At 42.6% G+C, this 138,420-nt stretch overlaps 2 protein-coding genes and 1 pseudogene across 2 annotated transcripts in view; all 3 read left to right on the top strand.

Moving 5' to 3' along the window:
* The first annotated feature begins 29,964 nt into the window (after positions 1–29,964).
* LOC140359046 (vesicle-associated membrane protein 3 pseudogene) lies at positions 29,965–30,258 on the top strand (annotated as a pseudogene).
* A 26,949-nt stretch (positions 30,259–57,207) lies between these two features.
* LOC140359043 (protein SSUH2 homolog) lies at positions 57,208–120,326 on the top strand. The gene is made up of 12 exons (XM_072443917.1): positions 57,208–57,764; positions 59,267–59,328; positions 59,388–59,466; positions 59,559–59,685; positions 117,083–117,143; positions 117,222–117,340; positions 117,409–117,468; positions 117,739–117,848; positions 118,859–118,951; positions 119,050–119,182; positions 119,284–119,391; positions 120,170–120,326. Exons 1-12 carry the CDS (start codon positions 57,748–57,750, stop codon positions 120,311–120,313), a joined length of 1,113 nt encoding a protein of 370 aa, XP_072300018.1. The 5' UTR covers positions 57,208–57,747; the 3' UTR covers positions 120,314–120,326.
* Positions 120,327–129,365: 9,039 nt separating this feature from the next.
* gata5 (GATA binding protein 5) overlaps positions 129,366–138,420 on the top strand; it is a 40,995-nt gene continuing 31,940 nt past the window's right edge. The window contains exons 1-2 of the mRNA XM_072443918.1: positions 129,366–129,910; positions 135,075–135,244. Of these exons, the coding sequence (XP_072300019.1) occupies positions 129,379–129,910; positions 135,075–135,244 (702 nt within the window). The 5' untranslated portion in view covers positions 129,366–129,378. The remainder of the gene's footprint in view (positions 129,911–135,074; positions 135,245–138,420) is intronic.

Below are 138,420 nucleotides of genomic sequence, written 5' to 3' on the forward strand. Positions count from 1 at the left end.
GCTGGTGAACTGACATTTGCACAAGTCGCACACAAAGTGCTTCACAACAGGAAGGACAAGAACAAATCACAAAGACGTCGCTAAACAGTTTAAGACATTAAAGTGCAAATGTCATTTATTTCATGTCGAGAGCTAATACAGCCTAAACCAGGGAATAAACACAAGCAAGAAATGAGAAGTATCCCTCCTCCCTCCATCTCCCCCCTCCCCCCTCCCCCCTCCTCGCCTCCCTCCCTCCCCCCTCCCCCCTCCTCGCCTCCCTCCCTCCCTCCTCGCCCCTCCCCCTCCCCCCTCCTCGCCTCCCTCCCTCCCTCCCCCATCCCCCTCCTCTCCCCCCTCCCTCCTCGCCCCTCCCCCTCCCCCCTCCTCGCCTCCCTCCCTCCCTCCCCCCTCCCCCTCCTCTCCTCCCTCCCTCCTGCCCCCCTCCCTCCCCCTTGTGGTGAAGGTCGCCCGTTGCAGTGGGTGAGCTCTTGTTTCGCTGAGTCGACTCAAACCTCAGCGTCTTTCTTCGGCTCGACCAATTACTGACGTCCATAAAACAAACCGGAAAAGACACATGTCCCCTCCGCCGCCTCCCCCCTTTCCTCTTTCACCCCTTTCTCTTTCTTCCATTCACCCTTTCCCCCTTCTCTCTTCTACACCTCTAACTCGCCCTCTCTCTCTCCTCCCCTCTTCCCTCACTAGTCCTCTATTCTCCCCTTCCTCTTTCTGCTTCTTTCTCTCTCTTTTCTTTCACACCTTTCTTTCTCCTCTTCCCCCCCTCCCTTTATCCCTCTTTCCTCCCTCTTTCCTCCCCTCTTCTCCCCCGTCAGTCCCTCGTTCTCTGTTGATTTATCTTGTTTGTTCTTGAGGTGTTTGAAGGTCCTTTCTTTCTCATGTCGTGGCCAAAACTGGGTCCTCTCAATTCTCACTTGCTGAATGTGGTTCTATTACAGTGAGACTAGAACCTTTACACAGTGCTGAATGTGGTTCTATTACAGTGAGACTAGAACCTTTACACAGTTTGCTGAATGTGGTTCTATTACAGTGAGACTAGAACCTTTACAGTTTGCTGAATGTTGTTCTATTACAGTGAGACTAGAACCTTTACAGTTTGCTGAATGTGGTTCTATTACAGTGAGACTAGAACCTTTACAGTTTGCTGAATGTGGTTCTATTACAGTGAGACTAGAACCTTTACAGTTTGCTGAATGTGGTTCTATTACAGTGAGACTAGAACCTTTACAGTTTGCTGAATGTGGTTCTATTACAGTGAGACTAGAACCTTTACACAGTTTGCTGAATGTGGTTCTATTACAGTGAGACTAGAACCTTTACAGTTTGCTGAATGTTGTTCTATTACAGTGAGACTAGAACCTTTACAGTTTGCTGAATGTGGTTCTATTACAGTGAGACTAGAACCTTTACAGTTTGCTGAATGTGGTTCTATTACAGTGAGACTAGAACCTTTACAGTTTGCTGAATGTGGTTCTATTACAGTGAGACTAGAACCTTTACAGTTTGCTGAATGTGGTTCTATTACAGTGAGACTAGAACCTTTACACAGTTTGCTGAATGTGGTTCTATTACAGTGAGACTAGAACCTTTACACAGTTTGCTGAATGTGGTTCTATTACAGTGAGACTAGAACCTTTACACAGTTTGCTGAATGTGGTTCTATTACAGTGAGACTAGAACCTTTACACAGTTTGCTGAATGTGGTTCTATTACAGTGAGACTAGAACCTTTACAGTTTGCTGAATGTGGTTCTATTACAGTGAGACTAGAACCTTTACACAGTTTGCTGAATGTGGTTCTATTACAGTGAGACTAGAACCTTTACAGTTTGCTGAATGTGGTTCTATTACAGTGAGACTAGAACCTTTACAGTTTGCTGAATGTGGTTCTATTACAGTGAGACTAGAACCTTTACAGTTTGCTGAATGTTGTTCTATTACAGTGAGACTAGAACCTTTACACAGTTTGCTGAATGTGGTTCTATTACAGTGAGACTAGAACCTTTACACAGTTTGCTGAATGTGGTTCTATTACAGTGAGACTAGAACCTTTACACAGTTTGCTGAATGTGGTTCTATTACAGTGAGACTAGAACCTTTACACAGTTTGCTGAATGTGGTTCTATTACAGTGAGACTAGAACCTTTACAGTTTGCTGAATGTGGTTCTATTACAGTGAGACTAGAACCTTTACACAGTTTGCTGAATGTGGTTCTATTACAGTGAGACTAGAACCTTTACAGTTTGCTGAATGTGGTTCTATTACAGTGAGACTAGAACCTTTACAGTTTGCTGAATGTGGTTCTATTACAGTGAGAATAGAACCTTTACAGTTTGCTGAATGTGGTTCTATTACAGTGAGACTAGAACCTTTACACAGTTTGCTGAATGTGGTTCTATTACAGTGAGACTAGAACCTTTACAGTTTGCTGAATGTGGTTCTATTACAGTGAGACTAGAACCTTTACACAGTTTGCTGAATGTGGTTCTATTACAGTGAGACTAGAACCTTTACACAGTTTGCTGAATGTGGTTCTATTACAGTGAGACTAGAACCTTTACACAGTTTGCTGAATGTGGTTCTATTACAGTGAGACTAGAACCTTTACAGTTTGCTGAATGTGGTTCTATTACAGTGAGACTAGAACCTTTACAGTTTGCTGAATGTGGTTCTATTACAGTGAGACTAGAACCTTTACAGTTTGCTGAATGTGGTTCTATTACAGTGAGACTAGAACCTTTACACAGTTTGCTGAATGTGGTTCTATTACAGTGAGACTAGAACCTTTACAGTTTGCTGAATGTGGTTCTATTACAGTGAGACTAGAACCTTTACACAGTTTGCTGAATGTGGTTCTATTACAGTGAGACTAGAACCTTTACAGTTTGCTGAATGTGGTTCTATTACAGTGAGACTAGAACCTTTACAGTTTGCTGAATGTGGTTCTATTACAGTGAGACTAGAACCTTTACACAGTTTGCTGAATGTGGTTCTATTACAGTGAGACTAGAACCTTTACAGTTTGCTGAATGTGGTTCTATTACAGTGAGACTAGAACCTTTACAGTTTGCTGAATGTGGTTCTATTACAGTGAGACTAGAACCTTTACACAGTTTGCTGAATGTGGTTCTATTACAGTGAGACTAGAACCTTTACACAGTTTGCTGAATGTGGTTCTATTACAGTGAGACTAGAACCTTTACACAGTTTGCTGAATGTGGTTCTATTACAGTGAGACTAGAACCTTTACAGTTTGCTGAATGTGGTTCTATTACAGTGAGACTAGAACCTTTACACAGTTTGCTGAATGTGGTTATATTACAGTGAGACTAGAACCTTTACAGTTTGCTGAATGTGGTTCTATTACAGTGAGACTAGAACCTTTACAGTTTGCTGAATGTGGTTCTATTACAGTGAGACTAGAACCTTTACACAGTTTGCTGAATGTGGTTCTATTACAGTGAGACTAGAACCTTTACAGTTTGCTGAATGTGGTTCTATTACAGTGAGACTAGAACCTTTACACAGTTTGCTGAATGTGGTTCTATTACAGTGAGACTAGAACCTTTACACAGTTTGCTGAATGTGGTTCTATTACAGTGAGACTAGAACCTTTACACAGTTTGCTGAATGTGGTTCTATTACAGTGAGACTAGAACCTTTACACAGTTTGCTGAATGTGGTTCTATTACAGTGAGACTAGAACCTTTACACAGTTTGCTGAATGTGGTTCTATTACAGTGAGACTAGAACCTTTACACAGTTTGCTGAATGTGGTTCTATTACAGTGAGACTAGAACCTTTACACAGTTTGCTGAATGTGGTTCTATTACAGTGAGACTAGAACCTTTACACAGTTTGCTGAATGTGGTTCTATTACAGTGAGACTAGAACCTTTACACAGTTTGCTGAATGTGGTTCTATTACAGTGAGACTAGAACCTTTACACAGTTTGCTGAATGTGGTTCTATTACAGTGAGACTAGAACCTTTACAGTTTGCTGAATGTGGTTCTATTACAGTGAGACTAGAACCTTTACACAGTTTGCTGAATGTGGTTCTATTACAGTGAGACTAGAACCTTTACACAGTTTGCTGAATGTGGTTCTATTACAGTGAGACTAGAACCTTTACAGTTTGCTGAATGTGGTTCTATTACAGTGAGACTAGAACCTTTACAGTTTGCTGAATGTGGTTATATTACAGTGAGACTAGAACCTTTACACAGTTTGCTGAATGTGGTTCTATTACAGTGAGACTAGAACCTTTACAGTTTGCTGAATGTGGTTCTATTACAGTGAGACTAGAACCTTTACACAGTTTGCTGAATGTTGTTCTATTACAGTGAGACTAGAACCTTTACAGTTTGCTGAATGTGGTTCTATTACAGTGAGACTAGAACCTTTACACAGTTTGCTGAATGTTGTTCTATTACAGTGAGACTAGAACCTTTACAGTTTGCTGAATGTGGTTCTATTACAGTGAGACTAGAACCTTTACACAGTTTGCTGAATGTGGTTCTATTACAGTGAGACTAGAACCTTTACAGTTTGCTGAATGTGGTTCTATTACAGTGAGACTAGAACCTTTACACAGTTTGCTGAATGTGGTTCTATTACAGTGAGACTAGAACCTTTACAGTTTGCTGAATGTGGTTCTATTACAGTGAGACTAGAACCTTTACAGTTTGCTGAATGTGGTTCTATTACAGTGAGACTAGAACCTTTACAGTTTGCTGAATGTGGTTCTATTACAGTGAGACTAGAACCTTTACAGTTTGCTGAATGTGGTTCTATTACAGTGAGACTAGAACCTTTACACAGTTTGCTGATTGTTGTTCTATTACAGTGAGACTAGAACCTTTACAGTTTGCTGAATGTGGTTCTATTACAGTGAGACTAGAACCTTTACACAGTTTGCTGAATGTGGTTCTATTACAGTGAGACTAGAACCTTTACAGTTTGCTGAATGTGGTTCTATTACAGTGAGACTAGAACCTTTACAGTTTGCTGAATGTGGTTCTATTACAGTGAGACTAGAACCTTTACAGTTTGCTGAATGTTGTTCTATTACAGTGAGACTAGAACCTTTACAGTTTGCTGAATGTGGTTCTATTACAGTGAGACTAGAACCTTTACAGTTTGCTGAATGTTGTTCTATTACAGTGAGACTAGAACCTTTACACAGTTTGCTGAATGTGGTTCTATTACAGTGAGACTAGAACCTTTACAGTTTGCTTAATGTGGTTCTATTACAGTGAGACTAGAACCTTTACAGTTTGCTGAATGTGGTTCTATTACAGTGAGACTAGAACCTTTACAGTTTGCTGAATGTTGTTCTATTACAGTGAGACTAGAACCTTTACAGTTTGCTGAATGTGGTTCTATTACAGTGAGACTAGAACCTTTACAGTTTGCTGAATGTGGTTCTATTACAGTGAGACTAGAACCTTTACACAGTTTGCTGAATGTGGTTCTATTACAGTGAGACTAGAACCTTTACAGTTTGCTGAATGTGGTTCTATTACAGTGAGACTAGAACCTTTACAGTTTGCTGAATGTGGCTCTATTACAGTGAGACTAGAACCTTTACACAGTTTGCTGAATGTGGTTCTATTACAGTGAGACTAGAACCTTTACAGTTTGCTGAATGTGGTTCTATTACAGTGAGACTAGAACCTTTACAGTTTGCTGAATGTGGTTCTATTACAGTGAGACTAGAACCTTTACAGTTTGCTGAATGTGGTTATATTACAGTGAGACTAGAACCTTTACAGTTTGCTGAATGTGGTTCTATTACAGTGAGACTAGAACCTTTACAGTTTGCTGAATGTGGTTCTATTACAGTGAGACTAGAACCTTTACACAGTTTGCTGAATGTGGTTATATTACAGTGAGACTAGAACCTTTACAGTTTGCTGAATGTGGTTCTATTACAGTGAGACTAGAACCTTTACACAGTTTGCTGAATGTGGTTCTATTACAGTGAGACTAGAACCTTTACACAGTTTGCTGAATGTGGTTCTATTACAGTGAGACTAGAACCTTTACACAGTTTGCTGAATGTGGTTCTATTACAGTGAGACTAGAACCTTTACACAGTTTGCTGAATGTGGTTCTATTACAGTGAGACTAGAACCTTTACAGTTTGCTGAATGTGGTTCTATTACAGTGAGACTAGAACCTTTACACAGTTTGCTGAATGTGGTTCTATTACAGTGAGACTAGAACCTTTACACAGTTTGCTGAATGTGGTTCTATTACAGTGAGACTAGAACCTTTACAGTTTGCTGAATGTGGTTCTATTACAGTGAGACTAGAACCTGAGGACAGGGACAGGTCGGTGTTTTCTTCAGGCTCAAACATAAAGTAACAGAACCTCAGATTGAAACACGTCTTTATTCAGAATAAATTCATTTATATTGTAATCATTGTTAAGGCTCTAAGGTTCAGCTCTAAGGTTCATCTTTAGAGGTCCAGCTCTAAGGTTCAGCTCTAAGGTCCATCTTTAGAGGTCCAGCTCTAAGGTTCAGCTCTAAGGTCCATCTTTAGAGGTCCAGCTCTAAGGTCCAGCTCTAAGGTCCAGCTCTAAGGTCCATCTTTAGAGGTCCAGCTCTAAGGTCCAGCTCTAAGGTCCATCTTTAGAGGTCCAGCTCTAAGGTTCAGCTCTGAGGTTCAGCTCTGAGGTTCAGCTCTAAGGTTCAGCTCTGAGGTTCAGCTCTGAGGTTCAGCTCTAAGGTTCAGCTCTGATGTTCAGCTCTGAGGTCCAGCTCTAAGGTTCAGCTCTGAGGTTCAGCTCTAAGGTCCATCTTTAGAGGTCCAGCTCTAAGGTTCAGCTCTGAGGTTCAGCTCTAAGGTTCAGCTCTAAGGTTCAGCTCTGAGGTTCAGCTCTGAGGTTCAGCTCTGATGTCCAGCTCTAAGGTTCAGCTCTGATGTCCAGCTCTGAGGTCCAGCTCTAAGGTTCAGCTCTAAGGTTCAGCTCTGAGGTTCAGCTCTGAGGTCCAGCTCTAAGGTTCACCTCTGAGGTTCAGCTCTAAGGTTCAGCTCTGAGGTTCAGCTCTAAGGTTCAGCTCTGAGGTTCAGCTCTAAGGTCCATCTTTAGAGGTCCAGCTCTAAGGTCCAGTTCTAAGGTCCAGCTCTAAGGTTCAGCTCTAAGGTTCAGCTCTAAGGTTCAGCTCTAAGGTCCAGCTCTAAGGTCAAAATCTAAGGTCAAGCTCTAGGGTTCAGCTCTAAGGTTCAGCTCTAAGGTCCAGCTCTAAGGTTCAGCTCTAAGGTTCAGCTCTAAGGTTCAGATCTAAAGTTCAGCTCTAAGGTTCAGCTCTAAGGTTCAGCTCTAAGATCAAGCTCTAAGTTCCAGATCTAAGGTCCAGATCTAAGGTCCAGCTCTAAGGTTCAGCTCTAAGGTCCAGCTCTAGGGTTCAGCTCTAAGGTTCAGCTCTGAGGTTCAGCTCTAAGGTTCAGCTCTAAGGTTCAGCTCTAAGATTCAGCTCTAAGATTCAGCTCTAAGGTTCAGCTCTAAGGTCCAGCTCTAAGGTCCATCTTTAGAGGTCCAGCTCTAAGGTTCAACTCTAAGGTTCAGCTCTAAGGTTCAGCTCTAAGGTCCAGCTCCAAGGTTCAGCTCTAAGGTCCATCTTTAGAGGTCCAGCTCTAAGGTTCAGCTCTAAGGTCCATCTTTAGAGGTCCAGCTCTAAGGTTCAGCTCTAAGGTTCAGCTCTGAGGTTCAGCTCTGAGGTTCAGCTCTAAGGTTCAGCTCTAAGGTTCAGCTCTGAGGTTCAGCTCTGAGGTTCAGCTCTGAGGTCCAGCTCTTAAGTTCAGCTCTGAGGTCCAGCTCTAAGGTCCAGCTCTAAGGTTCACCTCTGAGGTTCAGCTCTAAGGTCCAGCTCCAAGGTTCAGCTCTAAGGTGCATCTTTAGAGGTCCAGCTCTAAGGTTCAGCTCTAAGGTCCATCTTTAGAGGTCCAGCTCTAAGGTTCAGCTCTAAGGTTCAGCTCTAAGGTTCAGCTCTGAGGTTCAGCTCTGAGGTCCAGCTCTAAAGTTAAGCTCTGAGGTCCAGCTCTAAGGTTCAGCTCTAAGGTTCAGCTCAAAGGTTCAGCTCTAAGGTCCATCTTTAGAGGTCCAGCTCCAAGGTCCAGCTCTAAGGTCCAGCTCTAAGGTTCAGCTCTAAGGTCCAGCTCTAAGGTCCAGCTCTAAGGTTCAGCTCTAAGGTCCAGCTCTAAGGTTCAGCTCTAAGGTTCACCTCTGAGGTCCAGCTCTAAGGTTCAGCTCTAAGGTTCACCTCTGAGGTCCAGCTCCAAGGTTCAGCTCTAAGGTCCATCTTTAGAGGTCCAGCTCTAAGGTTCAGCTCTAAGGTTCAGCTCTAAGGTTCAGCTCTAAGGTCCAGCTCTAAGGTTCAGCTCTAAGGTTCACCTCTGAGGTCCAGCTCTAAGGTTCACCTCTGAGATTCAGCTCTAAGGTTCAGCTCTGAGGTTCAGCTCTGAGGTCCAGCTCTAAGGTCCAGCTCTAAGGTTCAGCTCTAAGGTTAACCTCTGAGGTTCAGCTTTAAGGTTCAGCTCTGAGGTTCAGCTCTGAGGTCCAGCTCTAAGGTTCACCTCTGAGGTTCAGCTCTAAGGTCCATCTTTAGAGGTCCAGCTCTAAGGTCCAGTTCTAAAGTTCAGCTCTAAGGTTCAGCTCTGAGGTTCAGCTCTAAGGTTCAGCTCTAAGGTCCAGCTCTAAGGTCCAGCTCTAAGGTCAAAATCTAAGGTCAAGCTCTAGGGTTCAGCTCTAAGGTCCAGCTCTAAGGTTCAGCTCTGAGGTCCAGCTCTAAGGTTCAGCTCTAAGGTTCAGCTCTAAGGTTCAGCTCTGAGGTTCAGCTCTAAGGTTCAGCTCTAAGGTTCAGCTCTAAGATCAAGCTCTAAGGTTCAGCTCTAAGTTCCAGATCTAAGGTCCAGATCTAAGGTCCAGCTCTAAGGTTCACCTCTAAGGTCCAGCTCTAAGGTTCAGCTCTGAGGTTCAGCTCTAAGGTTCAGCTCTAAGGTTCAGCTCTAAGGTTCAGCTCTAAGATTCAGCTCTAAGGTTCAGCTCTAAGGTCCAGCTCTAAGGTCCATCTTTAGAGGTCCAGCTCTAAGGTTCAGCTCTAAGGTCCAGCTCTAAGGTTCAGCTCTAAGGTCCATCTTTAGAGGTCCAGCTCTAAGGTTCAGCTCTAAGGTTCAGCTCTAAGGTTCAGCTCTGAGGTTCAGCTCTAAGGTTCAGCTCTAAGGTTCAGCTCTAAGATTCAGCTCTAAGGTTCAGCTCTAAGGTTCAGCTCTGAGGTTCAGCTCTGAGGTTCAGCTCTAAGGTTCAGCTCTAATGTTCAGCTCTGAGGTTCAGCTCTGAGGTTCAGCTCTGAGGTTCAGCTCTAAGGTTCAGCTCTAAGGTTCAGCTCTGAGGTTCAGCTCTAAGGTTCAGCTCTAAGGTTCAGCTCTGAGGTTCAGCTCTAAGGTTCAGCTCTAAGGTCCATCTTTAGAGGTCCAGCTCTAAGGTTCAGCTCTAAGGTTCAGCTCTAAGGTCCAGCTCTAAGGTCCAGCTCTAAGGTCCAGCTCTAAGGTCCATCTTTAGAGGTCCAGCTCTAAGGTTCAGCTCTGAGGTTCAGCTCTAAGGTTCAGCTCTAAGGTTCAGCTCTGAGGTTCAGCTCTGAGGTTCAGCTCTGATGTCCAGCTCTAAGGTTCAGCTCTGATGTCCAGCTCTGAGGTCCAGCTCTAAGGTCCATCTTTAGAGGTCCAGCTCTAAGGTCCAGCTCTAAGGTCCAGCTCTAAGGTTCAGCTCTAAGGTCCAGCTCTAAGGTCCAGCTCTATGGTCCAGCTCTAAGGTTCAGCTCTGAGGTTCAGCTCTAAGATCCATCTTTAGAGGTCCAGCTCTAAGGTTCAGCTCTAAGGTTCAGCTCTAAGGTTCAGCTCTAAGGTCCAGCTCTAAGGTTCAGCTCTAAGGTTCACCTCTGAGGTCCAGCTCTAAGGTTCACCTCTGAGGTTCAGCTCTAAGGTTCAGCTCTGAGGTTCAGCTCTGAGGTCCAGCTCTAAGGTCCAGCTCTAAGGTTCAGCTCTAAGGTTAACCTCTGAGGTTCAGCTCTAAGGTTCAGCTCTGAGGTTCAGCTCTGAGGTCCAGCTCTAAGGTTCACCTCTGAGGTTCAGCTCTAAGGTCCATCTTTAGAGGTCCAGCTCTAAGGTCCAGTTCTAAAGTTCAGCTCTAAGGTTCAGCTCTGAGGTTCAGCTCTGAGGTCCAGCTCTAAGGTTCAGCTCTAAGGTTCAGCTCTGAGGTTCAGCTCTAAGGTTCAGCTCTGAGGTTCAGCTCTAAGGTCCATCTTTAGAGGTCCAGCTCTAAGGTCCAGTTCTAAGGTCCAGCTCTAAGGTTCAGCTCTAAGGTTCAGCTCTAAGGTTCAGCTCTAAGGTCCAGCTCTAAGGTCCAGCTCTAAGGTCAAAATCTAAGGTCAAGCTCTAGGGTTCAGCTCTAAGGTTCAGCTCTAAGGTCCAGCTCTAAGGTTCAGCTCTAAGGTCCAGCTCTAAGGTTCAGCTCTAAGGTTCAGCTCTGAGGTTCAGCTCTAAGGTTCAGCTCTAAGGTTCAGCTCTAAGATCAAGCTCTAAGGTTCAGCTCTAAGTTCCAGATCTAAGGTCCAGATCTAAGGTCCAGCTCTAAGGTTCACCTCTAAGGTCCAGCTCTAGGGTTCAGCTCTGAGGTTCAGCTCTAAGGTTCAGCTCTAAGGTTCAGCTCTAAGGTTCAGCTCTAAGATTCAGCTCTAAGGTCCAGCTCTAAGGTCCATCTTTAGAGGTCCAGCTCTAAGGTTCAGCTCTAAGGTTCAGCTCTAAGGTTCAGCTCTAAGGTCCAGCTCTAAGGTTCAGCTCTAAGGTCCATCTTTAAAGGTCCAGCTCTAAGGTTCAGCTCTAAGGTTCAGCTCTAAGGTTCAGCTCTAAGGTTCAGCTCTGAGGTTCAGCTCTAAGGTTCAGCTCTAAGGTTCAGCTCTAAGATTCAGCTCTAAGGTTCAGCTCTAAGGTTCAGCTCTGAGGTTCAGCTCTAAGGTTCAGCTCTAATGTTCAGCTCTGAGGTTCAGCTCTGAGGTTCAGCTCTAAGGTTCAGCTCTAAGGTTCAGCTCTGAGGTTCAGCTCTAAGGTTCAGCTCTAAGGTTCAGCTCTGAGGTTCAGCTCTAAGGTTCAGCTCTGAGGTTCAGCTCTAAGGTTCAGCTCTAAGGTTCAGCTCTAAGGTTCAGCTCTGAGGTTCAGCTCTAAGGTTCAGCTCTGAGGTCCAGCTCTAAGGTTCAGCTCTAAGGTTCAGCTCTGAGGTTCAGCTCTGAGGTCCAGCTCTAAGGTCCAGCTCTAAGGTTCAGCTCTAAGGTTCAGCTCTAGGGTTCACCTCTGAGGTTCAGCTCTGACGTCCAGCTCTAAAGTTAAGCTCTGAGGTCCAGCTCTAAGGTTCAGCTCTAAGGTTCACCTCTGAGGTTCAGCTCTAAGGTTCAGCTCTGAGGTTCAGCTCTGACGTCCAGCTCTAAAGTTAAGCTCTAAGGTTCAGCTCTGAGGTTCACCTCTGAGGTCCAGCTCTAAAGTTAAGCTCTGAGGTCCAGCTCTAAGGTTCAGCTCTAAGGTTCAGCTCTAAGGTTCAGCTCTAAGGTCCATCTTTAGAGGTCCAGCTCTAAGGTCCAGTTCTAAGGTCCAGCTCTAAGGTTCAGCTCTAAGGTTCAGCTCTAAGGTTCAGCTCTAAGGTCCAGCTCTAAGGTCAAAATCTAAGGTCAAGCTCTAGGGTTCAGCTCTAAGGTTCAGCTCTAAGGTCCAGCTCTAAGGTTCAGCTCTAAGGTTCAGCTCTAAGGTTCAGATCAAAAGTTCAGCTCTAAGGTTCAGCTCTAAGGTTCAGCTCTAAGATCAAGCTCTAAGGTTCAGCTCTAAGTTCCAGATCTAAGGTCCAGATCTAAGGTCCAGCTCTAAGGTTCAGCTCTAAGGTCCAGCTCTAGGGTTCAGCTCTAAGGTTCAGCTCTGAGGTTCAGCTCTAAGGTTCAGCTCTAAGGTTCAGCTCTAAGGTTCAGCTCTAAGGTTCAGCTCTAAGGTCCAGCTCTAAGGTCCATCTTTAGAGGTCCAGCTCTAAGGTCCAGCTCTAAGGTTCAGCTCTAAGGTTCAGCTCTAAGGTTCAGCTCTAAGGTCCAGCTCTAAGGTTCAGCTCTAAGGTCCATCTTTAGAGGTCCAGCTCTAAGGTTCAGCTCTAAGGTCCAACTTTAGAGGTCCAGCTCTAAGGTTCAGCTCTAAGGTTCAGCTCTAAGGTTCAGCTCTAAGGTTCAGCTCTGAGGTTCAGCTCTAAGGTTCAGCTCTAAGGTTCAGCTCTGAGGTTCAGCTCTGAGGTTCAGCTCTAAGATTCAGCTCTAAGGTTCAGCTCTAAGGTCCAGCTCTAAGGTCCATCTTTAGAGGTCCAGCTCTAAGGTTCAGCTCTAAGGTTCAGCTCTAAGGTTCAGCTCTAAGGTCCAGCTCCAAGGTTCAGCTCTAAGGTCCATCTTTAGAGGTCCAGCTCTAAGGTCCAGCTCTAAGGTTCACCTCTGAGGTTCAGCTCTAAGGTCCAGCTCCAAGGTTCAGCTCTAAGGTCCATCTTTAGAGGTCCAGCTCTAAGGTTCAGCTCTAAGGTCCATCTTTAGAGGTCCAGCTCTAAGGTTCAGCTCTAAGGTTCAGCTCTAAGGTTCAGCTCTGAGGTTCAGCTCTGAGGTCCAGCTCTAAAGTTAAGCTCTGAGGTCCAGCTCTAAGGTTCAGCTCTAAGGTTCAGCTCAAAGGTTCAGCTCTAAGGTCCATCTTTAGAGGTCCAGCTCCAAGGTCCAGCTCTAAGGTCCAGCTCTAAGGTTCAGCTCTAAGGTCCAGCTCTAAGGTCCAGCTCTAAGGTTCAGCTCTAAGGTCCAGCTCTAAGGTTCAGCTCTAAGGTTCACCTCTGAGGTCCAGCTCTAAGGTTCAGCTCTAAGGTTCACCTCTGAGGTCCAGCTCCAAGGTTCAGCTCTAAGGTCCATCTTTAGAGGTCCAGCTCTAAGGTTCAGCTCTAAGGTTCAGCTCTAAGGTTCAGCTCTAAGGTTCAGCTCTAAGGTTCACCTCTGAGGTCCAGCTCTAAGGTTCACCTCTGAGGTTCAGCTCTAAGGTTCAGCTCTGAGGTTCAGCTCTGAGGTCCAGCTCTAAGGTCCAGCTCTAAGGTTCAGCTCTAAGGTTAACCTCTGAGGTTCAGCTTTAAGGTTCAGCTCTGAGGTTCAGCTCTGAGGTCCAGCTCTAAGGTTCACCTCTGAGGTTCAGCTCTAAGGTCCATCTTTAGAGGTCCAGCTCTAAGGTCCAGTTCTAAAGTTCAGCTCTAAGGTTCAGCTCTGAGGTTCAGCTCTAAGGTTCAGCTCTAAGGTCCAGCTCTAAGGTCCAGCTCTAAGGTCAAAATCTAAGGTCAAGCTCTAGGGTTCAGCTCTAAGGTTCAGCTCTAAGGTCCAGCTCTAAGGTTCAGCTCTGAGGTCCAGCTCTAAGGTTCAGCTCTAAGGTTCAGCTCTAAGGTTCAGCTCTAAGGTTCAGCTCTGAGGTTCAGCTCTAAGGTTCAGCTCTAAGGTTCAGCTCTAAGATCAAGCTCTAAGGTTCAGCTCTAAGGTCCAGATCTAAGGTCCAGATCTAAGGTCCAGCTCTAAGGTTCACCTCTAAGGTCCAGCTCTAAGGTTCAGCTCTGAGGTTCAGCTCTAAGGTTCAGCTCTAAGGTTCAGCTCTAAGGTTCAGCTCTAAGGTTCAGCTCTAAGGTTCAGCTCTAAGGTCCAGCTCTAAGGTCCATCTTTAGAGGTCCAGCTCTAAGGTTCAGCTCTAAGGTCCAGCTCTAAGGTTCAGCTCTAAGGTCCATCTTTAGAGGTCCAGCTCTAAGGTTCAGCTCTAAGGTTCAGCTCTAAGGTTCAGCTCTAAGGTTCAGCTCTAAGGTTCAGCTCTGAGGTTCAGCTCTGAGGTTCAGCTCTAAGGTTCAGCTCTAATGTTCAGCTCTAAGGTCCATCTTTAGAGGTCCAGCTCTAAGGTTCAGCTCTAAGGTTCAGCTCTAAGGTTCAGCTCTAAGGTTCAGCTCTAAGGTTCAGCTCTGAGGTTCAGCTCTGAGGTTCAGCTCTAAGGTCCAGCTCTAAGGTTCAGCTCTAAGGTCCAGCTCTAAGGTTCAGCTCTAAGGTCCATCTTTAGAGGTTCAGCTCTAAGGTTCAGCTCTAAGGTTCAGCTCTAAGATTCAGCTCTAAGGTTCAGCTCTAAGGTTCAGCTCTGAGGTTCAGCTCTGAGGTTCAGCTCTAAGGTTCAGCTCTAAGGTTCAGCTCTGAGGTTCAGCTCTAAGGTTCAGCTCTAAGGTTCAGCTCTGAGGTTCAGCTCTAAGGTTCAGCTCTAAGGTTCAGCTCTGAGGTTCAGCTCTAAGGTTCAGCTCTAAGGTCCATCTTTAGAGGTCCAGCTCTAAGGTTCAGCTCTAAGGTTCAGCTCTAAGGTTCAGCTCTAAGGTCCAGCTCTAAGGTCCAGCTCTAAGGTCCAACTCTAAGGTCCATCTTTAGAGGTCCAGCTCTAAGGTTCAGCTCTGAGGTTCAGCTCTAAGGTTCAGCTCTAAGGTTCAGCTCTGAGGTTCAGCTCTGAGGTTCAGCTCTGATGTCCAGCTCTAAGGTTCAGCTCTGATGTCCAGCTCTGAGGTCCAGCTCTAAGGTCCATCTTTAGAGGTCCAGCTCTAAGGTCCAGCTCTAAGGTCCAGCTCTAAGGTTCAGCTCTAAGGTCCAGCTCTAAGGTCCAGCTCTATGGTCCAGCTCTAAGGTTGAGCTCTAAGGTTCAGCTCTAAGATCCATCTTTAGAGGTCCAGCTCTAAGGTTCAGCTCTAAGGTTCAGCTCTAAGGTCCAGCTCTGAGGTTCAGCTCTGAGGTCCAGCTCTAAGGTTCACCTCTGAGGTTCAGCTCTAAGGTCCATCTTTAGAGGTCCAGCTCTAAGGTCCAGTTCTAAAGTTCAGCTCTAAGGTTCAGCTCTGAGGTTCAGCTCTAAGGTTCAGCTCTAAGGTCCAGCTCTAAGGTCCAGCTCTAAGGTCAAAATCTAAGGTCAAGCTCTAGGGTTCAGCTCTAAGGTTCAGCTCTAAGGTCCAGCTCTAAGGTTCAGCTCTGAGGTCCAGCTCTAAGGTTCAGCTCTAAGGTTCAGCTCTAAGGTTCAGCTCTGAGGTTCAGCTCTAAGGTTCAGCTCTAAGGTTCAGCTCTAAGATCAAGCTCTAAGGTTCAGCTCTAAGTTCCAGATCTAAGGTCCAGATCTAAGGTCCAGCTCTAAGGTTCACCTCTAAGGTCCAGCTCTAAGGTTCAGCTCTGAGGTTCAGCTCTAAGGTTCAGCTCTAAGGTTCAGCTCTAAGGTTCAGCTCTAAGATTCAGCTCTAAGGTCCAGCTCTAAGGTTCAGCTCTAAGGTCCAGCTCTAAGGTTCAGCTCTAAGGTCCAGCTCTAAGGTTCAGCTCTAAGGTTCAGCTCTGAGGTTCAGCTCTAAGGTTCAGCTCTAAGGTTCAGCTCTAAGATCAAGCTCTAAGGTTCAGCTCTAAGTTCCAGATCTAAGGTCCAGATCTAAGGTCCAGCTCTAAGGTTCACCTCTAAGGTCCAGCTCTAGGGTTCAGCTCTGAGGTTCAGCTCTAAGGTTCAGCTCTAAGGTTCAGCTCTAAGGTTCAGCTCTAAGATTCAGCTCTAAGGTCCAGCTCTAAGGTCCATCTTTAGAGGTCCAGCTCTAAGGTTCAGCTCTAAGGTTCAGCTCTAAGGTTCAGCTCTAAGGTCCAGCTCTGAGGTCCAGCTCCAAGGTTCAGCTCTAAGGTCCATCTTTAGAGGTCCAGCTCTAAGGTTCAGCTCTAAGGTTCAGCTCTAAGGTCCAGCTCTAAGGTCCAGCTCTAAGGTTCAGCTCTAAGGTTCACCTCTGAGGTCCAGCTCTAAGGTTCACCTCTGAGGTTCAGCTCTAAGGTTCAGCTCTGAGGTTCAGCTCTGAGGTCCAGCTCTAAGGTCCAGCTCTAAGGTTCAGCTCTAAGGTTAACCTCTGAGGTTCAGCTTTAAGGTTCAGCTCTGAGGTTCAGCTCTGAGGTCCAGCTCTAAGGTTCACCTCTGAGGTTCAGCTCTAAGGTCCATCTTTAGAGGTCCAGCTCTAAGGTCCAGTTCTAAAGTTCAGCTCTAAGGTTCAGCTCTGAGGTTCAGCTCTAAGGTTCAGCTCTAAGGTCCAGCTCTAAGGTCCAGCTCTAAGGTCAAAATCTAAGGTCAAGCTCTAGGGTTCAGCTCTAAGGTTCAGCTCTAAGGTCCAGCTCTAAGGTTCAGCTCTGAGGTCCAGCTCTAAGGTTCAGCTCTAAGGTTCAGCTCTAAGGTTCAGCTCTGAGGTTCAGCTCTAAGGTTCAGCTCTAAGGTTCAGCTCTAAGATCAAGCTCTAAGGTTCAGCTCTAAGTTCCAGATCTAAGGTCCAGATCTAAGGTCCAGCTCTAAGGTTCACCTCTAAGGTCCAGCTCTAAGGTTCAGCTCTGAGGTTCAGCTCTAAGGTTCAGCTCTAAGGTTCAGCTCTAAGGTTCAGCTCTAAGATTCAGCTCTAAGGTTTAGCTCTAAGGTCCAGCTCTAAGGTCCTTCTTTAGAGGTCCAGCTCTAAGGTTCAGCTCTAAGGTCCAGCTCTAAGGTTCAGCTCTAAGGTCCATCTTTAGAGGTCCAGCTCTAAGGTTCAGCTCTAAGGTTCAGCTCTAAGGTTCAGCTCTGAGGTTCAGCTCTAAGGTTCAGCTCTAAGGTTCAGCTCTAAGATTCAGCTCTAAGGTTCAGCTCTAAGGTTCAGCTCTGAGGTTCAGCTCTGAGGTTCAGCTCTAAGGTTCAGCTCTGAGGTTCAGCTCTGAGGTTCAGCTCTGAGGTTCAGCTCTAAGGTTCAGCTCTAAGGTTCAGCTCTGAGGTTCAGCTCTAAGGTTCAGCTCTAAGGTTCAGCTCTGAGGTTCAGCTCTAAGGTTCAGCTCTAAGGTCCATCTTTAGAGGTCCAGCTCTAAGGTTCAGCTCTAAGGTTCAGCTCTAAGGTTCAGCTCTAAGGTCCAGCTCTAAGGTCCAGCTCTAAGGTCCAGCTCTAAGGTCCATCTTTAGAGGTCCAGCTCTAAGGTTCAGCTCTGAGGTTCAGCTCTAAGGTTCAGCTCTGATGTCCAGCTCTGAGGTCCAGCTCTAAGGTTCAGCTCTAAGGTCCATCTTTAGAGGTCCAGCTCTAAGGTCCAGCTCTAAGGTCCAGCTCTAAGGTTCAGCTCTAAGGTCCAGCTCTAAGGTCCAGCTCTATGGTCCAGCTCTAAGGTTCAGCTCTAAGGTTCAGCTCTAAGATCCATCTTTAGAGGTCCAGCTCTAAGGTTCAGCTCTAAGGTTCAGCTCTAAGGTTCAGCTCTAAGGTCCAGCTCTAAGGTTCAGCTCTAAGGTTCACCTCTGAGGTCCAGCTCTAAGGTTCACCTCTGAGGTTCAGCTCTAAGGTTCAGCTCTGAGGTTCAGCTCTGAGGTCCAGCTCTAAGGTCCAGCTCTAAGGTTCAGCTCTAAGGTTAACCTCTGAGGTTCAGCTCTAAGGTTCAGCTCTGAGGTTCAGCTCTGAGGTCCAGCTCTAAGGTTCACCTCTGAGGTTCAGCTCTAAGGTTCAGCTCTGAGGTTCAGCTCTAAGGTCCATCTTTAGAGGTCCAGCTCTAAGGTCCAGTTCTAAAGTTCAGCTCTGAGGTTCAGCTCTGAGGTCCAGCTCTAAGGTTCAGCTCTAAGGTTCAGCTCTGAGGTTCAGCTCTAAGGTTCAGCTCTGAGGTTCAGCTCTAAGGTCCATCTTTAGAGGTCCAGCTCTAAGGTCCAGTTCTAAGGTTCAGCTCTAAGGTTCAGCTCTAAGGTTCAGCTCTAAGGTCCAGCTCTAAGGTCCAGCTCTAAGGTCAAAATCTAAGGTCAAGCTCTAGGGTTCAGCTCTAAGGTTCAGCTCTAAGGTCCAGCTCTAAGGTTCAGCTCTAAGGTCCAGCTCTAAGGTTCAGCTCTAAGGTTCAGCTCTGAGGTTCAGCTCTAAGGTTCAGCTCTAAGGTTCAGCTCTAAGATCAAGCTCTAAGGTTCAGCTCTAAGTTCCAGATCTAAGGTCCAGATCTAAGGTCCAGCTCTAAGGTTCACCTCTAAGGTCCAGCTCTAGGGTTCAGCTCTGAGGTTCAGCTCTAAGGTTCAGCTCTAAGGTTCAGCTCTAAGGTTCAGCTCTAAGATTCAGCTCTAAGGTCCAGCTCTAAGGTCCATCTTTAGAGGTCCAGCTCTAAGGTTCAGCTCTAAGGTTCAGCTCTAAGGTTCAGCTCTAAGGTCCAGCTCTAAGGTTCAGCTCTAAGGTCCATCTTTAAAGGTCCAGCTCTAAGGTTCAGCTCTAAGGTTCAGCTCTAAGGTTCAGCTCTGAGGTTCAGCTCTAAGGTTCAGCTCTAAGGTTCAGCTCTAAGATTCAGCTCTAAGGTTCAGCTCTAAGGTTCAGCTCTGAGGTTCAGCTCTGAGGTTCAGCTCTAAGGTTCAGCTCTAATGTTCAGCTCTGAGGTTCAGCTCTGAGGTTCAGCTCTAAGGTTCAGCTCTAAGGTTCAGCTCTGAGGTTCAGCTCTAAGGTTCAGCTCTAAGGTTCAGCTCTGAGGTTCAGCTCTAAGGTTCAGCTCTGAGGTTCAGCTCTAAGGTTCAGCTCTAAGGTTCAGCTCTAAGGTTCAGCTCTGAGGTTCAGCTCTGAGGTTCAGCTCTGATGTCCAGCTCTAAGGTTCAGCTCTGATGTCCAGCTCTGAGGTCCAGCTCTAAGGTTCAGCTCTAAGGTTCAGCTCTGAGGTCCAGCTCTAAGGTTCAGCTCTAAGGTTCAGCTCTGAGGTTCAGCTCTGAGGTCCAGCTCTAAGGTCCAGCTCTAAGGTTCAGCTCTAAGGTTCAGCTCTAGGGTTCACCTCTGAGGTTCAGCTCTGAGGTTCAGCTCTGACGTCCAGCTCTAAAGTTAAGCTCTAAGGTTCAGCTCTGAGGTTCACCTCTGAGGTCCAGCTCTAAAGTTAAGCTCTGAGGTCCAGCTCTAAGGTTCAGCTCTAAGGTTCACCTCTGAGGTTCAGCTCTAAGGTTCAGCTCTGAGGTTCAGCTCTGACGTCCAGCTCTAAAGTTAAGCTCTAAGGTTCAGCTCTGAGGTTCACCTCTGAGGTCCAGCTCTAAAGTTAAGCTCTGAGGTCCAGCTCTAAGGTTCAGCTCTAAGGTTCAGCTCTAAGGTTCAGCTCTGAGGTTCAGCTCTGAGGTCCATCTTTAGAGGTCCAGCTCTAAGGTCCAGTTCTAAGGTCCAGCTCTAAGGTTCAGCTCTAAGGTTCAGCTCTAAGGTTCAGATCTAAAGTTCAGCTCTAAGGTTCAGCTCTAAGGTTCAGCTCTAAGATCAAGCTCTAAGGTTCAGCTCTAAGTTCCAGATCTAAGGTCCAGATCTAAGGTCCAGCTCTAAGGTTCAGCTCTAAGGTCCAGCTCTAGGGTTCAGCTCTAAGGTTCAGCTCTAAGGTTCAGCTCTAAGGTTCAGCTCTAAGGTTCAGCTCTAAGGTTCAGCTCTAAGGTCCAGCTCTAAGGTCCAGCTCTAAGGTCCATCTTTAGAGGTCCAGCTCTAAGGTTCAGCTCTAAGGTTCAGCTCTAAGGTTCAGCTCTAAGGTCCAGCTCTAAGGTTCAGCTCTAAGGTCCATCTTTAGAGGTCCAGCTCTAAGGTTCAGCTCTAAGGTCCATCTTTAGAGGTCCAGCTCTAAGGTTCAGCTCTAAGGTTCAGCTCTAAGGTTCAGCTCTAAGGTTCAGCTCTGAGGTTCAGCTCTAAGGTTCAGCTCTAAGGTTCAGCTCTGAGGTTCAGCTCTGAGGTTCAGCTCTAAGATTCAGCTCTAAGGTTCAGCTCTAAGGTCCAGCTCTAAGGTCCATCTTTAGAGGTCCAGCTCTAAGGTTCAGCTCTAAGGTTCAGCTCTAAGGTTCAGCTCTAAGGTCCAGCTCCAAGGTTCAGCTCTAAGGTCCATCTTTAGAGGTCCAGCTCTAAGGTTCAGCTCTAAGGTCCATCTTTAGAGGTCCAGCTCTAAGGTTCAGCTCTAAGGTTCAGCTCTAAGGTTCAGCTCTGAGGTTCAGCTCTAAGGTTCAGCTCTAAGGTTCAGCTCTGAGGTTCAGCTCTGAGGTTCAGCTCTGAGGTCCAGCTCTTAAGTTCAGCTCTGAGGTCCAGCTCTAAGGTCCAGCTCTAAGGTTCACCTCTGAGGTTCAGCTCTAAGGTTCAGCTCTAAGGTCCATCTTTAGAGGTCCAGCTCTAAGGTTCAGCTCTAAGGTCCATCTTTAGAGGTCCAGCTCTAAGGTTCAGCTCTAAGGTTCAGCTCTAAGGTTCAGCTCTGAGGTTCAGCTCTGAGGTCCAGCTCTAAAGTTAAGCTCTGAGGTCCAGCTCTAAGGTTCAGCTCAAAGGTTCAGCTCTAAGGTCCATCTTTAGAGGTCCAGCTCCAAGGTCCAGCTCTAAGGTCCAGCTCTAAGGTTCAGCTCTAAGGTCCAGCTCTAAGGTCCAGCTCTAATGTTCAGCTCTAAGGTCCAGCTCTAAGGTTCAGCTCTAAGGTTCACCTCTGAGGTCCAGCTCTAAGGTTCAGCTCTAAGGTTCACCTCTGAGGTCCAGCTCCAAGGTTCAGCTCTAAGGTCCATCTTTAGAGGTCCAGCTCTAAGGTTCAGCTCTAAGGTTCAGCTCTAAGGTTCAGCTCTAAGGTCCAGCTCTAAGGTTCAGCTCTAAGGTTCACCTCTGAGGTCCAGCTCTAAGGTTCACCTCTGAGGTTCAGCTCTAAGGTTCAGCTCTGAGGTTCAGCTCTGAGGTCCAGCTCTAAGGTCCAGCTCTAAGGTTCAGCTCTAAGGTTAACCTCTGAGGTTCAGCTTTAAGGTTCAGCTCTGAGGTTCAGCTCTGAGGTCCAGCTCTAAGGTTCACCTCTGAGGTTCAGCTCTAAGGTCCATCTTTAGAGGTCCAGCTCTAAGGTCCAGTTCTAAAGTTCAGCTCGAAGGTTCAGCTCTGAGGTTCAGCTCTAAGGTTCAGCTCTAAGGTCCAGCTCTAAGGTCCAGCTCTAAGGTCAAAATCTAAGGTCAAGCTCTAGGGTTCAGCTCTAAGGTTCAGCTCTAAGGTCCAGCTCTAAGGTTCAGCTCTGAGGTCCAGCTCTAAGGTTCAGCTCTAAGGTTCAGCTCTAAGGTTCAGCTCTGAGGTTCAGCTCTAAGGTTCAGCTCTAAGGTTCAGCTCTAAGATCAAGCTCTAAGGTTCAGCTCTAAGTTCCAGATCTAAGGTCCAGATCTAAGGTCCAGCTCTAAGGTTCACCTCTAAGGTCCAGCTCTAAGGTTCAGCTCTGAGGTTCAACTCTAAGGTTCAGCTCTAAGGTTCAGCTCTAAGGTTCAGCTCTAAGATTCAGCTCTAAGGTTCAGCTCTAAGGTCCAGCTCTAAGGTCCATCTTTAGAGGTCCAGCTCTAAGGTTCAGCTCTAAGGTCCAGCTCTAAGGTTCAGCTCTAAGGTCCATCTTTAGAGGTCCAGCTCTAAGGTTCAGCTCTAAGGTTCAGCTCTAAGGTTCAGCTCTGAGGTTCAGCTCTAAGGTTCAGCTCTAAGGTTCAGCTCTAAGATTCAGCTCTAAGGTTCAGCTCTGAGGTTCAGCTCTAAGGTTCAGCTCTAATGTTCAGCTCTGAGGTTCAGCTCTGAGGTTCAGCTCTGAGGTTCAGCTCTAAGGTTCAGCTCTAAGGTTCAGCTCTGAGGTTCAGCTCTAAGGTTCAGCTCTAAGGTTCAGCTCTGAGGTTCAGCTCTAAGGTCCATCTTTAGAGGTCCAGCTCTAAGGTTCAGCTCTAAGGTTCAGCTCTAAGGTTCAGCTCTAAGGTCCAGCTCTAAGGTCTAGCTCTAAGGTCCAGCTCTAAGGTCCATCTTTAGAGGTCCAGCTCTAAGGTTCAGCTCTGAGGTTCAGCTCTGAGGTTCAGCTCTGATGTCCAGCTCTAAGGTTCAGCTCTGATGTCCAGCTCTGAGGTCCAGCTCTAAGGTCCATCTTTAGAGGTCCAGCTCTAAGGTCCAGCTCTAAGGTCCAGCTCTAAGGTTCAGCTCTAAGGTCCAGCTCTAAGGTCCAGCTCTATGGTCCAGCTCTAAGGTTCAGCTCTAAGGTTCAGCTCTAAGATCCATCTTTGGAGGTCCAGCTCTAAGGTTCAGCTCTAAGGTTCAGCTCTAAGGTTCAGCTCTAAGGTCCAGCTCTAAGGTTCAGCTCTAAGGTTCACCTCTGAGGTCCAGCTCTAAGGTTCACCTCTGAGGTTCAGCTCTAAGGTTCAGCTCTGAGGTTCAGCTCTGAGGTCCAGCTCTAAGGTCCAGCTCTAAGGTTCAGCTCTAAGGTTAACCTCTGAGGTTCAGCTCTAAGGTTCAGCTCTGAGGTTCAGCTCTGAGGTCCAGCTCTAAGGTTCACCTCTGAGGTTCAGCTCTAAGGTCCATCTTTAGAGGTCCAGCTCTAAGGTCCAGTTCTAAAGTTCAGCTCTAAGGTTCAGCTCTAAGGTTCAGCTCTGAGGTTCAGCTCTAAGGTTCAGCTCTGAGGTTCAGCTCTAAGGTCCATCTTTAGAGGTCCAGCTCTAAGGTCCAGTTCTAAGGTCCAGCTCTAAGGTTCAGCTCTAAGGTTCAGCTCTAAGGTCCAGCTCTAAGGTCCAGCTCTAAGGTCAAAATCTAAGGTCAAGCTCTAGGGTTCAGCTCTAAGGTTCAGCTCTAAGGTCCAGCTCTAAGGTTCAGCTCTAAGGTTCACCTCTGAGGTCCAGCTCTAAGGTTCACCTCTGAGGTTCAGCTCTAAGGTTCAGCTCTGAGGTTCAGCTCTGAGGTCCAGCTCTAAGGTCCAGCTCTAAGGTTCAGCTCTAAGGTTAACCTCTGAGGTTCAGCTTTAAGGTTCAGCTCTGAGGTTCAGCTCTGAGGTCCAGCTCTAAGGTTCACCTCTGAGGTTCAGCTCTAAGGTCCATCTTTAGAGGTCCAGCTCTAAGGTCCAGTTCTAAAGTTCAGCTCTAAGGTTCAGCTCTGAGGTTCAGCTCTAAGGTTCAGCTCTAAGGTCCAGCTCTAAGGTCCAGCTCTAAGGTCAAAATCTAAGGTCAAGCTCTAGGGTTCAGCTCTAAGGTTCAGCTCTAAGGTCCAGCTCTAAGGTTCAGCTCTGAGGTCCAGCTCTAAGGTTCAGCTCTAAGGTTCAGCTCTAAGGTTCAGCTCTGAGGTTCAGCTCTAAGGTTCAGCTCTAAGGTTCAGCTCTAAGATCAAGCTCTAAGGTTCAGCTCTAAGTTCCAGATCTAAGGTCCAGATCTAAGGTCCAGCTCTAAGGTTCACCTCTAAGGTCCAGCTCTAGGGTTCAGCTCTGAGGTTCAGCTCTAAGGTTCAGCTCTAAGGTTCAGCTCTAAGGTTCAGCTCTAAGATTCAGCTCTAAGATTCAGCTCTAAGGTCCATCTTTAGAGGTCCAGCTCTAAGGTTCAGCTCTAAGGTTCAGCTCTAAGGTTCAGCTCTAAGGTCCAGCTCTAAGGTTCAGCTCTAAGGTCCATCTTTAAAGGTCCAGCTCTAAGGTTCAGCTCTGAGGTTCAGCTCTGAGGTTCAGCTCTAAGGTTCAGCTCTAAGGTTCAGCTCTAAGATTCAGCTCTAAGGTTCAGCTCTAAGGTTCAGCTCTGAGGTTCAGCTCTGAGGTTCAGCTCTAAGGTTCAGCTCTAAGGTTCAGCTCTGAGGTTCAGCTCTAAGGTTCAGCTCTAAGGTTCAGCTCTGAGGTTCAGCTCTAAGGTTCAGCTCTGAGGTTCAGCTCTAAGGTTCAGCTCTGATGTCCAGCTCTGAGGTCCAGCTCTAAGGTTCAGCTCTAAGGTTCAGCTCTGAGGTCCAGCTCTAAGGTTCAGCTCTGAGGTTCAGCTCTGAGGTCCAGCTCTGAGGTCCAGCTCTAAGGTCCAGCTCTAAGGTTCAGCTCTAAGGTTCAGCTCTGAGGTTCAGCTCTGAGGTTCAGCTCTGACGTCCAGCTCTAAAGTTAAGCTCTAAGGTCCATCTTTAGAGGTCCAGCTCTAAGGTCCAGTTCTAAGGTCCAGCTCTAAGGTTCAGCTCTAAGGTTCAGCTCTAAGGTTCAGCTCTAAGGTCCAGCTCTAAGGTCAAAATCTAAGGTCAAGCTCTAGGGTTCAGCTCTAAGGTTCAGCTCTAAGGTCCAGCTCTAAGGTTCAGCTCTAAGGTTCAGCTCTAAGGTTCAGATCTAAAGTTCAGCTCTAAGGTTCAGCTCTAAGGTTCAGCTCTAAGATCAAGCTCTAAGGTTCAGCTCTAAGTTCCAGATCTAAGGTCCAGATCTAAGGTCCAGCTCTAAGGTTCAGCTCTAAGGTCCAGCTCTAGGGTTCAGCTCTAAGGTTCAGCTCTGAGGTTCAGCTCTAAGGTTCAGCTCTAAGGTTCAGCTCTAAGGTTCAGCTCTAAGGTTCAGCTCTAAGGTCCATCTTTAGAGGTCCAGCTCTAAGGTTCAGCTCTAAGGTTCAGCTCTAAGGTTCAGCTCTAAGGTCCAGCTCTAAGGTTCAGCTCTAAGGTCCATCTTTAGAGGTCCAGCTCTAAGGTTCAGCTCTAAGGTCCATCTTTAGAGGTCCAGCTCTAAGGTTCAGCTCTAAGGTTCAGCTCTAAGGTTCAGCTCTAAGGTTCAGCTCTAAGGTTCAGCTCTGAGGTTCAGCTCTAAGGTTCAGCTCTAAGGTTCAGCTCTAAGGTTCAGCTCTAAGGTTCAGCTCTGAGGTTCAGCTCTGAGGTCCAGCTCTAAAGTTAAGCTCTGAGGTCCAGCTCTAAGGTTCAGCTCTAAGGTTCAGCTCTGAGGTTCAGCTCAAAGGTTCAGCTCTAAGGTCCATCTTTAGAGGTCCAGCTCTAAGGTCCAGCTCTAAGGTCCAGCTCTAAGGTTCAGCTCTAAGGTCCAGCTCTAAGGTCCAGCTCTATGGTCCAGCTCTAAGGTTCAGCTCTAAGGTTCAGCTCTAAGATCCATCTTTAGAGGTCCAGCTCTAAGGTTCAGCTCTAAGGTTCAGCTCTAAGGTCCAGCTCTAAGGTTCAGCTCTAAGGTTCACCTCTGAGGTCCAGCTCTAAGGTTCACCTCTGAGGTTCAGCTCTAAGGTTCAGCTCTGAGGTTCAGCTCTGAGGTCCAGCTCTAAGGTCCAGCTCTAAGGTTCAGCTCTAAGGTTAACCTCTGAGGTTCAGCTCTAAGGTTCAGCTCTGAGGTTCAGCTCTGAGGTCCAGCTCTAAGGTTCACCTCTGAGGTTCAGCTCTAAGGTCCATCTTTAGAGGTCCAGCTCTAAGGTCCAGTTCTAAAGTTCAGCTCTAAGGTTCAGCTCTGAGGTTCAGTTCTGAGGTCCAGCTCTAAGGTTCAGCTCTAAGGTTCAGCTCTGAGGTTCAGCTCTAAGGTTCAGCTCTGAGGTTCAGCTCTAAGGTCCATCTTTAGAGGTCCAGCTCTAAGGTCCAGTTCTAAGGTCCAGCTCTAAGGTTCAGCTCTAAGGTTCAGCTCTAAGGTTCAGCTCTAAGGTCCAGCTCTAAGGTCCAGCTCTAAGGTCAAAATCTAAGGTCAAGCTCTAGGGTTCAGCTCTAAGGTTCAGCTCTAAGGTCCAGCTCTAAGGTTCAGCTCTAAGCTCCAGCTCTAAGGTTCAGCTCTAAGGTTCAGCTCTAAGGTTCAGCTCTGAGGTTCAGCTCTAAGGTTCAGCTCTAAGGTTCAGCTCTAAGATCAAGCTCTAAGGTTCAGCTCTAAGTTCCAGATCTAAGGTCCAGATCTAAGGTCCAGCTCTAAGGTTCACCTCTAAGGTCCAGCTCTAAGGTTCAGCTCTGAGGTTCAGCTCTAAGGTTCAGCTCTAAGGTTCAGCTCTAAGGTTCAGCTCTAAGATTCAGCTCTAAGGTTCAGCTCTAAGGTCCAGCTCTAAGGTCCATCTTTAGAGGTCCAGCTCTAAGGTTCAGCTCTAAGGTTCAGCTCTAAGGTTCAGCTCTGAGGTTCAGCTCTAAGGTTCAGCTCTAAGGTTCAGCTCTAAGATTCAGCTCTAAGGTTCAGCTCTAAGGTTCAGCTCTGAGGTTCAGCTCTGAGACTCAGCTCTAAGGTTCAGCTCTAATGTTCAGCTCTGAGGTTCAGCTCTGAGGTTCAGCTCTGAGGTTCATCTCTAAGGTTCAGCTCTAAGGTTCAGCTCTGAGGTTCAGCTCTAAGGTTCAGCTCTAAGGTTCAGCTCTGAGGTTCAGCTCTAAGGTTCAGCTCTAAGGTCCATCTTTAGAGGTCCAGCTCTAAGGTTCAGCTCTAAGGTTCAGCTCTAAGGTTCAGCTCTAAGGTTCAGCTCTGAGGTTCAGCTCTGAGGTTCAGCTCTAAGGTCCAGCTCTAAGGTCCAGCTCTAAGGTCCATCTTTAGAGGTCCAGCTCTAAGGTCCAGCTCTAAGGTCCAGCTCTAAGGTCCATCTTTAGAGGTCCAGCTCTAAGGTCCAGCTCTAAGGTTCAGCTCTGATGTTCAGCTCTGAGGTCCAGCTCTAAGGTTCAGCTCTGAGGTTCAGCTCTGAGGTCCAGCTCTTAAGTTCAGCTCTGAGGTCCAGCTCTAAGGTTCAGCTCTAAGGTTCAGCTCTGAGGTTCAGCTCTGAGGTCCAGCTCTTAAGTTCAGCTCTGAGGTCCAGCTCTAAGGTCCAGCTCTAAGGTTCACCTCTGAGGTTCAGCTCTAAGGTTCAGCTCTAAGGTTCAGCTCTGAGGTTCAGCTCTGAGGTCCAGCTCTAAAGTTAAGCTCTGAGGTCCAGCTCTAAGGTTCAGCTCTAAGGTTCAGCTCTGAGGTTCAGCTCAAAGGTTCAGCTCTAAGGTCCATCTTTAGAGGTCCAGCTCTAAGGTCCAGCTCTAAGGTCCAGCTCTAAGGTTCAGCTCTAAGGTCCAGCTCTAAGGTCCAGCTCTATGGTCCAGCTCTAAGGTTCAGCTCTAAGGTTCAGCTCTAAGATCCATCTTTAGAGGTCCAGCTCTAAGGTTCAGCTCTAAGGTTCAGCTCTAAGGTTCAGCTCTAAGGTCCAGCTCTAAGGTTCAGCTCTAAGGTTCACCTCTGAGGTCCAGCTCTAAGGTTCACCTCTGAGGTTCAGCTCTAAGGTTCAGCTCTGAGGTTCAGCTCTGAGGTCCAGCTCTAAGGTCCAGCTCTAAGGTTCAGCTCTAAGGTTAACCTCTGAGGTTCAGCTCTAAGGTTCAGCTCTGAGGTTCAGCTCTGAGGTCCAGCTCTAAGGTTCACCTCTGAGGTTCAGCTCTAAGGTCCATCTTTAGAGGTCCAGCTCTAAGGTCCAGTTCTAAAGTTCAGCTCTAAGGTTCAGCTCTGAGGTTCAGCTCTGAGGTCCAGCTCTAAGGTTCAGCTCTAAGGTTCAGCTCTGAGGTTCAGCTCTAAGGTTCAGCTCTGAGGTTCAGCTCTAAGGTCCATCTTTAGAGGTCCAGCTCTAAGGTCCAGTTCTAAGGTCCAGCTCTAAGGTTCAGCTCTAAGGTTCAGCTCTAAGGTTCAGCTCTAAGGTCCAGCTCTAAGGTCCAGCTCTAAGGTCAAAATCTAAGGTCAAGCTCTAGGGTTCAGCTCTAAGGTTCAGCTCTAAGGTCCAGCTCTAAGGTTCAGCTCTAAGGTCCAGCTCTAAGGTTCAGCTCTAAGTTCCAAATCTAAGGTTCAGCTCTAAGGTCCAGCTCTAAGGTCCATCTTTAGAGGTCCAGCTCTAAGGTTCAGCTCTAAGGTTCAGCTCTAAGGTTCAGCTCTAAGGTCCAGCTCTAAGGTTCAGCTCTAAGGTCCATCTTTAGAGGTCCAGCTCTAAGGTTCAGCTCTAAGGTTCAGCTCTAAGGTTCAGCTCTAAGGTTCAGCTCTGAGGTTCAGCTCTAAGGTTCAGCTCTAAGGTTCAGCTCTAAGATTCAGCTCTAAGGTTCAGCTCTAAGGTTCAGCTCTAAGGTTCAGCTCTAAGGTTCAGCTCCAAGGTTCAGCTCTAATGTTCAGCTCTGAGGTTCAGCTCTGAGGTTCAGCTCTGAGGTTCAGCTCTAAGGTTCAGCTCTAAGGTTCAGCTCTGAGGTTCAGCTCTAAGGTTCAGCTCTAAGGTTCAGCTCTGAGGTTCAGCTCTAAGGTTCAGCTCTAAGGTCCATCTTTAGAGGTCCAGCTCTAAGGTTCAGCTCTAAGGTTCAGCTCTAAGGTTCAGCTCTAAGGTTCAGCTCTAAGGTTCAGCTCTGAGGTTCAGCTCTGAGGTCCAGCTCTAAGGTTCAGCTCTAAGGTCCAGCTCTAAGGTTCAGCTCTAAGGTTCAGCTCTAAGGTTAGAAAGCATGAGCACCACAAATGTCAGGAATATTTACAAATTGGGAATCTTCACATTTGATTTTCTTTTTCTAAAATTCAAAAGTAGAAAACGCAGCGACACGAAATGGACAGAACCAATCGAATCGTAGAATCAAGACGAGAGATCGTCCAAATGTCGGCCATTTTGGATCAAAATGACTCATCAGTTTTTTCGAATGTATTTTGTATATATTATATATATATATATTTGGCGTACTATGTTTACGAGGGTAAATGTGGATTTAAAATATGTATTTTTACAGTCAATGTTAAATATTCCGCCCCTGGATTTTGCTCCAGCAGAAGCCACTGCCTTTAAGTTCTGTGGTTGTTGTTAAGATAAGATATTCCTTTATTGTCCACATGGGGAAATTTCATTGTTGCAACGTTGTAGATACAGAGGAAAATTACAGATAATTTATAAGAAGTTTAAAAAACACTCTTAATAGAAGAACTCTTATAAACAAAACCTCTCATTTCCTAATAAGGAATGGGTTGTGGTTGTGGTTGTGGTTGTTGTGGTTGTTGTGGTTGTTGTGGTTGTTGTTGTTGTTGTTGTTGTTGTTGTTGTTGAGTGCAGATCATATTTAGGGTCCTCAACCTTCTGCTCTTTGTATCATTCACAACACGAGCGACTGCGATGATGTCACAACATAAAAGTGAAGATGACGTCTCAAAGCAAACGACACAGTCACAGTCATAAGAGCAACGTGACGCTCAGCACCGACCGCTTTAAAACACCGACCGCTTTAAAACACCGACCGCTTTAAAACACCGACCGCTTTAAAACACCGACCCCTTTAAAACACCGACCGCTTTAAAACACCGACCCCTTTAAAACACCGACCCCTTTAAAACACCGACCCCTTTAAAACACCGACCCCTTTAAAACACCGACCGCTTTAAAACACCGACCCCTTTAAAACACCGACCGCTTTAAAACACCGACCGCCTTAAAACACCGACCGCTTTAAAACACCGACCCCTTTAAAACACCGACCGCTTTAAAACACCGACCGCTTTAAAACACCGACCCCTTTAAAACACCGACCGCTTTAAAACACCGACCCCTTTAAAACACCGACCCCTTTAAAACACCGACCCCTTTAAAACACCGACCCTTTAAAACACCGACCGCTTTAAAACACCGACCCCTTTAAAACACCGACCGCTTTAAAACACCGACCGCCTTAAAACACCGACCGCTTTAAAACACCGACCCCTTTAAAACACCGACCGCTTTAAAACACCGACCGCCTTAAAACACCGACTTTAAAACACCGACCGCTTTAAAACAACCGCCTTAAAACTGAGCCGAGGACGAGGAGGAAGAGGATGTTCTAACGAGCTTTGAACTCATGGACTTAGAAACACCAAAGTGAAGGAAGAAGAACTTTTAAGGACTAAAGTCTGAGGACTAAAGTCTGCGACAGAGTCTGAGGACTACGAAACGTCTGAGGATTAAAGTCTGGCGGTAATGCAACACTCGGATGCCAACCGCCATAAAACAACAACAACAACAACAACAACAAGTCTGCAACCGCCTTAAAACACCAACAACAACACCAACAACAACAACAACAACAACAATCACCTTAAAACACCAAAGAAGAAGAGTTTACATTGTTGGCGATTGTTTGGTGGATATTTCCCGGTTCTTTAGGTCAGTTCTTGGTGTTATTTCCTCTTGGTGAACTATGAACTGTTCAGTTTAACATTATGTCTCTTCTTTCTTCGGTTCTTTTAGCCTTGAATAGCATTGCTAAGAGCGTTAGCATTAGCTCCATCGGCGTCGTCCTCTTGGCCATGTCGGCTGCAGAACACGCCCCCGCGGCGTCCAGCCTCCAGCGAGCGCAGGCCCACGTGGACGAGATGGTGGACATCATGCGCGTCAACGTGGACAAGATCATGGAGCGAGACGAGAAGCTATCGATGCTGGACGAGCGAGCGGACGCGCTTCAGGCCGGCGCCGCCCAGTTCGAGTCCCGCGCCGCCAAACTCAAGAAGAAGTACTGGTGGCAGAACTGCAAGGGCGTGGCCTTCCTGGTCGGCGTCCTCGTGATCGTCGCCATCAGCGCCATCGTCTGGAATTACTCGTAAAAATCCTCCGGAACGCTCAACGAGGCTCATGGTCGGTCACATGATCACTGCCGTCTCACTTCCTGTTTGGGGTTTTTATTGCCATCATTTTGAGACTGTTTTGTGTTTAAATATTGACCAAAAGTATGTTCATAACTACAGTACTGAGCATAAGTTTGGACACAGCAGCACCGTGAGCTTCAGGCCACGACCTCTGACCTCTGACATATTTTCAGTTGTTTCACACTTTTTTAAAGTTTATAATTCCACATGATCATTCATAGTTTTGAATCTACACTTTTCATAGTCGTGAACATAAAGAAAACTCTGTGGATGAGGAGGCGTGTCCAAAGAGGAGGCGTGTCCAAAGAGGAGGCGTGTCCAAACCTCTGCTCATGAGAACATGAGGCTGTAGTTCCTCATTCGTCCAGGAGGGGCCAGTGTAGAGTCATTCAAGAGTCATTCTCAATCTGTGGGTCGAGTCTTTATCCTACTCGAGTACTTACTACCACGAGTCAGCCCCGCCCACCTGATGGGCGTTTACAGTTTCATGTCTTTATATACTAACTATCTACATCCTGTTGTAACCTGACTGTAGCTCCCTCATCACTGTGTAACTCTGCTGTGGGCGTCGACCTCTCCAGGGTTTCAAGACTTTCAAAACGACAGGAAGGTTGAACCTTAAACCATCGTTTCTCTTTAATGATGGTGTTTCTTTTTGCAGGAAGTAGATCGTCCGTTACAGGAAGTAGATCGTCCGTTACAGGAAGTAGATCGTCCGTTACAGGAAGTAGATCATCAGTTACAGGAAGTAGATCGTCCGTTACAGGAAGTAGATCGTCAGTTACAGGAAGTAGATCGTCCGTTACAGGAAGTAGATCGTCTGTTACAGGAAGTAAAATGTCCGTTACAGGAAGAAGATCGTCCAGTACAGGAAGTAGATCGTCCGTTACAGGAAGTAGATCGTCCGTTACAGGAAGTAGATCGTCCGTTACAGGAAGTAGATCATCAGTTACAGGAAGTAGATCGTCCGTTACAGGAAGTAGATCGTCAGTTACAGGAAGTAGATCGTCCGTTACAGGAAGTAGATCGTCTGTTACAGGAAGTAAAATGTCCGTTACAGGAAGAAGATCGTCCAGTACAGGAAGTAGATCGTCCGGTACAGGAAGTAGATTGTCCGTTACAGGAAGTAGATCGGCCATTACAGGAAGTAGATCGGCCATTACAGGAAGTAGATCGTCCGTTACAGGAAGTAGATTGTCCGTTACAGGAAGTAGATCATCCGTTACAGGTAGTAGATCGTCCGTTACAGGAAGTAGATCGTCAGTTACAGGAAGTAGATCGTCCGTTACAGGAAATAGATCGTCTGTTACAGGAAGTAAAATGTCCGTTAAAGGAAGAAGATCGTCCAGTACAGGAAGTAGATCGTCCGTTACAGGAAGTAGATCGTCCATTACAGGAAGTAGATCGGCCATTACAGGAAGTAGATTGTCCGTTACAGGAAGTAGATTGTCCGTTACAGGAAGTAGATCATCCGTTACAGGTAGTAGATCGTCCGTTACAGGAAGTAGATTGTCCGTTACAGGAAGTAGATCGTCCGTTACAGGAAGTAGATCGTCCATTACAGGAAGTAGATCGTCCATTACAGGAAGTAGATCGTCCGTTACAGGAAGTAGATCGTCCGGTACAGGAAGTAGATCGTCCGTTACAGGAAGTAGATCGGCCGTTACAGGAAGTAGATCGGCCGTTACAGGAAGTAGATCGGCCGTTACAGGAAGTAGATCGTCCGGTACAGGAAGTAGATCGTCCGGAACAGGAAGTAGATCTGCCGTTACAGGAAGTAGATCGGCCGTTACAGAAAGTAGATCGGCCGTTACAGGAAGTAGATTGTCCAGTATAGGAAGTAGATCGTCCGTTACAGGAAGTAGATTGTCCGTTACAGGAAGTAAATCATCCGTTACAGGAAGTAGATCGTCCGGTACAGGAAGTAGATCGTCCGGTACAGGAAGTAGATTGTCCGGAAGTAGATTGTCCGTTACAGGAAGTAGATCGTCCGTTACAGGAAGTAGATCGTCCGTTACAGGAAGTAGATCGTCCAGTACAGGAAGTAGATCGTCCGTTACAGGAAGTATATTGTCCGTTACAGGAAGTAAATCGTCCGTTACAGGAAGTAGATTGTCCGTTACAGGAAGTAGATCGTCCGGTACAGGAAGTAGATCGTCCGGTACAGGAAGTAGATTGTCCGTTACAGGAAGTAGATCGGCCGTTACAGGAAGTAGATTGTCCGTTACAGGAAGTAGATTGTCCGTTACAGGAAGTAGATCGTCCGTTACAGGAAGTAGATTGTCCGTTACAGGAAGTAGATTGTCCGTTACAGGAAGTAGACTGTCCGTTACAGGAAGTAGATTGTCCGTTACAGGAAGTAGATTGTCCGTTACAGGAAGTAGATCGTCCGTTACAGGAAGTAGATTGTCCAGTACAGGAAGTAGATTGTCCATTACAGGAAGTAGATTGTCCATTACAGGAAGTAGATCATCCGTTACAGGAAGTAGATTGATGAAGTAGAGGATGTTCCGATGCAAAGATGATCATAAGGCGCTGGTACAGCTGGCAGCCCTGTGTAAACGCTCTCTCTTCTTTCTCACACTTATTGTGCTTTATCTCCTATATTTTGTAAATATAGTTAGTATTTTTTTCTATTTTACTGTACGATAGGGACACGCGCTGGAATAGTTTTTTAATTCAACTGTTTTTGACTTTTTTCGGCTGGATTTGAGCGTTTTTCGTTGCGGTCGTTGTGTTGTTGTGACGTGAGCTAGCTCCGAGCGAGCCCACCAGCCCCCCCCCCCCCGCGCCCTCCCGCCGCGCTAAAGTACGGCGTGTCGTCGGTACACGTTTATATACACGTTTATATGAAAGAGGAACTTCACCAACGATCGGGACACGCACTGGAATCGCTTTAAATGAACTTGTTTTGACTTTATTCGGCTGGATTGAGTGTTTTCGTCGTGTCGTTGCGATGTGTCTTGGCTCTGAGTCCCCCGGCTCCGGCCCCGCCCCCCGGCTCCGGCCCCGCCCCCCGGCTCCGGCCCCGCCCCCCGGCCGGCTCATGAACTCATGAAACTGCGGAGAACAGTCGTCTTACCCGGAGATCGTCACGTTATCCCGGCGCAATACTGACCTAACCTAATACTGATGTGCAATTCTGTCGTATGTGCAATTGCTGTTGGAATTCATGTGCAATCTATGTGCTGTCGTGACACATATTCATGTGCAGTTGCTGTCGTGATCACATGCAATGGTATTTATTTATTTATTTGTCTATGGGAGTTTTTATTTGTTTATAGGAGCTCTTCTACTGAAAGTGTTTTTCAGACTTCCTATAAGTGATCTGTTCTTCTGGATCTACCTCTGTATCTACCTGCGTTGCACCAATGAAATTTCCCCATGTGGGACAATAAAGGAATATCTTATCTTATCTTATCTTAAACTGTAAACACCTTTATCAGGAGCCTCCGCCCGCTGGGGGGTGGAGTTTTCAGACCCGACCCACAGATTGAGAATGACTCTTGGATGACTCTACACTGGCCCCTCCTGGACGAATGAGGCGTTACAGCCTCATATACCTGGAAACTCTAAAGTTCTTTTGCACATTGTGGTTTTGAACATAATGTAACGTTTGTTCTGTTTAAGTCACTGCTTGTTAAAGGTTCCACATTGTGCTTTAAACTGTATTTTAAAACCTGCTGAACCGTGTCTTCTGTCGGATCGTTTGCTCTCGCGGGCGACAGTAAAGATGAAACACATTTAGAATATTTCACATCATAAGAATAAACATGTTATTTACGGTTGGCTTTATTCTCCGTCGTGTCGTTCATGTTCACGTCGCCTTCTCTGACTCGTGCTGAGCGTAAAGCGCGCTGAGGCACGCTAGCTTTATTCATCCGTGTTAAGTACGTCTGCTGCCAGTAGAGGGCGTGTCCTCAGACGTTCCACAGCAAATCACGTCATTAAAATCATTCATTTCAAAAACACATCTTTTCACATTTCTGACTCACAATAACATAATGATAACATGATGTCATCAGTGTGATGTCATCAGTGTGATGTCATCAGTGTGATGTCATCAGTGTGATGTCATCAGTGTGCGACACATGGTTGGACTAAATGAAGGTGTTTTATTGTCTTATTGTGTCAGGTCAGAACTGTTGTGTTGTTTATGTGGAGTTTGGCTCTTGTTTACAGTCTGGTTGCTATGGTAACACCTCTGCCTGTGTCATGTTTGTGCTCCAACCAGGAAGTACAATTATAAACACACAAACAGCAAAATGTTTGGTAAAACCTATTTGTGTTTTAGTCACATGTGAGTCTTTCACTCACTGCACCGCCCCCTGCTGGCTGAGGCTGCACCTGTCCTGCCCTATAGACTCACTGCACCGCCCCCTGCTGGCTGAGGCTGCACCTGTCCTGCCCTATAGACTCACTGCACCGCCCCCTGCTGGCTGAGGCTGCACCTGTCCTGCCCTATAGACTCACTGCACCGCCCCCTGCTGGCTGAGGCTGCACCTGTCCTGCCGTATAGACTCACTGCACCGCCCCCTGCTGGCTGAGGCTGCACCTGTCCTGCCGTTGACCCTCTGCAGTTATAAATGCTAATGTTGTGCTAATGTTGTGCTAATGTTGCTAACTCTACGCGGACTGACACGTTCGTATGATTTTTTTGTCTTTATTTGGTGGAATAAAACCTGAAATATAAATGTAGTTTCAAGTGTCAGTTTGAGAAGAACAAGTTACGGCTGTTGTCATACATTTGTATGATATTTGTTATTTATCAGATAATAATACATTTCTGTGACGGATGAATATCACATTTAAACTAAAATCATGGGGGAAAAAATGTGTAAAAAAACACTCTCGTGGACATTTGATCTGAATCATCCATATTTTTACTGATTTGAGCTTTTTCATTCTTAACTTAATCTAAATAAATAAGACATACATTTTTTTGCTCATAGTTTTTCTGACTTGACTCTTGGAAACTCTGAGAAAATGACTGGAACTCAGCGTTAATGAACTGACAAACGCCTCTCCACAGATCTGACCTGTCAAGTTCAATGCCCGTCATCACCATGGAGACGAGCGCTTGGACTTTCAGCAGGAAAGTGACTTAGTGCGGCTTTTAGTGACGTCAAAGTGGGACAAAGGAAGGTGTGTGATACTATGTGTGTCCGGTATGCACTGATGTGTGTGTGTGTGTGTGTGTGTGTGTGTGTGTGTGTTTGTGTGTGTTTGTGTGTGTGTGTTGATCTGAAAAGAAAGACAACAAAAACTATGTCAGGAAACAGGCGGGGCACATATGTATCAGGGCATGTAGTTACACACAATGAACACCAGAGGGAGCCAAAGTGTAATTACATTCAATGACCACCAGAAAGCGCCCTAAGCTTACAAGTACAGTTAGAGGTAAAGCTTGACGTGTCACAAATACAAAGTAAACTGCACAAAATATACATGAGGGACAGGTGGAGCACTATAGTCTGTAGTGACAGGTGGAGCACTATAGTCTGTAGTGACAGGTGGAGCACTATAGTCTGTAGTGACAGGTGGAGCACTATAGTCTGTAGTAACAGGTGGAGCACTAATGTCTGTAATAACAGGTGGAGCACTATAGTCTGTAGTGACAGGTGGAGCACTATAGTCTGTAGTGACAGGTGGAGCACTATAGTCTGTAGTAACAGGTGGAGCACTAATGTCTGTAATAACAGGTGGAGCACTATAGTCTGTAGTGACAGGTGGAGCACTATAGTCTGTAATAACAGGTGGAGCACTATAGTCTGTAGTAACAGGTGGAGCACTATAGTCTGTAGTAACAGGTGGAGCACTATAGTCTGTAGTGACAGGTGGAGCACTATAGTCTGTAATAACAGGTGGAGCACTATAGTCTGTAGTGACAGGTGGAGCACTATAGTCTGTAATAACAGGTGGAGCACTATAGTCTGTAGTGACAGGTGGAGCACTATAGTCTGTAGTGACAGGTGGAGCACTATAGTCTGTAATAACAGGTGGAGCACTATAGTCTGTAATAACAGGTGGAGCACTATAGTCTGTAGTGACAGGAGGAGCACTATAGTCTGTAGTGACAGGTGGAGCACTATAGTCTGTAGTAACAGGTGGAGCACTATAGTCTGTAGTAACAGGTGGAGCACTATAGTCTGTAGTAACAGGTGGAGCACTATAGTCTGTAGTGACAGGTGGAGCACTATAGTCTGTAATAACAGGTGGAGCACTATAGTCTGTAGTAACAGGTGGAGCACTATAGTCTGTAATAACAGGTGGAGCACTATAGTCTGTAGTAACAGGTGGAGCACTATAGTCTGTAGTAACAGGTGGAGCACTATAGTCTGTAATAACAGGTGGAGCACTATAGTCTGTAGTGACAGGTGGAGCACTATAGTCTGTAGTGACAGGTGGAGCACTATAGTCTGTAGTAACAGGTGGAGCACTATAGTCTGTAGTGACAGGTGGAGCACTATAGTCTGTAGTAACAGGTGGAGCACTATAGTCTGTAGTAACAGGTGGAGCACTATAGTCTGTAGTGACAGGTGGAGCACTATAGTCTGTAGTGACAGGTGGAGCACTATAGTCTGTAGTGACAGGTGGAGCACTATAGTCTGTAGTAACAGGTGGAGCACTATAGTCTGTAGTAACAGGTGGAGCACTATAGTCTGTAGTGACAGGTGGAGCACTATAGTCTGTAGTGACAGGTGGAGCACTATAGTCTGTAGTAACAGGTGGAGCACTATAGTCTGTAGTAACAGGTGGAGCACTATAGTCTGTAGTAACAGGTGGAGCACTATAGTCTGTAGTAACAGGTGGAGCACTATAGTCTGTAGTGACAGGTGGAGCACTATAGTCTGTAGTAACAGGTGGAGCACTATAGTCTGTAGTAACAGGTGGAGCACTATAGTCTGTAATAACAGGTGGAGCACTATAGTCTGTAGTAACAGGTGGAGCACTATAGTCTGTAGTAACAGGTGGAGCACTATAGTCTGTAGTAACAGGTGGAGCACTATAGTCTGTAATAACAGGTGGAGCACTATAGTCTGTAGTAACAGGTGGAGCACTATAGTCTGTAGTAACAGGTGGAGCACTATAGTCTGTAGTGACAGGTGGAGCACTATAGTCTGTAGTGACAGGAGGAGCACTATAGTCTGTAGTGACAGGTGGAGCACTATAGTCTGTAGTAACAGGTGGAGCACTATAGTCTGTAGTGACAGGTGGAGCACTATAGTCTGTAGTGACAGGTGGAGCACTATAGTCTGTAGTAACAGGTGGAGCACTATAGTCTGTAGTAACAGGTGGAGCACTATAGTCTGTAATAACAGGTGGAGCACTATAGTCTGTAGTGACAGGTGGAGCACTATAGTCTGTAGTGACGGGTGGAGCACTATAGTCTGTAGTGACAGGTGGAGCACTATAGTCTGTAGTGACAGGTGGAGCACTATAGTCTGTAGTGACAGGTGGAGCACTATAGTCTGTAGTAACAGGTGGAGCACTATAGTCTGTAGTGACAGGTGGAGCACTATAGTCTGTAGTAACAGGTGGAGCACTATAGTCTGTAGTAACAGGTGGAGCACTATAGTCTGTAGTAACAGGTGGAGCACTATAGTCTGTAATAACAGGTGGAGCACTATAGTCTGTAGTAACAGGTGGAGCACTAATGTCTGTAGTGACGGGTGGAGCACTATAGTCTGTAATAACGGGTGGAGCACTATAGTCTGTAGTGACGGGTGGAGCACTATAGTCTGTAGTGACAGGTGGAGCACTATAGTCTGTAGTGACAGGTGGAGCACTATAGTCTGTAGTGACAGGTGGAGCACTATAGTCTGTAGTGACAGGTGGAGCACTATAGTCTGTAGTAACAGGTGGAGCACTATAGTCTGTAGTGACAGGTGGAGCACTATAGTCTGTAGTAACAGGTGGAGCACTATAGTCTGTAGTGACAGGTGGAGCACTATAGTCTGTAGTAACAGGTGGAGCACTATAGTCTGTAGTAACAGGTGGAGCACTATAGTCTGTAGTAACAGGTGGAGCACTATAGTCTGTAGTAACAGGTGGAGCACTATAGTCTGTAGTGACAGGTGGAGCACTATAGTCTGTAGTAACAGGTGGAGCACTATAGTCTGTAGTGACAGGTGGAGCACTATAGTCTGTAGTAACAGGTGGAGCACTATAGTCTGTAGTAACAGGTGGAGCACTATAGTCTGTAGTAACAGGTGGAGCACTATAGTCTGTAGTAACAGGTGGAGCACTATAGTCTGTAATAACAGGTGGAGCACTATAGTCTGTAGTAACAGGTGGAGCACTATAGTCTGTAGTAACAGGTGGAGCACTATAGTCTGTAGTGACAGGTGGAGCACTATAGTCTGTAGTGACAGGTGGAGCACTATAGTCTGTAGTGACAGGTGGAGCACTATAGTCTGTAGTGACAGGTGGAGCACTATAGTCTGTAGTAACAGGTGGAGCACTATAGTCTGTAGTAACAGGTGGAGCACTATAGTCTGTAATAACAGGTGGAGCACTATAGTCTGTAGTGACGGGTGGAGCACTATAGTCTGTAGTGACAGGTGGAGCACTATAGTCTGTAATAACAGGTGGAGCACTATAGTCTGTAGTGACAGGTGGAGCACTATAGTCTGTAGTGACAGGTGGAGCACTATAGTCTGTAGTGACAGGTGGAGCACTATAGTCTGTAGTAACAGGTGGAGCACTATAGTCTGTAGTGACAGGTGGAGCACTATAGTCTGTAGTGACAGGTGGAGCACTATAGTCTGTAGTGACAGGTGGAGCACTATAGTCTGTAGTGACAGGTGGAGCACTATAGTCTGTAGTAACAGGTGGAGCACTATAGTCTGTAATAACAGGTGGAGCACTATAGTCTGTAATAACAGGTGGAGCACTATAGTCTGTAATAACAGGTGGAGCACTATAGTCTGTAATAACAGGTGGAGCACTATAGTCTGTAGTGACAGGTGGAGCACTATAGTCTGTAGTAACAGGTGGAGCACTATAGTCTGTAATAACAGGTGGAGCACTATAGTCTGTAGTGACAGGTGGAGCACTATAGTCTGTAGTGACAGGTGGAGCACTATAGTCTGTAGTGACAGGTGGAGCACTATAGTCTGTAGTGACAGGTGGAGCACTATAGTCTGTAGTAACAGGTGGAGCACTATAGTCTGTAGTGACGGGTGGAGCACTATAGTCTGTAGTGACAGGTGGAGCACTATAGTCTGTAGTAACAGGTGGAGCACTAATGTCTGTAATAACAGGTGGAGCACTATAGTCTGTAGTGACAGGTGGAGCACTATAGTCTGTAATAACAGGTGGAGCACTATAGTCTGTAATAACAGGTGGAGCACTATAGTCTGTAGTAACAGGTGGAGCACTATAGTCTGTAGTGACAGGTGGAGCACTATAGTCTGTAATAACAGGTGGAGCACTATAGTCTGTAGTGACAGGTGGAGCACTATAGTCTGTAATAACAGGTGGAGCACTATAGTCTGTAGTAACAGGTGGAGCACTATAGTCTGTAATAACAGGTGGAGCACTATAGTCTGTAGTAACAGGTGGAGCACTATAGTCTGTAGTGACAGGTGGAGCACTATAGTCTGTAATAACAGGTGGAGCACTATAGTCTGTAGTGACAGGTGGAGCACTATAGTCTGTAGTGACAGGTGGAGCACTATAGTCTGTAGTAACAGGTGGAGCACTATAGTCTGTAGTAACAGGTGGAGCACTATAGTCTGTAGTGACAGGTGGAGCACTATAGTCTGTAGTGACAGGTGGAGCACTATAGTCTGTAGTGACAGGTGGAGCACTATAGTCTGTAATAACAGGTGGAGCACTATAGTCTGTAGTAACAGGTGGAGCACTATAGTCTGTAGTAACAGGTGGAGCACTATAGTCTGTAATAACAGGTGGAGCACTATAGTCTGTAGTAACAGGTGGAGCACTATAGTCTGTAATAACAGGTGGAGCACTATAGTCTGTAGTGACAGGTGGAGCACTATAGTCTGTAGTGACAGGTGGAGCACTATAGTCTGTAATAACAGGTGGAGCACTATAGTCTGTAATAACAGGTGGAGCACTATAGTCTGTAGTGACAGGTGGAGCACTATAGTCTGTAGTGACAGGTGGAGCACTATAGTCTGTAATAACAGGTGGAGCACTATAGTCTGTAGTAACAGGTGGAGCACTATAGTCTGTAGTGACAGGTGGAGCACTATAGTCTGTAGTAACAGGTGGAGCACTATAGTCTGTAATAACAGGTGGAGCACTATAGTCTGTAGTGACAGGTGGAGCACTATAGTCTGTAGTAACAGGTGGAGCACTATAGTCTGTAGTGACAGGTGGAGCACTATAGTCTGTAGTGACAGGTGGAGCACTATAGTCTGTAGTGACAGGTGGAGCACTATAGTCTGTAGTAACAGGTGGAGCACTATAGTCTGTAGTGACAGGTGGAGCACTATAGTCTGTAGTGACAGGTGGAGCACTATAGTCTGTAGTAACAGGTGGAGCACTATAGTCTGTAGTGACAGGTGGAGCACTATAGTCTGTAGTAACAGGTGGAGCACTATAGTCTGTAGTAACAGGTGGAGCACTATAGTCTGTAGTAACAGGTGGAGCACTATAGTCTGTAGTGACAGGTGGAGCACTATAGTCTGTAGTGACAGGTGGAGCACTATAGTCTGTAGTAACAGGTGGAGCACTATAGTCTGTAGTAACAGGTGGAGCACTATAGTCTGTAGTAACAGGTGGAGCACTATAGTCTGTAGTGACAGGTGGAGCACTATAGTCTGTAGTGACAGGTGGAGCACTATAGTCTGTAGTAACAGGTGGAGCACTATAGTCTGTAGTAACAGGTGGAGCACTATAGTCTGTAATAACAGGTGGAGCACTATAGTCTGTAGTAACAGGTGGAGCACTATAGTCTGTAGTGACAGGTGGAGCACTATAGTCTGTAATAACAGGTGGAGCACTATAGTCTGTAGTGACGGGTGGAGCACTATAGTCTGTAATAACAGGTGGAGCACTATAGTCTGTAGTAACAGGTGGAGCACTAAAGTCTGTAGTAACAGGTGGAGCACTATAGTCTGTAGTGACAGGTGGAGCACTATAGTCTGTAATAACAGGTGGAGCACTATAGTCTGTAGTAACAGGTGGAGCACTATAGTCTGTAGTGACAGGTGGAGCACTATAGTCTGTAATAACAGGTGGAGCACTATAGTCTGTAGTGACAGGTGGAGCACTATAGTCTGTAGTAACAGGTGGAGCACTATAGTCTGTAGTGACAGGTGGAGCACTATAGTCTGTAGTAACAGGTGGAGCACTATAGTCTGTAGTGACAGGTGGAGCACTATAGTCTGTAGTGACAGGTGGAGCACTATAGTCTGTAGTAACAGGTGGAGCACTATAGTCTGTAGTGACAGGTGGAGCACTATAGTCTGTAGTAACAGGTGGAGCACTATAGTCTGTAGTAACAGGTGGAGCACTATAGTCTGTAGTAACAGGTGGAGCACTATAGTCTGTAGTGACAGGTGGAGCACTATAGTCTGTAATAACAGGTGGAGCACTATAGTCTGTAGTAACAGGTGGAGCACTATAGTCTGTAGTGACAGGTGGAGCACTATAGTCTGTAATAACAGGTGGAGCACTATAGTCTGTAGTAACAGGTGGAGCACTATAGTCTGTAATAACAGGTGGAGCACTATAGTCTGTAATAACAGGTGGAGCACTATAGTCTGTAGTGACAGGTGGAGCACTATAGTCTGTAGTGACAGGTGGAGCACTATAGTCTGTAGTGACAGGTGGAGCACTATAGTCTGTAGTGACAGGTGGAGCACTATAGTCTGTAGTAACAGGTGGAGCACTATAGTCTGTAGTGACAGGTGGAGCACTATAGTCTGTAGTGACAGGTGGAGCACTATAGTCTGTAGTGACAGGTGGAGCACTATAGTCTGTAGTGACAGGTGGAGCACTATAGTCTGTAGTAACAGGTGGAGCACTATAGTCTGTAGTGACAGGTGGAGCACTATAGTCTGTAGTAACAGGTGGAGCACTATAGTCTGTAGTGACAGGTGGAGCACTATAGTCTGTAGTGACAGGTGGAGCACTATAGTCTGTAGTGACAGGTGGAGCACTATAGTCTGTAGTGACAGGTGGAGCACTATAGTCTGTAGTAACAGGTGGAGCACTATAGTCTGTAGTGACAGGTGGAGCACTATAGTCTGTAGTGACAGGTGGAGCACTATAGTCTGTAGTGACAGGTGGAGCACTATAGTCTGTAGTGACAGGTGGAGCACTATAGTCTGTAGTGACAGGTGGAGCACTATAGTCTGTAGTGACAGGTGGAGCACTATAGTCTGTAGTGACAGGTGGAGCACTATAGTCTGTAATAACAGGTGGAGCACTATAGTCTGTAATAACAGGTGGAGCACTATAGTCTGTAGTAACAGGTGGAGCACTATAGTCTGTAGTGACAGGTGGAGCACTATAGTCTGTAATAACAGGTGGAGCACTATAGTCTGTAATAACAGGTGGAGCACTATAGTCTGTAGTAACAGGTGGAGCACTATAGTCTGTAGTGACAGGTGGAGCACTATAGTCTGTAGTGACAGGTGGAGCACTATAGTCTGTAGTGACAGGTGGAGCACTATAGTCTGTAGTGACAGGTGGAGCACTATAGTCTGTAATAACAGGTGGAGCACTATAGTCTGTAGTAACAGGTGGAGCACTATAGTCCGTAGTGACAGGTGGAGCACTATAGTCCGTAGTAACAGGTGGAGCACTATAGTCCGTAGTGACAGGTGGAGCACTATAGTCTGTAGTGACAGGTGGAGCACTATAGTCTGTAGTGACAGGTGGAGCACTATAGTCTGTAATAACAGGTGGAGCACTATAGTCTGTAGTGACAGGTGGAGCACTATAGTCTGTAGTGACAGGTGGAGCACTATAGTCTGTAGTGACAGGTGGAGCACTATAGTCTGTAATAACAGGTGGAGCACTATAGTCTGTAGTGACAGGTGGAGCACTATAGTCTGTAGTAACAGGTGGAGCACTATAGTCTGTAGTGACAGGTGGAGCACTATAGTCTGTAGTGACAGGTGGAGCACTATAGTCTGTAGTAACAGGTGGAGCACTATAGTCTGTAGTGACAGGTGGAGCACTATAGTCTGTAGTGACAGGTGGAGCACTATAGTCTGTAGTGACAGGTGGAGCACTATAGTCTGTAGTGACAGGTGGAGCACTATAGTCTGTAGTAACAGGTGGAGCACTATAGTCTGTAGTAACAGGTGGAGCACTATAGTCTGTAGTGACAGGTGGAGCACTATAGTCTGTAGTAACAGGTGGAGCACTATAGTCTGTAGTGACAGGTGGAGCACTATAGTCTGTAGTGACAGGTGGAGCACTATAGTCTGTAGTGACAGGTGGAGCACTATAGTCTGTAGTGACAGGAGGAGCACTATAGTCTGTAGTGACAGGTGGAGCACTATAGTCTGTAGTAACAGGTGGAGCACTATAGTCTGTAGTGACAGGTGGAGCACTATAGTCTGTAGTGACAGGTGGAGCACTATAGTCTGTAGTGACAGGTGGAGCACTATAGTCTGTAGTAACAGGTGGAGCACTATAGTCTGTAGTAACAGGTGGAGCACTATAGTCTGTAGTGACAGGTGGAGCACTATAGTCTGTAGTGACAGGTGGAGCACTATAGTCTGTAGTGACAGGTGGAGCACTATAGTCTGTAGTGACAGGTGGAGCACTATAGTCTGTAGTAACAGGTGGAGCACTATAGTCTGTAGTGACAGGTGGAGCACTATAGTCTGTAGTGACGGGTGGAGCACTATAGTCTGTAGTAACAGGTGGAGCACTATAGTCTGTAGTAACAGGTGGAGCACTATAGTCTGTAGTGACAGGTGGAGCACTATAGTCTGTAGTAACAGGTGGAGCACTATAGTCTGTAGTAACAGGTGGAGCACTATAGTCTGTAGTGACAGGTGGAGCACTATAGTCTGTAGTAACAGGTGGAGCACTATAGTCTGTAGTGACAGGTGGAGCACTATAGTCTGTAGTAACAGGTGGAGCACTATAGTCTGTAGTAACAGGTGGAGCACTATAGTCTGTAATAACAGGTGGAGCACTATAGTCTGTAGTGACAGGTGGAGCACTATAGTCTGTAATAACAGGTGGAGCACTATAGTCTGTAGTGACAGGTGGAGCACTATAGTCTGTAGTGACGGGTGGAGCACTATAGTCTGTAGTGACAGGAGGAGCACTATAGTCTGTAGTAACAGGTGGAGCACTATAGTCTGTAGTGACAGGTGGAGCACTATAGTCTGTAGTGACAGGTGGAGCACTATAGTCTGTAGTAACAGGTGGAGCACTATAGTCTGTAGTGACAGGTGGAGCACTATAGTCTGTAGTGACGGGTGGAGCACTATAGTCTGTAGTAACAGGTGGAGCACTATAGTCTGTAGTAACAGGTGGAGCACTATAGTCTGTAGTGACAGGTGGAGCACTATAGTCTGTAGTAACGGGTGGAGCACTATAGTCTGTAGTGACAGGTGGAGCACTATAGTCTGTAGTGACGGGTGGAGCACTATAGTCTGTAGTGACGGGTGGAGCACTATAGTCTGTAGTAACAGGTGGAGCACTATAGTCTGTAGTGACAGGTGGAGCACTATAGTCTGTAGTGACAGGTGGAGCACTATAGTCTGTAGTAACAGGTGGAGCACTATAGTCTGTAGTGACAGGTGGAGCACTATAGTCTGTAGTGACAGGTGGAGCACTATAGTCTGTAGTGACGGGTGGAGCACTATAGTCTGTAGTAACAGGTGGAGCACTATAGTCTGTAGTGACAGGTGGAGCACTATAGTCTGTAGTGACAGGTGGAGCACTATAGTCTGTAGTAACAGGTGGAGCACTATAGTCTGTAGTGACAGGTGGAGCACTATAGTCTGTAGTAACAGGTGGAGCACTATAGTCTGTAGTAACAGGTGGAGCACTATAGTCTGTAGTGACAGGTGGAGCACTATAGTCTGTAGTGACAGGTGGAGCACTATAGTCTGTAGTGACAGGTGGAGCACTATAGTCTGTAGTGACAGGTGGAGCACTATAGTCTGTAGTAACAGGTGGAGCACTATAGTCTGTAGTGACAGGTGGAGCACTATAGTCTGTAGTAACAGGTGGATCACTATAGTCTGTAGTGACAGGTGGAGCACTATAGTCTGTAGTGACAGGTGGAGCACTATAGTCTGTAGTGACAGGTGGAGCACTATAGTCTGTAGTGACAGGTGGAGCACTATAGTCTGTAGTAACAGGTGGAGCACTATAGTCTGTAGTGACAGGTGGAGCACTATAGTCTGTAGTAACAGGTGGAGCACTATAGTCTGTAGTGACAGGTGGAGCACTATAGTCTGTAGTAACAGGTGGAGCACTATAGTCTGTAGTGACAGGTGGAGCACTATAGTCTGTAATAACAGGTGGAGCACTATAGTCTGTAGTGACAGGTGGAGCACTATAGTCTGTAGTAACAGGTGGAGCACTATAGTCTGTAATAACAGGTGGAGCACTATAGTCTGTAGTAACAGGTGGAGCACTATAGTCTGTAGTAACAGGTGGAGCACTATAGTCTGTAGTGACAGGTGGAGCACTATAGTCTGTAGTGACAGGTGGAGCACTATAGTCTGTAGTGACAGGTGGAGCACTATAGTCTGTAGTGACAGGTGGAGCACTATAGTCTGTAATAACAGGTGGAGCACTATAGTCTGTAGTGACAGGTGGAGCACTATAGTCTGTAGTAACAGGTGGATCACTATAGTCTGTAGTAACAGGTGGAGCACTATAGTCTGTAGTGACAGGTGGAGCACTATAGTCTGTAGTGACAGGTGGAGCACTATAGTCTGTAGTGACAGGTGGAGCACTATAGTCTGTAGTAACAGGTGGAGCACTATAGTCTGTAGTGACAGGTGGAGCACTATAGTCTGTAGTAACAGGTGGAGCACTATAGTCTGTAGTGACAGGTGGAGCACTATAGTCTGTAGTGACAGGTGGAGCACTATAGTCTGTAGTGACAGGTGGAGCACTATAGTCTGTAGTGACAGGTGGAGCACTATAGTCTGTAGTAACAGGTGGAGCACTATAGTCTGTAGTGACAGGTGGAGCACTATAGTCTGTAGTGACAGGTGGAGCACTATAGTCTGTAGTGACAGGTGGAGCACTATAGTCTGTAGTGACAGGTGGAGCACTATAGTCTGTAGTAACAGGTGGAGCACTATAGTCTGTAGTGACAGGTGGAGCACTATAGTCTGTAATAACAGGTGGAGCACTATAGTCTGTAGTGACAGGTGGAGCACTATAGTCTGTAGTAACAGGTGGAGCACTATAGTCTGTAATAACAGGTGGAGCACTATAGTCTGTAGTAACAGGTGGAGCACTATAGTCTGGGGTTGCACATGATTAAGTCACAGTATTTCACATGAGTATGACAGTATTGCACATGGGTATGTCAGTATTGCACATGGGTATGTCAGTATTGCACATGGGTATGACAGTATTACACATGGGCATGTCAGTATTACACATGGGTATGTCAGTATTGCACATGGGTATGTCAGTATTGCACATGGGTATAACAGTATTGCACATGGGTATGACAGTATTGCACATGGGTATGTCAGTATTGCACATGGGTATGTCAGTATTGCACATGGGTATAACAGTATTGCACATGGGCATGACAGTATTGCACATGGGTATGTCAGTATTGCACATGGGTATGTCAGTATTGCACATGGGTATGTCAGTATTGCACATGGGTATGACAGTATTACACATGGGTATGTCAGTATTGCACATGGGTATGTCAGTATTGCACATGGGTATAACAGTATTGCACATGGGTATGTCAGTATTGCACATGGGTATGTCAGTATTGCACATGGGTATGTCAGTATTGCACATGGGTATAACAGTATTGCACATGGGCATGACAGTATTGCACATGGGTATGTCAGTATTGCACATGGGTATGTCAGTATTGCACATGGGTATAACAGTATTGCACATGGGCATGACAGTATTGCACATGGGTATGTCAGTATTGCACATGGGTATGTCAGTATTGCACATGGGTATGTCAGTATTGCACATGGGTATGTCAGTATTGCACATGGGTATAACAGTATTGCACATGGGTATGACAGTATTGCACATGGGTATGACAGTATTGCACATGGGTGTGTCAGTATTGCACATGGGTATGATTGTATTGCACTGCATTGTATTGGTATTATATATTCCAAGATGGCGCCTGTGTTCGGCCACGCCCCTGCTCGACTCCTGTTATGCCGCTTATTTGTGACGATCGTTACATCGTATGCAGTTTTATCAGCCCAGACATTAGTCTGTTGTGTGTCTGCTGTGCGGGTTTATGACCGTGGCGCACTTTTCCACATCAAAGCGTCGATGGAGTCGCTTTTCGACACATGGGACAGGTACAAACAAGCCTTTCCGCCACCGCTTGTTTGTCCGCCCAACTCACCTGACGTTTTGCTGCTGTCCCGAGGCCCGGGGAAGAGGAGGAAGCAGAGGAGACGAGGCACAAGGTCTGGTGTGCAAGTCAAGCGCAGACGAGCCTTGTGTTCGGAGCACACGAGCCTGGGCTTTGGGAGACGTGCTCGGTGCCTACGCCTGGTCCCGCTCCTCCATGTTTGCGGCTGTTCGCCGTCGCCGTCTTCGCCGCCTGCACGGGCCATCGCGGCTGCTTTCCCGGAGCCTGCACGGTTCATCGCGGCTGCTTTCCCGGAGCCTGCACGGGTCATCGCGGCTACTTTCCCGCCGCCTGCACGGGCCATCGCGGCTGCTTTCCCGGAGCCTGACCGTGTCATCGCGGCTGCTTTCCCGGAGCCTGCCCGTGTCATCGCGGCTGTTTTCCCGCTGCCTGCACGGGCCATCGGGGCCGCACCGGTCCTGGAGCCTGCGCGGGATGTGGCGGCTGTTTTCCTGGAGCCCGCGCGCCGCTGGAATTATGAGCGCTGGGGTCCACCGTCCGCTTCCTTGTTTTCGTCGGCTTACCGGCGAAACAGATGGGAATCACGTGACCGTAAGGCGTGCCTTCGACAGGTCCCGCTGCGCTCAGCTGAACCGATGGACGTGACGTCATCCACGGTCCGGCTCGGCTTGTTGATGCCCGTTCAATTGCCAACAAAGCGTTTTCCTTGAATGAACTTTTTACAAGACAAAACCTTGATTTCATGTGTCTTACGGAGACATGGCAGAGAGAGGGAGAGTTTATTCATCTAAATGAACTCTGCCCACCTGGCTGCTCCGTTTCTGCGATGCCTCGCCCTGGTCGACGTGGAGGAGGTCTGGCAGTCGTGTCCCAGGACCGTCACGTGGAGGAGGTCTGGCAGTCGTGTCCCAGGACCGTCAGGTGGAGGAGGTCTGGCAGTCGTGTCCCAGGACCCTCAGGTGGAGGAGGTCTGACAGTTGTGTCCCAGGACCCTCAGGTGGAGGAGGTCTGACAGTTGTGTCCCAGGACCCTCAGGTGGAGGAGGTCTGGCAGTCGTGTCCCAGGACCCTCAGGTGGAGGAGGTCTGACAGTTGTGTCCCAGGACCGTCACGTGGAGGAGGTCTGACAGTTGTGTCCCAGGACCCTCAGGTGGAGGAGGTCTGACAGTCGTGTCCCAGGACCCTCAGGTGGAGGAGGTCTGACAGTTGTGTCCCAGGACCCTCAGGTGGAGGAGGTCTGACAGTTGTGTCCCAGGACCCTCAGGTGGAGGAGGTCTGACAGTTGTGTCCCAGGACCCTCAGGTGGAGGAGGTCTGGCAGTCGTGTCCCAGGACCGTCACGTGGAGGAGGTCTGACAGTTGTGTCCCAGGACCCTCAGGTGGAGGAGGTCTGACAGTTGTGTCCCAGGACCGTCACGTGGAGGAGGTCTGACAGTTGTGTCCCAGGACCCTCAGGTGGAGGAGGTCTGACAGTTGTGTCCCAGGACCCTCAGGTGGAGGAGGTCTGACAGTTGTGTCCCAGGACCCTCAGGTGGAGGAGGTCTGGCAGTCGTGTCCCAGGACCGTCACGTGGAGGAGGTCTGGCAGTCGTGTCCCAGGACCGTCACATGTGTAAAGTCATCGACTCACACACTTTCACTTCCTTTGAATCACAGATGATTAAAGTTGGTTCTTCAAGTCCTTTTTACTGTGTTTTAGTCCCCGCCCCCTGGTCCTGCTGCTGTCTTTTTAAAGGACTTTAGTGACTATTTATCTTCTATTATAAAGCTGGAAAATGTTTTAATTCTTGGGGATTTTAACATTTGGGTCGATGGCTCATCATGCCCTGCAAAGGATCTTTTAACCTTGACCGAAACATTTAACTTTGAGCAGCTTGTTTCAGGTCCCACTCACCAAAAGGGACACACTTTAGACCTGGTGTTGTCACTTTAGACCTGGTGTTTTCACTTTAGACCTGGTCTTGTTACTCTGTGTGGAGGATGTCCATGTGAGCGATCATAGCTGTGTTTTATTTGAATTGAACTTTTCTCCTGAGCCGGTGCCTCAAACATCAGGTCTCAGAGGAGCATTATCACTGCAAATGCAGCCGTCCAATTTTCTGCTGTATTTGATCCTCATTTGTTTATGAATTGTCTTGATGTGGACAGTTTAATTAATTCCTTTAACAGCCAATGTTTATCCATTTTAGATCAGGTGGCACCTGTAAATTACACTGTGTCATCACAGAAAAAAGCTTGTCCTTGGATAAATGAAGATATCCTAAACCTAAAGAGACTATGTCGGAAAACTGAGCGTCTGTGGAAAACCTCCAGTCTTGAGGTCAAAGGTCACACCTCAGAGATCTTGTGTCATCAACAATGAAATGATGGAAAGTTCCAGAGCTGATTACTTCCGCCAGCTAATAACATCCAACAAGAAAAACCCCAAAGTGTTTGACACTATAAATTCTATTGTTTGTCCTTCAGCTGCAGTGACTCCTGTTTCCTGCAAAGCAACGAACTCATGTTCTTCATCGATAAGATCAAGATGATCAAAGACCAAATCCCACTCCTTTTGTCTGATAAACCTGTTTCTGTGGAGCCTGTTTCCCAAAACTGCTCTTCTTTTAAGCCTGTCACTCTAGAAGACATCTCAGCTCTGGTGACCAAGAGTAAACCCTCCTCTTGTACATCAGATGCCCTTCCCTGCAGGCTCTTCCTCAAAGTGTTTGATGTTATTGGCCCCTGGGGGACCAAAATGGTAAATCTCTCTCTTTCTACTGGTGTGTTTCCTGGTCCATTTAAACATGCCATAGTTGAGCCTTTACTGAAAAAAACAAACTTGGACCCGACAGACCCCAAAAGTTTCAGACTCATATCAAAGCTCCCGTTCATGTCCAAGATCCTAGAGAATGTGGCTCTGAACAATTGTCCGATTTCCTTGATCAGTCAAACATTCACGACTCTTTTCAATCTGGTTTCCGCAAACATAATTCTACGGAAACCGCATTGTTGAAAGTGTCCAGTGACATTATGACGTCTGCTGATTCTGGAACATGCACGGTTTTAGTTCTGTTGGATCTGTCTGCAGCCTTTAACACCGTCGACCATCATATCCTGTTGAACAGACTGAGGGACCTGATTGGACGATCGGGGTCAGTTCTTCATTGGTTTTCCTCATATTTATCCGGTTGGAGTTTTAGTGTCGCTGCAAACCAAATAATGTCCGACTCAGCTGATCTGTTGTGTGGAGTTCCTCAGGGCTCCGTTTTGGGTCCCGTCCTATTTCTGCTTTATATAATTCCCCTGGGAATGATCATTAAAGAGTTTAGTGATGTGTCCTACCACCTGTTCATGACGATATTCAGCTCTTTTAAACCTTCTGAGATCCAGAAGCTGAACTCCTTGGTCAGTTGTTTAGTGCAAATAAAACAATGGCTGAGTCAAAACTCCTTGCAGCTAAATGCTGACAAAACAGAAACTCTGATTATTGCCCCTGATGATGCCATTCCAGGGATAAACCAGTACTTGGGTGTTTTAGGCCAGACTGCTAAACCAAGTCTTAGAAACTTGGGTGTTGTCTTTGACAAAGACATGTCTTTAGAGCACCACTCCAGCTGTTGATGAGGAACTGTTTCTTTCAGTTGAGGAAAATCTCTAAGCTCAGGAAAATGGTGTCTCAAAATGACCTGGAAGTTATAATTCATGTCTTTGTGTCTTCACGTTTGGACTATTGTAACAGTTTGTTTTCCTGTCTTAACAAGAAGGAACTCTCTCGTCTGCAGCTGCTCCAGAACTCTGCAGCGAGGATCTTGACCCGCACAAATAGAAGGGCCACATTTCACCCTCAGAGCCCTTCACTGGAGCCCGTCTCCATGGAAACAATTTAAAATTCTTGTTTTAACTTTTAGAGCTTTAAATGGTCAGGTCCCATCGTACATTATCGATCTGATTAAACCGTACTCTCCCTCTCGCTCACTAAGGTCCTTGGACCAGAAACTGTTGGTTCCTCGCACCCGTTTTCAGACCAGAGGAGACCGATCCTTCCAGACTGTTCCAGACTCTGGAACCATCTTCCGTTCTCCCTACGGTCACTGGACTGAGTTACTGCTTTTAAGGGTCAGCTTAAAACCTTTTTATTTAGTCAAGCCTTTTAAATGCACTTGTTTTAGGGACTGATTTTACTGTATATTGTTGTATATGTATTGTTCACTGTAAGTTTTTTGTTTTTATTGTTTTATTCTGTGTTTTGTGAAGCACTTTGTGACCTTTGTCTGTGAAAGGTGCTATAGAAATAACATGTACTTACTTACTTACTTGCACATGGGTATGACAGTATTGCACATGGGTATGTCAGTATTGCACATGGGTATGTCAGTATTGCACATGGGTATGACAGTATTGCACATGGGTATGACAGTATTGCACATGAGTATGACAGTATTGCACATGGGTATGTCAGTATTGCACATGGGTATGACAGTGTTTGTTGTAGAGTGTGACAGCAGCAGAAGGACAGACTGTGAAACGTCTCCTTCACACATCGAGGGTGGATCAGTCACTGAAGCTGCTCTCCAGATTGGACAGAGTGTCCTGCAGCGGACAGAGTGTCCTGCAGGGGACAGAGTGTCCTGCAGGGGACAGAGTGTCCTGCAGGGGACAGAGTGTCCTGCAGGGGGTGACACTCATGATCCAGCATAGATGTGAGTTCAGCCAGGACCCTTCTGTCCCCCACCTCCTGCACCGAGTCCAGAGGACATTCCAGGACGGAGCTGTGTCCAGCTTCTTTTTTTTTTTTTTTAATTTATTTATAGGAGATCTTCTACTGAAAGTGTTTTTCAGACTTCCTATAAGTGATCTGTTCTTCTGGATCTACCTCTGGATCTACCTGCGTTGCACCAATGAAATTTCCCCATGTGGGACAATAAAGGAATATCTTATCTTCTTCCTCTCCCTCTGTGATGACCACACCTACAGGAGCTGATGCACCACAGAGTCAGAGAAGGTCTTCAGGTGTGACAGGAGCGGCCCTGTCAGGAGTGGCCCTGTCAGGAGTGGCCCTGTCACTCCAAAAGACCTGAGTCTCCTCAGGAGGCGGAGCCGACTCTGGCTCTTCCTGTTCAGTCTGTGTTATGAGTCCAGTTTGTGGTTCAGATGAAACACCAGGTCCTTGTGTGAGTCACTGTCTCAATGTCCCGTCCCTGGTGAGGGGGGCGTGGCCTGTCCCGTCCCTGGATGTTCTCTGGTGAGGGGGGCGTGGCCTGTCCCGTCCCTGGATGTTCACTGGTGAGGGGGGCGTGGTCTGTCCCGTCCCTGGATGTTCACTGGTGAGGGGGGCGTGGCCTGTCCCGTCCCTGGATGTTCTCTGGTGAGGGGGGCGTGGCCTGTCCCGTCTCTGGATGTTCTCTGGTGAGGGGGGCGTGGCCTGTCCCGTCCCTGGATGTTCACTGGTGAGGGGGGCGTGGCCTGTCCCGTCCCTGGATGTTCACTGGTGAGGGGGCGTGGCCTGTTTCGTCCCTGGATGTTCACTGGTGAGGGGGCGTGGCCTGTCCCGTCCCTGGATCTTCACTGGTGTTCACCACGCTCTCTAAGTGGACGCTCTCTAAAGTGGGACGCTCTCTAAGTGGACGCTCTCTGAAGTGGGACGCTCTCTAAGTGGGACGCTCTCTGAAGTGGGACGCTCTCTAAGTGGGACGCTCTCTAAAGTGGGACGCTCTCTAAGTGGGATGCTCTCTAAAGTGGGACGCTCTCTAAGTGGACGCTCTCTGAAGTGGGACGCTCTCTAAGTGGGACGCTCTCTGAAGTGGGACGCTCTCTAAGTGGGACGCTCTCTAAAGTGGGACGCTCTCTAAGTGGACGCTCTCTGAAGTGGGACGCTCTCTAAGTGGGACGCTCTCTAAAGTGGGACGCTCTCTAAGTGGGACGCTCTCTAAAGTGGGACGCTCTCTAAGTGGACGCTCTCTAAAGTGGGACGCTTTCTAAGTGGGACGCTCTCTAAAGTGGGACGCTCTCTAAGTGGGACGCTCTCTAAGTGGGACGCTCTCTAAGTGGACGCTCTCTAAAGTGGGACGCTCTCTAAGTGGACGCTCTCTAAGTGGACGCTCTCTGAAGTGGGACGCTCTCTAAGTGGGACGCTCTCTAAAGTGGGACGCTCTCTAAGTGGGACGCTCTCTAAAGTGGGACGCTCTCTAAGTGGGACGCTCTCTAAAGTGGGACGCTCTCTAAGTGGGACGCTCTCTAAAGTGGGACGCTCTCTAAGTGGGACGCTCTCTAAAGTGGGACGCTCTCTAAGTGGGACGCTCTCTAAAGTGGGACGCTCTCTAAGTGGACGCTCTCTAAAGTGGGACGCTCTCTAAGTGGGACGCTCTCTAAGTGGGACGCTCTCTAAAGTGGGACGCTCTCTAAGTGGGACGCTCTCTAAAGTGGGACGCTCTCTAAGTGGGACGCTCTCTAAAGTGGGACGCTCTCTAAGTGGACGCTCTCTAAAGTGGGACGCTCTCTAAGTGGGACGCTCTCTAAAGTGGGACGCTCTCTAAGTGGGACGCTCTCTAAAGTGGGACGCTCTCTAAGTGGACGCTCTCTAAAGTGGGACGCTCTCTAAGTGGACGCTCTCTAAAGTGGGACGCTCTCTAAGTGGACGCTCTCTAAAGTGGGACGCTCTCTAAGTGGACGTTCTCTAAGTGGACGCTCTCTGAAGTGGGACGCTCTCTAAGTGGGACGCTCTCTAAAGTGGGACGCTCTCTAAGTGGGACGCTCTCTAAAGTGGGACGCTCTCTAAAGTGGGACGCTCTCTAAGTGGACGCTCTCTAAAGTGGGACGCTCTCTAAGTGGGACGCTCTCTAAAGTGGGACGCTCTCTAAGTGGGACGCTCTCTAATGTGGGACGCTCTCTAAGTGGACGCTCTCTAAAGTGGGACGCTCTCTAAGTGGACGCTCTCTAAAGTGGGACGCTCTCTAAGTGGGACGCTCTCTAAAGTGGGACGCTCTCTAAGTGGACGCTCTCTAAAGTGGGACGCTCTCTAAGTGGACGCTCTCTGAAGTGGGACGCTCTCTAAGTGGGACGCTCTCTAAAGTGGGACGCTCTCTAAGTAGGACGCTCTCTAAAGTGGGACGCTCTCTAAGTGGGACGCTCTCTAAAGTGGGACGCTCTCTAAGTGGGACGCTCTCTAAAGTGGTACGCTCTCTAAGTGGACGCTCTCTAAAGTGGGACGCTCTCTGAAGTGGGACACTCTCTAAAGTGGGACGCTCTCTAAAGTGGGACAAGAGAAAATTATGCAGGTGCAGAACCACCAAAAGAGGGTGCACAACCTGTACAACACTGACCTCTGCTGGCACAAACGTGTAATTACACCGGCGGCATATCCGGGGTTTTGACTCTGGAGCGTGACGGGCCAAATGAAGCCTCGTGAAACCCCACAGCATTTGACCCAAATGTTTCAAGGCTTCTGTTTATTTATTTATTAAAAAGTGAGACCAAGATATTTAATCTCAGACCTTTTTCCACCTGTAATGTGACCTATGACCTGTGTGATTCAGTTAACAATAATCCTTTGGGGAGGGAAGAGTACTAATATATAATATATAATGTGATTATCAATCAAAAGACAAACACAAACGGACTCATTTGATTAAAATAAATGTCCAATTTAGTTTGAAAATAATTTTTCCATTTGTCTGACGTCGGTCACAATGTCAGTGTGTGACCCGGGCCCCCAACCCAGGCCCCAGACCCGAGACCCCAGGCCCCCGACCCAGGCCCCAGACCCCCGACCCCAGACCCAGGCCCCAGACCCCAGACCCCAGGCCCCAGACCCCAGACCCAGACCCCCGACCCCAGACCCAGGCCCCCGACCCAGGCCCCAGACCCCAGGCCCCAGACCCCAGACCCAGACCCCCGACCCAGGCCCACGACCCAGACTCACTTTGCACCTGTAACTGACAAAACTGTCCGTGAGATCATCACCAGTCTGAGTTCATCTACAGCTGCTCCACGTGTGACTGTGGTCATAAAGCCTCTCCTAAAGAAGAGCAGGGGTCAGGGGGGAGGGGGGAGGGGTCAAGGGGAGGAGTCAGGGGTCATTACCCGCCAATCTCTGATCTGACATTCTGGGACTAAGTTCTTTCACAGATTTCCTCTTAATAAACGACTCATTAGATGTTTTTCAGGTTTTAGAGCTTGTCACACTGAGACTGCTGTTGTCATGGTGACTGAGACTGCTGTTGTCATGGCGACTGAGTCTACTGTTGTCATGGTGACTGAGTCTGCTGTTGTCATGGTGACTGAGTCTGCTGTTGTCATGGTGACTGAGACTGCTGTTGTCATGGTGACTGAGACTGCTGTTGTCAAGGTGATTGAGACTGCTGTTGTCATGGTGACTGAGACTGCTGTTGTCATGGTGACAAATGACATCCTCCTGAACACTGACACGGGCAAATCCTCAGTCTTAATTCTGTTGATCTGATGCTGCTTTTGACACTGTCCATCATGGGACCCTCTTACAGAGACTAGAAGACAGGGTGGGACCCTCTTACAGAGACTAGAGGACAGGGTGGGACCCTCTTACAGAGACTAGAGGACAGGGTGGGACCCTCTTACAGAGACTAGAGGACAGGGTGGGACCCTCTTACAGAGACTAGAGGACAGGGTGGGACCCTCTTACAGAGACTAGAGGACAGGGTGGGACCCTCTTACAGAGACTAGAGGACAGGGTGGGACCCTCTTACAGAGACTAGAGGACAGGGTGGGACCCTCTTACAGAGACTAGAGGACAGGGTGGGACCCTCTTACAGAGACTAGAGGACAGGGTGGGACACTCTTACAGAGACTAGAGGACTGGGTGGGACCCTCTTACAGAGACTAGAGGACACGGTGGGACCCTCTTACAGAGACTAGAGGACAGGGTGGGACCCTCTTACAGAGACTAGAGGACAGGGTGGGACCCTCTTACAGAGACTAGAGGACTGGGTGGGACCCTCTAACAGAGACTAGAGGACACGGTCGGCATCACAGGCCCCGCCCTAAACTGGTTAAGGTCCTATCTGGAAGACAGGAAGTACTTTGTGTCTCAGACCACATGCCCCTGACTGTGGAGTTCCCCAAGGGTCAGTCCTGGGACCCCTTCTGTTCTCTACATGCTGTCGTTAGGTCACATGACATGACACATAGGAACATGTCCAATCACAATGAGGCACAATCATTTTGACAGTTTCAAATTTTTGTTTTTTAGTTGAAAAAGTGACGAATGTTTCTCTGAGTTTTAACTGAACATTTTATCACTTTTGACAAAACTGAAGAGAAAAAGATTTGAACAAAACGTCTTGAGTAAATTTCCGTTTGTTTCACACGTTTGAGAAAGAAGTTTGTGTTGCTTCATTTCCTTTAGTTTAGAAAGAGTTCTGAGCCAGGACCAGACCAGGACCAGACCAGGACCAGGACCAGAGCCAGGGCCAGGACCAGAGCCAGGACCAGGACCAGGACCAGGACCAGAGCCAGGACCAGGACCAGGACCAGAGCCAGGACCAGGACCAGAGCCAGGACCAGGACCAGGACCAGGACCAGAGCCAGGACCAGGACCAGGACCAGAGCCAGGACCAGGACCAGAGCCAGGACCAGAGCCAGGACCAGAGCCAGGACCAGGACCAGAGCCAGGACCAGGACCAGAGCCAGGGCCAGAGCCAGGACCAGAGCCAGGACCAGGACCAGGACCAGAGCCAGGACCAGAGCCAGGACCAGAGCCAGGACCAGGACCAGGACCAGAGCCAGGACCAGGACCAGAGCCAGGACCAGGACCAGAGCCAGGACCAGGACCAGAGCCAGGACCAGGACCAGAGCCAGGACCAGGACCAGGACCAGGACCAGAGCCAGGACCAGGACCAGGACCAGGACCAGGACCAGGACCAGGACCAGCACCAGGACCAGGACCAGAGCCAGGACCAGGACCAGGACCAGGACCAGGACCAGGACTCATGGAGGATCGTCTCAGGTCAGAACAGAATTTAAAACATGTTTTATTTTTGCTGTTTTAGAATAAATTCGATCTGAAACAGTTCATTTTCCCTGATATTTTATCATTTAAAACTGAAGTTTATTCCCCATTTTTCTAAATCTCAGTTTGACTAAAATTATCCCAGTTATCGGGGAACATGGGTACATGGGAACATGGTACATGGGTATGGGGGAACATGGGTACATGGGTGCAGGGGAACATGGGTACAGGGGAACATGGGTACATGGGTACATGGGTGCAGGGGAACATGGGTACGGGGGAACATGGGTACATGGGTACATGGGTATGGGGGAACATGGGTACGGGGGAACATGGGTACATGGGTACATGGGTATGGGGGAACATGGGTACGGGGGAACATGGGTACGGGGGAACATGGGTACATGGGTGCAGGGGAACATGGGTACGGGGGAACATGGGTACATGGGTACATGGGTATGGGGGAACATGGGTACGGGGAACATGGGTACATGGGTACATGGGTATGGGGGAACATGGGTACGGGGAACATGGGTACATGGGTGCAGGGGAACATGGGTACGGGGGAACATGGGTACATGGGTACATGGGTATGGGGGAACATGGGTACGGGGGAACATGGGTACGGGGGAACATGGGTACATGGGTGCAGGGGAACATGGGTACGGGGGAACATGGGTACATGGGTACATGGGTATGGGGGAACATGGGTACGGGGGAACATGGGTACATGGGTGCAGGGGAACATGGGTACGGGGGAACATGGGTACATGGGTACATGGGTATGGGGGAACATGGGTACGGGGGAACATGGGTACATGGGTACATGGGTATGGGGGAACATGGGTAAGGGGGAACATGGGTACGGGGGAACATGGGTATGGGGGAACATGGGTACATGGGTGCAGGGGAACATGGGTACGGGGGAACATGGGTACGGGGGAACATGGGTACATGGGTGCAGAGGAACATGGTACGGGGGAACATGGGTACATGGGTACATGGGTATGGGGGAACATGGGTACGGGGGAACATGGGTATGGGGGAACATGGGTACATGGGTACAGGGGAACATGGTACATGGGTGCAGGGGAACATGGGTACAGGGGAACATGGGTACGGGGGAACATGGGTACAGGAGAACATGGGTACATGGGTACAGGGGAACATGGGTACATGGGTACGGGGGAACATGGGTACGGGGGAACATGGGTACATGGGTACGGGGGAACATGGGTACAGGAGAACATGGGTACATGGGTACAGGAGAACATGCGTACATGGGTACAGGGGAACATGGGTACGGGGGAACATGGGTACAGGGGAACATGGGTACATGGGTACGGGGGAACATGGGTACAGGAGAACATGGGTACATGGGTACAGGAGAACATGCGTACATGGGTACAGGGGAACATGGGTACAGGGGAACATGGGTACAGACATCATCATGCGAACAGAGAACAGGAAGTGTGATGGCGCTCTTGTCTGCCCTCTAGTGTGGAGGCCGAGTGGAGCCGGTGCGTCCTGGGCTACAACAACATGGCTCTGAACGGCAAAGGTAAAGAACACGCCTCTTTCTGCGTCTTCATCCGTCATTCTGCTGATGTTCTGTCACAGATGAGTTCCTCTGTCCTCTGGAACCTTCTGACCAACACCAGCCTGAGCCAGAGAGTCCAGCACCCTGTGCCACGCCCAGGTCGGTTGTGTTACTCTGTTATTTATCAGCAGTGGACGTTTGTGGTCTTTTTAAAGGTGAAATTAAGTCCTGCTCTTTCCCGTGTGTTGCAGTGTCCCATCGTTTACCACAGAGGGCGCTCTGGAGGCTCTGAGGAAGTACGTGTCAGAGCAGGGCCTGGACCCGAGACCAGCCAATGAGGCCACGGTCACCGACCTGCTGACCATTCACTGCTACAGGGTATGTGCCCGGACGTTTAGTCAGGTTTAAGTCAGGTTTAGATCAAGTTTAAGTCTTGTTTAAGTCAGGTTTAAGTCAGATTTAGGTCAGGTTTAAGTCTTGTTTAAGTCAGGTTTAAGTCAGGTTTAGGTCAGGTTTAGGTCAAGTTTAAGTCAGGTTTAAGTCAGGTTTAGGTCAGGTTTAGGTCAGGTTAAAGTCAGGTTTAAGTCAGGTTTAGGTCAGGTTTAGGTCAAGTTTAAGTCAGGTTTAAGTCAGGTTTAGGTCAGGTTTAGGTCAGGTTAAAGTCAGGTTTAAGTCAGGTTTAGGTCAGGTTTAGGTCAAGTTTAAGTCAGGTTTAAGTCAGGTTTAGGTCAGGTTTAGGTCAAGTTTAAGTCAGGTTTAAGTCAGGTTTAAGTCAGGTTTAGGTCAGGTTTAAGTCAGGTTTAAGTCAGGTTTATGTCAAGTTTAGGTCAGGTTTAAGTCAGGTTTAAGTCAAGTTTAAGTCAGGGTTAGGTCAGGTTTAAGTCAGGTTTAAGTCAGGTTTAGGTCAGGTTTAGGTCAGGTTTAGGTCAGGTTTAAGTCTTGTTTAAATAAAGTTTAAGTCAGGTTTAAGTCAGGTTTAGGTCGGGTTTAGGTCAGGTTTAGGTCAGGTTTAAGTCAGGTTTAGGTCAGGTTTAGGTCAGGTTTAAGTCTTGTTTAAATAAAGTTTAGGTCAGGTTTAGGTCGGGTTTAGGTCAGGTTTAAGTCAGGTTTAAGTCAGGTTTAGGTCAGGTTTAGGTCAGGTTTAAGTCTTGTTTAAATAAAGTTTAGGTCAGGTTTAGGTCGGGTTTAGGTCAGGTTTAAGTCAGGTTTAAGTCAGGTTTAGGTCGGGTTTAGGTCAGGTTTAGGTCAGGTTTAAGTCAGGTTTAAGTCAGGGTTAGGTCAGGTTTAAGTCAGGTTTAAGTCAGGTTTAGGTCAGGTTTAGGTCAGGTTTAAGTCTTGTTTAAATAAAGTTTAGGTCAGGTTTAGGTCGGGTTTAGGTCAGGTTTAAGTCAGGTTTAAGTCAGGTTTAAGTCAGGTTTAGGTCGGGTTTAGGTCAGGTTTAAGTCAGGTTTAAGTCAGGTTTAAGTCAGGTTTAGGTCAGGTTTAGGTCAGGTTTAAGTCTTGTTTAAATAAAGGTTAGGTCAGGTTTAAGTCAGGTTTAAGTCAGGTTTAAGTCAGGTTTAGGTCAGGTTTAAGTCATGTTTGAGTCAGGTTTAGGTCATGTTTAAGTCATGTTTGTCATGTTTAAGTCAGGTTTAAGTCAGGTTTACACAAACTATTACACACATTATCACTAAATTTACTTTTGTGAAGTGACAAATGCGTCTCTTGTAAATAGTATTGTTCTTTTCTTTGTAATAAAAGACATTATAACTCACATTTCTACAATGGAAATTCAAAACAGTTTCTGTTGTCAGTGAAATATTGAACATATTTCATATTGTGCAGCAGGATTCTGACATGATTGTGTTTTCTTGACTATAGTTGTGTTCTGTTGTACTTCCTGTTTCCAAAGACGCTTTCCTCACTTCCTCCTTCCTCCTTCCTTCCCTATTTACTTTGTTTTTTAATCACTTTTTAGTCACTTGAATTATGACTTTTTTAAGTAAACAAAGGATTAAAGATTTAACGACAAATCTGACGAGCCAGCGACGTGTCCGGGAGAAGAAGGAAGGGTGCAGAGGAGGAGTGAGGGTGCAGAGGAGGAGTGAGGGTGCAGAGGAGGGTTGAGGGTGCAGAGGAGGAGTGAGAGTGCAGTGAGGGTGCAGAGAAGGAGTGAGGGCGCAGAGGAGGGGTGAGGGTGCAGTGGAGGAGTGAGGGTGCAGAGGAGGAGTGAGGGTGCAGTGAGGGTGCAGAGGAGGAGTGAGGGTGCAGAGGAGGGGTGAGGGTGCAGCGGAGGAGTGAGGGTGCAGAGGAGGAGTGAGGGTGTGGAGGAGTGAGGGTGTAGAGGAGGGGTGAGGGTGCAGAGGAGAGGTGAGGGTACAGAGGAGGAGTGAGGGTATAGAGGAGGAGTGAGGGTGTAGAGGAGGGGTGAGGGTGCAGAGGAGGGGTGAGGGTGCAGAGAAGGGGTGAGGGTATAGAGGAGGAGTGAGGGTGTAGAGGAGACGTGAAGGTATGGAGGAGTGAGGGTGTGGAGGAGGAGTGAGGGTGTATAGGAGGAGTGAGGGTGCAGAGGAGGAGTAAAGGTGTGGAGGAGTGAGGGTGTAGAGGAGCGGTCAGGGTGTAGAGGAGGGGTGAGTGTGCAGAGGAGGAGTGAGGGTATAGAGGAGGCGTGACGGTGTAGAGGAGGGGTGAGGCGCAGTGAGAGTGTAGAGGAGTGAGGGTACAGAGGAGGAGTGAAGGTGCAGAGGAGGGGTGAGGGTGTAGAGGAGGAGTGAGGGTGCAGAGGAGGGGTGAGGGTGAAGAGGAGTGAGGGTGCAGTGAGGGTGCAAAGGAGTGAGGGTGTAGAGGAGGACTGAGGGTGCAGAGGAGGGGTGAGGGTGCAGAGGCAGAGTGAGGGAGACTTATATCAACAATTATCAACTCTTCCTCGCACAAGCTGACTACACCAACAAAAGCCCCTCCCCCCTCGTCCTTCACCTGGCTCCTCCCACAGAGGATGCACTGGGTCCCAGCCGGAGCCTGTGTCAGTGAATTCTATTGATGAACTTGTTATGCCTTTTCTTGACTGTAGTTGTATTCTTCTTGACTGTAGTTGTGTTCTTCATGACTGTAGTTGTATTCGTCTTTACTGTAGTTGTATTCTTCTTGACTGTAGTTGTGTTTTCTTGATTGTAGTTGTGTTCTTCTTGACTAGTTGTGTTCTTCTTGACTGTAGTTGTGTTTTTCATGACTGTAGTTGTATTCTTCTTGACTGTAGTTGTATTCTTCATGACTGTAGTTGTATTCTTCTTGACTGTAGTTGTGTTTTTCATGACTGTAGTTGTATTCTTCTTGACTGTAGTTGTGTTTTCTTGATTGTAGTTGTGTTCTTCTTGACTGAAGTTGTGTTTTCTTGAGTGTAGTTGTGTTTTCTTGAGTGTAGTTGTGTTTTTCTTGACTGTAGTTGTGTTTTCTTGACTGTAGTGGTGTTCTTCTTAAGTGTAGTTGTGTTATTCTTGACTGTAGTTGTGTTCTTCTTGACTGTAGTTGTGTTCTTCATGACTGTAGTTGTATTCGTCTTTACTGTAGTTGTATTCTTCTTGACTGTAGTTGTGTTTTCTTGATTGTAGTTGTGTTCTTCTTGACTGAAGTTGTGTTTTCTTGAGTGTAGTTGTGTTTTCTTGAGTGTAGTTGTGTTTTTCTTGACTGTAGTTGTGTTTTCTTGACTGTAGTGGTGTTCTTCTTGACTGTAGTTGTATTCTTCTTAACTTTAGTTGTGTTCTTCTTAAGTGTAGTTGTGTTATTCTTGACTGTAGTTGTGTTATTCTTGACTGTAGTTGTGTCCTCTTGACTGTAGTTGTGTTCTTCTTGACTGTAGTTGTGTCCTCTTGACTGTAGTTGTGTTCTTCTTGAGTGTAGTTGTGTTCTTCTTGACTGTAGTTGTGTTCTTCTTGACTGTAGTTGTATTCTTCTTGACTGTAGTTGTGTTTTCTTCACTGTAATTGTGTTCTTCTTGACTATAGTTGTATACTTCTTGACTTTAGTTGTGTCCTCTTGACTGTAATTGTGTTCTACTTGACTGTAGTTGTGTTCTTCTTGACTGTAGTTGTATTCTTCTTGACTGTAGATGTATTCTTCTTGACTGTAGTTGTGTTCTTCTTGACTGTAGTTGTATTCTTCTTGACTGTAGTTGTGTTCTTCTTGACTTTAGTTGTGTTCTTCTTGACTGTAGTTGTATTCTTCTTGACTGTAGTTGTGTTCTTCTTGACTGTAGTTGTGTCCTCTTGACTGTAGTTGTGTCCTCTTGGCTGTAGTTGTGTTCTCTTGACTGTAGTTGTGTTTTCTTGATTGTAGTTGTGTTCTTCTTGACTGAAGTTGTGTTTTCTTGAGTGTAGTTGTGTTTTCTTGAGTGTAGTTGTGTTCTTCTTGACTGTAGTTGTGTTCTACTTGATTGTAGTTGTGTTCTTCTTGAATATAGTTGTGTTCTTCTTGACTGTAGTTGTGTTTTCTTGAGTGTAGTTGTGTTTTCTTGAGTGTAGTTGTGTTCTTCTTGACTGTAGTTGTGTTCTACTTGATTGTAGTTGTGTTCTTCTTGACTGTAGTGGTGTTCTTCTTGACTGTAGTTGTATACTTCTTGACTGTAGTTGTGTTTTCTTGACTGTACTTGTGTTCTTCTTGACTGTAGTTGTATTCTTCTTGACTTTAGTTGTGTCCTCTTGACTGTAGTTATGTTCTTCTTAAGTGTAGTTGTGTTATTATTGACTGTAGTTGTGTTATTCTTGACTGTAGTTGTGTTCTTCATGACTGTAGTTGTATTCGTCTTTACTGTAGTTGTATTCTTCTTGACTGTAGTTGTGTTTTCTTGATTGTAGTTGTATTCTTCTTGACTGTAGTTGTGTTCTACTTGATTGTAGTTGTGTTCTTCTTGACTGTAGTGGTGTTCTTCTTGACTGTAGTTGTATACTTCTTGACTGTAGTTGTGTTTTCTTGACTGTACTTGTGTTCTTCTTGACTGTAGTTGTATTCTTCTTGACTTTAGTTGTGTCCTCTTGACTGTAGTTATGTTCTTCTTAAGTGTAGTTGTGTTATTCTTGACTGTAGTTGTGTTATTCTTGACTGTAGTTGTGTCCTCTTGACTGTAGTTGTGTTCTTCTTGACTGTAGTTGTGTCCTCTTGACTGTAGTTGTGTTCTTCTTGAGTGTAGTTGTGTTCTTCTTGACTGTAGTTGTGTTCTTCTTGACTTTAGTTGTGTTCTTCTTGACTGTAGTTGTATTCTTCTTGACTGTAGTTGTGTTTTCTTCACTGTAATTGTGTTCTTCTTGACTATAGTTGTGTTCTTCTTGACTGTAGTTGTGTCCTCTTGACTGTAGTTGTGTTCATCTTGACTGTAGATGTATTCTTCTTGACTGTAGTTGTGTTCTTCTTGACTGTAGTTGTATTCTTCTTGACTGTAGTTGTGGTCTTCTTGACTGTAGTTGTATTCTTCTTGACTGTAATTGTGTTCTACTTGACTGTAGTTGTGTTCTTCTTGACTGTAGTTGTATTCTTCTTGACTGTAGATGTATTCTTCTTGACTGTAGTTGTGTTCTTCTTGACTGTAGTTGTATTCTTCTTGACTGTAGTTGTGTTCTTCTTGACTTTAGTTGTGTTCTTCTTGACTGTAGTTGTATTCTTCTTGACTGTAGTTGTGTTCTTCTTGACTGTAGTTGTGTCCTCTTGACTGTAGTTGTGTCCTCTTGGCTGTAGTTGTGTTCTCTTGACTGTAGTTGTGTTTTCTTGATTGTAGTTGTGTTCTTCTTGACTGAAGTTGTGTTTTCTTGAGTGTAGTTGTGTTTTCTTGAGTGTAGTTGTGTTCTTCTTGACTGTAGTTGTGTTCTACTTGATTGTAGTTGTGTTCTTCTTGAATATAGTTGTGTTCTTCTTGACTGTAGTTGTGTTTTCTTGAGTGTAGTTGTGTTTTCTTGAGTGTAGTTGTGTTCTTCTTGACTGTAGTTGTGTTCTACTTGATTGTAGTTGTGTTCTTCTTGACTGTAGTGGTGTTCTTCTTGACTGTAGTTGTATACTTCTTGACTGTAGTTGTGTTTTCTTGACTGTACTTGTGTTCTTCTTGACTGTAGTTGTATTCTTCTTGACTTTAGTTGTGTCCTCTTGACTGTAGTTATGTTCTTCTTAAGTGTAGTTGTGTTATTATTGACTGTAGTTGTGTTATTCTTGACTGTAGTTGTGTTCTTCATGACTGTAGTTGTATTCGTCTTTACTGTAGTTGTATTCTTCTTGACTGTAGTTGTGTTTTCTTGATTGTAGTTGTATTCTTCTTGACTGTAGTTGTGTTCTACTTGATTGTAGTTGTGTTCTTCTTGACTGTAGTGGTGTTCTTCTTGACTGTAGTTGTATACTTCTTGACTGTAGTTGTGTTTTCTTGACTGTACTTGTGTTCTTCTTGACTGTAGTTGTATTCTTCTTGACTTTAGTTGTGTCCTCTTGACTGTAGTTATGTTCTTCTTAAGTGTAGTTGTGTTATTCTTGACTGTAGTTGTGTTATTCTTGACTGTAGTTGTGTCCTCTTGACTGTAGTTGTGTTCTTCTTGACTGTAGTTGTGTCCTCTTGACTGTAGTTGTGTTCTTCTTGAGTGTAGTTGTGTTCTTCTTGACTGTAGTTGTGTTCTTCTTGACTTTAGTTGTGTTCTTCTTGACTGTAGTTGTATTCTTCTTGACTGTAGTTGTGTTTTCTTCACTGTAATTGTGTTCTTCTTGACTATAGTTGTGTTCTTCTTGACTGTAGTTGTGTCCTCTTGACTGTAGTTGTGTTCATCTTGACTGTAGATGTATTCTTCTTGACTGTAGTTGTGTTCTTCTTGACTGTAGTTGTATTCTTCTTGACTGTAGTTGTGGTCTTCTTGACTGTAGTTGTATTCTTCTTGACTTTAGTTGTGTTCTTCTTGACTGTAGTTGTATTCTTCTTGACTGTAGTTGTGTTCTTCTGGATTGTAGTTGTATTCTTCTTAACTTTAATTGTGTCCTCTTGACTGTAGTTATGTTCTTCCTGGCTGTAGTTCTGTTTTCTTGAATGTAGTTGTGTTCTTCTTGACTGTAGTTGTGTTATTCTTGACTGTAGTTGTGTCCTCTTGACTGTAGTTGTGTTCTTCTTGACTGTAGTTGTGTTTTCTTGAGTGTAGTTGTGTTCTTCTTGACTGTAGTTGTGTCCTTCTTGACTGTTGTTGTGTTCTTCTTGAATGTAGTTGTGTTATTCTTGACTGTAGTTGTGTTATTCTTGACTGTAGTTGTGTCCTCTTGACTGTAGTTGTGTTCTTCTTGACTGTAGTTGTGTTTTCTTGAGTGTAGTTGTGTTCTTCTTGACTGTAGTTGTGTTCTTCTTGACTGTAGTTGTGTTCTTCTTGACTGTAGTTGTATTCTTCTTGACTGTAGTTGTGTTTTCTTGAGTGTAGTTGTGTTATTCTTGACTTTAGTTGTGTCCTCTTGACTGTAATTGTGTTCTTCTTGGCTGTAGTTGTGTTTTCTTGAGTGTAGTTGTAATCTTTTTGACTGTAGTTGTGTTCTTCTTGACTGTAGTTGTGTTTTCTTAACTGTAGTTGTGTTCTTGACTGTAGTTGTATTCTTCTTGACTGCAGTTGTGTTTTCTTGACTGTAGTTGTGTTTTCTTGACTGTAGTTGTGTTCTTCTTGACTGTAGTTGTGTTCTTCTTGACTGTAGTTGTATTCTTCTTGACTTTAGTTGTGTCCTCTTGACTGTAGTTGTGTTCTTCTTGACTGTAGTTGTGTTCTTCTTGGCTGTATTTGTGTTTTCTTGAGTGTAGTTGTGTTTTTCTTGACTGTCGTTGTGTTCTTCTTGACTAAAGTTGTGTTTTCTTGACTCTAGTTGTAGTCTTCTTGACTGTAGTTGTGTTCTTCTTGACTTTAGTTGTGTCCTCTTTACTATAGTTGTGTTTTCTTGACTGTAGTTGTGTTTTCTTTACTGTAGTTGTGTTTTCTTTACTGTAGTTGTGTTCTTCTTGACTGTAGTTGTTTTCTCTTGACTGCAGTAGTGTTGTCTTGACTATAGTTGTGTTCTTCTTGACTCTAGTTGTATTCTTCTTGACTGCAGTTGTGTTTTCTTGACTTTAGTTGTGTTTTCTTGACTGTAGTTGTATTCTTCTTGACTGTTGTTGTGTTCTCTGGACTGTAGTTGTGTTTTCTTGATTCTAGTTGTGTTTTCTTTAATGTAGTTGTGTTCTTCTTGACTTTAGTTGTGTTTTCTTGAGTGTAGTTGTGTTCTTCTTGACTGTAGTTGTGTGTGTTTTCTTGACTGTAGTTGTGTTTTCTTTACTGTAGTTGTGTTTTCTTGAGTGTAGTTGTGTTCTTCTTGACTGTAGTTGTGTGTGTTTTCTTGACTGTAGTTGTGTTTTCTTTACTGTAGTTGTGTTCTCTTGACTGTAGTTGTATTTTTCTTGACTGTAATTGTGTTTTCTTGATTGTAATTGTGTTCTTCTTGACTGTAGTTGTGTTTTCTTGAGTGTATTGGTGTTCTTCTTGACTGTAGTTGTGTTCTTCTTGACTGTAGTTGTGTTTTTCTTGACTGTAGTTGTATTCGTCTTTGCTGTAGTTGTGTTTTCTTGACTGTACTTGTGTTCTTCTTGACTGTAGTTGTGTTCTTCTTGACTTTAGTTGTGTCCTCTTGAGTGTAGTTGTGTTCTTTTTGACTGTAGTTGTGTTTTCTTGATTGCAGTAGTGTTTTCTTGACTATAGTTGTGTTCTTCTTGGCTGTATTTGTGTTTTCTTGAGTGTAGTTGTGTTTTTCTTGACTGTAGTTGTGTTCTTCTTGACTGTTGTTGTGTTCTCTGGACTGTAGTAGTGTTTTCTTGATTGTGGTTGTGTTTGCTTGACTGTAGTTGTGTTTTCTTGATTCTAATTGTGTTTTCTTGAATGTAGTTGTGTTCTTCTTGACTTTAGTTGTGTCCTCTTGACTGTAGTTGTTTTCTTCTTTACTATAGTTGTGTTTTCTTGAGTGTAGTTGTGTTCTTCTTGACTGTAGTTGTGTGTGTTTTCTTGACTATAGTTGTGTTCTTCTTGGCTGTATTTGTGTTTTCTTGAGCGTAGTTGTGTTTTTCTTGACTGTCGTTGTGTTCTTCTTGACTCTAGTTGTATTCTTCTTGACTGCAGTTGTGTTTTCTTGACTTTATTTGTGTTTTCTTGACTGTGGTTTGTATTCTTCTTGACTGTAGTTGTATTGTTCTTGACTGTAATTGTGTTTTCTTGATTGTAATTGTGTTCTTCTTGACTGTAGTTTTGTTGTCTTGAGTGTAGTTGTGTTTTCTTGAGTGTAGTGGTGTCCTCTTGACTGTAGTTGTGTTCTTCTTGACTGTAGTTGTGTTCTTCTTGACTTTAGTTGTGTCCTCTTGACTGTAGTTGTGTTCTTCTTGACGGTACTTGTGTTCTTCTTGACTGTAGTTTTGTTGTCTTGAGTGTAGTTGTGTTTTCTTGACTGTAATTGTGTTTTCTTGATTGTAATTGTGTTCTTCTTGACTGTAGTTGTGTTCTTCTTGACTTTAGTTGTGTCCTCTTGACTGTAGTTGTGTTCTTTTTGACTGTAGTTGTGTTTTCTTGACTGTAGTTTTGTTTTTCTGACTGTAGTTGTGTTCTTCTTGACTATAGTTGTGTTCTTCTTGGCTGTAGTTGTGTTCTTCTTGACTGTAGTTGTGTTCTTCTTTACTGTAGTTGTATTCTTCTTGACTTTAGTTGTGTCCTCTCGACTGTAGTTGTGTTCTTCTTGGCTGTAGTTGTGTTCTCTTGACTGCAGTAGTGTTTTCTTGACTATAGTTGTGTTCTTCTTGACTGTAGTTGTCTTCTTCTTGACTGTAGTTGTGTTCTTCTTGACTGTAGTTGTGTGAGTGTTTCTTTACTGTAGTTGTGTTTTCCTGACTGTAGTTGTGTTCTATTGACTTTAGTTGTGTTCTTCTTGACTGTAGTTGTGTTTTCTTGACTGTAGTTGTGTTTTCTTGACTGTAGTTGTATTCTTCTTGACTGTAGTTGTTTTATCTTGACTGTAGTTGTGTTCTTCTTGACTGTAGTTGTGTTTTCTTGAGTGTAGTTGTGTTCTTTTTGACTGTAGTTGTGTTCTTCTTGACTGTAGTTGTGTGTGTTTTCTTGACTGTAGTTGTGTTTTCCTGACTGTAGTTGTGTTCTATTGACTGTAGTTGTATTCTTCTTGACTTTAGTTGTGTCCTCTTGACTGTAGTTGTGTTCTTCTTGACTGTAGTTGTGTTCTTCTTGACTGTAGTTGTATTCTTCTTAACTTTAGTTGTGTTCTTCCTGGCTGTAGTTGTGTTCTTCTTGACTGTAGTTGTGTTCTCTTGAATGTAGTAGTGTTTTCTTGACTGTAGTTGTGTTTTCTTTACTGTAGTTGTGCTCTTCTTGACTATAGTTGTGTTCTTCTTGACTGTAGTTGTGTTCTTCTTGACTGTAGTTGTGTTCTTCTTGACTCTAGTTGTGTCCTCTTGACTGTAGTTGTGTTTTTCTTGACTGTAGTTGTGTTCTTCTTGACTGTAGTTGTGTTCTTCTTGACTGTAGTTGTGTTCTTCTTTACTGTAGTTGTATTCTTCTTGACTTTAGTTGTGTCCTCTTGACTGTAGTTGTGTTCTTCTTGACTGTAGTTGTATTGTTCTTGACTGTAATTGTGTTTTCTTGATTGTAATTGTGTTCTTCTTGACTGTAGTTTTGTTTTCTTGAGTGTAGTTGTGTTTTCTTGAGTGTAGTGGTGTTCTCCTTGACTGTAGTTGTGTTCTTCTTGACTGTAGTTGTGTCCTCTTGACTGTAGTTGTGTTCTTCTTGACTGTAGTTGTGTTCTTCTTGACTTTAGTTGTGTCCTCTTGACTGTAGTTCTGTTCTTCTTGACTGTAGTTGTGTTTTCTTGACTGTACTTGTGTTCTTCTTGACTGTAGTTGTGTGTGTTTTCTTGACTGTAGTTGTATTGTTCTTGACTGTAATTGTGTTTTCTTGATTGTAATTGTGTTCTTCTTGACTGTAGTTGTGTTCTTCTTGACTTTACGTGTGTCCTCTTGACTGTAGTTGTGTTCTTTTTGACTGTAGTTGTGTTTTCTTGACTGTAGTTTTGTTTTCTTGACTGTAGTTGTGTTCTCTTGACTGTAGTTGTGTTTTCTTGACTAGTTGTGTTCTCTTGACTGTAGTTGTGTTTTCTTGACTGTAGTTTTGTTTTCTTGACTAGTTGTATTCTTCTTGACTTTAGTTGTGTCCTCTTGACTGTAGTTGTGTTCTTCTTGAATGTAGTAGTGTTTTCTTGACTGTAGTTGTGTTTTCTTTACTGTAGTTGTGTTCTTCTTGACTGTTGTTGTATTCTTCTTGACTGTAGTTGTGTTCTTCTTGACTGCAGTTGTGTTTTCTTGAATGTAGTTGTGTTCTTCTTGACTGTAGTTATGTTCTTCTTGACTGTAGTTGTGTTTTCCTGACTGTAGTTGTGTTCTATTGAGTGTAGTTGTATTCTTCTTGACTGTAGTTGTAATATTATTGACTGTAGTTGTGTTCTTCTTGACTGTAGTTGTGTTCTTCTTGACTGTAGTTGTGTTTTCTTGACTGTAGTTGTGTTTTTCTTGACTTTAGTTGTGTCCTCTTGACTGTAGTTCTGTTCTTCTTGGCTGTAGTTGTGTTCTATTGACTGTAGTTATATTCTTCTTGACTGTAGTTGTGTTCTTCTTGACTGCAGTTGTGTTTTCTTGACTGTAGTTGTGTTTTCTTGACTGTAGTTGTATTCTTCTTAACTTTAGTTGTGTCCTCTTGACTGTAGTTATGTTCTTCCTGGCTGTAGTTGTTTTTTCTTGAGTGTAGTTGTGTTCTTCTTGACTGTAGTTGTGTTATTATTTACTGTAGTTGTGTTCTTCTTGACTGTAGTTATGTTCTTCCTAGCTGTAGTTGTGTTTTCTTGAGTATAGTTGTGTTCTTCTTGACTGTAGTTGGGTTCTTCTTGACTGTAGTTGTGTGTGTTTTCTTGACTGTAGTTGTGTTTTCCTGACTGTAGTTGTGTTCTATTGACTGTAGTTGTATTCTTCTTGACTGTAGTTGTGTTTTCCTGACTGTAGTTGTGTTTTCTTGACTGTAGTTGTATTCTTCTTGACTGTAGTTGTGTTTTTCTTGACTGTAGTTGTGTTCATCTTAACTGTAGTTGTGTTTTTCTTGACTGTAGTTGTGTTCTTCTTGACTGTAGTTGTGTCTTCTTGACTGTAGTTGTGCTTTCTTGAGTGTAGTTGTGTTCTTCTTGACTGTAGTTGTGTGTGTTTTCTTGACTGTAGTTGTGTCTTCTTGACTGTAGTTGTGCTTTCTTGAGTGTAGTTGTGTTCTTCTTGACTTTAGTTGTGTTCTTCTTGACCGTAGTTGTATTCTTCTTGACTGTAGTTGTGTTTTCTTGACTGTAGTTGTATTCGTCTTGACTGTAGTTGTTTTAGCTTGACTGTACTTGTGTTTTTCTTGACTGTAGTTGTGCTCTTCTTGACTGTAGTTGTGTTTTCTTGAGTGTAGTTGTGTTCTTCTTGACTGTAGTTGTGTTCTTCTTGACTGTAGTTGTGTGTGTTTTCTTGACTGTAGTTGTGTTTTCCTGACTGTAGTTGTGTTCTATTGACTGTAGTTGTATTCTTCTTGACTGTAGTTGTGTTTTTTTTGAGTGTATTTGTGTTTTTCTTGACTGTAGTTGTGTTCTTCTTGACTGTAGTTGTGTTTTCTTGACTGTAGTTGTATTCTTCTTGACTGTAGTTGTGTTCTTCTTGACTGTAGTTGTGTTCTTCTTGACTGTAGTTGTGTTCTTCTTGACAGTAGTTGTATTCTTCTTGACTTTAGTTGTGTCCTCTTGACTGTAGTTGTGTTCTTCTTGACTGTAGTTATGTTCTTCCTGGCTGTAGTTGTGTTTTCTTGAGTGTAGTTGTGTTCTTCTTGACTGTAGTTGTGTTATTCTTTACTGTAGTTGTGTTCTTCTTGACTGTAGTTATGTTCTTCCTGGCTGTAGTTGTGTCCTCTTGACTGTAGTTGTGTTCTTCTTGACTGTAGTTGGGTTCTTCTTGACTGTAGTTGTGTGTGTTTTCTTGACTGTAGTTGTGTTTTCCTGACTGTAGTTGTGTTCTATTGACTGTAGTTGTATTCTTCTTGACTGTAGTTGTGTTTTCCTGACTTTAGTTGTGTTTTCTTGACTGTAGTTGTATTCTTCTTGACTGTAGTTGTGTTTTTCTTGACTGTAGTTGTGTTCATCTTAACTGTAGTTGTGTTTTTCTTGACTGTAGTTGTGTTCTTCTTGACTGTAGTTGTGTTTTCTTGACTGTAGTTGTGTTTTCTTGAGTGTAGTTGTGTTCTTCTTGACCGTAGTTGTATTCTTCTTGACTGTAGTTGTGTTTTCCTGACTGTAGTTGTGTTCTATTGACTGTAGTTGTATTCTTCTTGACTGTAGTTGTGTTTTCCTGACTTTAGTTGTGTTTTCTTGACTGTAGTTGTATTCTTCTTGACTGTAGTTGTGTTTTTCTTAACTGTAGTTGTGTTCATCTTAACTGTAGTTGTGTTTTTCTTGACTGTAGTTGTGTTCTTCTTGACTGTAGTTGTGTTTTCTTGACTGTAGTTGTGTTTTCTTGAGTGTAGTTGTGTTCTTCTTGACCGTAGTTGTATTCTTCTTGACTGTAGTTGTGTTTTTTTTGAGTGTATTTGTGTTTTTCTTGACTGTAGTTGTATTCTTCTTGACTGTAGTTGTGTTCTTCTTGACTGTAGTTGTGTTCTTCTTGACTGTAGTTGTGTTCTTCTTGACAGTAGTTGTATTCTTCTTGACTTTAGTTGTGTCCTCTTGACTGTAGTTGTGTTTTCTTGAGTGTAGTTGTGTTCTTCTTGACTGTAATTGTGTTCTCTTGAATGTAGTTGTATTCTTCTTGACTGTAGTTGTGTTATTTTTGACTGTAGTTGTATTCGTCTTGACTGTAGTTGTTTTAGCTTGACTGTACTTGTGTTTTTCTTGACTGTAGTTGTGTTCTTCTTGACTGTAGTTGTGTCCTCTTGACTGTAGTTGTGTTCTTCTTGACTGTAGTTGTGTTCTTCTTGACTTTAGTTGTGTCCTCTTGACTGTAGCTGTGTTCTTCTTGACTGTACTTGTGTTCTTCTTGACTGTAGTTGTGTGTGTTTTCTTGACTGTAGTTGTATTGTTCTTGACTGTAATTGTGTTTTCTTGATTGTAATTGTGTTCTTCTTGACTGTAGTTGTGTTCTTCTTGACTTTAGGTGTGTCCTCTTGACTGTAGTTGTGTTCTCTTGACTGTAGTTGTGTTTTCTTGACTAGTTGTGTTCTCTTGACTGTAGTTGTGTTTTCTTGACTGTAGTTGTGTTTTCTTGACTGTAGTTTTGTTTTCTTGACTAGTTGTATTCTTCTTGACTTTAGTTGTGTCCTCTTGACTGTAGTTGTGTTCTTTTTGACTGTAGTTGTGTTTTCTTGACTGTAGTTTTGTTTTCTTGACTGTAGTTGTGTTCTCTTGACTGTAGTTGTGTTTTCTTGACTAGTTGTGTTCTCTTGACTGTAGTTGTGTTTTCTTGACTGTAGTTTTGTTTTCTTGACTAGTTGTATTCTTCTTGACTTTAGTTGTGTCCTCTTGACTGTAGTTGTGTTCTTCTTGAATGTAGTAGTGTTTTCTTGACTGTAGTTGTGTTTTCTTTACTGTAGTTGTGTTCTTCTTGACTGTTGTTGTATTCTTCTTGACTGTAGTTGTGTTCTTCTTGACTGCAGTTGTGTTTTCTTGAATGTAGTTGTGTTCTTCTTGACTGTAGTTATGTTCTTCTTGACTGTAGTTGTGTTTTCCTGACTGTAGTTGTGTTCTATTGAGTGTAGTTGTATTCTTCTTGACTGTAGTTGTATTATTATTGACTGTAGTTGTGTTCTTCTTGACTGTAGTTGTGTTCTTCTTGACTGTAGTTGTGTTTTCTTGACTGTAGTTGTGTTTTTCTTGACTTTAGTTGTGTCCTCTTGACTGTAGTTCTGTTCTTCTTGGCTGTAGTTGTGTTCTATTGACTGTAGTTATATTCTTCTTGACTGTAGTTGTGTTCTTCTTGACTGCAGTTGTGTTTTCTTGACTGTAGTTGTGTTTTCTTGACTGTAGTTGTATTCTTCTTAACATTAGTTGTGTCCTCTTGACTGTAGTTATGTTCTTCCTGGCTGTAGTTGTTTTTTCTTGAGTGTAGTTGTGTTCTTCTTGACTGTAGTTGTGTTATTATTTACTGTAGTTGTGTTCTTCTTGACTGTAGTTATGTTCTTCCTAGCTGTAGTTGTGTTTTCTTGAGTATAGTTGTGTTCTTCTTGACTGTAGTTGGGTTCTTCTTGACTGTAGTTGTGTGTGTTTTCTTGACTGTAGTTGTGTTTTCCTGACTGTAGTTGTGTTCTATTGACTGTAGTTGTATTCTTCTTGACTGTAGTTGTGTTTTCCTGACTGTAGTTGTGTTTTCTTGACTGTAGTTGTATTCTTCTTGACTGTAGTTGTGTTTTTCTTGACTGTAGTTGTGTTCATCTTAACTGTAGTTGTGTTTTTCTTGACTGTAGTTGTGTTCTTCTTGACTGTAGTTGTGTCTTCTTGACTGTAGTTGTGCTTTCTTGAGTGTAGTTGTGTTCTTCTTGACTGTAGTTGTGTGTGTTTTCTTGACTGTAGTTGTGTCTTCTTGACTGTAGTTGTGCTTTCTTGAGTGTAGTTGTGTTCTTCTTGACTTTAGTTGTGTTCTTCTTGACCGTAGTTGTATTCTTCTTGACTGTAGTTGTGTTTTCTTGACTGTAGTTGTATTCGTCTTGACTGTAGTTGTTTTAGCTTGACTGTACTTGTGTTTTTCTTGACTGTAGTTGTGCTCTTCTTGACTGTAGTTGTGTTTTCTTGAGTGTAGTTGTGTTCTTCTTGACTGTAGTTGTGTTCTTCTTGACTGTAGTTGTGTGTGTTTTCTTGACTGTAGTTGTGTTTTCCTGACTGTAGTTGTGTTCTATTGACTGTAGTTGTATTCTTCTTGACTGTAGTTGTGTTTTTTTTGAGTGTATTTGTGTTTTTCTTGACTGTAGTTGTGTTCTTCTTGACTGTAGTTGTGTTTTCTTGACTGTAGTTGTATTCTTCTTGACTGTAGTTGTGTTCTTCTTGACTGTAGTTGTGTTCTTCTTGACTGTAGTTGTGTTCTTCTTGACAGTAGTTGTATTCTTCTTGACTTTAGTTGTGTCCTCTTGACTGTAGTTGTGTTCTTCTTGACTGTAGTTATGTTTTCTTGACTGTAGTTGTGTTCTTCTTGACAGTAGTTGTATTCTTCTTGACTTTAGTTGTGTCCTCTTGACTGTAGTTGTGTTCTTCCTGGCTGTAGTTGTGTTTTCTTGAGTGTAGTTGTGTTCTTCTTGACTGTAGTTGTGTTATTCTTTACTGTAGTTGTGTTCTTCTTGACTGTAGTTATGTTCTTCCTGGCTGTAGTTGTGTCCTCTTGACTGTAGTTGTGTTCTTCTTGACTGTAGTTGGGTTCTTCTTGACTGTAGTTGTGTGTGTTTTCTTGACTGTAGTTGTGTTTTCCTGACTGTAGTTGTGTTCTATTGACTGTAGTTGTATTCTTCTTGACTGTAGTTGTGTTTTCCTGACTGTAGTTGTGTTTTCTTGACTGTAGTTGTATTCTTCTTGACTGTAGTTGTGTTTTTCTTGACTGTAGTTGTGTTCATCTTAACTGTAGTTGTGTTTTTCTTGACTGTAGTTGTGTTCTTCTTGACTGTAGTTGTGTTTTCTTGACTGTAGTTGTGTTTTCTTGAGTGTAGTTGTGTTCTTCTTGACCGTAGTTGTATTCTTCTTGACTGTAGTTGTGTTTTCCTGACTGTAGTTGTGTTCTATTGACTGTAGTTGTATTCTTCTTGACTGTAGTTGTGTTTTCCTGACTTTAGTTGTGTTTTCTTGACTGTAGTTGTATTCTTCTTGACTGTAGTTGTGTTTTTCTTAACTGTAGTTGTGTTCATCTTAACTGTAGTTGTGTTTTTCTTGACTGTAGTTGTGTTCTTCTTGACTGTAGTTGTGTTTTCTTGACTGTAGTTGTGTTTTCTTGAGTGTAGTTGTGTTCTTCTTGACCGTAGTTGTATTCTTCTTGACTGTAGTTGTGTTTTTTTTGAGTGTATTTGTGTTTTTCTTGACTGTAGTTGTATTCTTCTTGACTGTAGTTGTGTTCTTCTTGACTGTAGTTGTGTTCTTCTTGACTGTAGTTGTGTTCTTCTTGACAATAGTTGTATTCTTCTTGACTTTAGTTGTGTCCTCTTGACTGTAGTTGTGTTTTCTTGAGTGTAGTTGTGTTCTTCTTGACTGTAATTGTGTTCTCTTGAATGTAGTTGTATTCTTCTTGACTGTAGTTGTGTTATTCTTGACTGTAGTTGTATTCGTCTTGACTGTAGTTGTTTTAGCTTGACTGTACTTGTGTTTTTCTTGACTGTAGTTGTGTTCTTCTTGACTGTAGTTGTGTCCTCTTGACTGTAGTTGTGTTCTTCTTGACTGTAGTTGTGTTCTTCTTGACTTTAGTTGTGTTCTTCTTGACTTTAGTTGTGTCCTCTTGACTGTAGCTGTGTTCTTCTTGACTGTACTTGTGTTCTTCTTGACTGTAGTTGTGTGTGTTTTCTTGACTGTAGTTGTATTGTTCTTGACTGTAATTGTGTTTTCTTGATTGTAATTGTGTTCTTCTTGACTGTAGTTGTGTTCTTCTTGACTTTAGGTGTGTCCTCTTGACTGTAGTTGTGTTCTCTTGACTGTAGTTGTGTTTTCTTGACTAGTTGTGTTCTCTTGACTGTAGTTGTGTTTTCTTGACTGTAGTTGTGTTTTCTTGACTGTAGTTTTGTTTTCTTGACTAGTTGTATTCTTCTTGACTTTAGTTGTGTCCTCTTGACTGTAGTTGTGTTCTTCTTGAATGTAGTAGTGTTTTCTTGACTGTAGTTGTGTTTTCTTTACTGTAGTTGTGTTCTTCTTGACTGTTGTTGTATTCTTCTTGACTGTAGTTGTGTTCTTCTTGACTGCAGTTGTGTTTTCTTGAATGTAGTTATGTTCTTCTTGACTGTAGTTGTGTTTTCCTGACTGTAGTTGTGTTCTATTGAGTGTAGTTGTATTCTTCTTGACTTTAGTTGTATTATTATTGACTGTAGTTGTGTTCTTCTTGACTGTAGTTGTGTTCTTCTTGACTGTAGTTGTGTTTTCTTGACTGTAGTTGTGTTTTTCTTGGCTGTAGTTGTGTTCTTCTTGACTGTAGTTGTGTTCTTCTTGACTGTAGTTGTATTCTTCTTGACTGTAGTTGTGTTCTTCTTGACTGCAGTTGTGTTTTCTTGACTGTAGTTGTGTTTTCTTGACTGTAGTTGTATTCTTCTTAACTTTAGTTGTGTCCTCTTGACTGTAGTTATGTTCTTCCTGGCTGTAGTTGTTTTTTCTTGAGTGTAGTTGTGTTCTTCTTGACTGTAGTTGTGTTCTTCCTGGCTGTAGTTGTGTTTTCTTGAGGATAGTTGTGTTCTTCTTGACTGTAGTTGGGTTCTTCTTGACTGTAGTTGTGTGTGTTTTCTTGACTGTAGTTGTGTTTTCCTGACTGTAGTTGTGTTCTATTGACTGTAGTTGTATTCTTCTTGACTGTAGTTGTGTTTTCTTGACTGTAGTTGTATTCTTCTTGACTGTAGTTGTGTTTTTCTTGACTGTAGTTGTGTTCTTCTTGACTGTAGTTGTGTTTTCTTGACTGTAGTTGTGTTCTTCTTGACTGTAGTTTTGTTTTCTTGACTGTAGTTGTGTTTTTCTTGACTGTAGTTGTGTTCTTCTTGACTATAGTTGTGTTCTTCTTGACCGTAGTTGTATTTTTCTTGACTGTAGTTGTGTTTTCTTGACTGTAGTTATGTTCTTCCTGGCAGTAGTTGTGTTTTCTTGACTGTAGTTGTATTCGTCTTGACTGTAGTTGTTTTAGCTTGACTGTACTTGTGTTTTTCTTGACTGTAGTTGTGTTCTTCTTGACTGTAGTTGTGTTCTTCTTGACTGTAGTTGTGTTCTTCTTGCTGTAGTTGTATTCTTCTTGACAGTAGTTGTATTCTTCTTGACTTTAGTTGTGTCCTCTTGACTGTAGTTGTGTTTTCTTGAGTGTAGTTGTGTTCTTCTTGGCTGTAGTTGTATTCTTCTTGACTGTAGTTGTGTTCTTCTTGACTGTAGTTGTGTTCTTCTTGACTGTAGTTGTGTGTGTTTTTTTGACTGTAGTTGTGTTTTCCTGACTGTAGTTGTGTTCTATTGAGTGTAGTTGTATTCTTCTTGACTGTAGTTGTATTATTCTTGACTGTAGTTGTGTTTTCTTAAGTTTAGTTGTGTTCTTCTTGGCTGTATTTGTGTTCTTCTTGGCTGTAGTTGTGTTCTTCTTGACTGTTGTTGTGTTTTCTTGACTGTAGTTGTGTTTTCTTGACTGTAGTTTTGTTTTCTTGACTAGTTGTGTTCTCTTGACTTTAGTTGTGTTTTTCTTGACTCTAGTTGTGTTCTTCTTTACTGTAGTTGTATTCTTCTTGACTTTAGTTGTGTCCTCTTGACTGTAGTTGTGTTCTTCATGGCTGTAGTTGTGTTCTCTTGACTGTAATTGTGTTCTTCTTGACTGTAATTGTGTTCTCTTGAATGTAGTAGTGTTTTCTTGACTGTAGTTGTGTTTTCTTTACTGTAGTTGTGTTCTTCTTGACTGTAGTTGTATTCTTCTTGACTGTAGTTGTGTTCTCTTGACTGTAGTTGTGTTCTTCTTGACTGTAATTGTGTTCTCTTGAATGTAGTAGTGTTTTCTTGACTGTAGTTGTGTTTTCTTTACTGTAGTTGTGTTCTTCTTGACTGTAGTTGTATTCTTCTTGACTGTAGTTGTGTTCTCTTGACTGTAGTTGTGTTCTTCTTGACTGTAATTGTGTTCTCTTGAATGTAGTAGTGTTTTCTTGACTGTAGTTGTGTTTTCTTTACTGTAGTTGTGTTCTTCTTGACTGTAGTTGTATTCTTCTTGACTGTAGTTGTATTCTTCTTGACTGTAGTTGTGTTCTTCTTGACTGCAGTTGTGTTTTCTTGAGTGTAGTTGTGTTCTTCTTGACTGTAGTTGTGTTCTTCTTGACTGTAGTTGTGTGTGTTTTTTTGACTGTAGTTGTGTTCTCTTGAATGTAGTAGTGTTCTTCTTGACTGTAGTTGTGTTTTCTTTACTGTAGTTGTGTTCTTCTTGACTGTAGTTGTATTCTTCTTGACTGTAGTTGTGTTCTTCTTGACTGTAATTGTGTTCTCTTGAATGTAGTAGTGTTTTCTTGACTGTAGTTGTGTTTTCCTGACTGTAGTTGTGTTCTTCTTGACTGTAGTTGTGTTCTTCTTGACTGTAATTGTGTTCTCTTGAATGTAGTAGTGTTTTCTTGACTGTAGTTGTGTTTTCCTGACTGTAGTTGTGTTCTTCTTGACTGTAGTTGTATTCTTCTTGGCTATAGTTATGTTTTCTTAACTGCAGTTGTGTTTTTTGACAGTAGTCGTGTTTTCTTGACTAGTTTTGTTCTCTTGACTGTAGTTGTGTTTTCTTGACTGTAGTTGTGTTCTCTTGAGTGTAGTTGTGTTCTTCTTGACCGTAGTTGTGTTCTTCTTGACTGTAGTTGTGTGTGTTTTCTTGACTGTAGTTGTGTTTTCCTGACTGTAGTTGTGTTCTATTGACTGTAGTTGTATTCTTCTTGACTGTAGTTGTGTTCTTCTTGACTGTAGTTGTGTTCTATTGACTGTAGTTGTATTCTTCTTGACTGTAGTTGTATTCTTCTTGACTGTAGTTGTATTCTTCTTGACTGTAGTTGTGTTCTTCTTTACTGTAGTTGTGTTCTTCTTGACTGTAGTTGTGTTCTATTGACTGTAGTTGTATTCTTCTTGACTGTAGTTGTGTTTTCCTGACTGTAGTTGTGTTCTATTCACTGTAGTTGTATTCTTCTTGACTGTAGTTGTGTTCTTCTTGACTGTAGTTGTGTTCTTCTTGACTGTAGTTGTGTTCTATTGACTGTAGTTGTATTCTTCTTGACTGTAGTTGTATTCTTCTTAACTGTAGTTGTGTTTTCCTGACTGTAGTTGTGTTCTTCTTGACTTTAGTTGTGTCCTCTTGACTGTAGTTGTATTCTTCTTGACTGTAGTTGTATTCTTCTTGACTGTAGTTGTGTTATTCTTGAATGTAGTAGTGTTTTCTTGACTGTAGTTGTGTTTTCTTTACTGTAGTTGTGTTCTTCTTGACTGTAGTTGTGTTCTTCTTGACTGTAGTTGTGTTCTCTTGACTGTAGTTGTGTTTTCTTGACTGTAATTTTGTTTTCTTGACTATTTGTGTTCTCTTGACTTTAGTTGTGTTTTTCTTGACTCTAGTTGTGTTCTTCTTTACTGTAGTTGTATTCTTCTTGACTTTAGTTGTGTCCTCTTGACTGTAGTTGTGTTCTTCATGGCTGTAGTTGTGTTCTCTTGACTGCAGTAGTGTTTTCTTGACTATATTTGTGTTCTTCTTGGCTGTAGTTTTGTTTTCTTAAGTTTAGTTGTGTTCTTCTTGACTGTAGTTGTGTTCTTCTTGACTGTAATTGTGTTCTCTTGAATGTAGTAGTGTTTTCTTGACTGTAGTTGTGTTTTCTTTACTGTAGTTGTGTTCTTCTTGACTGTAGTTGTGTTCTTCTTGACTGTAGTTGTGTGTGTTTTTTTGACTGTAGTTGTGTTCTATTGAGTGTAGTTGTATTCTTCTTGACTGTAGTTGTATTATTCTTGACTGTAGTTGTGTTCTTCTTGACTATAATTGTGTTCTTCTTGACTGTAGTTGTGTTTTCTTGACTGTAGTTGTGTTTTTCTTGACTTTAGTTGTGTCCTCTTGACTGTAGTTGTGTTTTCTTGACTGTAGTTGTTTTTTCTTGACTGTAGTTGTGTTCTTCTTGACTGTAGTTGTGTTATTCTTGACTGTAGTTGTGTTCTTCTTGACTGTAGTTGTGTTTTCTTGACTGTAGTTGTGTTTTCTTGACTGTAGTTGTGTTCTTCTTGACTGTAGTTGTGTTATTCTTGACTGTAGTTGTGTTCTTCTTGACTGAAGTTGTATTCGTCTTGACTGTAGTTGTTTTAGCTTGACTGTACTTGTGTTTTTCTTGACTGTAGTTGTGTTATTCTTGACTGTAGTTGTACTCTTCTTGACTGTAGTTGTGTTTTCTTGAGTATAGTTGTGTTCTTCTTGACTGTAGTTGTGTTCTTCTTGACTGTAGTTGTGTTTTTCTTGACTGTAGCTGTGTCCTCTTCACTGCAGTTGTGTGTTTTGACAGTAGTCGTGTTTTCTTGACTAGTTGTGTTCTCTTGACTGTAGTTGTATTTTCTTGACTGTAGTTGTGTTATCTTGACTGTAGTTGTGTGTTCTTGACTGTAGTTGTGTTTTCTTGAGTGTAGTTGTGTTCTTCTTGACTGTAGTTGTGTTCTTCTTGACTTTAGTTCTGTTCTTCTTGACTGTAGTTGTGTGTGTTTTCTTGACTGTAGTTGTGTTTTCCTGACTGTAGTTGTGTTCTATTGACTGTAGTTGTGTTTTCTTGAGTGTAGTTGTGTTCTTCTTGACCGTAGTTGTGTTCTTCTTGACTTTAGTTCTGTTCTTCTTGACTGTAGTTGTGTGTGTTTTCCTGACTGTAGTTGTGTTCTATTGACTGTAGTTGTGTTCTTCTTGACTTTAGTTGTGTTCTTCTTGGCTATAGTTATGTTTTCTTGAGTGTAGTTGTGTTCTTCTTGACTGTAGTTGTGTTCTTCTTGACTGTAGTTGTATTCTTCTTAACTTTAGTTGTGTCCTCTTGACTTTAGTTGTGTTCTTCTTGGCTATAGTTATGTTTTCATTAGTGTAGTTGTGTCCTCTTGATTGTAGTTGTGTTCTTCTTGAGTGTAGTTGTGTTCTTCTTGACTGTAGTTGTGTGTGTTTTCTTGACTGTAGTTGTGTTTTCCTGACTGTACTTGTGTTCTATTGACTGTAGTTGTATTCTTCTTGACTGTAGTTGTGTTTTTCTTGACTGTAGTTGTGTGTGTTTTCTTGACTGTAGTTGTGTTTTCCTGACTGTAGTTGTGTTCTATTGACTGTAGTTGTGTTTTTCTTGACTGTAGCTGTATTCTTCTTGACTTTAGTTGTGTCCTCTTGACTGTAGTTGTGTGTGTTTTCTTGACTGTAGTTGTGTTCTATTGACTGTAGTTGTGTTTTCTTGAGTGTAGTTGTGTTCTTCTTGACGGTAGTTGCGTTCTTCTTGACTGTAGTTGTGTGTGTTTTCTTGACTGTAGTTGTGTTTTCCTGACTGTAGTTGTGTTCTATTGACTGTAGTTGTATTCTTCTTGACTGTAGTTGTGTTCTCTTGACTGTAGTTGTGTTTTCTTGACTGTAGTTGTGTTCTTCTTGACGGTAGTTGTGTTCTTCTTGACTGTAGTTGTGTGTGTTTTCTTGACTGTAGTTGTATTTTCTTGACTGTAGTTGTGTTCTCTTCACTGTAGTTGTGTTTTCTTGAGTGTAGTTGTGTTCTTCTTGACGGTAGTTGTGTTCTTCTTGACTGTAGTTGTGTGTGTTTTCTTGACTGTAGTTGTGTTTTCCTGACTATAGTTGTGTTCTATTGACTGTAGTTGTATTCTTCTTGACTGTAGTTGTGTTCTTCTTGACTGTAGTTGTGTTCTTCTTGACAGTAGTTGTGTTCTTCTTGACTGTAGTTGTGTTTTCTTGACTGTAGTGTTGTTTTCTTGACTGTAGTTGTGTTCTTCTTGACTGTAGTTGTGTTCTTCTTGACTGTAGTTGTGTTTTCTTGACCGTAGTGGTGTTTTCCTGACTGTAGATGTATTCTCCTTGACTGTAGTTGTGTTTTTCTTGACTGTAGTTGTGTTTTCTTGACTGTAGGTGTGTTCTGCTTGACTGTAGTTGTGTTCTTCTTTACTGTAGATGTATTCTTCTTGACTGTAGTTGTATTCTTCTTGACTTAGTTGTGTTTTCCTGACTGTAGTTGTGTTCTTCTTGACTGTAGTTGTGTTCTTCTTGACTGTAGTTGTGTGTGTTTTCTTGACTGTAGTTGTGTTTTCCTGACTGTAGTTGTGTTCTTCTTGACTGTAGTTGTGTTCTTCTTGACTGTAGTTGTATTCTTCTTGACTTTAGTTGTGTTCTGCTTGACTGTAGTTGTGTTCTTCTTTACTATAGATGTATTCTTCTTGACTTTAGTTGTGTTCTTCTTGAGTGTAGTTGTGTTCTTCTTGACTGTAGTTGTGTGTTTTTTCTTGACTGTAGTTGTGTTTTCCTGACTGTAGTTGTGTTCTATTGACTGTAGTTGTATTCTTCTTGACTGTAGTTGTGTTTTTCTTGACTGTAGTTGTATTCTTCTTGACTGTAGTTGTGTGTGTTTTCTTGACTGTAGTTGTGTTTTCCTGACTGTAGTTGTGTTCTATTGACTGTAGTTGTATTCCTATTGACTGTAGTTGTGTTCTATTGACTGTAGTTGTATTCTTCTTGACTGTAGTTGTGTTCTATTGACTGTAGTTGTATTCTTCTTGACTGTAGTTGTGTTTTTCTTGACTGTAGTTGTATTCTTCTTGACTGTAGTTGTGTGTGTTTTCTTGACTGTAGTTGTGTTTTCCTGACTGTAGTTGTGTTCTATTGACTGTAGTTATATTCTTCTTGACTGTAGATGTGTTTTCTTGACTGTAGGTGTGTTCTGCTTGACTGTAGTTGTGTTCTTCTTGACTGTAGTTGTTTTCTTCTTGGCTATAGTTATTTTTTCTTGAGTGTAGTTGTGTTCTTCCTGGCTGTAGTTGTGTTTTCTTGAGTGTAGTTGTGTCCTCTTGATTGTAGTTGTGTTCTTCATGGCTGTAGTTGTGTTCTCTTGACTGCAGTAGTGTTTTCTTGACTATATTTGTGTTCTTCTTGGCTGTAGTTTTGTTTTCTTAAGTTTAGTTGTGCTCTTCTTGACTGTAGTTGTGTTCTTCTTGACTGTAATTGTGTTCTCTTGAATGTAGTAGTGTTTTCTTGACTGTAGTTGTGTTTTCCTGACTGTAGTTGTGTTCTATTGACTGTAGTTGTTTTCTTCTTGACTGTAGTTGTGTTCTTCTTGACTGTAGTTGTGTTTTCTTGACTGTAGTGGTGTTTTCCTGACTGTAGTTGTGTTCTTCTTGACTGTAGTTGTGTTCTTCTTGACTGTAGTTGTGTTTTCTTGACCGTAGTGGTGTTTTCCTGACTGTAGATGTATTCTTCTTGACTGTAGTTGTGTTTTTCTTGACTGTAGTTGTGTTTTCTTGACTGTAGGTGTGTTCTGCTTGACTGTAGTTGTGTTCTTCTTGGCTATAGTTATGTTTTCTTGAGTGTAGTTGTGTTTTCTTTACTGTAGTTGTGTTCTTCTTGACTGTAGTTGTATTCTTCTTGACTGTAGTTGTGTTCTTCTTGACTGCAATTGTGTTTTCTTGAGTGTAGTTGTGTTCTTCTTGGCTGTAGTTGTGTTCTTCTTGACTGTAGTTGTGTGTGTTTTTTTGACTGTAGTTGTGTTTTCCTGACTGTAGTTGTGTTCTATTGAGTGTAGTTGTATTCTTCTTGACTGTAGTTGTATTATGTATTATTCTTTACTGTAGTTGTGTTCTTCTTGACTGTAGTTGTGTTCTTCTTGACTGTAGTTGTGTTTTCTTGACTGTAGTTGTATTCTTCTTGACTGTAGTTGTGTTCTTCTTGACTGTAGTTGTGTTCTTCTTGACTGCAGTTGTATTCTTCTTAACTTTAGTTGTGTCCTCTTGACTGTAGTTATGTTCTTCTTGGCTGTAGTTCTTTTTTCTTGAGTGTAGTTGTGTCCTCTTGGTTGTAGTTGTGTTCTTCTTGACTGTAGTTGTGTTCTTCTTGACTGTAGTTGTGTCCTCTTGATTGTAGTTGTGTTCTTCTTGGCTGTAGTTGTGTTCTTCTTGACTGTTGTTGTGTTTTCTTGACTGTAGTTGTGTTTTCTTGACTGTAGTTTTGTTTTCTTGACTAGTTGTGTTCTCTTGACTTTAGTTGTGTTTTTCTTGACTCTAGTTGTGTTCTTCTTTACTGTAGTTGTATTCTTCTTGACTTTAGTTGTGTCCTCTTGACTGTAGTTGTGTTCTTCATGGCTGTAGTTGTGTTCTCTTGACTGTAATTGTGTTCTTCTTGACTGTAATTGTGTTCTCTTGAATGTAGTAGTGTTTTCTTGACTGTAGTTGTGTTTTCTTTACTGTAGTTGTGTTCTTCTTGACTGTAGTTGTATTCTTCTTGACTGTAGTTGTGTTCTTCTTGACTGCAGTTGTGTTTTCTTGAGTGTAGCTGTGTTCTTCTTGACTGTAGTTGTGATCTTCTTGACTGTAGTTGTGTGTGTTTTTTTGACTGTAGTTGTGTTTTCCTGACTGTAGTTGTGTTCTATTGAGTGTAGTTGTATTCTTCTTGACTGTAGTTGTATTATTCTTGACTGTAGTTTTGTTCTTCCTGACTGTAGTTGTGTTTTTCTTGACTGTAGTTGTGTTTTCTTGACTGTAGGTGTGTTCTGCTTGACTGTAGTTGTGTTCTTCTTGGCTATAGTTATGTTTTCTTGAGTGTAGTTGTGTTCTTCTTGACTGTAGTTGTGTTCTTCTTGACTGTAGTTGTATTCTTCTTAACTTTAGTTGTGTCCTCTTGACTGTAGTTGTGTTCTTCTTGAGTGTAGTTGTGTTCTTCTTGACTGTAGTTGTGTGTGTTTTCTTGACTGTAGTTGTGTTTTCCTGACTGTAGTTGTGTTCTATTGACTGTAGTTGTGTTTTTCTTGACAGTAGCTGTGTCCTCTTCACTGCAGTTGTGTTTTTTGACAGTAGTCGTGTTTTCTTGACTGTAGTTGTGTTCTCTTGACTGTAGTTGTGTTTTCTTGACTGTAGTTGTGTTCTTCTTGACTGTAGTTGTGTGTGTTTTCTTGACTGTAGTTGTGTTCTTCTTGACTGTAGTTGTGTTCTTCTTGACTGTAGTTGTGTTTTTTTGGACTGTAGTTGTGTTCTTCTTGACTGTAGTTGTGTTTTCTTGACTGTAGTTGTGTTTTTCTTGACTGTAGTTGTGTTCTTCTTGGCTATAGTTATGTTTTCTTGAGTGTAGTTGTGTTCTTCTTGACTGTAGTTGTATTCTTCTTAACTTTAGTTGTGTCCTCTTGACTTTAGTTATGTTCTTCCTGGCTGTAGTTGTGTTTTCTTGACTAGTAGTGTTCTCTTGACTGTAGTTGTGTTCTTCTTGACGGTAGTTGTATTCTTCTTGACTTTAGTTGTGTTCTGCTTGACTGTAGTTGTGTTCTTCTTGACTATAGTTGTGTTCTATTGACTGTAGTTGTATTCTTCTTGACTGTAGTTGTGTTCTTCTTGACTGTAGTTGTGTTCTTCTTGACTGTAGTTGTGTTCTCTTGACTGTAGTTGTGTTTTCTTGAGTGTAGTTGTGTTCTTCTTGACGGTAGTTGTGTTCTTCTTGACTGTAGTTGTGTGTGTTTTCTTGACTGTAGTTGTATTTTCTTGACTGTAGTTGTGTTCTCTTCACTGTAGTTGTGTTTTCTTGAGTGTAGTTGTGTTCTTCTTGACTGTAGTTATGTTCTTCTTGACTGTAGTTGTGTTATTCTTGACTGTAGTTGTGTTCTTCTTGACTGTAGTTATGTTCTTCTTGACTGTAGTTGTTTTTTCTTGACTGTAGTTGTGTTCTTCTTGACTGTAGTTGTGTTATTCTTGACTGTAGTTGTGTTCTTCTTGACTGTAGTTGTGTTTTCTTGACTGTAGTTGTGTTTTCTTGACTGTAGTTGTGTTCTTCTTGACTGTAGTTGTGTCCTCTTGACTGTAGTTGTGTTCTTCTTGACTGTAGTTGTATTCGTCTTGACTGTAGTTGTTTTAGCTTGACTGTACTTGTGTTTTTCTTGACTGGAGTTGTGCTCTTCTTGACTGTAGTTGTGTTTTCTTGAGTATAGTTGTGTTCTTCTTGACTGTAGTTGTGTTCTTCTTGACTGTAGTTGTGTGTGTTTTCTTGACTGTAGTTGTGTTTTCCTGACTGTAGTTGTGTTCTATTGACTGTAGTTGTATTCTTCTTGACTGTAGTTGTGTTTTTCTTGACTGTAGTTGTATTCTTCTTGACTTTAGTTGTGTTCTCTTGACTGTAGTTGTGTTTTCTTGACTGTAGTTGTGTTTTCTTGAGTGTAGTTGTGTTCTTCTTGACTGTAGTTCTGTTCTTCTTGACTGTAGTTTTGTGTGTTTTCTTGACTGTAGTTGTGTTTTCCTGACTTTAGTTGTGTTCTATTGACTGTAGTTGTTTTCTTCTTGACTGTAGTTGTGTTCTTCTTGACTGTAGTTGTGTTCTTCTTGACTGTAGTTGTGTTCTTCTTGACTGTAGTTGTGTTTTCTTGACTGTAGTGGTGTTTTCCTGACTGTAGTTGTGTTCTTCTTGACTGTAGTTGTGTTCTTCTTGACTGTAGTTGTGTTTTCTTGACCGTAGTGGTGTTTTCCTGACTGTAGATGTATTCTTCTTGACTGTATTTGTTTTTTTCTTGACTGTAGTTGTGTTTTCCTGACTGTAGTTGTGTTCTTCTTGGCTATAGTTATGTTTTCTTGAGTGTAGTTGTGTTCTTCTTGACTGTAGTTGTGTTCTTCTTGACTGTAGTTGTGTTCTTCTTGACTGTAGTTGTATTCTTCTTAACTTTAGTTGTGTCCTCTTGACTGTAGTTGTGTTCTTCTTGAGTGTAGTTGTGTTCTTCTTGACTGTAGTTGTGTGTGTTTTCTTGACTGTAGTTGTGTTTTCCTGACTGTAGTTGTGTTCTATTGACTGTAGTTGTATTCTTCTTGACTGTAGTTGTGTTTTTCTTGACTGTAGTTGTGTTTTCTTGACTGTAGGTGTGTTCTGCTTGACTGTAGTTGTGTTCTTCTTGGCTATAGTTATGTTTTCTTGAGTGTAGTTGTGTTCTTCTTGACTGTAGTTGTGTTCTTCTTGACTGTAGTTGTATTCTTCTTAACTTTAGTTGTGTCCTCTTGACTGTAGTTGTGTTCTTCTTGACTGTAGTTGTGTTCTTCTTGACTGTAGTTGTGTTTTCCTGACTGTAGTTGTGTTCTATTGACTGTAGTTGTGTTTTTCTTGACTGTAGCTGTGTCCTCTTCACTGCAGTTGTGTTTTTTGACAGTAGTCGTGTTTTCTTGACTGTAGTTGTGTTTTCTTGACTGTAGTTGTATTTTCTTGACTGTAGTTGTGTTCTCTTGACTGTAGTTGTGTTTTCTTGTCTGTAGTTGTGTGTGTTTTCTTGACTGTAGTTGCGTTTTCCTGACTGTAGTTGTGTGTGTTTTCTTGACTGTAGTTGTATTTTCTTGACTGTAGTTGTTTTCTCTTGACTGTAGTTGTGTTTTCTTGACTGTAGTTGTGTTCTTCTTGACTGTAGTTGTGTGTGTTTTCTTGACTGTAGTTGTATTTTCTTGACTGTAGTTGTTTTCTCTCTTTGACTGTAGTTGTGTTCTTCTTGGCTATAGTTATGTTTTCTTGAGTGTAGTTGTGTTCTTCTTGACTGTAGTTGTATTCTTCTTAACTTTAGTTGTGTCCTCTTGACTTTAGTTATGTTCTTCCTGGCTGTAGTTGTGTTTTCTTGACTAGTTGTGTTCTCTTGACTGTAGTTGTGTTCTTCTTGACTGTAGTTGTATTCTTCTTGACTTTAGTTGTGTTCTGCTTGACTGTAGTTGTGTTCTTCTTGACTGTAGTTGTGTTCTTCTTGACTGTAGTTGTGTTCTATTGACTGTAGTTGTATTCTTCTTGACTGTAGTTGTGTTCTTCTTGACTGTAGTTGTGTTCTTCTTGACTGTAGTTGTGTTCTCTTGACTGTAGTTGTGTTTTATTGAGTGTAGTTGTGTTCTTCTTGACTGTAGTTGTGTTCTTCTTGACTGTAGTTGTATTCTTCTTAACTTTAGTTGTGTCCTCTTGACTTTAGTTATGTTCTTCCTGGCTGTTGTTGTGTTTTCTTGACTGTAGTTGTGTTTTCTTGACTGTAGTTTTGTTTTCTTGACTAGTTGTGTTCTCTTGACTTTAGTTGTGTTTTTCTTGACTCTAGTTGTGTTCTTCTTTACTGTAGTTGTATTCTTCTTGACTTTAGTTGTGTCCTCTTGACTGTAGTTGTGTTCTTCATGGCTGTAGTTGTGTTCTCTTGACTGTAATTGTGTTCTTCTTGACTGTAATTGTGTTCTCTTGAATGTAGTAGTGTTTTCTTGACTGTAGTTGTGTTTTCTTTACTGTAGTTGTGTTCTTCTTGACTGTAGTTGTATTCTTCTTGACTGTAGTTGTGTTCTTCTTGACTGCAGTTGTGTTTTCTTGAGTGTAGCTGTGTTCTTCTTGACTGTAGTTGTGATCTTCTTGACTGTAGTTGTGTGTGTTTTTTTGACTGTAGTTGTGTTTTCCTGACTGTAGTTGTGTTCTATTGAGTGTAGTTGTATTCTTCTTGACTGTAGTTGTATTATTCTTGACTGTAGTTTTGTTCTTCCTGACTGTAGTTGTGTTTTTCTTGACTGTAGTTGTGTTTTCTTGACTGTAGGTGTGTTCTGCTTGACTGTAGTTGTGTTCTTCTTGGCTATAGTTATGTTTTCTTGAGTGTAGTTGTGTTCTTCTTGACTGTAGTTGTGTTCTTCTTGACTGTAGTTGTATTCTTCTTAACTTTAGTTGTGTCCTCTTGACTGTAGTTGTGTTCTTCTTGAGTGTAGTTGTGTTCTTCTTGACTGTAGTTGTGTGTGTTTTCTTGACTGTAGTTGTGTTTTCCTGACTGTAGTTGTGTTCTATTGACTGTAGTTGTGTTTTTCTTGACAGTAGCTGTGTCCTCTTCACTGCAGTTGTGTTTTTTGACAGTAGTCGTGTTTTCTTGACTGTAGTTGTGTTCTCTTGACTGTAGTTGTGTTTTCTTGACTGTAGTTGTGTTCTTCTTGACTGTAGTTGTGTGTGTTTTCTTGACTGTAGTTGTGTTCTTCTTGACTGTAGTTGTGTTCTTCTTGACTGTAGTTGTGTTTTTTTGGACTGTAGTTGTGTTCTTCTTGACTGTAGTTGTGTTTTCTTGACTGTAGTTGTGTTTTTCTTGACTGTAGTTGTGTTCTTCTTGGCTATAGTTATGTTTTCTTGAGTGTAGTTGTGTTCTTCTTGACTGTAGTTGTATTCTTCTTAACTTTAGTTGTGTCCTCTTGACTTTAGTTATGTTCTTCCTGGCTGTAGTTGTGTTTTCTTGACTAGTAGTGTTCTCTTGACTGTAGTTGTGTTCTTCTTGACGGTAGTTGTATTCTTCTTGACTTTAGTTGTGTTCTGCTTGACTGTAGTTGTGTTCTTCTTGACTATAGTTGTGTTCTATTGACTGTAGTTGTATTCTTCTTGACTGTAGTTGTGTTCTTCTTGACTGTAGTTGTGTTCTTCTTGACTGTAGTTGTGTTCTCTTGACTGTAGTTGTGTTTTCTTGAGTGTAGTTGTGTTCTTCTTGACGGTAGTTGTGTTCTTCTTGACTGTAGTTGTGTGTGTTTTCTTGACTGTAGTTGTATTTTCTTGACTGTAGTTGTGTTCTCTTCACTGTAGTTGTGTTTTCTTGAGTGTAGTTGTGTTCTTCTTGACTGTAGTTATGTTCTTCTTGACTGTAGTTGTGTTATTCTTGACTGTAGTTGTGTTCTTCTTGACTGTAGTTATGTTCTTCTTGACTGTAGTTGTTTTTTCTTGACTGTAGTTGTGTTCTTCTTGACTGTAGTTGTGTTATTCTTGACTGTAGTTGTGTTCTTCTTGACTGTAGTTGTGTTTTCTTGACTGTAGTTGTGTTTTCTTGACTGTAGTTGTGTTCTTCTTGACTGTAGTTGTGTCCTCTTGACTGTAGTTGTGTTCTTCTTGACTGTAGTTGTATTCGTCTTGACTGTAGTTGTTTTAGCTTGACTGTACTTGTGTTTTTCTTGACTGGAGTTGTGCTCTTCTTGACTGTAGTTGTGTTTTCTTGAGTATAGTTGTGTTCTTCTTGACTGTAGTTGTGTTCTTCTTGACTGTAGTTGTGTGTGTTTTCTTGACTGTAGTTGTGTTTTCCTGACTGTAGTTGTGTTCTATTGACTGTAGTTGTATTCTTCTTGACTGTAGTTGTGTTTTTCTTGACTGTAGTTGTATTCTTCTTGACTTTAGTTGTGTTCTCTTGACTGTAGTTGTGTTTTCTTGACTGTAGTTGTGTTTTCTTGAGTGTAGTTGTGTTCTTCTTGACTGTAGTTCTGTTCTTCTTGACTGTAGTTTTGTGTGTTTTCTTGACTGTAGTTGTGTTTTCCTGACTTTAGTTGTGTTCTATTGACTGTAGTTGTTTTCTTCTTGACTGTAGTTGTGTTCTTCTTGACTGTAGTTGTGTTCTTCTTGACTGTAGTTGTGTTCTTCTTGACTGTAGTTGTGTTTTCTTGACTGTAGTGGTGTTTTCCTGACTGTAGTTGTGTTCTTCTTGACTGTAGTTGTGTTCTTCTTGACTGTAGTTGTGTTTTCTTGACCGTAGTGGTGTTTTCCTGACTGTAGATGTATTCTTCTTGACTGTATTTGTTTTTTTCTTGACTGTAGTTGTGTTTTCCTGACTGTAGTTGTGTTCTTCTTGGCTATAGTTATGTTTTCTTGAGTGTAGTTGTGTTCTTCTTGACTGTAGTTGTGTTCTTCTTGACTGTAGTTGTGTTCTTCTTGACTGTAGTTGTATTCTTCTTAACTTTAGTTGTGTCCTCTTGACTGTAGTTGTGTTCTTCTTGAGTGTAGTTGTGTTCTTCTTGACTGTAGTTGTGTGTGTTTTCTTGACTGTAGTTGTGTTTTCCTGACTGTAGTTGTGTTCTATTGACTGTAGTTGTATTCTTCTTGACTGTAGTTGTGTTTTTCTTGACTGTAGTTGTGTTTTCTTGACTGTAGGTGTGTTCTGCTTGACTGTAGTTGTGTTCTTCTTGGCTATAGTTATGTTTTCTTGAGTGTAGTTGTGTTCTTCTTGACTGTAGTTGTGTTCTTCTTGACTGTAGTTGTATTCTTCTTAACTTTAGTTGTGTCCTCTTGACTGTAGTTGTGTTCTTCTTGACTGTAGTTGTGTTCTTCTTGACTGTAGTTGTGTTTTCCTGACTGTAGTTGTGTTCTATTGACTGTAGTTGTGTTTTTCTTGACTGTAGCTGTGTCCTCTTCACTGCAGTTGTGTTTTTTGACAGTAGTCGTGTTTTCTTGACTGTAGTTGTGTTTTCTTGACTGTAGTTGTATTTTCTTGACTGTAGTTGTGTTCTCTTGACTGTAGTTGTGTTTTCTTGTCTGTAGTTGTGTGTGTTTTCTTGACTGTAGTTGCGTTTTCCTGACTGTAGTTGTGTGTGTTTTCTTGACTGTAGTTGTATTTTCTTGACTGTAGTTGTTTTCTCTTGACTGTAGTTGTGTTTTCTTGACTGTAGTTGTGTTCTTCTTGACTGTAGTTGTGTGTGTTTTCTTGACTGTAGTTGTATTTTCTTGACTGTAGTTGTTTTCTCTCTTTGACTGTAGTTGTGTTCTTCTTGGCTATAGTTATGTTTTCTTGAGTGTAGTTGTGTTCTTCTTGACTGTAGTTGTATTCTTCTTAACTTTAGTTGTGTCCTCTTGACTTTAGTTATGTTCTTCCTGGCTGTAGTTGTGTTTTCTTGACTAGTTGTGTTCTCTTGACTGTAGTTGTGTTCTTCTTGACTGTAGTTGTATTCTTCTTGACTTTAGTTGTGTTCTGCTTGACTGTAGTTGTGTTCTTCTTGACTGTAGTTGTGTTCTTCTTGACTGTAGTTGTGTTCTATTGACTGTAGTTGTATTCTTCTTGACTGTAGTTGTGTTCTTCTTGACTGTAGTTGTGTTCTTCTTGACTGTAGTTGTGTTCTCTTGACTGTAGTTGTGTTTTATTGAGTGTAGTTGTGTTCTTCTTGACTGTAGTTGTGTTCTTCTTGACTGTAGTTGTATTCTTCTTAACTTTAGTTGTGTCCTCTTGACTTTAGTTATGTTCTTCCTGGCTGTAGTTGTGTTTTCTTGACTAGTTGTGTTCTCTTGACTGTAGTTGTGTTCTTCTTGACTGTAGTTGTGTTCTTCTTGACTGTAGTTGTATTCTTCTTGACTTTAGTTGTGTTCTGCTTGACTGTAGTTGTGTTCTTCTTGACTGTAGTTGTGTTCTATTGACTGTAGTTGTATTCTTCTTGACTGTAGTTGTGTTCTTCTTGACTGTAGTTGTGTTCTTCTTGACTGTAGTTGTGTTCTCTTGACTGTAGTTGTGTTCTCTTCACTGTAGTTGTGTTTTCTTGAGTGTAGTTGTGTTCTTCTTGGCTGTAGTTGTGTTCTTCTTGACTGTAGTTGTGTGTGTTTTTTTGACTGTAGTTGTGTTTTCCTGACTGTAGTTGTGTTCTATTGAGTGTAGTTGTATTATGTATTATTCTTTACTGTAGTTGTGTTCTTCTTGACTGTAGTTGTGTTCTTCTTGACTGTAGTTGTGTTTTCTTGACTGTAGTTGTATTCTTCTTGACTGTAGTTGTGTTCTTCTTGACTGCAGTTGTATTCTTCTTAACTTTAGTTGTGTCCTCTTGACTGTAGTTATGTTCTTCTTGGCTGTAGTTCTTTTTTCTTGAGTGTAGTTGTGTCCTCTTGGTTGTAGTTGTGTTCTTATTGACTGTAGTTGTGTTCTTCTTGACTGTAGTTGTCTCCTCTTGATTGTAGTTGTGTTCTTCTTGGCTGTAGTTGTGTTCTTCTTGACTGTTGTTGTGTTTTCTTGACTGTAGTTGTGTTTTCTTGACTGTAGTTTTGTTTTCTTGACTAGTTGTGTTCTCTTGACTTTAGTTGTGTTTTTCTTGACTCTAGTTGTGTTCTTCTTTACTGTAGTTGTATTCTTCTTGACTTTAGTTGTGTCCTCTTGACTGTAGTTGTGTTCTTCATGGCTGTAGTTGTGTTCTCTTGACTGTAATTGTGTTCTTCTTGACTGTAATTGTGTTCTCTTGAATGTAGTAGTGTTTTCTTGACTGTAGTTGTGTTTTCTTTACTGTAGTTGTGTTCTTCTTGACTGTAGTTGTATTCTTCTTGACTGTAGTTGTGTTCTTCTTGACTGCAGTTGTGTTTTCTTGAGTGTAGCTGTGTTCTTCTTGACTGTAGTTGTGATCTTCTTGACTGTAGTTGTGTGTGTTTTTTTGACTGTAGTTGTGTTTTCCTGACTGTAGTTGTGTTCTATTGAGTGTAGTTGTATTCTTCTTGACTGTAGTTGTATTATTCTTGACTGTAGTTTTGTTCTTCCTGACTGTAGTTGTGTTTTTCTTGACTGTAGTTGTGTTTTCTTGACTGTAGGTGTGTTCTGCTTGACTGTAGTTGTGTTCTTCTTGGCTATAGTTATGTTTTCTTGAGTGTAGTTGTGTTCTTCTTGACTGTAGTTGTGTTCTTCTTGACTGTAGTTGTGTTCTTCTTGACTGTAGTTGTATTCTTCTTAACTTTAGTTGTGTCCTCTTGACTGTAGTTGTGTTCTTCTTGAGTGTAGTTGTATTCTTCTTGACTATAGTTGTGTTCTTCTTGACTGTAGTTGTGTTCTTCTTGACTGTAGTTGTATTCTTCTTAACTTTAGTTGTGTCCTCTTGACTGTAGTTGTGTTCTTCTTGAGTGTAGTTGTTTTCTTCTTGACTGTAGTTGTGTGTGTTTTCTTGACTGTAGTTGTGTTTTCCTGACTGTAGTTGTGTTCTATTGACTGTAGTTGTATTCTTCTTGACTGTAGTTGTGTTTTTCTTGACTGTAGTTGTATTCTTCTTGACTTTAGTTGTGTCCTCTTGACTGTAGTTGTGTTCTTCTTGACTGTAGTTGTGTGTGCTTTCTTGACTGTAGTTGTGTTTTCCTGACTGTAGTTGTGTTCTATTGACTGTAGTTGTGTTTTTCTTGACAGTAGCTGTGTCCTCTTCACTGCAGTTGTGTTTTTTGACAGTAGTCGTGTTTTCTTGACTGTAGTTGTGTTCTCTTGACTGTAGTTGTGTTTTCTTGACTGTAGTTGTGTTCTTCTTGACTGTAGTTGTGTGTGTTTTCTTGACTGTAGTTGTGTTCTTCTTGACTGTAGTTGTGTTCTTCTTGACTGTAGTTGTGTTTTTTTTGACTGTAGTTGTGTTCTTCTTGACTGTAGTTGTGTTTTCTTGACTGTAGTTGTGTTTTTCATGACTGTAGTTGTGTTCTTCTTGGCTATAGTTATGTTTTCTTAAGTGTAGTTGTGTTCTTCTTGACTGTAGTTGTATTCTTCTTAACTTTAGTTGTGTCCTCTTGACTTTAGTTATGTTCTTCCTGGCTGTAGTTGTGTTTTCTTGACTAGTAGTGTTCTCTTGACTGTAGTTGTGTTCTTCTTGACGGTAGTTGTATTCTTCTTGACTTTAGTTGTGTTCTGCTTGACTGTAGTTGTGTTCTTCTTGACTATAGTTGTGTTCTATTGACTGTAGTTGTATTCTTCTTGACTGTAGTTGTGTTCTTCTTGACTGTAGTTGTGTTCTTCTTGAGTGTAGTTGTGTTCTTCTTGACGGTAGTTGTGTTCTTCTTGACTGTAGTTGTGTGTGTTTTCTTGACTGTAGTTGTATTTTCTTGACTGTAGTTGTGTTCTCTTCACTGTAGTTGTGTTTTCTTGAGTGTAGTTGTGTTCTTCTTGACTGTAGTTATGTTCTTCCTGGCTGTAGTTGTTTTTTCTTGACTGTAGTTGTGTTCTTCTTGACTGTAGTTGTGTTATTCTTGACTGTAGTTGTGTTCTTCTTGACTGTAGTTGTGTTTTCTTGACTGTAGTTGTGTTTTCTTGACTGTAGTTGTGTTCTTCTTGACTGTAGTTGTGTTATTCTTGACTGTAGTTTTGTTCTTCTTGACTGTAGTTGTATTCGTCTTGACTGTAGTTGTTTTAGCTTGACTGTACTTGTGTTTTTCTTGACTGGAGTTGTGCTCTTCTTGACTGTAGTTGTGTTTTCTTGAGTATAGTTGTGTTCTTCTTGACTGTAGTTGTGTTCTTCTTGACTGTAGTTGTGTGTGTTTTCTTGACTGTAGTTGTGTTTTCCTGACTGTAGTTGTGTTCTATTGACTGTAGTTGTATTCTTCTTGACTGTAGTTGTGTTTTTCTTGACTGTAGTTGTATTCTTCTTGACTTTAGTTGTGTTCTCTTGACTGTAGTTGTGTTTTCTTGACTGTAGTTGTGTTTTCTTGACTGTAGTTGTGTTCTTCTTGACTGTAGTTCTGTTCTTCTTGACTGTAGTTTTGTGTGTTTTCTTGACTGTAGTTGTGTTTTCCTGACTATAGTTGTGTTCTATTGACTGTAGTTGTTTTCTTCTTGACTGTAGTTGTGTTCTTCTTGACTGTAGTTGTGTTCTTCTTGACTGTAGTTGTGTTCTTCTTGACTGTAGTTGTGTTTTCTTGACTGTAGTGGTGTTTTCCTGACTGTAGTTGTGTTCTTCTTGACTGTAGTTGTGTTTTCTTGACTGTAGTTGTGTTTTCTTGACTGTAGGTGTGTTCTGCTTGACTGTAGTTGTGTTCTTCTTGGCTATAGTTATGTTTTCTTGAGTGTAGTTGTGTTCTTCTTGACTGTAGTTGTGTTTTCTTGACTGTAGGTGTGTTCTGCTTGACTGTAGTTGTGTTCTTCTTGGCTATAGTTATGTTTTCTTGAGTGTAGTTGTGTTCTTCTTGACTGTAGTTGTGTTCTTCTTGACTGTAGTTGTATTCTTCTTAACTTTAGTTGTGTCCTCTTGACTGTAGTTGTGTTCTTCTTGAGTGTAGTTGTGTTCTTCTTGACTGTAGTTGTGTGTGTTTTCTTGACTGTAGTTGTGTTTTCCTGACTGTAGTTGTGTTCTATTGACTGTAGTTGTATTCTTCTTGACTGTAGTTGTGTTTTTCTTGACTGTAGTTGTGTTTTCTTGACTGTAGGTGTGTTCTGCTTGACTGTAGTTGTGTTCTTCTTGGCTATAGTTATGTTTTCTTGAGTGTAGTTGTGTTCTTCTTGACTGTAGTTGTGTTCTTCTTGACTGTAGTTGTGTGTGTTTTCTTGACTGTAGTTGTGTTTTCCTGACTGTAGTTGTGTTCTATTGACTGTAGTTGTGTTTTTCTTGACTGTAGCTGTGTCCTCTTCACTGCAGTTGTGTTTTTTGACAGTAGTCGTGTTTTCTTGACTGTAGTTGTGTTTTCTTGACTGTAGTTGTATTTTCTTGACTGTAGTTGTGTTCTCTTGACTGTAGTTGTGTTTTCTTGTCTGTAGTTGTGTGTGTTTTCTTGACTGTAGTTGCGTTTTCCTGACTGTAGTTGTTTTCTCTTGACTGTAGTTGTGTTTTCTTGACTGTAGTTGTGTTCTTCTTGACTGTAGTTGTGTGTGTTTTCTTGACTGTAGTTGTATTTTCTTGACTGTAGTTGTATTCTTCTTGACTGTAGTTGTGTTCTTCTTGACTGTAGTTGTGTTCTATTGACTGTAGTTGTATTCTTCTTGACTGTAGTTGTGTTCTTCTTGACTGTAGTTGTGTTCTTCTTGACTGTAGTTGTGTTCTCTTGACTGTAGTTGTGTTTTCTTGAGTGTAGTTGTGTTCTTCTTGACGGTAGTTGTGTTCTTCTTGACTGTAGTTGTGTGTGTTTTCTTGACTGTAGTTGTATTTTCTTGACTGTAGTTGTGTTCTCTTCACTGTAGTTGTGTTTTCTTGAGTGTAGTTGTGTTCTTCTTGACTGTAGTTATGTTCTTCCTGGCTGTAGTTGTTTTTTCTTGACTGTAGTTGTGTTCTTCTTGACTGTAGTTGTGTTATTCTTGACTGTAGTTGTGTTCTTCTTGACTGTAGTTGTGTTTTCTTGACTGTAGTTGTGTTTTCTTGACTGTAGTTGTGTTCTTCTTGACTGTAGTTGTGTTATTCTTGACTGTAGTTGTGTTCTTCTTGACTGTAGTTGTATTCGTCTTGACTGTAGTTGTTTTAGCTTGACTGTACTTGTGTTTTTCTTGACTGGAGTTGTGCTCTTCTTGACTGTAGTTGTGTTTTCTTGAGTATAGTTGTGTTCTTCTTGACTGTAGTTGTGTTCTTCTTGACTGTAGTTGTGTGTGTTTTCTTGACTGTAGTTGTGTTTTCCTGACTGTAGTTGTGTTCTATTGACTGTAGTTGTATTCTTCTTGACTGTAGTTGTGTTTTTCTTGACTGTAGTTGTATTCTTCTTGACTTTAGTTGTGTTCTCTTGACTGTAGTTGTGTTTTCTTGACTGTAGTTGTGTTTTCTTGAGTGTAGTTGTGTTCTTCTTGACTGTAGTTCTGTTCTTCTTGACTGTAGTTTTGTGTGTTTTCTTGACTGTAGTTGTGTTTTCCTGACTATAGTTGTGTTCTATTGACTGTAGTTGTTTTCTTCTTGACTGTAGTTGTGTTCTTCTTGACTGTAGTTGTGTTCTTCTTGACTGTAGTTGTGTTCTTCTTGACTGTAGTTGTGTTCTTCTTGACTGTAGTTGTGTTTTCTTGACTGTAGTGGTGTTTTCCTGACTGTAGTTGTGTTCTTCTTGACTGTAGTTGTGTTCTTCTTGACTGTAGTTGTGTTTTCTTGACCGTAGTGGTGTTTTCCTGACTGTAGATGTATTCTTCTTGACTGTAGTTGTGTTTTTCTTGACTGTAGTTGTGTTTTCTTGACTGTAGGTGTGTTCTGCTTGACTGTAGTTGTGTTCTTCTTGGCTATAGTTATGTTTTCTTGAGTGTAGTTGTGTTCTTCTTGACTGTAGTTGTGTTCTTCTTGGCTGTAGTTGTATTCTTCTTAACTTTAGTTGTGTCCTCTTGACTGTAGTTGTGTTCTTCTTGAGTGTAGTTGTGTTCTTCTTGACTGTAGTTGTGTGTGTTTTCTTGACTGTAGTTGTGTTTTCCTGACTGTAGTTGTGTTCTATTGACTGTAGTTGTATTCTTCTTGACTGTAGTTGTGTTTTTCTTGACTGTAGTTGTGTTTTCTTGACTGTAGGTGTGTTCTGCTTGACTGTAGTTGTGTTCTTCTTGGCTATAGTTATGTTTTCTTGAGTGTAGTTGTGTTCTTCTTGACTGTAGTTGTGTTCTTCTTGACTGTAGTTGTGTGTGTTTTCTTGACTGTAGTTGTGTTTTCCTGACTGTAGTTGTGTTCTATTGACTGTAGTTGTGTTTTTCTTGACTGTAGCTGTGTCCTCTTCACTGCAGTTGTGTTTTTTGACAGTAGTCGTGTTTTCTTGACTGTAGTTGTGTTTTCTTGACTGTAGTTGTATTTTCTTGACTGTAGTTGTGTTCTCTTGACTGTAGTTGTGTTTTCTTGTCTGTAGTTGTGTGTGTTTTCTTGACTGTAGTTGCGTTTTCCTGACTGTAGTTGTTTTCTCTTGACTGTAGTTGTGTTTTCTTGACTGTAGTTGTGTTCTTCTTGACTGTAGTTGTGTGTGTTTTCTTGACTGTAGTTGTATTTTCTTGACTGTAGTTGTATTCTTCTTGACTGTAGTTGTGTTCTTCTTGACTGTAGTTGTGTTTTCTTGACTGTAGTTGTGTTTTCTTGACTGTAGTTGTTTTCTCTCTTTGACTGTAGTTGTGTTCTTCTTGGCTATAGTTATGTTTTCTTGAGTGTAGTTGTGTTCTTCTTGACTGTAGTTGTATTCTTCTTAACTTTAGTTGTGTCCTCTTGACTTTAGTTATGTTCTTCCTGGCTGTAGTTGTGTTTTCTTGACTAGTTGTGTTCTCTTGACTGTAGTTGTGTTCTTCTTGACTGTAGTTGTGTTCTTCTTGACTGTAGTTGTATTCTTCTTGACTTTAGTTGTGTTCTGCTTGACTGTAGTTGTGTTCTTCTTGACTGTAGTTGTGTTCTTCTTGACTGTAGTTGTGTTCTATTGACTGTAGTTGTATTCTTCTTGACTGTAGTTGTGTTCTTCTTGACTGTAGTTGTGTTCTTCTTGACTGTAGTTGTGTTCTCTTGACTGTAGTTGTGTTTTCTTGAGTGTAGTTGTGTTCTTCTTGACTGTAGTTGTGTTCTTCTTGACTGTAGTTGTATTCTTCTTAACTTTAGTTGTGTCCTCTTGACTGTAGTTGTGTTCTTCTTGACTGTAGTTGTGTTCTATTGACTGTAGTTGTATTCTTCTTGACTGTAGTTGTGTTCTTCTTGACTGTAGTTGTGTTCTATTGACTGTAGTTGTATTCTTCTTGACTGTAGTTGTGTTCTTCTTGACTGTAGTTGTGTTCTTCTTGACTGTAGTTGTGTTCTCTTGACTGTAGTTGTGTTCTCTTCACTGTAGTTGTGTTTTCTTGAGTGTAGTTGTGTTCTTCTTGACGGTAGTTGTGTTCTACTTGACTGTAGTTGTGTGTGTTTTCTTGACTGTAGTTGTGTTTTCCTGACTATAGTTGTGTTCTATTGACTGTAGTTGTGTTCTTCTTGACTGTAGTTGTGTTCTTCTTGACAGTAGTTGTGTTCTTCTTGACTGTAGTTGTGTTTTCTTGACCGTAGTGGTGTTTTCCTGACTGTAGATGTATTCTCCTTGACTGTAGTTGTGTTTTTCTTGACTGTAGTTGTGTTCTGCTTGACTGTAGTTGTGTTCTTCTTTACTGTTGATGTATTCTTCTTGACTGTAGTTGTGTCCTCTTGACTGTAGTTGTGTTCTTCTTGGCTATAGTTATGTTTTCTTGAGTGTAGTTGTGTTCTTCTTGACTGTAGTTGTGTTCTTCTTGACTGTAGTTGTGTTTTCTTGACCGTAGTGGTGTTTTCCTGACTGTAGATGTATTCTTCTTGACTGTAGTTGTGTTTTTCTTGACTGTAGTTGTGTTTTCTTGACTGTAGGTGTGTTCTGCTTGACTGTAGTTGTGTTCTTCTTGGCTATAGTTATGTTTTCTTGAGTGTAGTTGTGTTCTTCTTGACTGTAGTTGTGTTTTCCTGACTGTAGTTGTGTTCCATTGACTGTAGTTGTGTTCTTCTTGACTGTAGTTGTGTTTTTCTTGACTGTAGTTGTTTTCTTCTTGACTGTAGTTGTGTTCTTCTTGACTGTAGTTGTGTGTGTTTTCTTGACTGTAGTTGTGTTCTCCTGACTGTAGTTGTGTTTTTCTTGACTGTAGCTGTGTCCTCTTCACTGCAGTTGTGTTTTTTGACAGTAGTCGTGTTTTCTTGACTGTAGTTGTGTTTTCTTGACTGTAGTTGTGTTCTCTTGACTGTAGTTGTGTTTTCTTGTCTGTAGTTGTGTTTTCTTGAGTGTAGTTGTGTTTTCTTGACTGTAGGTGTGTTCTGCTTGACTGTAGTTGTGTTCTTCTTGGCTATAGTTATGTTTTCTTGAGTGTAGTTGTGTTCTTCTTGACTGTAGTTGTGTTCTTCTTGACTGTAGTTGTATTCTTCTTAACTTTAGTTGTGTCCTCTTGACTGTAGTTGTGTTCTTCTTGAGTGTAGTTGTGTTCTTCTTGACTGTAGTTGTGTGTGTTTTCTTGACTGTAGTTGTGTTTTCCTGACTGTAGTTGTGTTCTATTGACTGTAGTTGTATTCTTCTTGACTGTAGTTCTGTTTTTCTTGACTGTAGTTGTGTTTTCTTGACTGTAGGTGTGTTCTGCTTGACTGTAGTTGTGTTCTTCTTGGCTATAGTTATGTTTTCTTGAGCGTAGTTGTGTTCTTCTTGACTGTAGTTGTGTTCTATTGACTGTAGTTGTGTTTTTCTTGACTGTAGCTGTGTCCTCTTCACTGCAGTTGTGTTTTTTGACAGTAGTCGTGTTTTCTTGACTGTAGTTGTGTTTTCTTGACTGTAGTTGTATTTTCTTGACTGTAGTTGTGTTCTCTTGACTGTAGTTGTGTTTTCTTGTCTGTAGTTGTGTGTGTTTTCTTGACTGTAGTTGCGTTTTCCTGACTGTAGTTGTTTTCTCTTGACTGTAGTTGTGTTTTCTTGACTGTAGTTGTGTTCTTCTTGACTGTAGTTGTGTGTGTTTTCTTGACTGTAGTTGTATTTTCTTGACTGTAGTTGTATTCTTCTTGACTGTAGTTGTGTTCTCCTTGACTGTAGTTGTGTTTTCTTGACTGTAGTTGTGTTTTCTTGACTGTAGTTGTTTTCTCTCTTTGACTGTAGTTGTGTTCTTCTTGGCTATAGTTATGTTTTCTTGAGTGTAGTTGTGTTCTTCTTGACTGTAGTTGTATTCTTTTTAACTTTAGTTGTGTCCTCTTGACTTTAGTTATGTTCTTCCTGGCTGTAGTTGTGTTTTCTTGACTAGTTGTGTTCTCTTGACTGTAGTTGTGTTCTTCTTGACTGTAGTTGTGTTCTTCTTGACTGTAGTTGTATTCTTCTTGACTTTAGTTGTGTTCTGCTTGACTGTAGTTGTGTTCTTCTTGACTGTAGTTGTGTTCTTCTTGACTGTAGTTGTGTTCTATTGACTGTAGTTGTATTCTTCTTGACTGTAGTTGTGTTCTTCTTGACTGTAGTTGTGTTCTTCTTGACTGTAGTTGTGTTCTCTTGACTGTAGTTGTGTTTTCTTGAGTGTAGTTGTGTTCTTCTTGACTGTAGTTGTGTTCTTCTTGACTGTAGTTGTATTCTTCTTAACTTTAGTTGTGTCCTCTTGACTTTAGTTATGTTCTTCCTGGCTGTAGTTGTGTTTTCTTGACTAGTTGTGTTCTCTTGACTGTAGTTGTGTTCTTCTTGACTGTAGTTGTGTTCTTCTTGACTGGAGTTGTGTTCTTCTTGACTGTAGTTGTGTTCTATTGACTGTAGTTGTATTCTTCTTGACTGTAGTTGTGTTCTTCTTGACTGTAGTTGTGTTCTTCTTGACTGTAGTTGTGTTCTCTTGACTGTAGTTGTGTTCTCTTCACTGTAGTTGTGTTTTCTTGAGTGTAGTTGTGTTCTTCTTGACGGTAGTTGTGTTCTACTTGACTGTAGTTGTGTGTGTTTTCTTGACTGTAGTTGTGTTTTCCTGACTATAGTTGTGTTCTATTGACTGTAGTTGTATTCTTCTTGACTGTAGTTGTGTTCTTCTTGACTGTAGTTGTGTTCTTCTTGAAAGTAGTTGTGTTCTTCTTGACTGCAGTTGTGTTTTCTTGACCGTAGTGGTGTTTTCCTGACTGTAGATGTATTCTCCTTGACTGTAGTTGTGTTTTTCTTGACTGCAGTTGTGTTCTGCTTGACTGTAGTTGTGTTCTTCTTTACTGTTGATGTATTCTTCTTGACTGTAGTTGTGTCCTCTTGACTGTAGTTGTGTTCTTCTTGGCTATAGTTATGTTTTCTTGAGTGTAGTTGTGTTCTTCTTGACTGTAGTTGTGTTCTTCTTGACTGTAGTTGTGTTTTCTTGACCGTAGTGGTGTTTTCCTGACTGTAGATGTATTCTTCTTGACTGTAGTTGTGTTTTTCTTGACTGTAGTTGTATTCTTCTTGACTGTAGTTGTGTTCTTCTTGACTGTAGTTGTGTGTGTTTTCTTGACTGTAGTTGTTTTTTCTTGACTGTAGTTGTGTTCTCTTGACTGTAGTTGTGTTTTCTTGTCTGTAGTTGTGTTTTCTTGAGTGTAGTTGTGTTCTTCTTGACTGTAGTTGTGTTCTTCTTGACTGTAGTTGTGTGTGTTTTCTTGACTGTAGTTGCGTTTTCCTGACTGTAGTTGTGTTCTCTTGACTGTAGTTGTGTTTTCTTGACTGTAGTTGTGTTCTTCTTGACTGTAGTTGTGTGTGTTTTCTTGACTGTAGTTGTGTTTTCTTGACTGTAGTTGTTTTCTCTCTTTGACTGTAGTTGTGTTCTTCCTGGCTGTAGTTGTGTTTTCTTGACTAGTTGTGTTCTCTTGACTGTAGTTGTGTTCTGCTTGACTGTAGTTGTGTTCTTCTTGACTGTAGTTGTGTTCTATTGACTGTAGTTGTATTCTTCTTGACTGTAGTTGTATTTTCTTGACTGTAGTTGTGTTCTCTTCACTGTAGTTGTGTTTTCTTGAGTGTAGTTGTGTTCTTCTTGACGGTAGTTGTGTTCTTCTTGACTGTAGTTGTGTGTGTTTTCTTGACTGTAGTTGTGTTTTCCTGACTATAGTTGTGTTCTATTGACTGTAGTTGTATTCTTCTTGACTGTAGTTGTGTTCTTCTTGACTGTAGTTGTGTTCTTCTTGACTGCAGTTGTATTCTTCTTAACTTTAGTTGTGTCCTCTTGACTGTAGTTATGTTCTTCTTGGCTGTAGTTCTTTTTTCTTGAGTGTAGTTGTGTCCTCTTGGTTGTAGTTGTGTTCTTCTTGACTGTAGTTGTGTTCTTCTTGACTGTAGTTGTGTCCTCTTGATTGTAGTTGTGTTTTTCTTGACTCTAGTTGTGTTCTTCTTTACTGTAGTTGTATTCTTCTTGACTTTAGTTGTGTCCTCTTGACTGTAGTTGTGTTCTTCATGGCTGTAGTTGTGTTCTCTTGACTGTAATTGTGTTCTTCTTGACTGTAATTGTGTTCTCTTGAATGTAGTAGTGTTTTCTTGACTGTAGTTGTGTTTTCTTTACTGTAGTTGTGTTCTTCTTGACTGTAGTTGTATTCTTCTTGACTGTAGTTGTGTTCTTCTTGACTGCAGTTGTGTTTTATTGAGTGTAGCTGTGTTCTTCTTGACTGTAGTTGTGATCTTCTTGACTGTAGTTGTGTGTGTTTTTTTGACTGTAGTTGTGTTTTCCTGACTGTAGTTGTGTTCTATTGAGTGTAGTTGTATTCTTCTTGACTGTAGTTGTATTATTCTTGACTGTAGTTTTGTTCTTCCTGACTGTAGTTGTGTTTTTCTTGACTGTAGTTGTGTTTTCTTGACTGTAGGTGTGTTCTGCTTGACTGTAGTTGTGTTCTTCTTGGCTATAGTTATGTTTTCTTGAGTGTAGTTGTGTTCTTCTTGACTGTAGTTGTGTTCTTCTTGACTGTAGTTGTATTCTTCTTAACTTTAGTTGTGTCCTCTTGACTGTAGTTGTGTTCTTCTTGAGTGTAGTTGTGTTCTTCTTGACTGTAGTTGTGTGTGTTTTCTTGACTGTAGTTGTGTTTTCCTGACTGTAGTTGTGTTCTATTGACTGTAGTTGTATTCTTCTTGACTGTAGTTGTATTATTCTTGACTGTAGTTGTGTTCTTCTTGACTATAGTTGTGTTCTTCTTGACTGTAGTTGTGTTCTTCTTGACTGTAGTTGTGTTTTCTTGACCGTAGTGGTGTTTTCCTGACTGTAGATGTATTCTCCTTGACTGTAGTTGTGTTTTTCTTGACTGTAGTTGTGTTTTCTTGACTGTAGGTGTGTTCTGCTTGACTGTAGTTGTGTTCTTCTTGACTGTAGTTGTATTCTTCTTGACTGTAGTTGTGTTCTATTGACTGTAGTTGTATTCTTCTTGACTGTAGTTGTATTCTTCTTGACTGTAGTTGTGTTTTCCTGACTGTAGTTGTGTTCTATTGACTGTAGTTGTATTCTTCTTGACTGTAGTTGTGTTTTCTTGACTGTAGGTGTGTTCTTCTTTACTGTAGATGTATTCTTCTTGACTTTAGTTGTGTCCTCTTGACTGTAGTTGTTTTCTTCTTGGCTATAGTTATGTTTTCTTGAGTGTAGTTGTGTTCTTCCTGGCTGTAGTTGTGTTTTCTTGACTGTAGTTGTGTTTTCTTGACTGTAGATGTATTCTTCTTGACTGTAGTTGTATTCTTCTTGACTTTAGTTGTGTTTTCCTGACTGTAGTTGTGTTCTATTGACTTTAGTCGTGTGTGTTTTCTTGACTGTAGTTGTGTTTTCCTGACTGTAGTTGTGTGTGTTTTCTTGACTGTAGTTGTGTTTTCCTGACTGTAGTTGTGTTCTATTGACTGTAGTTGTATTCTTCTTGACTGTAGCTGTGTCCTCTTCACTGCAGTTGTGTTTTTTGACAGTAGTCGTGTTTTCTTGACTAGTTGTGTTCTCTTGACTGTAGTTGTGTTTTCTTGTCTGTGGTTGTGTTTTCTCGAGTGTAGTTGTGTCCTCTTGATTGAGGTTGTGTTCTTCTTGACTGTAGTTGTGTTATTCTTGACTGTAGTTGTGTTTTCTTGAGTATAGTTGTGTTCTTCTTGACTGTAGTTGTGTGTGTTTTCTTGACTGTAGTTGTGTTTTCCTGACTGTAGTTGTGTTCTATTGACTGTAGTTGTATTCTTCTTGACTGTAGTTGTGTTTTTCTTGACTGTAGTTGTATTTTCTTGACTGTAGTTGTGTTCTCTTCACTGTAGTTGTGTTTTTCTTGACTGTAGTTGTATTTTCTTGACTGTAGTTGTGTTCTCTTCACTGTAGTTGTGTTTTTCTTGACTGTAGTTGTATTTTCTTGACTGTAGTTGTGTTCTACTTGACTGTAGTTGTGTGTGTTTTCTTGACTGTAGTTGTGTTTTCCTGACTATAGTTGTGTTCTATTGACTGTAGTTGTATTCTTCTTGACTGTAGTTGTGTTCTTCTTGACTGTAGTTGTGTTCTTCTTGACAGTAGTTGTGTTCTTCTTGACTGTAGTTGTGTTTTCTTGACTGTAGTGTTGTTTTCTTGACTGTAGTTGTGTTCTTCTTGACTGTAGTTGTGTTCTTCTTGACTGTAGTTGTGTTTTCTTGACCGTAGTGGTGTTTTCCTGACTGTAGATGTATTCTCCTTGACTGTAGTTGTGTTTTTCTTGACTGTAGTTGTGTTCTGCTTGACTGTAGTTGTGTTCTTCTTTACTGTAGATGTATTCTTCTTGACTGTAGTTGTGTCCTCTTGACTGTAGTTGTGTTCTTCTTGGCTATAGTTATGTTTTCTTGAGTGTAGTTGTGTTCTTCCTGGCTGTAGTTGTGTTTTCTTGACTGTAGTGGTGTTTTCCTGACTGTAGTTGTGTTCTTCTTGACTGTAGTTGTGTTCTTCTTGACTGTAGTTGTGTTTTTCTTGACTGTAGTTGTGTTTTCTTGACTGTAGGTGTGTTCTGCTTGACTGTAGTTGTGTTCTTCTTGGCTATAGTTATGTTTTCTTGAGTGTAGTTGTGTTCTTCTTGACTGTAGTTGTGTTCTTCTTGACTGTAGTTTTATTCTTCTTAACTTTAGTTGTGTCCTCTTGACTGTAGTTGTGTTCTTCTTGAGTGTAGTTGTGTTCTTCTTGACTGTAGTTGTGTTCTTCTTGACTGTAGTTGTGTTTTTCTTGACTGTAGTTGTATTCTTCTTGACTTTAGTTGTGTCCTCTTGACTGTAGTTGTGTGTGTTTTCTTGACTGTAGTTGTGTTTTCCTGACTGTAGTTGTGTTCTATTGACTGTAGTTGTGTTCTTCTTGACTGTAGTTGTGTTTTTCTTGACTGTAGTTGTATTCTTCTTGACTGTAGTTGTGTTCTTCTTGACTGTAGTTGTGTGTGTTTTCTTGACTGTAGTTGTGTTTTCCTGACTGTAGTTGTGTTCTATTGACTGTAGTTGTGTTTTTCTTGACTGTAGTTGTGTTTTCTTGAGTGTAGTTGTGTTCTTCTTGACTGTAGTTGTGTGTGTTTTCTTGACTGTAGTTGCGTTTTCCTGACTGTAGTTGTGTTCTCTTGACTGTAGTTGTGTTTTCTTGACTGTAGTTGTGTTCTTCTTGACTGTAGTTGTGTGTGTTTTCTTGACTGTAGTTGTGTTTTCTTGACTGTAGTTGTTTTCTCTCTTTGACTGTAGTTGTGTTCTTCTTGGCTGTAGTTGTGTTTTCTTGACTAGTTGTGTTCTCTTGACTGTAGTTGTGTTCTTCTTGACTGTAGTTGTATTCTTCTTGACTTTAGTTGTGTTCTCTTGACTGTAGTTGTGTTCTATTGACTGTAGTTGTATTCTTCTTGACTGTAGTTGTATTTTCTTGACTGTAGTTGTGTTCTCTTCACTGTAGTTGTGTTTTCTTGAGTGTAGTTGTGTTCTTCTTGACGGTAGTTGTGTTCTTCTTGACTGTAGTTGTGTGTGTTTTCTTGACTGTAGTTGTGTTTTCCTGACTATAGTTGTGTTCTATTGACTGTAGTTGTATTCTTCTTGACTGTAGTTGTGTTCTTCTTGACTGTAGTTGTGTTCTTCTTGACAGTAGTTGTGTATTCTTCTTGACTGTAGTTGTGTTTTCTTGACTGTAGGTGTGTTCAGCTTGACTGTAGTTGTGTTCTTCTTTACTGTAGATGTATTCTTCTTGACTGTAGTTGTGTGTGTTTTCTTGACTGTAGTTGTGTTTTCCTGACTGTAGTTGTGTTCTTCTTGACTGTAGTTGTATTCTTCTTGACTGTAGTTGTGTTTTCTTGACTGTAGGTGTGTTCTTCTTTACTGTAGATGTATTCTTCTTGACTTTAGTTGTGTCCTCTTGACTGTAGTTGTGTTTTCTTGACTGTAGGTGTGTTCTTCTTTACTGTAGATGTATTCTTCTTGACTGTAGTTGTTTTCTTCTTGGCTATAGTTATGTTTTCTTGAGTGTAGTTGTGTTCTTCCTGGCTGTAGTTGTGTTTTCTTGAGTGTAGTTGTGTTCTTCTTGACTGTAGTTGTGTTCTTCTTGACTGTAGTTGTATTCTTCTTAACTTTAGTTGTGTCCTCTTGACTTTAGTTATGTTCTTCCTGGCTGTAGTTGTGTTTTCTTGACTAGTTGTGTTCTCTTGACTGTAGTTGTGTTCTTCTTGACTGTAGTTGTATTCTTCTTGACTGTAGTTGTGTTCTATTGACTGTAGTTGTATTCTTCTTGACTGTAGTTGTGTTCTTCTTGACTGTAGTTGTGTTCTTCTTGACTGTAGTTGTGTTCTCTTGACTGTAGTTGTGTTCTCTTCACTGTAGTTGTGTTTTCTTGAGTGTAGTTGTGTTCTTCTTGACGGTAGTTGTGTTCTACTTGACTGTAGTTGTGTGTGTTTTCTTGACTGTAGTTGTGTTTTCCTGACTATAGTTGTGTTCTATTGACTGTAGTTGTATTCTTCTTGACTGTAGTTGTGTTCTACTTGACTGTAGTTGTGTGTGTTTTCTTGACTGTAGTTGTGTTTTCTTGAGTGTAGTTGTGTTCTTCTTGACGGTAGTTGTGTTCTACTTGACTGTAGTTGTGTGTGTTTTCTTGACTGTAGTTGTGTTTTCTTGACTGTAGGTGTGTTCTTCTTTACTGTAGATGTATTCTTCTTGACTTTAGTTGTATTCTTCTTGACTGTAGTTGTGTTTTCTTGACTGTAGGTGTGTTCTTCTTTACTGTAGATGTATTCTTCTTGACTGTAGTTGTTTTCTTCTTGGCTATAGTTATGTTTTCTTGAGTGTAGTTGTGTTCTTCCTGGCTGTAGTTGTGTTTTCTTGAGTGTAGTTGTGTTCTTCTTGACTGTAGTTGTGTTCTTCTTGACTGTAGTTGTATTCTTCTTAACTTTAGTTGTGTCCTCTTGACTTTAGTTATGTTCTTCCTGGCTGTAGTTGTGTTTTCTTGACTAGTTGTGTTCTCTTGACTGTAGTTGTGTTCTTCTTGACTGTAGTTGTATTCTTCTTGACTGTAGTTGTGTTCTATTGACTGTAGTTGTATTCTTCTTGACTGTAGTTGTGTTCTTCTTGACTGTAGTTGTGTTCTTCTTGACTGTAGTTGTGTTCTCTTGACTGTAGTTGTGTTCTCTTCACTGTAGTTGTGTTTTCTTGAGTGTAGTTGTGTTCTTCTTGACGGTAGTTGTGTTCTACTTGACTGTAGTTGTGTGTGTTTTCTTGACTGTAGTTGTGTTTTCCTGACTATAGTTGTGTTCTATTGACTGTAGTTGTATTCTTCTTGACTGTAGTTGTGTTCTTCTTGACTGTAGTTGTGTTCTTCTTGACAGTAGTTGTGTTCTTCTTGACTGTAGTTGTGTTTTCTTGACCGTAGTGGTGTTTTCCTGACTGTAGATGTATTCTCCTTGACTGTAGTTGTGTTTTTCTTGACTGTAGTTGTGTTCTGCTTGACTGTAGTTGTGTTCTTCTTTACTGTTGATGTATTCTTCTTGACTGTAGTTGTGTCCTCTTGACTGTAGTTGTGTTCTTCTTGGCTATAGTTATGTTTTCTTGAGTGTAGTTGTGTTCTTCTTGACTGTAGTTGTGTTCTTCTTGACTGTAGTTGTGTTTTCTTGACCGTAGTGGTGTTTTCCTGACTGTAGATGTATTCTTCTTGACTGTAGTTGTGTTTTTCTTGACTGTAGTTGTGTTTTCTTGACTGTAGGTGTGTTCTGCTTGACTGTAGTTGTGTTCTTCTTGGCTATAGTTATGTTTTCTTGAGTGTAGTTGTGTTCTTCTTGACTGTAGTTGTGTTTTCCTGACTGTAGTTGTGTTCTATTGACTGTAGTTGTGTTCTTCTTGACTGTAGTTGTGTTTTTCTTGACTGTAGTTGTATTCTTCTTGACTGTAGTTGTGTTCTTCTTGACTGTAGTTGTGTGTGTTTTCTTGACTGTAGTTGTGTTCTCCTGACTGTAGTTGTGTTTTTCTTGACTGTAGCTGTGTCCTCTTCACTGCAGTTGTGTTTTTTGACAGTAGTCGTGTTTTCTTGACTGTAGTTGTGTTTTCTTGACTGTAGTTGTGTTCTCTTGACTGTAGTTGTGTTTTCTTGTCTGTAGTTGTGTTTTCTTGAGTGTAGTTGTGTTCTTCTTGACTGTAGTTGTGTTCTTCTTGACTGTAGTTGTGTGTGTTTTCTTGACTGTAGTTGCGTTTTCCTGACTGTAGTTGTGTTCTCTTGACTGTAGTTGTGTTTTCTTGACTGTAGTTGTGTTCTTCTTGACTGTAGTTGTGTGTGTTTTCTTGACTGTAGTTGTGTTTTCTTGACTGTAGTTGTTTTCTCTCTTTGACTGTAGTTGTGTTCTTCCTGGCTGTAGTTGTGTTTTCTTGACTAGTTGTGTTCTCTTGACTGTAGTTGTGTTCTGCTTGACTGTAGTTGTGTTCTTCTTGACTGTAGTTGTGTTCTATTGACTGTAGTTGTATTCTTCTTGACTGTAGTTGTATTTTCTTGACTGTAGTTGTGTTCTCTTCACTGTAGTTGTGTTTTCTTGAGTGTAGTTGTGTTCTTCTTGACGGTAGTTGTGTTCTTCTTGACTGTAGTTGTGTGTGTTTTCTTGACTGTAGTTGTGTTTTCCTGACTATAGTTGTGTTCTATTGACTGTAGTTGTATTCTTCTTGACTGTAGTTGTGTTCTTCTTGACTGTAGTTGTGTTCTTCTTGACTGCAGTTGTATTCTTCTTAACTTTAGTTGTGTCCTCTTGACTGTAGTTATGTTCTTCTTGGCTGTAGTTCTTTTTTCTTGAGTGTAGTTGTGTCCTCTTGGTTGTAGTTGTGTTCTTCTTGACTGTAGTTGTGTTCTTCTTGACTGTAGTTGTGTCCTCTTGATTGTAGTTGTGTTTTTCTTGACTCTAGTTGTGTTCTTCTTTACTGTAGTTGTATTCTTCTTGACTTTAGTTGTGTCCTCTTGACTGTAGTTGTGTTCTTCATGGCTGTAGTTGTGTTCTCTTGACTGTAATTGTGTTCTTCTTGACTGTAATTGTGTTCTCTTGAATGTAGTAGTGTTTTCTTGACTGTAGTTGTGTTTTCTTTACTGTAGTTGTGTTCTTCTTGACTGTAGTTGTATTCTTCTTGACTGTAGCTGTGTTCTTCTTGACTGTAGTTGTGATCTTCTTGACTGTAGTTGTGTGTGTTTTTTTGACTGTAGTTGTGTTTTCCTGACTGTAGTTGTGTTCTATTGAGTGTAGTTGTTTTCTTCTTGACTGTAGTTGTATTATTCTTGACTGTAGTTTTGTTCTTCCTGACTGTAGTTGTGTTTTTCTTGACTGTAGTTGTGTTTTCTTGACTGTAGGTGTGTTCTGCTTGACTGTAGTTGTGTTCTTCTTGGCTATAGTTATGTTTTCTTGAGTGTAGTTGTGTTCTTCTTGACTGTAGTTGTGTTCTTCTTGACTGTAGTTGTATTCTTCTTAACTTTAGTTGTGTCCTCTTGACTGTAGTTGTGTTCTTCTTGAGTGTAGTTGTGTTCTTCTTGACTGTAGTTGTGTGTGTTTTCTTGACTGTAGTTGTGTTTTCCTGACTGTAGTTGTGTTCTATTGACTGTAGTTGTATTCTTCTTGACTGTAGTTGTATTATTCTTGACTGTAGTTGTGTTCTTCTTGACTATAGTTGTGTTCTTCTTGACTGTAGTTGTGTTCTTCTTGACTGTAGTTGTGTTTTCTTGACCGTAGTGGTGTTTTCCTGACTGTAGATGTATTCTCCTTGACTGTAGTTGTGTTCTTCTTGACTGTAGTTGTGTTCTTCTTGACTGTAGTTGTGTTTTTCTTGACTGTAGTTGTGTTCTTCTTGACTGTAGTTGTGTTCTTCTTGACTGTAGTTTTATTCTTCTTAACTTTAGTTGTGTCCTCTTGACTGTAGTTGTGTTCTTCTTGAGTGTAGTTGTGTTCTTCTTGACTGTAGTTGTGTTCTTCTTGACTGTAGTTGTGTTTTTCTTGACTGTAGTTGTATTCTTCTTGACTTTAGTTGTGTCCTCTTGACTGTAGTTGTGTGTGTTTTCTTGACTGTAGTTGTGTTTTCCTGACTGTAGTTGTGTTCTATTGACTGTAGTTGTGTTCTTCTTGACTGTAGTTGTGTTTTTCTTGACTGTAGTTGTATTCTTCTTGACTGTAGTTGTGTTCTTCTTGACTGTAGTTGTGTGTGTTTTCTTGACTGTAGTTGTGTTTTCCTGACTGTAGTTGTGTTCTATTGACTGTAGTTGTGTTTTTCTTGACTGTAGTTGTGTTTTCTTGAGTGTAGTTGTGTTCTTCTTGACTGTAGTTGTGTGTGTTTTCTTGACTGTAGTTGCGTTTTCCTGACTGTAGTTGTGTTCTCTTGACTGTAGTTGTGTTTTCTTGACTGTAGTTGTGTTCTTCTTGACTGTAGTTGTGTGTGTTTTCTTGACTGTAGTTGTGTTTTCTTGACTGTAGTTGTTTTCTCTCTTTGACTGTAGTTGTGTTCTTCCTGGCTGTAGTTGTGTTTTCTTGACTAGTTGTGTTCTCTTGACTGTAGTTGTGTTCTGCTTGACTGTAGTTGTGTTCTTCTTGACTGTAGTTGTGTTCTATTGACTGTAGTTGTATTCTTCTTGACTGTAGTTGTATTTTCTTGACTGTAGTTGTGTTCTCTTCACTGTAGTTGTGTTTTCTTGAGTGTAGTTGTGTTCTTCTTGACGGTAGTTGTGTTCTTCTTGACTGTAGTTGTGTGTGTTTTCTTGACTGTAGTTGTGTTTTCCTGACTATAGTTGTGTTCTATTGACTGTAGTTGTATTCTTCTTGACTGTAGTTGTGTTCTTCTTGACTGTAGTTGTGTTCTTCTTGACTGCAGTTGTATTCTTCTTAACTTTAGTTGTGTCCTCTTGACTGTAGTTATGTTCTTCTTGACTGTAGTTGTGTTCTTCTTGACTGTAGTTGTGTCCTCTTGATTGTAGTTGTGTTTTTCTTGACTCTAGTTGTGTTCTTCTTTACTGTAGTTGTATTCTTCTTGACTTTAGTTGTGTCCTCTTGACTGTAGTTGTGTTCTTCATGGCTGTAGTTGTGTTCTCTTGACTGTAATTGTGTTCTTCTTGACTGTAATTGTGTTCTCTTGAATGTAGTAGTGTTTTCTTGACTGTAGTTGTGTTTTCTTTACTGTAGTTGTGTTCTTCTTGACTGTAGTTGTATTCTTCTTGACTGTAGTTGTGTTCTTCTTGACTGCAGTTGTGTTTTCTTGAGTGTAGCTGTGTTCTTCTTGACTGTAGTTGTGATCTTCTTGACTGTAGTTGTGTGTGTTTTTTTGACTGTAGTTGTGTTTTCCTGACTGTAGTTGTGTTCTATTGAGTGTAGTTGTATTCTTCTTGACTGTAGTTGTATTATTCTTGACTGTAGTTTTGTTCTTCCTGACTGTAGTTGTGTTTTTCTTGACTGTAGTTGTGTTTTCTTGACTGTAGGTGTGTTCTGCTTGACTGTAGTTGTGTTCTTCTTGGCTATAGTTATGTTTTCTTGAGTGTAGTTGTGTTCTTCTTGACTGTAGTTGTGTTCTTCTTGACTGTAGTTGTATTCTTCTTAACTTTAGTTGTGTCCTCTTGACTGTAGTTGTGTTCTTCTTGAGTGTAGTTGTGTTCTTCTTGACTGTAGTTGTGTGTGTTTTCTTGACTGTAGTTGTGTTTTCCTGACTGTAGTTGTGTTCTATTGACTGTAGTTGTATTCTTCTTGACTGTAGTTGTATTATTCTTGACTGTAGTTGTGTTCTTCTTGACTATAGTTGTGTTCTTCTTGACTGTAGTTGTGTTCTTCTTGACTGTAGTTGTGTTTTCTTGACCGTAGTGGTGTTTTCCTGACTGTAGATGTATTCTCCTTGACTGTAGTTGTGTTCTTCTTGACTGTAGTTGTGTTCTTCTTGACTGTAGTTGTGTTTTTCTTGACTGTAGTTGTGTTTTCTTGACTGTAGGTGTGTTCTGCTTGACTGTAGTTGTGTTCTTCTTGGCTATAGTTATGTTTTCTTGAGTGTAGTTGTGTTCTTCTTGACTGTAGTTGTGTTCTTCTTGACTGTAGTTTTATTCTTCTTAACTTTAGTTGTGTCCTCTTGACTGTAGTTGTGTTCTTCTTGAGTGTAGTTGTGTTCTTCTTGACTGTAGTTGTGTTCTTCTTGACTGTAGTTGTGTTTTTCTTGACTGTAGTTGTATTCTTCTTGACTTTAGTTGTGTCCTCTTGACTGTAGTTGTGTGTGTTTTCTTGACTGTAGTTGTGTTTTCCTGACTGTAGTTGTGTTCTATTGACTGTAGTTGTGTTCTTCTTGACTGTAGTTGTGTTTTTCTTGACTGTAGTTGTATTCTTCTTGACTGTAGTTGTGTTCTTCTTGACTGTAGTTGTGTGTGTTTTCTTGACTGTAGTTGTGTTTTCCTGACTGTAGTTGTGTTCTATTGACTGTAGTTGTGTTTTTCTTGACTGTAGTTGTGTTTTCTTGAGTGTAGTTGTGTTCTTCTTGACTGTAGTTGTGTGTGTTTTCTTGACTGTAGTTGCGTTTTCCTGACTGTAGTTGTGTTCTCTTGACTGTAGTTGTGTTTTCTTGACTGTAGTTGTGTTCTTCTTGACTGTAGTTGTGTGTGTTTTCTTGACTGTAGTTGTGTTTTCTTGACTGTAGTTGTTTTCTCTCTTTGACTGTAGTTGTGTTCTTCTTGGCTGTAGTTGTATTTTTCTTAACTTTAGTTGTGTCCTCTTGACTTTAGTTATGTTCTTCCTGGCTGTAGTTGTGTTCTTCTTGACTGTAGTTGTATTCTTCTTGACTGTAGTTGTGTTCTTCTTGACTGTAGTTGTGTTCTATTGACTGTAGTTGTATTCTTCTTGACTGTAGTTGTGTTCTTCTTGACTGTAGTTGTGTTCTCTTGACTGTAGTTGTGTTCTCTTCACTGTAGTTGTGTTTTCTTGAGTGTAGTTGTGTTCTTCTTGACGGTAGTTGTGTTCTTCTTGACTGTAGTTGTGTGTGTTTTCTTGACTGTAGTTGTGTTTTCCTGACTATAGTTGTGTTCTATTGACTGTAGTTGTATTCTTCTTGAGTGTAGTTGTGTTCTTCTTGACTGTAGTTGTGTTCTTCTTGACTGTAGTTGTGTGTGTTTTCTTGACTGTAGTTGTGTTTTCCTGACTATAGTTGTGTTCTATTGACTGTAGTTGTATTCTTCTTGACTGTAGTTGTGTTCTTCTTGACTGTAGTTGTGTTCTTCTTGACTGTAGTTGTGTTTTCTTGACTGTAGGTGTGTTCTGCTTGACTGTAGTTGTGTTCTTCTTTACTGTAGATGTATTCTTCTTGACTGTAGTTGTGTGTGTTTTCTTGACTGTAGTTGTGTTTTCCTGACTGTAGTTGTGTTCTTCTTGACTGTAGTTGTATTCTTCTTGACTGTAGTTGTGTTTTCTTGACTGTAGGTGTGTTCTTCTTTACTGTAGATGTATTCTTCTTGACTTTAGTTGTGTCCTCTTGACTGTAGTTGTTTTCTTCTTGGCTATAGTTATGTTTTCTTGAGTGTAGTTGTGTTCTTCCTGGCTGTAGTTGTGTTTTCTTGACTTTAGTTGTATTTTCCTGACTGTAGTTGTGTTCTATTGACTTTAGTCGTGTGTGTTTTCTTGACTGTAGTTGTGTTTTCCTGACTGTAGTTGTGTGTGTTTTCTTGACTGTAGTTGTGTTTTCCTGACTGTAGTTGTGTTCTATTGACTGTAGCTGTGTCCTCTTCACTGCAGTTGTGTTTTTTGACAGTAGTCGTGTTTTCTTGACTAGTTGTGTTCTCTTGACTGTAGTTGTATTTTCTTGACTGTAGTTGTGTTCTCTTGACTGTAGTTGTGTTTTCTTGTCTGTAGTTGTGTTTTCTTGAGTGTAGTTGTGTCCTCTTGAGTGTAGTTGTGTCCTCTTGATTGAGGTTGTGTTCTTCTTGACTGTAGTTGTGTTATTCTTGACTGTAGTTGTGTTTTCTTGACTGTAGTTGTGTTCTATTGACTGTAGCTGTGTCCTCTTCACTGCAGTTGTGTTTTTTGACAGTAGTCGTGTTTTCTTGACTAGTTGTGTTCTCTTGACTGTAGTTGTATTTTCTTGACTGTAGTTGTGTTCTCTTGACTGTAGTTGTGTTTTCTTGTCTGTAGTTGTGTTTTCTTGAGTGTAGTTGTGTCCTCTTGAGTGTAGTTGTGTCCTCTTGATTGAGGTTGTGTTCTTCTTGACTGTAGTTGTGTTATTCTTGACTGTAGTTGTGTTTTCTTGACTGTAGTTGTGTTTTCTTGAGTATAGTTGTGTTCTTCTTGACTGTAGTTGTGTGTGTTTTCTTGACTGTAGTTGTGTTTTCCTGACTGTAGTTGTGTTCTATTGACTGTAGTTGTATTCTTCTTGACTGTAGTTGTGTTTTTCTTGACTGTAGTTGTATTCTTCTTGACTTTAGTTGTGTCCTATTGACTGTAATTGTGTTCTTCTTGACGGTAGTTGCACTCTTCTTGACTGTAGTAGTGTTCTCTTGACAGTAGTTGTGTCCTCTTCACTGCAGTTGTGTTTTTTGACAGTAGTCGTGTTTTCTTGACTAGTTGTGTTCTCTTGACTGTAGTTGTGTTCTCTTGACTGTAGTTGTGTTCTGTTCAGTATCGTCTGGAGACTTTCACGGAAACGCGCTTCACCCGGTGGAACACAGATCCTTACACGGGTGCGAACTTTTACTCTTACATTTATTCAGAACCAGAAAGTCCTCTGAATAAATGACCTAAAGCAGATGTTTGACCAGGAGAAGATGTGGAGGAGGTTTCTGCTCCTGCTCCGCCCTGGGACATGTTCGTGGAAGAGCCGCCTCTGTTCAATGCCTCGTCCAGAGACATCGCTCTGACCAACACCAAACTGGTCAAGGTATTCGCACGTGGTTAGATGTTCAACCAAAAGTGAGATCATGTGTTTGAGATGCGTTTGTTCGTCAGGTCTGTGGACGCTGCGACGGCAGAGGAAGTTGCAGCTGTTCTTTCTGCTTCGACGGGAAAGTGAGTGTCACACAAGCAGTTTCGATGAAAGTGTCTTCAGCCGAGATTTAGATGAAAGTGTCTTCAGCCGCGATTTAGATGAAAGTGTCTTCAGCCACGGTTTAGATGAAAGTGTCTTCAGCCACGGTTTAGATGAAAGTGTCTTCAGCCACGGTTTAGATGAAAGTGTCTTCAGCCACAGTTTAGATGAAAGTGTCTTCAGCCACGGTTTAGATGAAAGTGTCTTCAGCCGCATTTTCCACAACAAATAAACACATGATCATGTTCCAGGAGAAGTGTGATCACTGTATTGGGCGCGGTTACAACAACACCTATAACTACTACACTGGCTACCTCCAGCACCAACTCTGCTGCTTCTGCTCTGGACAAGGACATGTCAGGTACGTTCTTCTCACTCAGACCTGATGTTCTTCTCATGTTCTTCTCACTCAGACCTCACGTTCTTCTCACTCAGACCTCATGTTCTTCTACCTCAGATCTCACGTTCTTCTCACTCAGACCTCACGTTCTTCTACCTCAGATCTCACGTTCTTCTCACTCAGACCTCACGTTCTTCTCACTCAGACCTCATGTTCTTCTCACTCAGACCTCACCTTCTCACTCAGACCTCATGTTCTTCTCACTCAGACCTCACGTTCTCACTCAGACCTCATGTTCTTCTCACTCAGACCTCACGTTCTCACTCAGACCTCATGTTCTTCTCACTCAGACCTCACGTTCATCGCACTCAGACCTCACGTTCTCACTCAGACCTCATGTTCTTCTCACTCAGACCTCACGTTCTCACTCAGACCTCACGTTCTCACTCAGACCTCACGTTCTTCTCACTCAGACCTCATGTTCTTCTCACTCAGACCTCACGTTCTCACTCAGACCTCACGTTCTCACTCAGACCTCACGTTCTTCTCACTCAGACCTCACGTTCTTCTCACTCAGACCTCACGTTCTCACTCAGACCTCATGTTCTTCTCACTCAGACCTCACGTTCTCACTCAGACCTCATGTTCTTCTCACTCAGACCTCATGTTCTCAATCAGACCTCATGTTCTTCTCACTCAGACCTCACGTTCTCACTCAGACCTCATGTTCTTCTCACTCAGACCTCACGTTCTTCTCACTCAGACCTCACGTTCTCACTCAGACCTCATGTTCTTCTCACTCAGACCTCACGTTCTTCTCACTCAGACCTCATGTTCTCACTCAGACCTCATGTTCTTCTCACTCAGACCTCATGTTCTCACTCAGACCTCACGTTCTTCTCACTCAGACCTCACGTTCTCACTCAGACCTCATGTTCTTCTCACTCAGACCTCACGTTCTCACTCAGACCTCATGTTCTCACTCAGACCTCATGTTCTTCTCACTCAGACCTCATGTTCTTCTCACTCAGATGTTCCTTCTGCAGTGGAAAAGGTCAGACCAAATGTAACGTGTGTTTGGAGCACAAGAAGACCACTCTGTCCATCAGCCTCAGAGTCAAATGGTACGAGAGTGAGGGGCGGGGCCTGTGGACTGAGGGGCGGGGCCTGGAGAGTTAAGGGGCAAAAGAACAAATAAAGTTTGACTTGTTCTTTGTCTAAGGATGAATCACCAGGACCAGGTTCTGTGTGGATCCTCTGAGCCGCAACATCTGCAGCAGCTGCAACAGCCGCAACATCTGCAACATCTGCAGCAGCTCCCAGGGCAACGCATCATGAACCACACGGCCCCCAGGGTCAGAGAGACAGAGAGAGAGAGAGAGAGAGAGGGAGAGGGAGAGAGAGGGAGAGAGAGAGAGAGAGAGGGAGACTAACTCACAGTTTCATGTGTTTTCAGGTCGGAGCAATCTCAGATTTCCTGGATCCGGCTGTGATCAGGGCTTCTCAGACTCTGGTCCTGGAACACGCCGAGAAATACAAGCTCAACGCTCGCATTCTACAACAGGTCTGACCTTTGACCTTACAACAGGTCTGACCTTTGACCCTGCTCCTACGCCCTTTACAGAAACAAACATTAAATCACCTAAAAAGCAACAAAGGCAAAAAAAAGTGACTTGATCTCGTGCTAAAGCGTCGTGTTTCCACTGATCCTAACGACAATGTGGAGCCTTAGCAACACAGAGCTAGCAAAGCACGTTAGCAACAGTTGTTTCCTGTTTATAGCCGCATGCCACTCGCTTTGTCAAGAGCCACAATCTGCTTTTGCCACGCCCCTCACACACACACTAGCTTAAGCCACGCCCCTCAAACACACTAGCTTTAGCCACGCCCCTCACACACACCAGCTTTAGACACGCCCCTCAAACACATTAGCTTTAGCCACGCCCCTCAAACACACCAGCTTTAGACACGCCCCTCACACACACACCAGCTTTAGACACGCCCCTCACACACACTAGCTTTAGCCACGCCCCTCAAACACACTAGCTTTAGCCACGCCCCTCACACCCACTAGCTTTAGCCACACCCCTCAAACACACACTAGCTTTAGCCACGCCCCTCAAACACACACTAGCTTTAGCCACGCCCCTCAAACACACACTAGCTTTAGCCACGCCCCTCAAACACACACACACTGGAATTACTAAATGTCTTTTTGTGAATCAAAATGTATAATTCTAGTACAATTTTGATAGAATGTGTTGCAGAGACAGATTCTATACATATGTACTGTATATATACACATATATATATATATATTTATATACAGTTATATGTTGCAGAGACAGACTGTGGAGCTGGTTTCACTCTGCAGAGTTTTGTACGCCTGGAGAGGGCGGAGCTACACCTTCTACATCAGCGCTGAGGACGGTGCGTTTGTGGACGATTACCCAGAATCCTCCTGTCTCTGCTGCAGCGTCATGTGACTCCGACATCTGCTGCGCGAGACTTTTATTTTGACTGTTTTCATGGATTCGATATTTAATAAAGTTTCACACAGTTAAAGTGTTTGTATTTATTTAAACATGTCGTAAATGTAAAGATTCAGTGTCAAACTCTAAAACATGATGACATCACACTTAGATGACATCACACTTAGATGACATCACATTTAGATGACATCACACTTAGATGACATCACACTTAGATGACATCACGCTTAGATGACATCACACTTAGATGACTTCACGCTTAGATGACATCACGCTTAGATGACATCACACTTAGATGACATCACGATTAGATGACATCACACTTAGAAAACATCACACTTAGATGACATCACACTTAGATGACTTCACGCTTAGATGACATCACACTTAGATGACATCACATTTAGATGACATCACACTTAGATGACATCACACTTAGATGACATCACGCTTAGATGACATCACACTTAGATGACATCACACTTAGATGACATCACATTTAGATGACATCACACTTAGATGACATCACACTTAGATGACATCACACTTAGATGACATCACACTTAGATGACATCACATTTAGATGACATCACACTTAGATGACATCACACTTAGATGACATCACGATTAGATGACATCACGCTTAGATGACATCACGATTAGATGACATCACACTTAGATGACATCACACTTAGATGACATCACATTTAGATGACATCACACTTAGATGACATCACGCTTATATGACATCACGCTTAGATGACATCACCCTTAGATGACATCACACTTAGATGACATCACATTTAGATGACATCACACTTAGATGACATCACACTTAGATGACATCACACTTAGATGACATCACATTTAGATGACATCACACTTAGATGACATCACACTTAGATGACATCACACTTAGATGACATCACGATTAGATGACATCACGCTTAGATGACATCACACTTTAGATGACATCACGCTTAGATGACATCACGCTTAGATGACATCACACTTAGATGACATCACACTTAGATGACATCACATTTAGATGACATCACACTTAGATGACATCACACTTAGATGACATCACACTTAGATGACATCACGCTTAGATGACATCACACTTAGATGACATCACACTTAGATGACATCACATTTAGATGACATCACACTTAGATGACATCACACTTAGATGACATCACACTTAGATGACATCACACTTAGATGACATCACACTTAGATGACATCACGCTTAGATGACATCACACTTTAGATGACATCACGCTTAGATGACATCACGCTTAGATGACATCACACTTAGATGACATCACGATTAGATGACATCACACTTGGATGACATCACGATTAGATGACATCACGGTTAGATGACATCACATTTAGATGACATCACACTTAGATGACATCACGCTTAGATGACATCACACTTAGATGACATCACGCTTAGATGACATCACGCTTAGATGACATCACATTTAGATGACATCACACTTAGATGACATCACGCTTAGATGACATCACACTTAGATGACATCACGCTTAGATGACATCACGCTTAGATGACATCACGCTTAGATGACATCACGCTTAGATGACATCACACTTTAGATGACATCACACTTAGATGACATCACGCTTAGATGACATCACACTTAGATGACATCACACTTAGATGACATCACGCTTAGATGACATCACACTTAGATGACATCACGCTTAGATGACATCACGATTGGATGACATCACACTTAGATGACATCACACTTAGATGACATCACACTTAGATGACATCACGCTTAGATGACATCACGATTGGATGACATCACACTTAGATGACATCACACTTAGATGACATCACGCTTAGATGACATCACACTTAGATGACATCACGATTAGATGACATCACACTTAGATGACATCACACTTAGATGACATCACATTTAGATGACATCACACTTAGATGACATCACGCTTAGATGACATCACGCTTAGATGACATCACACTTAGATGACATCACATTTAGATGACATCACACTTAGATGACATCACGCTTAGATGACATCACGATTAGATGACAGCACACTTTAGATGACATCACGATTAGATGACATCACGCTTAGATGACATCACATTTAGATGACATCACACTTGGATGACTTCACGCTTAGATGACATCACGATTAGATGACATCACACTTAGATGACATCACACTTAGATGACATCACATTTAGATGACATCACACTTAGATGACATCACACTTAGATGACATCACGCTTAGATGACATCACGCTTAGATGACATCACACTTAGATGACATCACATTTAGATGACATCACGCTTAGATGACATCACGCTTAGATGACATCACACTTAGATGACATCACGCTTAGATGACATCACACTTAGATGACATCACACTTAGATGACATCACGCTTAGATGACATCACGCTTTAGATGACATCACGCTTAGATGACATCACGATTAGATGACATCACACTTAGATGACATCACGCTTAGATGACATCACACTTTAGATGACATCACGCTTAGATGACATCACGATTAGATGACAGCACACTTTAGATGACATCACGATTAGATGACATCACGCTTAGATGACATCACATTTAGATGACATCACACTTAGATGACATCACGCTTAGATGACATCACACTTAGATGACATCACATTTAGATGACATCACACTTAGATGACATCACGCTTAGATGACATCACATTTAGATGACATCACACTTAGATGACATCACACTTAGATGACATCACACTTAGATGACATCACATTTAGATGACATCACACTTAGATGACATCACACTTAGATGACATCACACTTGGATGACTTCACGCTTAGATGACATCACGCTTAAATGACATCACGCTTAGATGACATCACACTTAGATGACATCACGCTTAGATGACATCACGCTTAGATGACATCACACTTAGATGACATCACACTTAGATGACATCACACTTAGATGACATCACATTTAGATGACATCACACTTAGATGACATCACACTTAGATGACATCACGCTTAGATGACATCACGATTAGATGACATCACACTTAGATGACATCACACTTAGATGACATCACGCTTAGATGACATCACACTTAGATGACATCACGCTTAGATGACATCACGATTAGATGACATCACACTTAGATGACATCACACTTAGATGACATCACGCTTAGATGACATCACACTTAGATGACATCACGCTTTGATTACATCACACTTAGATGACATCACGCTTAGATGACATCACGCTTAGATGACATCACACTTAGATGACATCACATTTAGATGACATCACACTTAGATGACATCACGCTTAGATGACATCACACTTAGATGACATCACGCTTAGATGACATCACACTTAGATGACATCACACTTAGATGACATCACGCTTAGATGACATCACGCTTTAGATGACATCACGCTTAGATGACATCACGATTAGATAACATCACACTTAGATGACATCACGCTTAGATGACATTACACTTTAGATGACATCACGCTTAGATGACATCACGATTAGATGACAGCACACTTTAGATGACATCACGATTAGATGACATCACGCTTAGATGACATCACATTTAGATGACATCACACTTGGATGACTTCATGCTTAGATGACATCACACTTAGATGACATCACATTTAGATGACATCACACTTAGATGACATCACGCTTAGATGACATCACATTTAGATGACATCACACTTAGATGACATCACACTTAGATGACATCACACTTAGATGACATCACATTTAGATGACATCACACTTAGATGACATCACACTTAGATGACATCACACTTGGATGACTTCACGCTTACATGACATCACGCTTAGATGACATCACGCTTAGATGACATCACACTTAGATGACATCACGCTTAGATGACATCACGCTTAGATGACATCACACTTAGATGACATCACACTTAGATGACATCACACTTAGATGACATCACATTTAGATGACATCACACTTAGATGACATCACGCTTAGATGACATCACGATTAGATGACATCACACTTAGATGACATCACACTTAGATGACATCACGCTTAGATGACATCACACTTAGATGACATCACGCTTAGATGACATCACGATTAGATGACATCACACTTAGATGACATCACGCTTTGATTACATCACACTTAGATGACATCACGCTTTGATTACATCACACTTAGATGACATCACGCTTAGATGACATCACGCTTAGATGACATCACACTTAGATGACATCACATTTAGATGACATCACACTTAGATGACATCACGCTTAGATGACATCACACTTAGATGACATCACGCTTAGATGACATCACACTTAGATGACATCACACTTAGATGACATCACGCTTAGATGACATCACGCTTTAGATGACATCACGCTTAGATGACATCACGATTAGATGACATCACACTTAGATGACATCACGCTTAGATGACATCACACTTTAGATGACATCACGCTTAGATGACATCACGATTAGATGACATCACGCTTAGATGACATCACATTTAGATGACATCACATTTAGATGACATCACGCTTAGATGACATCACATTTAGATGACATCACATTTAGATGACATCACACTTAGATGACATCACGATTAGATGACATCACACTTAGATGACATCACACTTAGATGACATCACGCTTAGATGACATCACACTTGGATGACTTCACGCTTAGATGACATCACACTTAGATGACATCACACTTGGATGACTTCACACTTAGATGACATCACGCTTAGATGACATCACGCTTAGATGACATCACACTTAGATGACATCACGCTTAGATGACATAACACTTAGATGACATCACGCTTAGATGACATCACACTTAGATGACATCACACTTAGATGACATCACACTTAGATGACATCACGCTTAGATGACATCACATTTAGATGACATCACACTTAGATGACATCACGCTTAGATGACATCACGCTTAGATGACATCACATTTAGATGACATCACGCTTAGATGACATCACACTTAGATGACATCACACTTAGATGACATCACACTTAGATGACATCACATTTAGATGACATCACACTTAGATGACATCACGCTTAGATGACATCACGATTAGATGACATCACACTTAGATGACATCACACTTAGATGACATCACGCTTAGATGACATCACACTTAGATGACATCACGCTTAGATGACATCACGATTAGATGACATCACACTTAGATGACATCACGCTTTGATTACATCACACTTAGATGACATCACGCTTTGATTACATCACACTTAGATGACATCACGCTTAGATGACATCACGCTTAGATGACATCACACTTAGATGACATCACATTTAGATGACATCACACTTAGATGACATCACGCTTAGATGACATCACACTTAGATGACATCACGCTTAGATGACATCACACTTAGATGACATCACACTTAGATGACATCACGCTTAGATGACATCACGCTTTAGATGACATCACGCTTAGATGACATCACGATTAGATGACATCACACTTAGATGACATCACGCTTAGATGACATCACACTTTAGATGACATCACGCTTAGATGACATCACGATTAGATGACATCACGCTTAGATGACATCACATTTAGATGACATCACATTTAGATGACATCACGCTTAGATGACATCACATTTAGATGACATCACATTTAGATGACATCACACTTAGATGACATCACGATTAGATGACATCACACTTAGATGACATCACACTTAGATGACATCACGCTTAGATGACATCACACTTGGATGACTTCACGCTTAGATGACATCACACTTAGATGACATCACACTTGGATGACTTCACACTTAGATGACATCACGCTTAGATGACATCACGCTTAGATGACATCACGCTTAGATGACATCACACTTAGATGACATCACGCTTAGATGACATAACACTTAGATGACATCACGCTTAGATGACATCACACTTAGATGACATCACACTTAGATGACATCACACTTAGATGACATCACGCTTAGATGACATCACATTTAGATGACATCACACTTAGATGACATCACGCTTAGATGACATCACGCTTAGATGACATCACATTTAGATGACATCACACTTAGATGACATCACACTTAGATGACATCACGCTTAGATGACATCACATTTAGATGACATCACACTTAGATGACATCACGCTTAGATGACATCACGCTTAGATGACATCACATTTAGATGACATCACATTTAGATGACATCACGCTTAGATGACATCACATTTAGATGACATCACATTTAGATGACATCACACTTAGATGACATCACGCTTAGATGACATCACACTTGGATGACTTCACGCTTAGATGACATCACACTTAGATGACATCACACTTGGATGACTTCACACTTAGATGACATCACGCTTAGATGACATCACGCTTAGATGACATCACGCTTAGATGACATAACACTTAGATGACATCACACTTAGATGACATCACATTTAGATGACATCACACTTAGATGACATCACACTTAGATGACATCACGCTTAGATGACATCACATTTAGATGACATCACGCTTAGATGACATCACACTTAGATGACATCACACTTAGATGACATCACACTTAGATGACATCACACTTAGATGACATCACGCTTAGATGACATCACATTTAGATGACATCACGCTTAGATGACATCACACTTAGATGACATCACGCTTAGACCCTAAACCACACGTCCTCAGACCCTCCTTCCAACCCTCCTTCAACTCCCCCTCTCTCCCTCTTCCCTCTCTCCTCCCTCTCTCCTCTCTCTCTCTCCTCCCTCTCTCCTCCCCCTCTCCTCCCTCTCTCCTCCCTCTCTCCTCCCTCTCTCCTCCCCCTCTCCTCTCTCTATCTCTCCTCCCTCTCTCCTCCCCCTCTCCTCTCTCTATCTCTCCTCCCCCTCTCCTCTCTCTCTCTCCTCCCTCTCTCCTCCCTCTCTCCTCCCCCTCTCTCTCCTCCTTCTCTCCTCCCTCTCTCCTCCCCCTCTCCTCTCTCTCTCTCTCCTCCCTCTCTCCTCCCCCTCTCCTCTCTCTCTCTCTCCTCCCTCTCTCCTCCCTCTCTCCTCCCCCTCTCCTCTCTCTCTCTCTCTCCTCTCTCTCTCCTCCCTCTCTCCTCCCTCTCTCCTCCCCCTCTCCTCTCTCTCTCTCTCCTCCCTCTCTCCTCCCTCTCTCCTCCCCCTCTCCTCTCTCTCTCTCTCCTCCCTCTCTCCTCCCCCTCTCCTCTCTCTCTCTCTCCTCCCTCTCTCCTCCCTCTCTCCTCCCCCTCTCCTCTCTCTCTCTCTCCTCTCTCTCTCCTCCCTCTCTCCTCCCTCTCTCCTCCCTCTCTCCTCCCCCTCTCCTCTCTCTCTCTCTCCTCCCTCTCTCCTCCCTCTCTCCTCCCCCTCTCCTCTCTCTCTCTCTCCTCCCTCTCTCCTCCCCCTCTCCTCTCTCTCTCTCTCCTCCCTCTCTCCTCCCTCTCTCCTCCCCCTCTCCTCTCTCTCTCTCTCCTCCCTCTCTCCTCCCTCTCTCCTCCCCCTCTCCTCTCTCTCTCTCCCCGCCTCCTCGCGCGGCCTTTACCTTGGAGTAGCTGGTCACGTGGTCCTGTCCCGTACAAGTCTTCCAGTTGGAAGACTTCTTCACAGTAAAAGGCTCAGCTTTGGACGCGCGCGGGACCAGGAACGGTCAGGAGTGGTCAGGAGCGGTCAGGAGTGGTCAGGAGCGGTCAGGAGCGGTCAGGAGCGGTCAGGAGCGTCAGGAGCGTCAGGAGCGGTCAGGAGTGGTCAGGAGCGGTCAGGAGCGTCAGGAGCGTCAGGAGCGGTCAGGAGTGGTCAGGAGCGGTCAGGAGCGGTCAGGAGCGGTCAGGAGCGTCAGGAGCGTCAGGAGTTGTCAGGAGCGGTCAGGAGCGTCAGGAGCGTCAGGAGTGGTCAGGAGTGTCAGGAGCGGTCAGGAGCGGTCAGGAGCGTCAGGAGCGTCAGGAGCGGTCAGGAGCGGTCAGGAGCGGTCAGGAGCGTCAGGAGCGGTCAGGAGCGGTCAGGAGCGTCAGGAGCGTCAGGAGCGGTCAGGAGCGGTCAGCAGCGGTCAGCAGCGGTCAGCAGCGGTCGCGCTTGTTCCCGGGAGAAGTGTCCGGTGAGCGCGCTCGTCTCTCGGTCCAGGGCTCGTGATTCTGACCGCGGCCGCAGTAGGAGCTTCATCCCCGCGGCCTCGTTCTCTTCCCGCTCTGGTGAGACAAACCCGGGGCCGTCACGAGCCTCTCCCGTGTCTCTCTCTCTCCGTTTGTTTGGTTTGTTTCCGTTTTGTTCGTGATTTGAAGGTGAAAAGCCACGCGCCGCGGGACGCGCGTGAAACCTGCGCGTTTGTCTGGATAAAACACGAGCTTTGAAGTGTTTTCTGTTCATGGTATTTTTGTTTTAGAAGAAAACAGTTCTAAATATGTTAAAATTTGTTCTTGGACATTTCTTTTTTTTTTTTTAAATCATTATTATTATTAGTATTAGTATTAGTATTAGTATTAGTAGTAGTAGTAGTAGTAGTAGTAGTAGTAGTAGTAGTATTCTATTCCGATCGTGTTTCAAATCAACTGATCAGATTTATTTTTCATTTGACAAAACTTCCTCGCGCGGCTTTAAAACATATTTATCTGAACATTTTAAACCGTCTTATCTCGGGTTAAACACACGTGGTCTCTAAAGATAAAGTTATGGTTTTACTTTTAATGTCTCACTTTTCTTCAGTTCATCATTTGGATTGTGATGTTCATGTGATATTATTTATGATGAGGCAGTTGTAATTTGTTCCTTTCACGTTGTTGAAACGTGTCGTTTTGCAAAAGATATTTAAACAAAATATTTTTCTGTTTTTCTGTTGCATTTCCAGCGCGGGCCGTGACCCCCCCGTGACCCCCTCGTGACCCCCGTGACTGCCGTGACCTCTCCGTGACCATGTACCAGAGCCTACAGGCCCAGTACCACGCGCACGACACGGGCAGTTATGTGCACGCGCCCGCCAGCTCTCCGGTGTACGTGCCCACCACGCGCGTGCCCGCCGTGCTCCCGTACCTCCAGAGCTGCGACAGCGCGCAGACGCACGGGCTGAGCACGCACGCGCACGGCTGGACGCAGAGCACCGCGGACAGCGCCGCCTTCACGCCCGGCGGAAGTCACCCTCCGCCCGGCTTCTCGTACTCCCACAGCCCGCCCCTGAGCTCCAGCGCGGTCCGGGACTATGGCCGGGACTACGGCCGGGATTATGGCCGGGACTACGGCCGGGACGCGGCCTATCAAAGCCCGCTCGTGCGCCCGGAGCAGTACGGGAGCGCGCTGGTGCGGCCCGTGGGGAGCGCGTACACGAGCCCGTACGCGGCCTACGTGAGCCCGGACATGGCCTCATCCTCCTGGGGCCCGGGGCCCTTCGACACCGGGGTCCTGAGTCTGCAGAGCCGCCCGGGGCTGTGCGCGCGCCGCTCCAGTCTGGGTGAGTCTTCAAATAATGTGTTTACGTCCTTTAATTAAGACAAATAATTATAATTTCATTGTTATTATTGAAGCGTAACATTTTTGCATTTAACACATTATTAAAAGTATAACGCGGGATTTACATTTTTCATGTTTTAATTTCTTAAATGGACTGATTAAAATACGGCATCCATGCGTCGTCATAATCCCTGTGTTTTATTGTGTTTTATTGTAGTTGTAGTTTTGTGTTTGGTCCAGATGAAACAACTGAATCTTTTTCTTCAATAAAACACAAAAAGCCTTAAAAACACACACATTTATAACAACACGACATGTTGTATTCGTTTTTCGGGCAAAAATCCCACGTGTTAGTTTAATAATAAGTAGAAATGTGTAAAGTGCTCGATGACAAACAGTGAGGCCCGAGTCAAGGCCACGCGGAGCCAGGGCCCGGTCAGGGGCCGTCAGAGGCCAGTCAGGTGCCCGTCAGGGGCCGGACAGGGGCCGGACAGGGGCCGGACAGGGGCCCGTCAGGGGCTCGGGAGGGGCCGGTCTTAGGGTGATCCTCAAAAGAGATAAAATGGATTATTATCGATTTACGATGGACAGTGGTCGTTAGCGCTGCGTCCCCGTGACGTCACAACAAAACTCTGGGTTTATTTATTTATTAATTTTTATTTTTGAAATGAACAAACACAAAACAAGAAATGCGACCAGAGAAAAAGACTAAAATAATAATAATAATAATAATTAAAGCCGCAAGCGGCAATGATCGGCCCTCGCCACGCCGCTGCCACGCCGCAAGAGGAGGGGGCGCTAACGTGCCCCAATTGTCCTTTTATTACATCTACTGCTGAATCTGTGACGCTGTCACATCATCTCCCCTTTGTTTTACCATCAAAAAGACATTTTATTTACAATTCTTGGCAAAATGTGCGGCTTTGCCGCACAGACATGAGAAGATGAGTCTCACCAAATTTCAGGTTGATATGTCTAACGCCCTAAGAGGAGTTTGTGAAAGTCTAAAGTGTAAACATATTCTGGCGATTTCCCCATTGGAATAACATGGAAGGTTTCGGTCATCGCTACGGCAACGCCATAACAATTATGACATGGGTCTCATTGACTTTTTTGATGGGGATGCTAAAATTGAGTTTTGTGTCAAATTTCATATAATTTCGCAAAACTAAACATTTAACCTCCATATAAAATCTGTAGGGGGCGCTGTGGCGCCAAATTAATTTATTTCACTTCACTCCACGCCCCCCTCACCAGTGAACATCCAGGGACGGGACAGGCCACGCCCCCCTCACCAGTGAACATCCAGGGACGGGACAGGCCACGCCCCCTCACCAGTGAACATCCAGGGACGGGACAGGCCACGCCCCCTCACCAGTGAACATCCAGGGACGGGACAGGCCACGCCCCCCTCACCAGTGAACATCCAGGGACGGGACAGGCCACGCCCCCTCACCAGTGAACATCCAGGGACGGGACAGGCCACGCCCCCCTCACCAGGGACGGGACATTGAGACAGTGACTCACACAAGGACCTGGTGTTTCATCTGAACCACAAACTGGACTCATAACACAGACTGAACAGGAAGAGCCAGAGTCGGCTCCGCCTCCTGAGGAGACTCAGGTCTTTTGGAGTGACAGGGCCACTCCTGACAGGGCCACTCCTAACAGGGCCGCTCCTGAAGACCTTCTCTGACTCTGTGGTGCATCAGCTCCTGTAGGTGTGGTCATCACAGAGGGAGAGGAAGAGGCTGGACACAGCTCCGTCCTGGGCTGTCCTCTGGACTCGGTGCAGGAGGTGGGGGACAGGAGGGTCCTGGCTGAACTGACATCTATGCTGGACCATGAGTGTCACCCCCTGCAGGACACTCTGTCCCCTGCAGGACACTCTGTCCCCTGCAGGACACTCCTCTCTGGAGAGCAGCTTCAGTGACTGATCCACCCTCGCTGTGAGGTAAAGGTTCCGTAGGTCTTTCCTTCTGCTGCTGTCAGACTTTATAACAAAAACTGTTAGTACTGAACACTCACAATACTGACCTAACCTAATACTGATGTGCAATTATGTCATATGTGCAATTACTGTTGGAATTCATGTGAAATCCATGTGCCGTCGAGACACATATTCATGTGCAATTACTGTCGGGATCACATGCAATGGTATTTATGTATTTATTTGTCTATGGGAGTTTTTATTTATTTATAGGAGATCTTCTACTGAAAGTGTTTTTCAGACTTCCTATAAGTGATCTGTTCTTCTGTATCTACCTCTGTATCTACCTGCGTTGCAACAATGAAATTTCCCCATGTGGGACAATAAAGGAATATCTTATCTTATCTTAAGTACACTCTAAAGTACATTCTAAAGTACACTCTAAAGTACATTCTAAAGTACACTCTAAAGTACATTCTAAAGTACGTTCTAAAGTACACTCTAAAGTACATTCTAAAGTACGTTCTAAAGTACACTCTAAAGTACATTCTAAAGTACATTCTAAAGTACATTCTAAAGTACACTCTAAAGTAGTACACTCTAAAGTACATTCTAAAGTACATTCTAAAGTACATTCTACAGTACACTCTAAAGTACATTCTAAAGTACGTTCTAAAGTACACTCTAAAGTACATTCTAAAGTACATTCTTAAGTACATTCTAAAGTACATTCTAAAGTACATTCTAAAGTACACTCTAAAGTACACTCTAAAGTACATTCTAAAGTACATTCTAAAGTACACTCTAAAGTACATTCTAAAGTACATTCTAAAGTATATTCTAAAGTACATTCTAAAGTACATTCTAAAGTACACTCTAAAGTACATTCTAAAGTACATTCTAAAGTACATTCTAAAGTACACTCTAAAGTACATTCTAAAGTACATTCTAAAGTACATTCTACAGTACATTCTAAAGTACATTCTACAGTACATTCTTAAGTACACTCTAAAGTACATTCTAAAGTACGTTCTAAAGTACACTCTAAAGTACATTCTAAAGTACATTCTAAAGTACACTCTAAAGTGCATTCTAAAGTACACTCTAAAGTACATTCTACAGTACATTCTAAAGTCATTCTAAAGTACATTCTAAAGTACACTCTAAAGTAGTACACTCTAAAGTACATTCTAAAGTACATTCTAAAGTTCATTCTAAAGTACATTCTAAAGTACATTCTAAAGTACATTCTAAAGTACATTCTAAAGTACATTCTAAAGTACATTCTAAAGTACACTCTAAAGTACATTCTAAAGTACATTCTAAAGTACATTCTAAAGTACATTCTAAAGTACATTCTAAAGTACACTCTAAAGTACATTCTAAAGTACATTCTAAAGTACATTCTAAAGTACATTCTAAAGTACACTCTAAAGTACATTCTAAAGTACATTCTAAAGTCATTCTAAAGTACATTCTAAAGTACATTCTAAAGTACATTCTAAAGTCAATCTAAAGTACATTCTAAAGTACACTCTAAAGTACATTCTAAAGTACATTCTAAAGTACATTCTAAAGTACACTCTAAAGTACATTCTAAAGTCATTCTAAAGTACATTCTAAAGTACATTCTAAAGTACACTCTAAAGTACATTCTAAAGTACATTCTAAAGTACATTCTAAAGTACACTCTAAAGTACATTCTAAAGTACACTCTAAAGTACATTCTAAAGTACATTCTAAAGTACATTCTAAAGTACATTCTAAAGTATATTCTAAAGTACATTCTAAAGTACATTCTAAAGTACATTCTAAAGTACATTCTAAAGTACACGCTAAAGTACACTCTAAAGTACATTCTAAAGTATATTCTAAAGTACATTCTAAAGTACATTCTAAAGTACACGCTAAAGTACATTCTAAAGCACATTCTAAAGTACATTCTAAAGTACATTCTAAAGTACATTCTAAAGTACATTCTAAAGTACACGCTAAAGTACATTCTAAAGCACATTCTAAAGTACATTCTAAAGTATATTCTAAAGTACATTCTAAAGTACATTCTAAAGTACACGCTAAAGTACATTCTAAAGCACATTCTAAAGTACATTCTAAAGTATATTCTAAAGTACATTCTAAAGTACATTCTAAAGTACACGCTAAAGTACATTCTAAAGCACATTCTAAAGTACATTCTAAAGTACATTCTAAAGTATATTCTAAAGTACATTCTAAAGTACATTCTAAAGTACATTCTAAAGTACATTCTAAAGTACATTCTAAAGTACATTCTAAAGTACACTCTAAAGCACATTCTAAAGTACATTCTAAAGTATATTCTAAAGTACATTCTAAAGTACATTCTAAAGTACATTCTAAAGTACACTCTAAAGCACATTCTAAAGTACATTCTAAAGTATATTCTAAAGTACATTCTAAAGTACATTCTAAAGTACACTCTAAAGCACATTCTAAAGTACATTCTAAAGTACACTCTAAAGCACATTCTAAAGTACACTCTAAAGCACATTCTAAAGTACATTCTAAAGTACACTCTAAAGCACATTCTAAAGTACACTCTAAAGCACAGTCTAAAGTACATTCTAAAGTACATTCTAAAGTACATTCTAAAGTACATTCTAAAGTACATTCTAAAGTATCCATGTGGTGTGTCCATGGCATGAGTTCTAAGTTCATAGTTCTAAAGTTCAGAGGTAAATGTCAAAAACAGTCATATGTGTGATTGACAGGACAGTCCCAGGTCATGTGACAGTGGTTTGGCTCCTGATTCGCTCTGGTCCAGGATTCTGCCCTGACCAGAGCGTGTGAAGTTCGGGTCAGAGGTCAGATTTATTGTGAAACTTAAAAAAATGAAACACAAACTGTCTCAAAAACAAGTGATTATTTTCCCCTTGAGCCTCAGAAAGTGATTTAAGACGCGTCATTTTAATCAGCGGTGCAGGAACTCTGGACTGACTCGTGTTTGAATATAAATTTACTCAAGTTTCTGTTGCATCATTTTGTCTCGAGTCGGAACAAGAAAATATAAAGTGATTTATGATGATTAAAGAAACTCTGACGCAGCTGGAGTCAGATCCACCTGTGTCACTGCGTCAGGACGTGATGGACCGACCCGCGCGAGCCGCACATGAGTCTAAAGTGCATCATCTTTTTGATCCATGTGATGTTCCAGAGTGGTGTTGGGTTGACTCGGTTGTGGTTGTGTTTGTGTCAGACCTGCTGGACGACCTGAGCTCTGAAGGACGTGAGTGTGTGAACTGTGGCTCAGTGTCCACTCCGCTTTGGCGCCGGGACGGCACCGGTCACTATCTCTGCAACGCCTGCGGACTCTACCACAAGATGAACGGCATCAACCGGCCCCTCATCAAACCCCAGAAACGACTGGTGAGTCAAAGCCACGTTTCAACCTGCCCCGGGCCCCGGGCCCACGTTTGTTCACGTGGAGCGTCTTTCCAGGCTCCGCCCTTTTAGTCTGAGGTCGATCTGAGCGAGTCACAAAAAGACGTTTAGTAATTCCAGTGTGTGTGTGAGGGGCGTGGCTAAAGCTAGTGTGTGTGAGGGGCGTGGCTAAAGCTAGTGTGTGTGAGGGGCGTGGCTTAAGCTAGTGTGTGTGAGGGGCGTGGCTTAAGCTAGTTTGTGTGAGGGGCGTGGCTTAAGCTAGTGTGTGTGAGGGGCGTGGCTTAAGCTAGTTTGTGTGAGGGGCGTGGCTTAAGCAAGTGTGTGTGAGGGGCGTGGCTAAAGTTAGTGCGTGTGAGGGGCTTCACGAGGAGAACCGGTTCTTCACGAGGAGAACCGGTTCTTCAGGAGGAGAACCGGTTCTTCAGGAGGAGAACCGGTTCTTCAGGCAAATGAAGAACCGTTCATCTGGAGTAGAGGGCGTGTCTCCAGGAGGATCATCTGGATCCACAAGTCATGTGTCTGTTTCACTCTCGACAGGAAGTGAGAGAAGAAGAAGAAAAGATAATGAACACAAGTGAAATTAAATATGAAATATAGTTTGATAGAATAAGTGTTTATCAGAGGATAGAGCTCATACTTCCCCCAGAGTTGCTGCTAGGGCAGTGGAGCTGAAACTGTAGCTTTATATTTCTGTTCCTAACTGGCCTGAACATAAGTAATTTAAAGAGGAACGTTTTAATCCTGGTCTTAAATGAAGAGACTGTGTCGCCTCTTTAACATGGACAGGACTCTACCTCCTACTGTGCTTTTAGAGACTCTTGGACCACCAGAAGGCTCTACCTCCTACTGTGCTTTTAGAGACTCTTGGACCACCAGAAGGCTCTACCTCCTACTGTGCTTTTAGAGACTCTTGGACCACCAGAAGGCTCTACCTCCTACTGTGCTTTTAGAGACTCTTGGACCACCAGAAGGCTCTACCTCCTACTGTGCTTTTAGAGACTCTTGGACCACCAGAAGGCTCTACCTCCTACTGTGCTTTTAGAGACTCTTGGACCACCAGAAGGCTCTTCCTCCTACTGTGCTTTTAGAGACTCTTGGCACCACCAGAAGGCCAGCATGTTGAGAGTGAAGAGCTCTGTTTGGATGAGATGGTTCTAGAGCCTGAACAGCGGCTCTCATAGCTCAGAATAAACGGTTCAACGACGAGGATCCTCTCATCCAAAGACACGACGACTGCACACGGGCCTGTCGTTCTCTAGCTTTAGCCTCTGCACACGGGCCTGTCGTTCTCTAGCTTTAGCCTCTGCACACGGGCCTGTCGTTCTCTAGCTTTAGCCTCTGCACACGGGCCTGTCGTTCTCTAGCTTTAGCCTCTGCACACGGGCCTGTCGTTCTCTAGCTTTAGCCTCTGCACACGGGCCTGTCGTTCTCTAGCTTTAGCCTCTGCACACGGGCCTGTCGTTCTCTAGCTTTAGCCTCTGCACACGGACCTGTCGTTCTCTAGCTTTAGCCTCTGCACACGGGCCTGTCGTTCTCTAGCTTTAGCCTCTGCACACGGGCCTGTCGTTCTCTAGCTTTAGCCTCTGCACACGGGCCTGTTGTTCTCTAGCTTTAGCCTCTGCACACGGGCCTGTCGTTCTCTAGCTTTAGCCTCTGCACACGGGCCTGTCGTTCTCTAGCTTTAGCCTCTGCACACGGGCCTGTCGTTCTCTAGCTTTAGCCTCTGCACACGGGCCTGTCGTTCTCTAGCTTTAGCCTCTGCACACGGGCCTGTCGTTCTCTAGCTTTAGCCTCTGCACACGGGCGTTCTTATCGCTGCAGTGTTTAAATAGACTCTTATCACGGAGGAGTTTGGAAAGCGTTGCACATGCTTCTGTTATCGGGGTCAGACGTTGACCCTTTGCCGTCCGAGACGTGGATTCTGGATTCTTCTTTTCTCACAAGAAACGAGCCAAAGGGAAATCCACAAATGTTGAACCGGATCCTTTGTTTTTAGTCCATTTTTCACATTTGAAATACAGTTGAGATTATTGTTCAAACAACAAGAAATATAATCAACTCGTTTATAGTAGAGACTGGTTTAGGTTAAAGTCCATGTGTCGGACAAACATTTCCTCAAACACAATTATTCAGATTTGACTCGATATTCGGCCTTTTTTTCACAGTTTGAACGTTTGTGTAAAGTTTAGATTTGCAAAATCCACATAAATGACACAAGAGTTCTGACCCGACAATAAAACTGTCACATCTTTATTTAGTCCAACCACGATTTCAACTCGAGCCAAGACGAGACTCGAGCCGCGACGAGACTCGAGAGACTCGAGCCGCGACGAGACTCGAGAGACTCGAGCCGCGACGAGACTCGAGACTCGAGAGACTCGAGCCGCGACGAGACTCGAGACTCGAGAGACTCGAGACTCGAGAGACTCGAGCCGCGACGAGACTCGAGAGACTCGAGACTCGAGAGACTCAAGCCGCGACGAGACTCGAGAGACTCGAGAGACTCGAGCCGCGACGAGACTCGAGAGACTCGAGACTCGAGAGACTCGAGCCGCGACGAGACTCGAGAGACTCGAGACTCGAGAGACTCGAGCCGCGACGAGACTCGAGACTCGAGAGACTCGAGACTCGAGCAGCACAAGCTTCATGACTTCAACTTGCGTTTGTCTCCAAAGCTTCAGAGACTGAACGACTCAGGCGAGAGTTTCTTCACTGAGACAAAACCACTTTATTTAGAACGTTTAAACATGTGTTGAATTGTGAAACATCATGAATTGTGCGTCGCCTGTAACGTGATTGTCGTGTTTTTCTCACGTTCCTCAACAGTTTAAACACATCGTTCTTTCCTGACTTTGCCGTGTGTTTATCAGGAAAACAATGTGTGTCGCAATTTGACAAATCTCCACAGTGAGGTTTGTCCACAGCACGGTTACTATGGCAACTTCAGCTCCAAAGTTTCACCACAAAACGCCAACAACTTACACAAAACGACAAATATCAACCAACGGAAATAATAATGATAAAAATATAGCCGCAAGCGGCAATGATCGGCCCTCGCCACGCCGCCGCCACACCGCCGCCACGCCGCAAGAGGAGGGGGCGCTAACGCGCCCCAATTGTCCTTTTATTACATCTACTGCTGAATCTGTGACGCTGTCACA

This window comes from Eucyclogobius newberryi, unplaced genomic scaffold (assembly GCF_026437365.1).
Source record: "Eucyclogobius newberryi isolate DKJ021-1_F unplaced genomic scaffold, fEucNew1.0.hap1 SCAF_136, whole genome shotgun sequence".
NCBI lineage: Eukaryota > Metazoa > Chordata > Actinopteri > Gobiiformes > Gobiidae > Eucyclogobius > Eucyclogobius newberryi.

Coding starts and splice junctions, on each gene's coding strand:
- LOC140359043 (XM_072443917.1), top strand. Junction 117,469..117,738: donor CTTTCTGCTTCGACGGGAAA/GTGAGTGTCACA, acceptor ATCATGTTCCAG/GAGAAGTGTGATCACTGTAT. Junction 119,392..120,169: donor ACGCTCGCATTCTACAACAG/GTCTGACCTTTG, acceptor TATATGTTGCAG/AGACAGACTGTGGAGCTGGT.